Source organism: Bos indicus x Bos taurus, chromosome 29 (genome assembly GCF_003369695.1).
Source record: "Bos indicus x Bos taurus breed Angus x Brahman F1 hybrid chromosome 29, Bos_hybrid_MaternalHap_v2.0, whole genome shotgun sequence".
NCBI classification, from domain to species: Eukaryota; Metazoa; Chordata; class Mammalia; order Artiodactyla; family Bovidae; genus Bos; species Bos indicus x Bos taurus.
The window spans coordinates 13,568,353-13,711,009 of NC_040104.1; the positions used below are offsets into that span (position 1 = coordinate 13,568,353).

Below are 142,657 nucleotides of genomic sequence, written 5' to 3' on the forward strand. Positions count from 1 at the left end.
CATTGGTTTGCAGAGGCTGGATTCTCCACTCTGCCTCCCAGAAGATGCATGAATCCAAATTACAATCGCTTGAAGAGAAGTCAAAACTGGAAAAAGAATTAACCAAGTTGCAAAGATGATTTTTCATGTTACAATAGCGAAATTATATTTTAGCTAACCAAGTCTCCACTTTCCAGCTGATACCTGAAAAAGCCACTGCAAAGTTTGCACAAGCTAAATATCACAAATGCCTCAGTAAGGTAAACAAAAAGAAAGTCCATCTGTCAGTAGCCAAAGTGGAAGTTGAGGGGAGATACTGGGATGTTTGTGATGGGAGATTAATCCCTCCAAAAATCAGGGACCTGTCCAAATGGTAAAGTATTTGGGAATACAATGGGCTAAAGGACATAGAAAGATTCTACCTAAGGTTAAACAAAAGATAATGGAATTTTAAAATCCCAGAAAGAAAAAGGAGGCTCAAAAATTTTTAGGGCTATTTGGTTTCTGGCAAGAGCATATTACACACTTGAGCCAAATATTGGGTCCACTGTGCAAAGTAATCAGAAAAAAAAAAAGTATGAATTTATTGCGCTGACAATCAAGAATAGGCTTTCAATGTTGCTAATAGTGCAATACAGCCTGATTTAGATTTGTGGCCAGTACCACCTGGTGACACTGAATTACATTCGTCTATAAGTGAATTGTATGCTAATAGGAGCTTACGGCAATAACTGCAAGGGAAAGAGTGCCTTTGGGCTTCCTTTCCAGGGGTCAGGAGAATTTACTATTATGGTGACTCAGTGGCACACATCCTAAAAGATGATGCTGTTAAAGTGCTGCACTCAATATGCCAGCAACTTTGGAAAACTCAGCAGTGGCCACAGGACTGGAAAAGGTCAGTTTTCTTTCATCACTTTAAGTATGTCTTGCCATTCCCTCCTGGCCTGAAGAGTTTCCATTGAAAGATCAGCTGTTATCCTTATGGGAATCCCCTTGTGTGTTATTTGTTGTTTTTCCCTTGCTGCTTTTAATATTTGTTCTTTGTGTTTAATCTTTGTTAATTTGATTAATATGTGTCTTGGGGTGTTTCACCTTGGGTTTATCCTGTTTGGGACTCTCTGGGTTTCTTGGACTTGGGTGATTATTTCCTTCCCCATTTTAGGGAAGTTTTCAACTATTATCTCCTCAAGTCTTTTCTCATGGTCTTTCTTTTTGTCTTCTTCTTCTGGGACCCCTATGATTCGAATGTTGTGGCGTTTAATATTGTCCTGGAGGTCTCTGAGATTGTCCTCATTTCTTTTAATTCGTTTTTCTTTTTTCCTCTCTGATTCATTAAATTCTACCATTCTATCTTCTGCTTCATTAATCCTATCTTCTGCCTCCGTTATTCTACTATTTGTTGCCTCCAGAGTGTTTTTGATCTCATTTATTGCATTATTCATTATATATTGACTCTTTTTTATTTCTTCTAGGTCCTTGTTAAACCTTTCTTGCATCTTCTCAATCCTTGTCTCCAGGCTATTCATCTGTGATTCCATTTTGATTTCAAGGTTTTGGATCATTTTCACTATCATTATTTGGAATTCTTTATCAGGTAGATTCCAATCCCAAAGAAGGGCAATGCCAAAGAATGTTCAATCAACCACACAATTGTACTCTTCACAGGCTTAGCAAAGTAATGCTCAAAATCCTTCAAGCTAGCCTTCAAAACTACGTGAACTGAGAACTTCCAGATGTACAAGCTGGATTTAGAAAGCCAAAGGAACCAGAGATCAAATTGCCAACATCCACTAAATCGTTGAGAAAGCAAGGGAATTCCAGAAAAACATCTACTTCTGCTTCATTGACTATGCTAAAGCCTTTGCCTGTGTGGAACACAACTGTGGAAAATTCTTAAAGTGATGGGAATATCAGACCACCTTACCTGCCTCCTGAGAAATCTGTATGCAAGTCAAGAAAAAACAGTTAGAACTGGACATGGAAAAGCAGACTGGTTCCAAATTGAAAAAGGAGTACATTAAGACTGTATATTGTCACCCTGCTTATTTCATTTATATGCAGAATACATCATGTGAAATGCTGGGTGGCTGAAGTTCAAGCTGGAATCAAGATTGCTGGGAGAAATATCAATAACCTCAGATATGCAGATGACACCCTTATGGCAGAAAGTGAAGAGGAACTAAAAAGCCTCTTGATGAGGGAGAAGGAGGAGAGTGAAAAAGCTGGCTTAAACTCAACTTTCAAAAAACTAAAATGATAACATCCAGTCCCATCATTTCATGGTAAATAGGTGGGGGGTGGGGGGCAGATGGAAGCAGTGAAAGACTTTATTTTCTTGGGCTCCAAAATCACTGCAGATGGTGATTGTAGCCATGAAATTAAAAGATATTTCCTCCTTGGAAAAAAAGCTATGATGGACCTAGACAACATATTAAAAAACAGAGACATCACTTAGCTGACAAAGGTCCATATAGTCAAAGCTACAGTTTTTCCAGGAGTCATGTATGGATGTGAGAGTCATGTATGGATGTGAGAGTTTAACCATACAGAAGGCTGAGCACTGAACAATTGATACTCTTGAACTGTGGTGTTGGAGAAGGCTCTTGAGAATCCTCAGACAGCAAGGAGATCAAACCAGTCAATCCTAAAGGAAATCAACCCTGAATATTCATTGGAAGGACTGATGCTGAGGCTAAAGCTCCAATACAATGTCCCCCTGATGCAAAGAGCTGACTCATTGGAAAGACCCTGATTCTGGGAAAGATTGAAGGCAGGAGGAGAAGGGGATAACAGAGGATGAGATGGTTGGGTGGCATCAACTACGCGATAGACATGAGTTTAAGCAAACTCTGGGAGATGGTGAAGGACAGGGAAGCCTGGTGTGCTGCAGTCTATAGGGTCGCCAAGAGTTGGACATGACTGAGTGACTGAACTACAACAAGCAGTAAAAAAGTCTGCCTTCAACATAGAAGATATATGAGACGTGAGTTCGATTCCTGGGCCGGGAAGATTCCCTCAAGGAGAAAATGGCAACCCACTCCCATATTCTTGCCTGAAAAAATCCCATGCACAGAGGAGCCTAGAAGGCTACGATCCAAAGGGTGGCAAAGAGTTGGCCACAGCTGAGCACAAGCACACAGAGGAGAATTCACGCTGCCTTTGGGAAACAGTTATTGGCTTGTTACTGGGCTTTGACTGATACAAAACAATTGACTATAGATCACATTGTAATACTGAGACAGGTGACAATCGTGAGATGCGTACAAAGTTTCCCCCTAAAGCCACAGGACTGGACAAGCCTAGGAGTCCAGCATAATAAAATGGAAATCATATGATATATTCAGGATCTAGCCAAACCTGAGACACATGGGTTTTCTGCCTTACATGAAGAAAACTTGAAATTCCTACAAAAGGCCTTGAGAAAGAGGATAATTGCCCTGAGATAACTGAGTCACCTGTAATTGGGGAAAGCCCTTTGTCTCTTTAACAGCACAAGAAAAACAGCATGCATGGTGATACTGATGGATCACCTAAATATATAGAATTCATTTGCTGTTGAAAAGCAGTGGCATATAATATGGTCACTATTAAATTGATGAAAAATACTGGGGAAGTTTAAAGTAGCCAATTTGCTGAGTTATATGCTGTTTTATCAGGTCATAAAGCAAGAAAATTTAATGAAATGCCATATGCACAGTTGGTGGGTAGCCAATGGATCAGCCACTTGACTTTCCCTATGGGTAAAGAATAACTATGACTTTGTCCCAGTCGTCCTCAGACACGTGGACCAGAAATTCATCCCGCACAAGACACAATGACAGATGGCAGGCAGAGCAGGCCTATGGAAGGGGGAGGTTACACACCAAAAAACGTGTAGAGCTGAGGGCAGTGGAGGCAACATTAGGGCTTTAAAGGGGTAAGGTCATCTCACTTTCACCTGCACTTGCTCCAGTGGCCCCTGCCTGAGACACGTCAGCCTGAAAGGCAGCATGGGCTCTGTGATGCCCCCTCCTCCCTCCCTGGCCTTCCCAGCAGCTGAACCATCTCCTGGGCCCCTGTCCCATCCAGGTCGTCCAGGTAGGAAGCGGCTACCACGGCCCCCTCAGCAGAGAGGCACACACTGACTGCTCGGCTGATGCCACCACACGCACCTGAGGCTGGAGAGAACATGAGGGAAAGGGGAAGGAGGAGTGGGCAGGGGTCAGAAGTCAGCCAGAGCTGAGATGCCAAGATGGGCAGCGATGGTGTGATTACTCACCTAGAGCCAGACATCCTGGAGTATAAAGTCAAATGGGCCTTAGGAAGCATCAAAACAAACAAAGCTAGTGGAGATGATGGAATTCCAGCTGAGCTAGTTCAAATCCTAAAAGATGTTGCTGTGAAAGTGTTGCACTCAATACACCAGCAACTTTGGAAAACTCAGCAGTGGCCACAAGACTGGAAAAGGTCAATTTTCACTCCAATCCCAAAGAAAGGCAATGCCAAAGAATGTTCAGACTACCACACAACCGCACTCATCTCACACGCTAGCAAAGTAATGCTCAAAATTCTCCAAGCTAGGCTTCAATAATACATGAAACAAGAACTTCCAGATGTTCAAGCTGGATTTAGAAAAGGCAGAGGAACCAGAGATCAAACTGCCAACATCCACTAGATCATTGAAAAAGCAACAGAATTCCAGAAAATCTTATTCTTCATTAACTACACTAAAGCCTTTGACTGTGTGAACCACAACAAACTGGGAAATTCTTAAAGAGATAGGAATACCAGACCACCTTACCTGCCTCCTAAAAAACCTGTATGCAGGTCAAGAAGCAAGAGTTAGAACTGAACATGGAATAATGGACTGGTTCAAAATTGAGAAAGGAGTACATCAAGGCTGTATATTGTCACCCTGCTTATTTAACTTATATGCAGAGTACATCATGAGAAACGCTGGGCTGGAAGAAACACAAGCTGAAATCAAGATTACTGGAAGAAATATGAATAACCTCAGATATGCAGATGACACCACCTTATGGCAGAAAGTGAAGAAGAACAAAAGAGCCTCTTAATGAAAATGAAAGAGGAAAGTGAAAAATCTGGCTTAAAACTCAACATTCAGAAAGCAAAGATCATGGCATCTGGTCCCATCACTTCATGGCAAATAGATGGGGAAACAATGGAGGCAGTGACAAATTTTATTTTCCTGGGCTCCAAAATCACTGCAGATGGTGACTGCAGCCATGAAATTAAAAGACACTTGCTCCTAGGAAGGATAGCTATGACAAACCTAGACAGTGTATTAAAAAGCAGAGACATCACTTTACTGAGAAAGGTCTGTATAGTTAAAGGTATGGTTTTTCCAGTAGTCATGTATGCATGTGAGAGCTGGCCCATAAAGAAGGCTGAGTGCCTAACAACTGACACTTTTAAACTGTGGTGCTGGAGAAGACTCTTGAGAGTCCCTTGGACTGTAAGGAGTTCCAACCAGTCCATCCTAAGGGAAATCAGTCCTGAATATTCATTGCAAGGACTGATGCTGAAGCTGACCACCTGATGTGCAGAGCTAACTCAATAGAAAAGACCCTGATGCTGGGAAAGACTAAAGGCAGGAGGAGAAAGGGATGACAGAGAATGAGATGGTTGGATGGCATCACTGACTTGATAGACATAAGTTTGAGCAAACTCCAGGAGTGGGTGGTGGACAGGGAAGCCTGGAGTGCTGCAGTTCATAGGATCACACAGAGTGAGACATGACTTCGTGACTGAACAACAGTAGTCACAGATCTTTGGATCTGCTCTGGTTCCTGCATCCTGGATCCCCAGTGTCCTTCCAATAAATCTCCCCTTTCTTGAAATCCAGCTGGAGTCGGGCTCCTCTCACTGGTGGTTCAGACTTGATTTTAGGCCCTGTCTGGGTATGATGCACTGCCACCCCCTGACCCAAAGAGAGGCCCCCATTCATATCAGCACCATTGAGATGAAATCTTTATTCTTTCTTTTTAAAATAATTTTCTTTATTTACTTAGTTTATTTTTGACTGTGCTGGGTGTTTGCTGTCAGGCTTCTGTTTTCTCTAACTGTGGCTAGCAAGAGCTACTCTCTAGCTGCAGTGTGTGGACTTCTCGCTGTGGTGGCTTCTCTTGTTGCAGGGCAGGCATTAGAGCACCTTCGGGCCTCAGTAGCTGTGGCATGTGGGCACAGTGATTGTGGCTCCCAGACTCAGGCTCCCAGAACAGACTCAATGGTTGTGGCGCAGGGGCACAGTTGCTCCACAGCATGTGGGAAATTCTCACATCAGGGACTGAACCCCTGTCTTCTACATTGGCAAGTGGATTCCTTACCACTGAGTCATCAAGGAAATCCCAAAATCCTTCATTCTTTCCGGAGACGAGGGCTTTGCAGAGCACCAAGCACAGTTCACCAGCATCCCTGGGCCAGAGTGCCCTACGTGTGAGTGAGTGTGTGTTTGGTGTGAGCCTGACTGATTCCTGTAGCAGCCTGGATTTACACTGCAGGAACCAGGCCAATCCTGTACTTTTCCCAATCATAAACTGAGAAGTACAGCCTCAGGAAGATGTTACCCAGGACCCAGGTCTCTGCCTCATTCTTTTGCTGTTTGCCATTCTGAAGGTGCTGTAGCAGAGGCCCTGAGAACTCTGGGGTAGAAGGAAATACACACCAGTCAGTCTGAGCCCCTACTTGCCTCCCCCAATCAAGATCGAGAGCTGGAAGCTTCTCGGATTCATATCCCTCCTTTGATAAGAATCAAGTGGGTTTCTTAGCAGCTGCAGGAGTCGGGGTTCACCCGAGAACAAGAAAGGCCAAGACCTATGGGATGAGGGAGGGGAGAATTGGGCGTCTGGGATTATCAAATGCAAACTAATATAGGGAGGGTGGATAATTGGGTCCTGCTGTATAGCACAGGGAACTATATTCAATATCCCATGATAAACTATAATGGAAAAAATATGAAAAATACATATATGTATATGTGTAACCGACACTTTGCTGTACAGCAGAATTTAACACATTGTAAATGAACAATACTTCAATGAATTTTTTAAAAAGAACAATAATGGCCCAAAGTTCCCTCACATTCTGCTGTTCCTTTCCTTCTGACCTCTGCTCACTCTTTTCTCTGCAGAGAATGCCTTTTATTCTCCCTGATCCTCCCAACCCTTGTCTTTAAGACTTCACTCAGGCCCTCTAAGAAGTCTTCTTGGACACCCTCACCCTCCCTGGCCACTCCAGGCTGGGTTGGGTGACTTACCATGATGCTCCCCGAGTCTGTAGCCCTCATCACCCCTAATCTGCCCCCGGTGCCCCTTTGCACAGGCCCCGGGGGTGCCATTTGCATGGAATCCAGTATAGATTTGCCTTAACCCAAGCAGGCTTCCTCGTTCCTCCATGAGGCTGAGGGTTTAGAATTACTGAAGCTTTCTTCCTCAAAGCCTTCTTTGAGCCCATCAGCCTGCTCTGAACTCCCACAGGGAGATGACATGAAGCCTCCACTCTGTGCTGGGGCTGAGCAGTCACTATGTAGCCTTTACTCACCTTAATAATCCACCTCCCCACAGAAGGGTCAGTACCCCAACTCACCAAGCGGGTGCTGGGGCTTAGCAAGGGGACCTGAGGACTAGGATTACCATGTAATATATCATTCCAACCTGGACACTTTCAAGATGGGAAGGGAAACTCTTAACCCCTATGGTGGCACAGCACACTGGGACTGTCCCCAGCCATCCTTCTTGTCACTTGGTATATTTCAGGGATTGCTAGAGCTGACTTTCCATGTTCATGCATCTGAGATCTCTGGTTGAACTGAAACTGAGGACCTTAGTGTTCCCTTCTCCTTGTGACTCCCACCAGGCCAGCACGGAGTGATGTCTCCACATTTATTTCAGGAGGATGGATGTCCCAGACTGCCCTTCACTCTCAGGTGGTTGGTTTCGTGGGAAGCACTGGCCCAGCCACAGGGGCACAGCAGTATCTGCAATGGTTTGACTTGGCCTGCAGAGGGCGCCCTCTTCCCACCAGCAGCCCAAGGGTTCCTGCAAGTCCCAGATTTGAGAACTAGCCTTCAGGATTGGCCCCTCATCTTATGAATGTAGGCTTGAGCAGGCACTGGGTAGTCGATGCCCTTGATGGTGAAGATGAGAGGAGGCAGGGTGCTGGTGATGTTACATGGAACTGTGTACTGTTAGAGAAAGAGGGAGAGAGGTCAGCTCAGCTGATCCTTGTTTGGGGAGCCTGGGAGCGACCCTGTAGCATGACCCTTCACCTGCAGACTTCCAAAGGGCCTGATGCGGATAAGCCTCTGGATTTTGGCGATGTGTCTACTTGGGCCAAGCAGGAATGTAGTCCCAGTATCCATAATAGCCTGGCAGCCACGTTTACAAGCAATTAGCTTCCCGTTCATGGAGATGCTGAGAGAAAGTGGGACAAAGCGGACACCATGGTCACTCTGAAGTGTCCCCCACGACTGCCCCTCCCTGACCATCTCCTGAACAGCCCTTCAGCTCTTGCCCTTCACTGTTTTCCTTTGCTCTGGTCATGTCCCCTACTTTGACTTCCTTTCAGTTCTTGAATGCACCAGTCTCTTTCAGGCCTCAGGGCCTTGGCACCTGTTGGTTGCCCTTCCTAGAAGACTCTCAACCCTTTTGTCTAGCGAATTTCTCCGCATCTTCCAGGTTCCTGATTAATTGTCACTTTGTCAGGAAAGTCTTCACCCTAGACTAGATCAGGCTCCTGTCTTGCTCAGTCTCTGTAGACTCTTCCTCGTGTCTATCATGTACCAAAGTGATAATCAATATGTGTGTGACTCATTTCATGTGCGTCTGCCTCATAGATGTGAGGGCAAGTTGTATCCTCAGTGCCTCCCCCAAGTGCCAGCACACAAGGGATGCAAGTGTACGTTTGTTGAGTGAATGAATGAAGAACACTCAGAGACTTATATCTGGTGTCTGACCAGTCAACAATGGGTCAAGCCACACGGTGAAGATGGAGGTTCCCTGGGGCCCCAGATTCTTAGAGTGGTGGTGGGGGAGACACAAGCTGCTTTGGGAGAGGTTGTCTCCCAGCACCAGCCCCTCATCCGGCTCAGACACTGAGGGTCCCAGCCAGGGGATGCTCAAGCTAACCCAGAGGGCTCCAAAGGACAGGAAAGCTTTTGTCTGAGGGTATCACACAGAATCCCATCAATTACTGCCCCTTGTTCTCAGGCCACTCCTGGATCCCAGCTCCCTGATTCTCTCTGAAACAAGCCCTGCCCCACTGTGTGCCCCAGAAAGTAGGTAGGTAGCTACAGATAGAGGGAGTGTCTCTTTGTAAGAGATGCTCTTAGGTCTCAAGACTGCAGCCAACCTCTCTCCACTGCTAGGTAGCTTCTCTCTATGGAGACAAGTTTTCCTTGTTTGTCCAGGACTTTCCCTATTTTTAAACTAGCAGTTCTGTGCTCTAAGAACCTTCTCAATCCCCGGCAGCCCGGGACAGTTGGTCATCTGAAGACAACCCTGTTCAGGCTGGTGAAATTCACCCTGATCCTATTTTCACCACACAGTCAGGTCCTCTAACCATGCTGCCCGCCTCACAGCACGGTGGGTACAGCCTTTCCCAAGCTGCACAGGCCTCTCTGGACCCTTTCAGGACCCTGGCCAGAGGGCCGGTCAGGAGGCCTAGGGTGATTATGGTCCCTTGGGTGGTGTAAGTCTTTTTGTGTGTGTGCCTGTGTGTCTCTGTGCTCGTGTCTGGCCACGTGTGTGTATATCTGTGTGCCTGTGCATGTTTATATGTGTGCCTGTGAGGGTGTTTCTATGTGTGTCTTTGTGGCTGGACATGTCTGTGTGTGAAACTGTGTTAAATCTGTGTGTGTCTACGCGTGTCAGTGCACACGTGTGGGAGCGCTGCTGGACTGGCCCTCGGTGGGTGAGGCTTACCGGCCTATGGTTATCTGCCAGTAATGGGTTCGGGATACTGGTACCCAGTTGAGCTTTCCTGTATGGTAGGAGTGGTCCACCCCACCAAACATCAGCACACTGCCATTTTCCCTCCGGCTGCTGAGAGAAGTGAGAGAGGGGCTCTTTGGAGGAGAGTAACGCCAGCACTGTCTGAGGGCTGTGCTTCTCTACCATCAGAGACACTACCGTGGTCCCCATTTTACAGATGTGGAGATTGAGGAACTGAGGGGTTGAGTACCTGACCCAGGTCTGTCACCATCTAATCAGTGCCACAGAAGTTTGAAGCCTGGCCTGGCTCTGACCACCCAACCTTCTGAAGAGGGCCTGGTCCCCTCCCACAACCTGAGTGCTCAGAGATCCCCTCAAAAGACCCCGTGTTGGCCTCAAACAGTTAGACCAAGCTGGGAGAGGGATTTGGGTTTCATTTGTGTGGGCTGTGGATTTTAACAACACCTACTTCTCCCGTAAACACCATCTGAGTGAATCAGATTGGCCTTATGCCTTCTGTACAGGTGGGGCAACCGAGACTCAGGACAGTACTGAATGGTTCCCCCTTGTGGACAAAATGAGTAGAAAGCAGGGTAGTTTTCTCTTCAATATTACTATGATCTGAGGACAGAAACAGACTGAATTCATTGCAGTGCATTGTGGATTCTGCATCTGCCCAGAAGACAGAAGCCCATTATACAATGTCACTGGCAGGGTTCTTCTGAAAATTCTGCCTGGAAAACTAACTTTTGGGGATATACGTGCACACGTGTGTGGCGGGATTGGAGAGTGTGGAATACTCAGACATTTTGGGGAAGGCACACCATAGTTTTTATTAGACTCTCAAAGAGCCTCGAGAGTGAGAACCCATTTATCAGGCCCCTCCCACATCTGTGACCTCCTGCTTTCCCTGTCTGGATACCTGAAGCCCTGGGCTGCCCCCAGGGTCCCAAGCAGTTTTATCTTGGGATAAATACCCAAGATACCCCAAATACCCCACACCTGCCTGAGTCCTGACTAGCCAGCCCAGCTCACCTGCTTAGCACATGTGTGACTTTGACAAGGCCTTTGTTCTCTGCACTTGAGTTCCTTCATCTATATCATGAGTTAATCATAGTACCTGCTGTGTAGGGTTGTTTTAGGATTAAACAAGTTTCTTATTGTTCAGTGGCTAAGTCGTGTCTGACTCTTTGTGACCCCAGGAACTGCAGCACACAAGGCTTCCATGTCCTTCACTACTGCCCAGAGTTTACTCAAACTGATGTCCATTGACTCAGAGATGCCATCCAACCTCTTACTCTCTGTCACCCCCTTCTCTTGCCCTCAATCTTTCCCAGCATCAGGGTCTTTTCCAATAAGTTGGCTCTTTGCAGCAGGTGACCAGAGTATGGGACCTTCATTAACACTTTCACTTTAAACAAGATATTACCATGAAAATGCCTAGCACAGTCTGAGAATATAAAAGTGGGTGCTTTTCCCCCATCTCTCTCAGCTCACACCATAATGAACCTTCGGCTCTTCATAGGCAAAGAAGCTGCGAATCCACACCCCAAGCCCCTGCCTGCATTAGCCACGAAGAGTTTGTATGTCAGCAGGGGCATTGTCTCCCCAAGGACAGAGTCCTTCCAGGCAGATCTACAGCCATTAGGGGCCTTTCGGAAGGATAGACACCTCCAGCTTCTCCTGCATCTGTTTTGTAAGCAGCAGTTGCTCCCAGGGCCAGCAGCTTCTGGTTTCCACATTACCTGAATGATGTCTTGGCCAAGGACTCCTTTTATCCTCCCAGAGGCATAGATGAGGTCGATGATGTTGTTCAGGAGCTTGAAGGTGGTGGACGTGCGAGGGTTGAAGAGACTGTGTGTCACTGCAGACACAAGAGATGATCGTGCTTCAGGTGCCAAAGACAAAGAGCAGGGTGGGGGGGGCAAGCACAGGATGCGGGGGATGGGGAGGGGGTACTCACAGCAGCTCGGACTGTGGCAGTGGATGGAGGGCACCCACAGGTCAGAGGACCCGGTGTCAAATATGACCCTGAACTCCTGAGGGGGCGTTCCAATGGCGATGGTGCCGATGTAGACTAACTACAGGGGCCGGGAAGGGATGGTTAGTGCAGACCTGGATGCCTGCCCACCCCTTTCCACCCCCAATTCCTCGAGTACTGCCTCCTGCTGGATTTCCCAGGTCTCCTGAAATCACTTTCCAAGCACCCAACGTCATAGCCTCTATTCAGATTGGTGTCTTCATCTGAGAAGCTCTCCAGTCTCCCCTTTATGTCCAGCGTGAGCCCCTCTTTCTCCTAGGTCACCCCAGTCCACTGACTCTAATCTCAGACCATGTCTGATCAACAGCACTCAGGTGGCCCTTTATTTAGACATGTATTTACCCTCTCCCCATTTCTCAGGATGGCCTATGCATTCTTGAAGAAGAGACTAGACCTTTGGCAATAACCACACTATTAGATTTGGGAGGGGGGGCACCTCACATGCCATAGGGACTCAGTAACTTTTTACCAGTATCACTCTTGGATCTGCTGAGACTGAACTTGCTCTGCCTAGGGATTCATACTTGATTTGAAGCTGTCTTTATCTTTTGATTGGCATGGTTCACCCTTCATCTGTAACTGAGTGGCTCACTTAGTTCAGAAAGAACAATCTCCCTCAAACTAATGATACACCTTTGGCGCAGAAATGGATGTTTATCTGCCCCCTGGTCATTGCTGGGCCCAGTCACCACAGACCAAGAGTTGAGGATGAGACTGCCTTCTCCTCTGGGAATGGGTCCCTATCCCCCCGTGTTTCTGCCTCCTGCAGGAGCCCCAACCCCAACAACCCCACTGGCATCTCCACTTGAACCCCAGTGCAAAGCCAGAGCACCAGGGGGCGCTGTGGAGCACCATCCTCCCAACACAGTCACATCCTTGTAGTTCCTCAGGGGATGATAAACTATGTTTTGGTCATTAGTGGCATTCTGGGACAGGCTGCAAGGGTGTTCCTCAGAGAAATTTGTCAGCAAATTTCTTTCCCATAGGGTTTCTCGTATGGCCTTCATTTGCCTAAGAGGGATTCTTTCACCGGCCATGAGGAAAAGAAAACAAAGAAGGGGCAGCAATCAGCTGTCTGTGTTATAAAGACTGTCATACCTGACGTTGGAACGGCACAGTGTATCTTCCAAGCATTTTTATGAGTGTCACCTTATTATCAGGATGCCATGCAATGACCATGGCAAAGACCTAGGTCTGAACATAGGTTCTTTGCGTAATCTTGGGTAAGGCATATGACCACTGAAGTTTCAAATTTCCCGTTGGTAAAAAGGTGAAAGAAAAAAAATCCCCACCAACACCATCCCCTACATAGAATGGCTTGGATATTAAGAGAGATGATGGATATAATGCACCTGATATACAGGAAGCCTCAGCAATGGCAGCCAGTATCATTGCTGTGGTCATCCCACTGTATCCTTCTCAAGGAAGCTCGGGGAGGGAGGTAGAAGGGCTTCATCATCCTCTTTAAACAGGGGAGGAATTTGAAATGCAGGGAGTTGGAGACTTGGCTGAGGTCACACTGCTTGTTAGAGCTAAAAGAGCACAGAAATAGTACTACTGATCTTTCTTCTGGGCTCAAGCAGAAGAGAGGAGGCCAGGAGATGGGGAATACATTAAGGAGGTTAAGAGAAGCCAAGAAGAATGTTTTTAAAAAGGAGAAAATCTAAGAGAGTTCTGCATGCACAGAGACATCCAAAGAGACAGATAAAATAGGGAGATAGAGTTGAAGACAGACACATTCACACAGAAATGAAGAGAGACCAGAGAGGAGACCTAGAACCACATACAGGAGAAACGTTGTTTCTTCACACCACACCTACAGTTGCACAGGATGTGCACTGAACAACTTCAAGGAATGCAGTTTTACATAGGACATGACGTGGCTGGACCCCAGGAGTTGTGTGATCCTACAGGTTTGCCTGGAGAGCCTAGGGCCTCACAGAGTCTGTGGCAAAGTACTTAGCAACAAGTGAGAGTTGACTTTAGACTGTCAGGGAGTGATTACATTCCCTTCTAACCCTGACAGGTGGAAGAATAAGAGGACAAGAATAAAAAAAAAGAAAAGGGACGATGTCACTTATAGTCCCCTCACTTACATGACCATGCACTCTGAGAGAGCTACCAGCCTGAGGAGTCCAAGCCACTTCATGCTTCTGTCCTCGATTGAAGTGCTCAGGACAGATTGAGTTCTGAGCATGCACTGACGGTGAAGATTACCTAGCTATATATGCTCTAACCTGCTCTAATGTTCTCCTTTAAGCCACCATGAGTCTGATGAGAAATATGAACCTCTAGATAAAATCTTTGCCTCCATTGGTGACTGTGAGGAGTGGACTTGGAAAACTCTCATAATACAGAAAATTCCACTGTAATCTCTTCCTTCGTTCTTGGGTGAAAAACCAAACTGAACTGCACAATCTAAGAGTGGGGAGACTCGTCCCAACTTGCAGGTAAAACACTGCTAATAAAGAGATAAAGGTAAATGTTAAGGACCACGTTAGACATTTGTGATCTCGTGGGGTCTTCCTAGACACCTCATGAGATGTGCATTGCTGTCCTCAGTTGGAGAGGAGGCTGCTAGGAGGAAAAGAGGTCAAATGGCAGAGTCGGACACGACTGAAACGACTTGCACAACACAACACAGTGCACTGACATGACTGGCTTTAGGTAGTGGGACAGATGGCACAGACCAGAGACACCACTGACATCAAACTGCATTGAAGTTCTAGGCAGTTTTAATATTGGAAGAAATGTGATGCTCTTCGTGTCTGACTCTTTGCAATCCCATGGACCATAGCCTGCCAGACTCCTCCGTCCATGGGATTCTCCAGGCAAGAACACTGGAGTGGGTTGCCATTATCTACTCCAGAGGACCTTCCCAACCCAGGAATCAAACCATGGCTCCTGCATTGGCAGGAGTTCTTTACCACTAGCGCCACTTGGGAAGCTGTGATGCTGTTAGGGAAATGAAAATTGAGACAGTCTTCTTCAGGCTTCAGAACTAGGAGAGCAGGCCTCTGATCAAGTCCTGACCTTCCCTGGACTCGGCCTGGACTACATGCCTGCTGCAAGCACACCAACTGTTATCAGTGATGGCAACTAGCACCTTAGATAAGAAGAGGGAGTGAGTCTTGGAATTTCCTGAGCCCCTTGAGGCCTGGCTATCCCCCAGGGTCTGGAAAATCTTGTAATTCACAAGGTGAAAGAAAAAGCATTGTAAAAAATTAAAGCCAAACTAGAGCTGCACTTTTATAGGGAAATTGATGGTGATATCAGTTTGCAGCCTGGGATTATAAGCGGAGGGCCCCAAAACTGCAACCTGTAGTCCCACCCGTGATGTCCAAGGACCACCTAGGACCATTGTCTTCTTCTGGAACTTTCCAGGGCTCTTCAATTCTGGACAGGTTGTCAGCCCAAGTTGGTGACGTACAAGCTGTTACTTCTATTGTTTCTATTTATTTTCTTTAAGGACTGTTTATTGAAATTAAGTCAAATAATTATCTTTAGAAATTGAAATTCTTTGTAAGGAGTTGTTTATTGTGTTATCAGATTCTGTGAACCTAAAATGAAATAAAACTTTCAGCAAAACATCATTTGCCCCTATGAGCCAATCCATGAAAAATGCCACTCTTTAATCAACCTTTTATTTCTGAACAGGAAGATTTGCCTTACTTCTTATTAGCTACTGAATGGGGCATATCCACTGGATTGTGTAAGAATTGGGACTCTAAATTAAAGCTGGCCAAAACTTTAGAAGTTACTGAGCTTTTGTAGGTCATTCCAATTGATAAAGGGCAAGAATAAGCGGTGCTGATCCCATAAGGTTCATGAAGCCAAATTAAGAGTCACTGAAGAGAAATCAAAACTGGAGAAAGAATTAAGCAATTTGCAAGAACTATTGTCTGTGTTACAATGTCAAAATTATATTTTAGCTGGCCAAGTCTCCACTTTTGAATTTGTAGCTGAAATAGCTACAAATCTGCATCTGTTTTGTAAGCAGCAGGTGCTCCCAGGGCCAGCAGCTTCTGGTTTCCACATTACCTGAATGATGTCTTAGCCAAGGACTCCTTTTATCCTCCTGGAGGCATAGATGAGGTCAACGGGCTTGTCCAGGAGCTTGAAGGTGGTGGACTTGTGAGGGCTGAAGAGATGATTCACTGCAGACACAAGAGATGGTTGTGCTTCAGGTGCCAAAGACAGAGAGCAGGGTGGGAGGGCAAGCACAGGATGCGGGGGATGCAGCAGCTCAGACTGGCAGTGGATGGAGGGCACCCACAGGTCAGAGGACCCGGTGTCAAATATAACCCTGAACTCCTGAGGGGGCGTTCCAATGGCGATGGTGCCGATGTAGACTAACTACAGGGGCCAGGAAGGGATGGTTAGGGCAGACCTGGATGCCTGTCCACCTTCTTCCCTCCCCCAATTCCTTGAGTACTGCCTCCTGCTGGATTTCCCAGGTCTCCTGAAATCACTTTCCAAGCACCCAACCTCACAGCCTCTACTCAGACTGGTGTCTTCATCTGAGAAGCTCTCCAGTCTCCCCTCTATGTCCCGCGTGAGCCCCTCCTTCTCCTAGGTCACCCCAGTCCACTGACTCTAATCTCAGACCATGTCTGATCAACAGCACTCAGGTGGCCCTTTATTTAGACATGTATTTACCCTCTCCCCATCTCTCAGGATGGCCTGTGTATTCTTGAAGAAGAGACTAGACCTTTGGCAATAACCACACTATTAGATTTGGGAGGGGGGGCACCTCACATGCCATAGGGACTCAGTAACTTTTTACCAGTATCACTCTTGGATCTTGAGACTGAACTTGCTCTGCCTGGGTAGTCATACTTTATCTTTTGATGAGAGATGGCTCACCCTTCATCTGTAACTGAGTGGCTCACTTAGTTCAGAAAGAACAATCTCCCTCAAACTAATGACATCTTTGGCACAGAAAATGATGTTTATCTACCACCTGGTCATTGCTTGGCCCAGTCACCACAGACCAAGAGTTGAGGATGAGAGTCCCTTCTCCTCTGGGAATGGGGTCCCTGTTCCCCAGCCGCAACATCTCTGGCACCTCCAAATGAACCCCAGTGCTAAGGCCAGAGCACCCGGGGGCGCTGTGGAGCACCATCCTCCCAACACACACATCTTTGTAGTTTCTCAGGGGATGAAAAGTTGCACTTGGGTCATGAGCAGAATTCTTGGACAGGCTGTAAGCTTCTTCCTCTGGGAAATTTTTCACCAAAGTTTTTTTTTACCCCCGAGGGTTTCTTGCATGGTCTTCATCTTCATTAGAGGGATTCTTTCCACAAGCATGGGGAAAAGGAAGCAATGACAGGGCATTAATCAGCCATATGTGTTATAGTAGGACTGCCATAGCTGGTGTTGTTATGGCACTGGGCATTTTTTAAGCATTTTAATGAGGGTCATCTTATTATTAGAATGCCGTGCAAAGACCTAGGTCTGAATACTGGTTCTGTTGTGTAATCTTGGATAAGCCATAGGACCATTTGGAGTCTCCATCTTCCTGTCAGTAAAAAGGTGGAATGTAACAATCAGTGTCTCTCATATAGAATGTCTTGGGTATTGAGGGAGATGATGGATATAATGCACTTGGTATATAGGAAGTCTCAGCAATGACAGCCATTACCATTGCTGTGGTCATCCCACTGTATTTTTCTCAATGAGGCTCTGGGAGGGAGGTAGAAGGGGACTATCATCCTCTTTAAACAGGGAAGGAATTTGAAATGCAGGGAGTTGGAGACTTGGCTGAGGGCACACTGCTTGTTAGAGCTAAAAGAGCAGAGAAATAGTACTACTGATCTTTCTTCTGGGCTCAAGCAGAAGAGGGGGTGAGAGAGGATGCCAGGAGACAGGGAATAAACTGGGGAAATTAAGAGGCTAGAGAAGCAAGAGAGAGTCCAAATTGAAAAAGAAAAAAAGAAACTGGGACACTTTTGCATGCACCGAGATAGCCAAAGAGATGGAGAGGTAAAAGAGAGAGATACAGTGATGAAGACACAGACCCATACACACAGAAGCAGAAAGAGAGCTGAGAGAAGATCTAGAAGCAAACGCAGGAGAAATGCAACAGGACCACACCAACAGTTGCACAAGTTGTGCACTGAACAAGTCCAAGGAGTGCCATTTTCACTTAGGTCATGACGTGATTGGCACCCCTAGAGATGTGCAACCCTGCAAGCCTGTTCCAAAACTTTGGGCCCCAAGGTGCCCATGGCAAGGTACTTATCAATAAATGAAAGTTGAAGTTTAAGGCTGCCAGGAATGATTACCTTCTCTTCTAACCCTCACAGATGGAAGAAGAGAGGACAACAAGAAAAATCCCAGAAAGACAGATATGCCCTTACAGTCCCTGTACTTACACGACTACGCACTCTGAGAGGGCCACCAGATGGAAGAGCCCAAGCTACGTCATGCTTTTTTCCTGGGTTCAAGTACTCACAGAACAGAGGGTTCTGAGCTTGCTGTGGTGACAAGAACTCCCAGATATATATGCTCTTATCTGCCCCAATTGTCCCCTTGAGGCCACTGATCTGGTAAGATCTGATAAGAAATGCATACCTCTTGATTAAATGTTTACCTCCATCAGTGTCTTTGGGGAGTGGATTTAGAAAATTGTCAGAATACAGAGAATTTTACAGAGATTGTAGTCTCTTCGTTGCTGCTGCTAAGTTGCTCCAGTCGTGTCCGACTCTGTGCGGCCCCATAGACAGCAGCCCACCAGGCTCCTCTGTCCCTGGGATTCTTCAGGCAACAACACTGGAGTGGGTTGCCATTTCCTTCTCCAATGCATGAAAGTGAAAAGTGAAAGTGAAGTCGCTCAGTCATATCCGACTCTTCACAACTCCATGGACTGCAGCCTACCAGGCTCCTCCATCCATGGGATTCTCCAGGCAAGAGTACTGGAATGGGTTGCCATTGCCTTCTCCGATCTCTTCCTCGGGGCTTGGCCAAAAAAACAAACTGAAGTGCACAGACTCTCTAAGGGTGGGGAGACTCTTTCCAACTTGGAGAAAAAAACACTGCTATTAACATGATAAAAGTAAATTCTGGGGGCCATGCTAGACATTCATCACCTCATGAGGTCACGAGATGTGCCTGGCCTTCCAAGCAACTTCAGGAGATGTGCATGGCTCTCCTAGTTGGGGAGGAGATTGCTAGAAGAAACAGAGTTCAAATGGCAAAGTGAAGACTTTAGGGGCAGCCCAGTGACATATGTGTGACTTCAGGTATTGGGACAGATGGCATAGATCAGGGGCACCTTTCATGCCAGTCTGTGTCAAAGGTCTAGACAGTTACAGTTTCAGTATTGGAAGAAATGTGATGCAGGCATACACTAGACACTTTCTATCAGCCAGTTCAGTTCAGTTCAGTTCAGTCGCTCAGTCGTGTCCGACTCTTCACGACCCCATGAATCGCAGCACGCCAGGCCTTCCTGTCCATCACCAACTCCCGGAGTTCACTCAGACTCACGTCCATCAAGTCAGTGATGCCATCCAGGCATCTCATCCTCTGTTGTCCCCTTCTCCTCCTGCCGCCAATACCTCCCAGCATCACAGTCTTTTCCAATGAGTCAACTCTTCGCATGAGGTACCCAAAATATTGGAGTTTCAGCTTTAGCATCATTCCTTCCAAAGAAATCCCAGGGCTGATCTCCTTCAGAATGGACTGATTGGATCTCCTTGCAGTCCAAGGGACTCTCAAGAGTCTTCTCCAACACCACAGTTCAAAAGCATCAATTCTTCGGCGCTGGGCCTTCTTCACAGTCCAACTCTCACATCCATACATGACCACAGGAAAAACCATAGCCTTGACTAGATGAACCTTTGTTGGCAAAGTAATGTCTCTGCTTTTGAACATGCTATCTAGGTTGGTCATAACTTTCCTTCCAAGGAGTAAGTGTCTTTTAATTTCATGTCTGCAGTCACCATATTCTGTGATTTTGGAGCCCAAAAAAATAAAGTCTGACACTGTTTCCACTATTTCCCCATCTATTTCCCATGAAGTGATGGGACCAGATGCCATGATCTTCGTTTTCTGAATGTTGAGCTTTAAGCCAACTTTTTCACTCTCCACTTTCACTTTCATCAAGAGGCTTTTGAGTTCCTCTTCACTTTCTGCCATAAGGGTGGTGTCATCTGCATATCTGAGGTTATTCATATTTCTCCCAACGATCTTGATTCCAGCTTGTGTTTCTTCCAGTCCAGCATTTCTCATGATGTACTCTGCATATAAGTTAAATAAACGGGGTGACAATATACAGCCTTGACGATCTCCTTTTCCTATTTGGAACCAGTCTGTTGTTCCATGTCCAGTTCTAACTGTTGCTTCCTAACCTGCATATAGGTTTCTCAAGAGGCAGGTCAGGTGGTCTGGTATTCCCATCTCTTTCAGAATTCTCCACCGTTTATTGTGATCCACACAGTCAAAGGCTTTGGCATAGTCAATGAAGCAGAAATAGATGTTTTTCTGGAACTCTCTTGCTTTTTCCATGATCCAGCGAATGTTGGCAATTTGATCGCTGGTTCCTCTGCCTTTTCTAAAACCAGCTTGAACATCAGGAAGTTCACAGTTCACATATTGCTGAAGCCCGGCTTGGAGAATTTTAAGCATTATGTTACTAGCATGTAAGATGAGTGCAATTGTGTGGTAGTTTGAGCATTCTTTGGCATTGTCTTTCTTTGGGATTGGAATGAAAACTGACCTTTTCCAGTCCTGTGGCCACTGCTGAGTTTTCCAGATTTGCTGGCATATTGAGTGCAGCACTTTCACAGCATCATCTTTCAGGATTTGGAATAGCTCAACTGGAATTCCATCACCTCCACTAGCTTTGTTCGTAGTGATGCTTTCTAAGGCCCACTTGACTTCACATTCCAGGATGTCTGGCTCTAGATGAGTGATCATACCATCGTGATTATCTGGGTCGTGAAGATCTTTTTTGTACAGTTCTTCTGTGTATTCTTGCCACCTCTTCTTAATATCTTCTGCTTCTGTTAGGTCCATACCATTTCTGTCCTTTATTGAGCCCATCTTTGCATGAAATGTCCCCTTGGTATCTCTAATTTTCTTGAAGAGATCTCTAGTCTTGCCCATTCTATTGTTTTTCCTCTATTTCTTTGCATTGATCGCTGAGGAAGGCTTTCTTGTCTCTTCTTGCTGTTCTTTGGAACCCTGCATTCAAATGGGAATATCTTTCTTTTTTTCCTTTGCTTTTCCCTTCCCTTTTTTTCACAGCTATCTGTAAGGCCTCCTCAGACAGCCATTTTGCTTTTTTGCATTTCTTTTTCTTGGGGATGGTCTTGATTCTTGTCACCTGTACAATGTTATGAACCTCCATCCATAGTTCATCAGGCACTCTGTCTATCAGATCTAGTCCTTAAATCTATTTCTCACTTCCACTGTATAATCATAAGGGATTTGATTTAGGTCATACCTGAATGGTCCAGTGGTTTTCTCCACTTTCTTCAATATAAGTCTGACTTTGGCAATAAGGAGTTCATGATCTGAGCCACTTGTTTTTGCTGACTGTATAGAGCTTCTCCAACTTTGGCTGCAAAGAATACAATCAATCTGATTTTGGTGTTGACCATCTGGTGATGTCCATGTGTAGAGTCTTCTCTTGTGTTGTTGGAAGAGAGTGTTTGCTATGACCAGTGTGTTCTCTTTGCAGACCTCTATTAGCCTTTGCCCTGCTTCATTCTGTATACCAAAGCCAAATTTGCCTGTTATTCCAGGTGTTTCTTGACTTCCTACTTTTGCATTTCAGTCCCCTAAAAGGACATCTTTTTTGTGTGTTAGTTCTAGAAGGTCTTGTAGGTCTTCATAGAACTGTTCAACTTCAGCTTCTTCAGTGTTACTGGTCAGGGCATAGACTTGGATTATTGTGATATTGAATGGTTTGCCTTGGAACCTAACAGAGATCATTCTGTCGTTTTTGAGATTGCATCCAAGTACTGCATTTTGGACTCTTTTGTTGACTATGATGGCTACTCCATTTCTTATAAGGGATTCCTGCTCACAATAGTAGATATAATGGTCATCTGAGTTAAAATTCACCCATTCCAGTCCATCTTAGTTCACTGATTCCTAGAATGTCAACGTTCACTCTTGCCATCTCCTGTTTGACCACTTCCAATTTGCCTTGATTCATGGACCTGACATTCCAGGTTGCTATGCAATATTGCTCTTTACAGCATCAGACCTTGCTTCTATCACCAGTCACATCCACAGCTGGATATTGTTTTTGCTTTGGCTCCATCTCTTCATTCTTTCTGGATCCCTTCATTCTTTCTGGAGTTATTTCTCCACTGATCTCCAGTAGCATATTGGGCACCTACTGACCTGGGGAGTTCCTCTTTCAGTATCCTATTATTTGGCCTTTTCATACTGTTCATGGGGTTCTCAAGGCAAGAATACTTAAGTGGTTTGCCATTCCCTTCTCCAGTGGACCACATTCTGTCAGACCTCTCCAATGACCCATCTGTCTTGAGTGGCCCCACATGGCATGGCTTTGTTTCATTGAGTTAGACAAGGCTGTGATCCATGTGATCAGATTGGCTAGTTGTCTGTGATTGTAGTTTCAGTCTGTCTGCCCTCTGATCCCCTCTCTCAGTGCCTACCATCTTACTTGGGTTTCACTTACCTTGGACGTGGGGTCTCTCTTCACAACTGCTCCAGCAGAGCACAGCCGCCACCCCTTACCTTGGACGTGGGGTAGCTCCACTCGGCCACCGCCCCTGAAGTCAAGTAAGATACAGGTGGTCCTTATCTTCAGGGAGTTAGCAGTGGAGGGCAGTTCTCACAAACTCCTGGCCCAGGAGGCAAGAGAAATGAATGGAAGGGCTGGGCAGATATCCTGGGCCCTGGGCAGCACATGCCCTACCACCGGGGGCAGCCTCTCAGCTCCAAGCAAAGGCTGCCATGCTGGAAAGTGGGCTGATTGCCCCAGTTTTCAGGAGAAATCAGAATCTCAATGTTTACGTAAAATCTGTGATTTTAAATGTTAGCAGCTAATTTTCTTTTTTCAAAAAACATAGTGAAAGCTAAACCTTCATCAACTGTGTGCTTGATCCAGCCTGCAGAATGTGTGGGTTTTTATGTCTAGCCTAGAGTGGGAGTCATTTCCCTGGTGGTTCAGTGGTGAAGAATCCAGCTGCCAATGCAGGAGATGCAGGAGACATGGGTTCAACCCCTGAGTCAGGAAGATCCCCTGGAGGAAGAAACAGCAACCCACTCCAGTAATCTTGCCTGGGAATTCCCATGGAGAGAGGAGCCTGGCAGCTACAGTCCATGGGGTCTCAAAGAGTCAGTCATGACTTAGAACTAAACAACAATAACAACAAAGAGGTGGGTGTAGAGACGAGACAGAGAGGGGATTCAATTCATGCTGATTGACTGAATAAGAGGCTCAATGCCTATTAACCATGTTAATTTTTCTTCCATTTGTAAAAAAAAAAAAAGTACAAGGGTCATATAAACTAACAAGTTTATTAATGTCCATTTGCTGAGCAGCTGATGTAATTCCCCAATAGTGGGTTCATGCCTTGAAACACTTTGTCTGCCAAACCAAATATACAATGAACTAATTTTGAAGCATCTTATCTATCAAAGAAGACAAAAAAGACCAATCAGAACTCCAGCTCAGGCTGAGATGAACAGGGCTACCTGTTAAACTGTTATTCCAGCCAAAATAAAGACCTGGAGTTTTATGGCTCCTTCCAGGACTCCCTGGTCCTGGGTGTTCCTGCCCGGTATCTATCACGGCCTGTCCCTTTCATAAAACAACAGGAGGGTGTTAGTCATCAGGTCAGTGATAGTTGGGGTGATTTGTCTTAACCCTCATTTTTTACAAATTGTTAAAATTCAGTTTTCATGATTCAATCACTACGGAAGGAATTTGACAGCATCTAGCAAATGACACACCCAAATACCATTTACCTCAGCAATTCTGCTACTAGGAAATTATCCCAAAGATTCACTGGCAAGAATACAAAACTCCAGATGCACAAGCCACTCACTGCAACATTGTTTGTAAAAGCAAAAGATCAGAAACATACCTGAAGTGACCATCCACCAGGGAGTGTGGATTAAGGCACAGGGCATCCCAACACCTGGTTATAATGTGGATGGAGAGAGGTGTGGAATGCATGAGATCTTCAGGGTACACTGCTTAGTTTTTAAAACAGAGGGACCAGAAAAGTACCTATAGTTTGTCACTTTTACATACACATGCATATCTATTTTCAATAAGAAAGAGTAGAAAACTAAACCAAAACCAATACAAGTCATAATTTATGGAGGCAGGACAGAGACAGAAGTGAGATTTTTTTCTTGTTTTACAGTTTGACTTTACAACCATATAGTATCAAAAATAGATAAATATATCTGTCAAAATTGAGAATAAACTAAGACAAATGAACCTAATTGTATCAAACTGGTGACACAGTTTCACAGAACAAAACATTATTTAAGTGGATTTTAAATGCAGGATTTTGCCTCTGTGTTCAGAGTAGAGTATGTTCTAAGGGCAAAGAGAAAAACAAAGAAAAGCGCCCTCCCTCCAAAACAAATCCAAAAATCCAAAGAAATGTGAGACTGTATCCAATACCTTATGGCTGATGATAGTTCTACTGTTATTTTGAAAGTATCATGTTTAAAGCAAATAAGTAATTTGGTTAATTTACAGGTTAAAGCAAATAAGTAATTAATGTTAATGTTGTTCTGAAGCAAGACTTTCAGTGGATAGAGAGAAGATGTTTAAGTATAAAACAAAAAAGTGTAAGTGAAAAGCCCACAGTCTTTAAACTTGGAAAAATAAGTTTGTACCCATTAATTCTTTTCCTTTTTTTTTTCTTTACAGAATATCTGTACTTCTTCGGGCTGACCACTAAAAAGCCTCGAAGCAATGGCAATGTGCTAATAGTGACTATCCTGAGGCATAGCTTGTGGCCTCTAATTACCGTTTCTCACTAGAACATGCAGAAATTTTTGAAGAAATGGTTGACTTCAGGGCTGGACCAAGAAATGCACAAGATAAGCCTGGGAATCTTGAAGGACCAGAAAGTTGAGGACCTTCAAAGACCAGAAGAGGCCAGACAAAGTTTACGAATCCATATGAAAAGATCAAAGGTGGGACAATTTTAGCATCACATCAAATATATAAAAATCCAGTAGTTCCAAATGGTAATAGACAACATCTAATTTGTCACTGTGACAGATCACAGTGGTACCAACTCATTATTTTGACCATTGAGAAAGGGGAATAATCATCAATATTTATGCTATTTTTGTTGCTGTGAAGCATACTTCATGTAACTACACATAGTCGAAGGAATACCCTTTTTAATTGAAGAATTCTAGGAATTAAATTCAGGAGTGGTAGAAACAGCAAATCATTGTTTTGCAACATCCTCATGAAACAACAGATCTAGGCAAAGGTCATCAATGGACAACAAACCATAGGATGAAAAGTCAAAAGGGAAGTTTATAAATGGATGTATAAGTTTGACAACATCAGGACCCACAGCATCTCGGTTCAGTTCAGTTGCTCAGTCGTGTCCGACTCTGTGACCCCATGAATTGCAGCACGCCAGGCCTCCCTGTCCATCACCAACTCCCAGAGTTCACCCAAACTCATGTCCATCGAGTCCGTGATGCCATCCAGCCATCTCATCCTCTGTCGTCCCCTTCTCCTCCTGCCCACAATCCCTTCCAGCATCAGAGTCTTTTCCAATGGGTCAACTCTTCGCATGAGGTGGCCAAAGTATTGGAGTTTCAGCTTTAGGATCAGTCCTTCCAAAGAACACCCAGGGTTGATCTCCTTTAGCATGGACTGGTTGGATCTCCTTGCAGTCCAAGGGACCCTCAAGAGTCTTCTCCAACACCACAGTTCAAAAGCATCAACTCTTCGGCGCTCAGCTTTCTTCACAGTCCAACTATCACATCCATACATGACCACTGGAAAAACCATAGCCTTTACTAGACAGACTTTTGTTGGCAAAGTAATGACTCTGCTTTTGAATATGCTATCTAGGTTGGTTATAACTTTCCTTCCAAGGAGTAAGCGTCTTTTAATTTCATGGCTGCAATCACCATCTGCAGTGATTTTGGAGCCCCCAAAAATAAAGTCTGACACTGTTTCCACTATTTCCCCATCTATTTCCCATAAGCATCTATCGAAGTGGATCAACTAGGAATTATGAGCCTCTTGAAGTGGTGCCACAAGAAATATACAGAGCTATGTATGAAATATTCCAATGAAAAATTTTCAACTCATGACTAGATCTAAATACCAGTTTGGGGGGAAATACACAGATACAGGAACAGCGAGGCAATCCTCTAAACCAGCAGTCCCTAACCTTTTTGGCAACAGGGTCTGGTTTCCTGGAAGACAATTTTTCCAAGGACTGGTTGGGGCTGGGGCAGGGGGACACAAGGTGGCAGCAGGAGGAGGAGGAGATGTGGGGATGGTTTCAGGATGATTCAAGGGCATTACGTTTATTGTGCACTTTATTTCTATTATTATTACATTGTGATATATAATGAAATAATTATACAACTCACCATAATGCAAAATCAGTGGGAGCCCTGAGCTTGTTTGCCTGGAACAAGACTGTCCTGTCTAGGGGTGATGAGAGAGTGATGGGGAGCAGCTGTAAATACAGATGAAGCCTCACTCACTGGCTTGTTGCTCACCTCCTGCTGTGCGGCCTGGTTCCTAACAGACCAAGGGCTGAGGGACCGGTACTGGTCTACAGCCAGGGGGTTGGGGGCCCCTGCTCTAAACCCAATACTTGGGACATTCTATAAGGCAAATAACCTCACCTCCTCAAATATTTTAAACAAATAAATGACATAAAAGGAGGGGAGACTCTTACTTAAAGTCTTTAAAGACAACAACCAAATGCAATACATGTACATTCTCTAGATTCTGATTTGAATCAACAAACTGTGAAAAGGCATTTTTTTTTTTTTAGAGTATTGGATATGCACAGGATACTAGATGTTACTGTTGCTTGGAACAAAATAGCACTGTGGTTGTTTATACTTTGTGAAATGGTAATCTCTTCCTCAAAATACTTCAGCAAAAATATGTGCATGTGTACTGAGTAGCTCAGGTATGTCTGACTCTTTGCCAACCCATGGACTGTAGCCTGCCAGGCTCCTCTGTCCATGGGATTTTTCAGGCAAGAATACAGAAGTGGGTTGACATTTCCTCCTCCTGGGGATCTTCAGACTCAGGGATCAAACACACATCTCCTGTGTCTCCTGCATTTCGGGCAGATTCTCTATGCACCAAGCCATCAGGAAAAGTCGCTGGAGACCAAGGGAATTTAGTGACAAACTAGGGACTGGAATTCGGGCGGTTGGAGCTATGAGTCAGCCTCTGGAGAGCTGTGTGAGTGCTGTGCAGAGCTGTCCACCTGTGGAATGAATGGGCTACATTGTGGGCCTCCAGGCCTGAGCAAGGCGAGTAGAGGCTGTCTGACCTCCAGCTGCTCTAGGGGCTGCCTTGGGATTGCTGTCTGGAAGAGAGCTATTTTTTCCTGCTTACATCCATCTGGCCTGAGCGGCTGGGGAATTTTGTTTGTCCTTCTGGAGCCTTATCACAGCCAATGCCAAGGGAAATATGGAAGGCTGCAGTGTGACACCAAAGGGTACCCAAGCTGGACACCGAGCCTCAAATGTCTTGGCTGAGCACTTTATTAATAATTACACCAGTTCATGCATCATGCTGTTAAAAAACGTTTAAGTGTGTGTGTGTGTGTGTGTGTGTGCGAGCTTTAGGGGGACTTAAATGCTAGGGTGAAATGCTTTCCACTGGGGTGAAGTGCACCCTCACTCCAGCTGGTAGTTCATCCTGGTTCATCAGGAATGATTTCTTCAAAATAGAAATAGTCTTCAAAAACAAATTTATGGCAACCAAAGAGGAAAGGTGGAAGGGGTGAGGGATAAATTGAGAGTTTGGGACTAATATATACAAAGTAATATATATAATATTTATATAGTTATATAATATAGTTTAATATGTTTATATATTATTATATGTATTATATATTTATATATAATATATATGTATAAAGTAATATATATATATAAATCACTAATATATATAAAGTATGAAATCTAAAAAGAGCTACTCTATAGCACAGGAAAGTCTAGTCTACTCAGTATTCTGTAGTAACTTATATGGGAAAAGAATCTTAAAAAGAAGGGATATATATAAATAACCAAAATCACTTTGCTATGTACCTGAAACTAACATAATATTGTAACTCACATATACCCCAATATAAAATAAAAATTAAATTTAAAAAAGATAAGGTTTCTTCTAAGGACTAGAAGGGGCTCTTTTCCCTCATGGGACTCCTGATGTGATGCTGGAGCCAGCAGAGCAAATGTAGAACAACTCATCATTATCTGAAGTTGCCTTTTCCCTGGCTTTGGTGTTCTTTGGCTTCTAGTGGGCACCTTTGACTTTGGAGAATCTCATACAAGAGCCCATAGACACTGGGTGGTCATTAGTTGAAGGCTGAAAGATAGGAGCTGGTGGGAGTGTGAAAGCCCAGTTCCCAAGCCTTGGATTAGGTATGTTAGAGACACAACTTATGTTCCAGAGCTGCCTGTGACAGCAGGCTACAGCTCCCCTCTCCAAGGCTTCCATGATATCACACAAGACTCGGTTTCATCCATTTGCCTGTCCTGCTTCCCCTGTGCCCTTACTGGTTTCTCAGGAAGAATTCTGAAATAAATCACTTGTACAGGAAACCTGGAATCATGGGCTATTCTGGGGCAAATGACCTAAGATGATCCCCTTCTTTAGGCAACCCCCCTGAAAGCCCAAGTGATATAGGTTCCCCTTCCAAGTCTTCCTACAGCATCTTGAAGCTGTCTGGGCTATGTAGCTTTGTCCTTGCTTGAGTTTCTGAAGCCCATGCTAGATCACAGATTCCAGAATGCAGGGACCTTACCTTACTCACTTGGAAGTCCATGTGAGAAGATCTTGTCTCTATCCATCAGACTCTAATTGTCAAAGCAAAGTTAACACAGAGATTTGTTAATAGATTATGAGTGTTAGGTTACAGGCTCAACTGCTGTAATCAAAGCCTAAATAACATTGCCTTCAATAGAATACACTTTCATTTCTCTTCCATGCAATAATAGTCCAGCTCACTCCACAGTGATGGGGACCCAATTTTTTCTTACTGCTTTGTCATCTTCCACATGTGATACTCACCTCTGATCTAACATGGCTTCTCCAGCTCCTGTTATTACATCTGCATTCCAGCTCAAGCTGGAATCAAGATTGCCGGGAGAAATATCAATAACCTCAGATATGCAGATGACACCACCTTTATGGCAGAAAGTGAAGAGGAACTAAAAAGCCTCTTGAGGAGAGTGAAAAAGTTGGCTTAAAGCTCAACATTCAGAAAACAAAGATCATGGCATCTGGTCCCATCACTTCATGGCAAATAGATGGGGAAACAGTGGAAACAGTGTCAGACTTTATTTTGGGGGGCTCCAAAATCATTGCAGATGGTGACTGCAGCCATGAAATTAAAAGACGCTTACTCCTTGGAAGGAAAGTTATGACCAACCTAGATAGCATATTCAAAAGCAGAGATATTACTTTGCCAACAAAGGTCCACCTAGTCAAGGCTATGGTTTTTCCAGTAGTCATGTATGGATATGAGAGTTGGACTGTGAAGAAAGCTGAGCACCAAAGAATTGATGCTTTTGAACTGTGGTGTTGGAGAAGACTCTTGAGGGTCCCTTGGGCTGCAAGGAGATCCAACCAGTCCATCATTCCTTCCAAGGATCCTGGGAAGTTCCTGGGTGTTCCTTGGAAGGAATGATGCTAAAGCTGAAACTCCAGTACTTTGGCCACCTCATCTGAAGAGTTGACTCACTGGAAAAGACTCTGATGCTGGGAGGGATTGGGGGCAGGAGGAGAAGGGGACGACAGAGGATGAGATGGCTGGATGGCATCACGGACTCGATGGACATGAGTTTGAGTGAACTCCAGGAGATGGTGATGGACAAGGAGGACTGGCGTGCTGTGATTCATGGGGTCACAAGGAGTCAGACACGACTGAGTGACTGAATTGAACTGAACTGATTCCAGCTAGGACAGAAGGGGAAGCAGGATATCCCCCTTTCATTAAAGGCCACAACCAAAAGTTATAAACTCACTTTCACTCATTTGTCATTGGCTATGATGAAGTCACAGAGGCTAGGAAATGAACTTTTTAGCTGCGTGGCCCTAGACTAGGGGTTTAGTTACCAAATGAAGGAGACAATTAGGAGTTCCTGTTATACCCTCTTGTTTAAGTGAAGAGAAACTGAGTTACACTATGAAGACATAAAACCCCCAAACCTCAAAGTCTCGATATAACTAAGGTTTATTCCTCACTCACATCTGACTTTGTGAACAAGGAGCCTTGCTCATCACACTCTCTCAGGGAGGAAAGTGGGTGGAGGCTCCCTCTGGACGCAGGGGAAGGGAGTGTGTGGCAAATTGGGCTCTGTTTCTTAAAGGGCTCCACTTGGAAGTGACTTATCACTTCTATTCAAACTCCACTGGCTGAAGTAACTTCCATGGTCATGGCAAACCTGGGGGTGGTGAGCACACAGAAGGGCAGGGGAATGTGATCCTACTGCAGAACATTCATGATGAACAACAAGGGCCACCACCCTTCATTCACGGCCCTGTGCTTTGTTTTTCTTTGGTTCTCCCCACCCTGCTCTCAGCCTGTTTTGACCTGTAGATTAGGATTTAGATGAGAGGGATTTATATGGGAGGGCATATACTAGGTTGTTAATAAATGGGGAAACCAAGCCAAAAAAAGAAAGAAAGAAGTCCAAAATCTATTAGAAAGCATACTTGTAATTGCAACTCTGCATTTATATCTGATTAGGTATATATACAGTTTATAAATAAATTTAACAAAAAGCATAAAGGAAAAAAAATTAAATATAAATTCATTGACCAAATTAGGAAAGGAATACATCAAGGTTGTACATTGTCAGCCTGCTTATTTAACTTACATGCAGAGTACATCATGAGAAATGCCAGACTGGATGAAGCACAAACTGGAATCAAGATTGTCAGGAGTTATATCAATAAGCTCAGATACACAGATGACACTACCCTTATGGCAGAAAGAGAAGAAGAACTAAAGAGCCTCTTGATAAAAGTGCAAGAAGGAAGTGAAAAAGTTGGCTTAAAATTCAACATTCAAAAAACTAAGATCATGGCATCCAGTCCCATCTCTTCATGGCAAAAATGGGGATACAATGGAAACAGTGAGGGACTTCGTTTCTTTGGGCTCCAAAATCACCGCAGATGGTGACTGCAGTCATGAAATTAAAAGATGCTTGCTTCTTAGAAAAGCTATGACAAACATACACAGCATATTAAAAAGCAGAGACATAACTTTGCCGACAAAGGTCTAGTCAAAGCTATGGTTTTTCTAGTAGTCATGTATGGATGTGAGAGTTTGACTATAAAGAAAGCTGAGTACCAAAGAGTTGATGCTTTTGAACTGTGGTGTTGGAGAAGACTCTTGAGAGTCCCTTGGACTGCAAGGAGATCAAATTAGTCAATCCTAAAGGATCCAGTCCTGAATAGTCCTTGGAAGGGCTGATGCTGAAGCTGAAGCTCCCATACTTTGGCCACCTGATGAGAAGAACTGATTCATTGGAAAAGCCCCTGATGCTGGGAAAGATTGAAGGCAGGAGGATAAGGGTATGACAGAGAATGAGATGGTTGGATGGCCTCACCAACTCGATGGACATGAGTTTGAGCAAGCTCCAGGAGTTGGTGATGGACAGGGAAGCCTGGTGTGCTGCAGTCCATGGGGTTGCAAAGAGTCAGACAAGACTGAGCAACTGAACTGAACTTACTGATCAAATCCAACTAATAAATAATAATAAAGCCTTACAACATTAAGCACATAGTAGTGTCAGGTTTAAGTTTGGATGCACATTACAAAAAACCTAAAACATCAATATCTTTAAGAAGATAAAATTTGATTTTTTTTCTCCCATAAAAAGAAATCTGGATGTGGGACATCCAGAGCTTGCTAGTTTACATCTCCAAGGTCACATGATGGGTCAGTACAACTGCAGGAGTTCCAGCCATCATATCTGAAGTCCAGACAACGGTTAAGAAGAAGGTGGGGAAGGAAAGAGACTCATCTCCCAGCTGAATCAGCTCTTTGAAGGCAGTCTTCCAAGAAATCCTTCTTACAGGTCTGCTTATATCACAAAGTCACCAGTCATGACTAAGAGCAAAGGAAGGTGGGAAATGCAATCTTGTAGCTACTGCACATATGGCTATATAACAGAAGGCATTCTGTTTTTAAAGATAACCTGAGAATGGCAACTGCATAGGTAGCTACCACCCCCTGCCTCAAGAGACACAAAAGATCCACCCAAAAAGATGGATCAGGCCGAAATGCAAGGCACAGAGTGGGAGTCACTAGGGTGGAGCAAGAATGAGGAAGAGCTACATGGATCTGACCTGAGATCTCATGGGACAAAAAGAAAAGACAAAGTCTTCACTGGAGATCTCCTTAGCACTGAATTGGGGATTAAACCTACCACACGGTCAAACTTCTTTTGGAAAAGTGCTTTTCCAACTCAGGTTCCAAGTCTTTCTCAATATCTCAGTTTAAGTATCTTGTCTTTGTTACCTCACATTCTGACCTGCCTGTCTCACCTCCCTTACTTCTGTTCACATCATATCTTCATCCAGTCCACCAGCATTTGTTGTTGTTCAGTCACTCAGTCATGCCCAGCTCTTTGCAACCCCATGGACTGCAGCACGCCAGGCTTCCCTGTCCTTCACCGTCTCCTGGAGCGGCTCAAACTCATGTCCATCGAGACGCCATCCAACCATCTTGTCCTCTATCATCCCCTTCTCCTCCTGCCCTCAGTCTTTCCCAGTATCAGGGTCCACCAGCATAACAAGATTCAGTATTAAGGAGATTCAGTATTGAGAAGCAGATAGAAACAGGATGACTACTTTAATATGTATTCTGTTCCTGATCAAGGTCATCTGAAGGACTGAGATGGCTAGAATAGGGATATCTCTTGTTTCCTGTAAAATCTCAACCCAAGAAGGTGACTTCCTTGAAACTGGGGATAGTGTGTTCACTTTGCATCCACTGGTCTAACAGTACAGGTATTCAGTGTATGTATGTGGAGTGAATGAACAAGAGAAGATAGTAAAAAACTGTCTTTGCTTTCTCTTTCTCACTTTTTTGCCTGTGTCAGGGTTGGTCTGAATAGGAAATTAGAAATATTCAAGGACTGGTGTATGGGGACATGGGTGCAAGTGATAGAGGACCAGGGTCATAGAGGGTAGGGAGGTTAAAAAGAGCCAGAAATGGGAAATAAGAGGAAACAAGCTAGGAAGAGCAGGCTTTTCTAATGCCATCTGCTTCAGATGACCTGAATTTTGTGCCAAGTTTGCCCCCTCCTTCTTTTGCCCTAATTCTCTATCTTTACTTATTCAGCACAGCCAGCATTACTCTCCCCACCCCATCCTAAGATGACTTGGCAGTGACCCAGTTGATTCAGAGAGCAGCCCTTGTCATTTCCTCTCAACACCCTCAGTGGAATCTCTGTGTCTGTCACATTCACAGGATAGTGCTGTCAGTCTTTCAGGAGTTTCTAGGATCCGTGTGAAAAGATATATAGAATAGTGTCTTCCTACCTTAGAGAAGTTTCCATCTAGAGAGAGTGAATGTTCAATTACAGAAAAATGCAGCAAATACTAAAAAAAAAGGGGGGGGGCGGAAATGTGAAATTGAAGAACATACAAGGGGGGCACTTACCGAGTCTTGGGGGTGCCAAAGGGGCTTTCCAAAAGTGGAGTATATGAATGACATTCTAAAGAATGTCAGTGATAGGAAAACCCAAAACAACAGTGGCTTACAAAGGTGGTTTACTTCCTTTTGTATAAAAATCCAGATGTGGGCATCCAGCAGTGTCATAGGGCATGGAGCTCCATGGTGTCAGGGCTCAGGCTCCCTCTCTTTTGTTGTGTGGTCAGGCATGACCTCTAGTCTCACGGTTACCTCATGGTTCAAGATGACTACCCTAGCCCAGGCTACTGTGTCCATATTCATGTTCTACCATTGTACCAGTAAGTTAAAGGATTGCAGAATATACACTCAAGCCATCAGTAGTATTTTCTAAAACAAATACCAAATGAAAAATTATACCACAAAAAATGTTTATAACAAAAGGTTAAGATTCACTGTCTTGACCCTCCCTGCCCCCAGAAACAGTTTCAACTCAGCTTTCTGACAGCTGCTGTCAATGGGAGCCATGCCGACATTATGTTCAAAGTTAAACGTTTTCAAAACCAGCCACAGCATCCCTCAAAAGTGCTACCTGTGTCCCAGAAGGGGCAGTAGCTTAGATGGCCTTCCTCACTGATTCCATCCCTGGCAGCCTATGAGGGACTCTTCATGAAAGTGAAAGTGTAGTCGCTCAGTCATGTCCGACTCTTTGTGATACTATCAATTGTATGTAGCTGCCAGGCTCCTCTGTCCATGGGATTTCCCAGGCAAGCATATTGGAGTGGGTTACCATTTCCTTCTCCAAGGGATCTTCTGGACCCAGAGATGGAACTCATGCCTCCCACATTGCAGGCAGGCTCTTTACCATCTGAGCCACGAGGGAATCTATGAGGGACTCTTCAAAGAAAGTAAACTCAGCTCAATAGTCAACAGTGATTATCTTAGCCAATCAGATCCACTCTCTCAAGAATTTGAAAAAGAAATCTGAGAGTATCCATTGAAAGGAAAGGTGTAACAAGAAAAAAGAATCAAATGAGGATAATGAGGCCAAAAGTATTGCTGCTCCTGGCACTGTAGCGCCAGGTCTTAATTCAACATCGAATAAAATTTTCAATTTGGTCAGAAGATTTCCTTGGTCTAAGAAGCTCTCATCCTAGGGCACCACTTTTACAAAGCTGCAATTTTGGACGCTGCTAAGAAGCAGACAGGGAACCGCTTCACCTCCAGGTCAGCTTGTCTGAGTACAAGCTGCCTAGACAAGACAGCACTAGTAGCAGGGCCTTGCTTCATGGGGCACCAGCCCAGTGATTCTGGGTGAGTTAGGCTGCCTGTTATTTTTTAAGCACTACCCACACAGAATGGACTATACGTAACCTAGGACCTTGGCAGAGGAACCAGAGAGCAAATTGCCAACTTCTGTTGGATCATCGAAAAAGCAAGAGACTTCCAGAAAAACAACTACTTCTGCTTCATTGACTACGCTAAAGCCTTTGATAGTGTAGATCACAGCAAACTGTGGATAATTCTTAAAGAGATGGGAATACCAGACCACCTTACCTGCCTCCTGAGAAATCTGTACACATGTCAAGAAGCAACAGTTAGAACCAGACTAGGAATAAGACTTGTTCCAAATTGAGAAAGGAGTACGTCAAAGCTGTATATTGTCACCCTGCTTATTTAACTTATATGCAGAGCACATCATGCAAAATGCTGGACTGAATGAAGCACAAGCTGGAATCAAGATTGCCAGGAGAAGCATCAATAACCTCAGATATGCAGATGACACCACCCTTATGGCAGAAAGTGAAGAGGAACTAAAGAGCCTCTTGATGAAAGCAAAAGAGGAGAGTGAAAAAGCTGGCTCAAAACTCAACATTCAAAAAACCAAGATCATGGCATCCGGTCCATTTTCCATCACTTCATGGCAAATAGACAGGGGAACAATGAAACAGTTAAAGACTTAATTTTCTTGGGCTCCAGAATCACTGCATATGGTGACTGCAGCTATGAAATTAAAAGATGCTTTCTCCTTAGAAGAAAAGCTTTGACAAACCTACACAGCATATTAAAAAGAAGAGACATTACTTTGCTGACAAAGGTCCGTCTAGTCAAAGCTATGATTTTTTTCCAGGAGTCATGTAAGGATGTGAGAATTGGACTATAAAGAAAGCTGAGCACCAAAGAATTGATGCTTTTGGACTGTGGTGTTGGAGAAGCCTCTTGAGGAGATCAAATCAGTCAATCCCAAAGGAAATCAACCCTGACTATTCATTGGAAGGACTGATGCTGAAGCTGAAGCTCCAATACTTTGGCCACCTGATGAAAAGAACTGACTCCTTAGAAAAGCCCTTAGATGCTGGGCAAGACTGATCGCAGGAGGAGAAGGGGACGACAGAAGATGAGATAGTTGAATGGCATCACCGACTCGATCGACATGAATCTGAGTGAGCTCCGGGATTTGATGATGGACAGGGAGGCCTGGCGTGCTTCAGTCCATGGGGTCGCAAAGAGTGGGACACGACCGAGAGACTGAAATAAACAAATGAGGGCCTTGGGAAACAGATTACTTTTCAGAAGCTACTCAGTTGTTTTGAGGAGCCAGCCAGTCAGTTCCAGCTTGACAGCCACTGCTGTTTGGGGACACTTAGGACACTGATCACTTCAGTCCTGGCGTGGGGATTCCTAAGTCTGAGCTCAGACCGTCGAGGGAGTCCCCTTGGTGCTGGAATTCCATTCGTTTCCCTTCGAGTCTCCTTTGGGCCACTTTGAGTCTCACCCTGAAGGTCAGGTACTGTTTGGAAGAAAAAAAAAAAGGAGACCATCTCTCTCCTGTCACAGAATCCGCGGATACCTGCGCATGCGCACTCGCCCAGGGCCCTCCAATGGACGGTGTCCCTTCTGGGGGCGGGGCAATGGCCTGTGGGGGCGGGGCCAGCCTCCCCTCTCACGGGAGGGATCTCGTGGGCCCTCCCGTGGGTGTGGTCCCCCGGGTGGCGGCGAGTGTTCCCGGGGGTTCTGGGGGCGCGGCGGGGGGCGGGGGGTACGCTATCGTGGTGACTCAGAGGCCTGCGGCGCGCCCAACGTGCTGCGGGAAGAGTGACGTAGGACTCGGCTCCCAGCGCCCGGACGTTCAAGGGGTCACTTCCGGCGGGAGGGGGCGGGCCTCGTCGGTTCCGGAAATGTGGGCTTAGGCTGCGATTTAACCCCCCGACGGCTGTGGCAGCTGCGGAGGCGGCTTGGGGTACGTGAGTCGGACCTGGGGAGGGGCGAGGATGGGAATTGGGGCGGCGCTGGCCGTCGCTCCCGGCGCGTCCCCGGGCGTGCCCACTTCACCTGGCAAAGGCTGGTGATTGGGCGCGAGGGACGCGTGACTCCCGCCGGGACCGGCGTTCCTGCCCGGTGCAGTGGAACCGCGGGAGGGAGGCAGTACTCGAGCTCCCTGCCCAGGTCCGGTGTCCAGCCTCGCTTCACCCATCACTGTCCGCTTTTCTCCCTCCACCCCGTACTTGAGCGTCTTGCCGGTCACACTTCTGGTGACATTAGAATCAGGTTGCCCATCGTACAGGTGGGGAAAGAGGTATGAGTGCGGTGACTTGCCAGCGGCAGTCTGGCTGCAGAGTGGAGTCCAAATGACGCTCTGGTCTGTAACCCTTTGGGTTGTGCCCTTTCTGCAGGGCAGTGAGGATCGATCTTTGCAGCTTGGATCTGTTCTTATCCTGTATTCTTGTCCCAGCATCACTGACCAATCCCTAGTTCTGGGCCGGCAGGGTACAAAGGTCATTGATGCTTGTGTATCTCCAAGGTGTGCCTGGTTCCTCCTGGGTTCCAAGAGGGTGGGTGAGTGGCTGTGTGTTTGACTCTGCACCTCAGGGTTTCAGCAAGTCAGTGCTTTCTCAGCTGTCCAGTATCTGGGTCACTCACCCTGAGAATGCCCCACCTTAACTCTGGAAACTTTACAGACTTCGGCAGTGTCCTAGTGATACTACTGTTTGTGACTGAGGCCTTTCCCACCCTCTTCATTGGCTGCCTGCCTCTTACTCAGGAGTCCCATCTCCTACTGGTGCAACCAAGATGCTTCCACTTGACTGTCAGGTCTCTGACTGTTGTTGGTCCTAGAGCTGCAGGTGGTGGTGACAGAGGGACTTGGGAAGGAAAGACTTTCTATGGTTGTTGTCCAAAGCTGTGACCCTGCGCAGGCCTGAACTCTGGTTCTGGATGGGAGAGAGGACTTGCAGTGAAGTTCTGGACCCTGGAGTGAGAAAGTTAGCATTCTTGGCAGTCATAGTGCCTAGAAAAGCTTTTCCCCCTAGATCATGCCAGAAATCTGGCTTGATGCCTTTGTAGTTTCCATTAGATTGGAATTTTTCTTAGTAGATTTCATTTGGACAGCTTCTATGGCTTTTTTGTTTTATTTCAAGGTAGCAATAGCTCTGATTTTTTACCTTGCTGCCCTGTGCTTTTGGCAGTGTTCTAGGGGCTTTGTGAACATATAAGGATTCTGGAGAAGGCAATGGCACCCCATTCCAGTACTCTTGCCTGGAAAATCCCATGGACGGAGGAGCCTGGTAGGCTGCAGTCCATGGGGTCGCTAAGAGTCGGACACGACTGAGTGACTTCACTTTCACTTTTCACTTTCATGCATTGGAGAAGGAAATGGCAACCCACTCCAGTGTTCTTGCCTTGAGAATCCCAGGGACGGGGGAGCCTGGTGGGCTGCCATCTATGGGTCACACAGGGTCAGACACGACTGAAGTAACTTAGCAGTAGCAGTTAGCAAGAATTCTGGAAACAGTTCAAGGTAGGTGGTGAGCCCATTTTACAGATGAAGTGAGAGAGACCTAGAGATGTTAGATGGAGTGCTGCAGCCAGTAAGTGGCCACATTAGGAGTTTTAACCTGTGAGCCTTATTTCCAAGCTAATGTATTTGCTGGCTGTTAAGCATCTGTAATGCTTGTCAAAGATATGGAGCCCCACCTCCAGATATTCTTGCTTAGGTTCTCTAGGGCATGTTCTGTTCTGTGCTTAGTCGCTCAGTCATGTCCATCTTTTTGCAATCCCATGGACTGTAGCCCACTAGGCTCCTCTGTCTATGGAGATTCTCCAGGCAACAATAATGGGATGGATTGCCATGCCCTCTTCCAGGGGATTTTTCCGACCCAGGGATCAAACCCAGGTCTCCCGTATTGAAGGTGGATTCTTTACCGATTGAGCCACCAGGGAAGCCCAGAAGGACATAGGAATTTGTATTTTTAACGCTTAAACTCGGTGATTCTTACTGTAAGGCAAGTTTGGAAGCCCTGCTTTACAAAAAAGGAGTTTGTAGATTTGTTGAGCTTGGAAGTGAAATTTTTCCTAAGGGGTCTTATTGTCTTTTTGCTTATTGCTATGTAATTTGCTAATCTGCTGTGAAAAGGGCATCAGAGTAACCAGCTGTATGAATCATCTCTTGGACACTGTTGTCCAGTCCTGGTAGGGTTTTTCCAGACTGACCTAATCAGGTCAGCAAAGACCTTGTTTTAATCTGATTGGATTTCTGTCCGGAAATTGTTTAGTTTCTCCTTAGAGTTTGGGGTTTTCAGAAGGCTCCAGTTTATTTCTGCATAGTTGTCCCATGACAGAGAGATCTCTGTAAAGGCAACAGTGTCTCTGAGGTTTGGGGACTATAAAGGAGGTTTATTAAGTAGGTGTTTGCTCCGTTACATTTCTCTTCCTTTTCATTGGTTTATGTGAAAGGCTTGAGCAAACACCAAACAGCTTGATTGTTGTAATTTAGCTGTGGCTTACAAGTGCAGTCCTTGGAGTTTAGGGTGGGGAGAAGAGGGAAGACTGAACCAAGAAAATGAAACAAATGACCCAGGTCAGGTATGCCTAGCATTGAAGACATGTAAGTCTTGCTAATTTATCTGCTCCTTCCTGGGTGGAATTACAAGTAGTAAAAGAGGAAAGTCAGCATTATGCTATTATTTTGTTCTTCTTCCACCTAATGAACATTGATTTCTAAGTTAATTTTGTTGTAAATGGAGGATGTAGTTTGTATGATTTGAATTGTTATAATTCACTTAAAACATTTAGGAGTGTTAGGTTCTTTTGATGAATTGACCTCCTTTATCATGAAATGACCCTTTTAATCCCTGGTAATATTCTTTGTTCTGAAATCTACTTTGTGTTGTATTAATATAGCCAATCCAAATTAAAAACAATTAGTGCTAATGGATTGATATCAGAATATTTGAAGAACTTCTACAGCTCAACAATGAAAAAACAAGGTTAAATTTGACAAAGGTCTTGAATAGACATTTCTCCAAGGATGATATACCGATGGCCAATAAGCACATGAAGATACTCAATATCACTAGTCATTAGGGAAATGTGAATCAAATGACAAGGAGCTACCACTTCTCACTCATTAGAATAACAATTGTTAAAGAAAAAAGAAAACCATTTGAAGTATTGGCAAGTGTTAGTGGCTCAGTCGTGTCTGACTCTGCGACTCCATGGACTGTAGCCTGCCAGGCTCCTCCGTCCATGTAATTTTCCAGGCAAGAATATTGGAGTGGGTTGCCATTTCCTTCTCTGGGGATCTTCTGACCCAGGGATTGAACCTGGGTCTCCTGCATTGCAGGCAGACTCTTTACCATCTGAGCCACCAAGGAAGCCCAGTGGCTCAGATGGATCCCTTTCTTGTATTGCTGGTGGAAATGTGTAAAGTGTACAGCTGCTGTGGAAAAACAGTATGGCAGTTCCTCAAAAAATTAAAGATAGAATTACCGTGTGATCTAGCAATTCCAATTCTGAGTATATACCCTAAAGAAATGTAAACAGACTCAGGTATCTGTACACCAGTGTTTCTGGCAGCATCATTCACGATAACCAAAAGGTAGAAGCAACCCAAGGGTCCACTGACAGATGAGTTGGTAAACTGAATGTGATACCTGCACACAACAGAACATCATTCAGCTTTAAGAACGAAGGAAAGTTTTGACAACATGGATGAAAGTTGAAGCAATAATGCTAAGTGAAATAAGTCAGTCACTAAAGGGTAAATGATCCTCCTAACAATGCAGAAGATTCCAGTTCAGCTTGGGTCAGGAAGATCCCCTGGAAAAGGAAATGTCAACCCACTCCAGTATTCTTGCCTGGAAGATCCCATAGACAAGAGTCTGGTGGACTACAGTCTATGGGGTTGCAAAGAGATGGTAGTGACTGAACAACAACCTCATATATAAGGTACCTGGAGTAGTAAATTCATAGAATCAGAAAGAAGAATGATGGTTGTCAAGGGCACAGGAAAGGGAGGAATGGGAGTTAATGTTTAAGAAGTACAAGTTTCAGTCTGAGATAATAGAAAAGTTCTGGAGGTAGATGGTGGTGAAATACAACAGTGTGATGTATTTAATGTTACAAAACTGTACACATTAAATGTTTTAAATGGAAAATGTTATGTATATTTTACCACAATTAAATAAATGGATAGGTATTTTAAAAATTAGTGTTTGTGTGGTGTATCTCTTTACATCCTTTTGCTTTTGAATTGTTTGTGTCTTTACATTTAAAGTGAATTTCTTGTAGGCAGCATATAGATGAGCTTTGCATTTTGTAAATTTAGCCTTTAATTTCTGCCTTTTAATTGGGATATTTAGGCCATTTACTTTTAATGTGATTATTACTGTAGTTAAGTTTAACTCTGAAAGTCTTTGTACTGTACCATCTTGCTTCAGATCATGCGTTTTAATTTAACCTGAGCATGTCAACTGGGATGTTTTCCATACAATTCCCTCTGACAGGTGTGCTCTGAGTCCAGGATGAAGTGTGAGTCTACCCATCTGGAGAACATTGTGTCAGAGTCTCCTTAGTGGGGTGCAGTCAGTCACCTGAGGGACAGGCCTTAAGTGTGAGGCACATGGGATGCTGGGTGCTGGGGCCTGGCGGATTCTCTTTTCACTTTGTAGTGCTGTGCATGGGGATCTGCTGGCATCTGGGGCCCAGGGTACAACTCTCTGCCAGGTTTACCTCTGATGGGTTAACTCTGGTTGGATCATCTTGCTGTTTGTTTTCAATCTGTCCTGTTTTTTCTTCTTATATCCTCCCTTTTTTTTTCTGAGTAATTTGGGATCAAGTAGTTTTTTTTTAATTCCATTTTATTGCCTTTGTCAGTTTATTGGTTTTTTTTTTTTTTTTTTTTTTTACGTAGTTGCTTTAAGATTCATGATATGTGTCATAACTTGTCATAGTCTACAAGCAAGTGGTCTTGTATTATTTTACATGTAGTATAAAAACCTTACATAGTATATTCTCATTTCCTCCCTCGTGGCCTTTATACTCTTGTTGTCATACATGTCACTAAGTCAATTATATTTTTCTCAGCATTTTAAGATGTGGTTCTGGTGTCTTTTGGCTTGCATTGTTTCATATGAGTAATCTGCTGTCATTTTTATTTTATGAAGTTCACCTGTTCATTCTTTTTTACTTCTGGCTACTTTCATGACTAATTTTAAATGATTGAATTATTATGTGCCTTGGTTAGTTTTGGGCATTCCTTGTGGCTCAGCTGGTAAAGAATCCACCTGCAATGTGGGAGACCTGGGTTTGAACCCTGGGTTCAGAAGATCCCCTGGAGAAGGGAAAGGCTACCCACTCCAGTATTCCGGCCTGGAGAATTTCATGGACTGTTTAGTCCATGAGGTCACAAAGAATCGGACATGACTGAGTGACTTTCACTTTCACTTTTTGGGTAGTTTTCATATTTCTTGTGCTTGAGTTAATTGAGTTTTTGTATCTGTGAATTTAAAGCTTTCATCACATTTGGAAATTTTTCAACTAGTCATTCTTTAGGGATTTTCTCTATTCTCTCTCCCCTTTTTGGAAAATGCTGTCACATGTATTTTAGTATTCTTGAAGTTGTTCCACAGCTGTCTGATGCTGAATTTACCTTTTCCCCGGTTTGTGTGTGTATGTGTGTGGTTGCTTTTGCATAGTTTCTGTTTCTTCAAGTTCATCGATCTTTCCTTCTGTAGTGTCTAATCTGCTCTTATTTCCGTATGGCATGGTTTATATCAGACATTTGTAGTTTCCATTTCTAGCAGTTTGATTTGGGTCTTTTATTTTTTTGTCACTGCTTAACATGCTTAATCTTCTTTTGCATTTTGAGTATATGGAAGATAATTATAGGAACCATTTTAATGTCCTTGTGTGCTAGTTATATTATCTATATTTTTGAATCTGTTTCTACTGATTGGTTTTCCCCTCATTATAGACTATATTTTCTTCTTGGTATATTTGAAAATTTTTGTTTAGATGTTGAATGTTGGGAATTTTGCCCTGTTGGGTTCTGGTTACTTTTGTATTTTTATAAATAGTCTTGGAATTGTTTGAGGACAGTTAAGTTACTTGAAAATGGTGTGATCTTTTGAAGGCTTACTGTTCAGCAGTGATAGCTGAGACCAGCCTTTATACCACCATTAATTTTCACACTACCAAGCAACACCATGTTCAGTGCCCTACTGATGTTCTATGAGTTACGAGGTAATTCCACTCTGGTGGGTTGGGGCACAAATTAGTCTTGGCTCAATGTGAGGCTCAAGGATTGTTCGCTCTAATCCTGACCAGTACTGTCAACACTCAGCAGAAACCTGGAGGGGGATCTCCTGCAGATTTCCACAGATCTCTCTGTGTGTATCTGTCTCCTGTGAACTCTGGCTACCTAGAGTCCCAGCTCTCTCTTCCCAACTTGGGGAGACTGTTGGACTTTTCCTGGATACCCCCTCCCTGTGCCATGGCCTGGAAACTGTCTAGAGTTGGGACGAGAAGAACTAACCTCGTTTGCTCTGACCCTCTGAGGAATCCATCCTCTGTTGCCTCACATCCAGTGTCTGGAAACTGTTGTTACATTTATTTTGTCTGGTTTGGAGTTCTTTGAAGCAGCAGAGTAAGTCTGGACCCTGGTCCTCTAAGTCTGCCAAAAACAGAAGGTCCCCCTGCTGTCAGCACTCACTGGAGACCTCGTGCATGCATAGGCCTTGACCTTGGTGCAGGCAGGCAGGCGTGAATGAAACATATGCTGGGCCCTTGGGAATCTCCCAGTCTTGCTGGAGAATCATGCTGATTCCTACATAGACATTGCTGCATGGTGTGTTGGGCTTCTCTGGTAGCTCAGTAAAAAATCCACCTGCAGTGTGGGAGATCTGGGTTCAATCCCTGGGTTGAGAAGATCCCCTGGCAAAGGGAATGGCTATCCAGTCCAGTATTCTTGCCTGGAGAATTCCATGGATAGAGGAGCCTGGAAGATCCATGGGCTTGCAAAGAGTTGGACACCTGAGTGACTAATACTTTCACTTCACTTCATGTAAAGAGCACCATGGGAGGGCAGGATGATGTCTTTGGGAAAAGAGCAAGGAATACTTCCGAGATAGCTGACAATAAGGGATCACCAGGCATTTTCAAGCTGGAGAAGGCATAGGGAAGAAATTCCAGGCTAGGCGGACAGAATAGTAAGAGCAAAGACAGAGCGGCAAACCTTGGGGTTCCTAGAGGACAGGGTCCCCATCTTATTGATCTTTTTAGATGCGGAATATTTGCCAGGTGATCGGAAGCTTTTAGTTTGTTCTGGGAATAGGTAGAACAGAGAGTCAAGTGGAGTCCACAGCCCATGGAGGCGTGGAGGGAGATATAGCTGGAAGAGGAGGCTCAGGCTCTGCTGGTGCAGGGCCTTGAATGCCAAGCTGAAGAGCACAAGGTTTTGAGTGTGATACCAAACACTGGGTGTTTTAAAAACCAGTCTTCAGCAGCCCTGATTGACTGTGTTCTCTGGATTTTCCTGGAGGATGTGGAAGAGTGCTGGAGAAGGCTGAGTCTGCTAAAACCAGGCAGGAAGCTGCCAGAGACCCTGGCTCCTATGGCTCCTGTGCACCAGGAGGGAGAGGAGTCTAGAGCTCACCGTGGTGCTGATACAGCTCAGCCCTGTCTCACCTGTGTGGTGATGGCCTCTGTAGATTGCTGCCTGAGTCATGAGTAGAGTTGAGGAGGCTCAGGCCTGGTTTCTCTTTTTCCATGACTACACTATTGCCACCCCCCCCCACCCCGACAACGCACCTACCTGCCTCTGCTGGACCCAGAAATTTGTAGGGTCAGACATGGCTGGCAGAGGTAGTGTCTGGAGCTGGCCTCACTCTATACCAGCCTAGGATGGCCCCAGGTCAGCTTGGAGAACGAGGCCCCTCATCTTGGAGGTAAAACAGACCCAGTAGCATGACCCTGTACAGATTCCTATTATTTGCCCTGAGTGTGTCTTTGGCTTAACCTTCATCTTGATCCTTGGGATGGTTGAACCTGTTTGCTCAGCCTGGTCTGCAGATGAGAAAGTGTGGGGTGGGGTGGAAGACTGCCAGCTGCAGAGCGAGATCCTTTCTGAGTCATCTCAGCAGTTGGGATGGAATAAAAAGAAATGAAAGTTCGATGTGAAATAGCTTAGCATGTTTTTATTTTCACATCAGAGCCGCAGGGCAGACAAGCAGGAGGCTTCTCTTAAGTGGTTGGGCTGTGTTTTACTGTCGGGAAGTTTCCAGAATGGACTACTTGTTAGATGGCCTATTTTTTTGGCCATCGTATTGACTGAAGCTGAATGCTATTGATCTGAGTTCCATCCAGCCATCTGAGTTCTGTCATCCTATTGACTGATGTGATCTCTGGAAAAATCTGAGGTTTTCTCTCCTTAGTGTCCATGTAAGAAGGGCTTGAGTTAAAACATCAGAATGGGCTGAATGTGGGAACTCAGCCATGGTAATAAGAATCACGACCCTTTATTGAACCTGGCCTGAGAACAGGGTGTTAGTTTTCCCTGGGACCAACTCATTTGTCCTTGTAAAACTCCTGTGTTACAGGTGAGACCGAGGTCTAGGGGGATGAAGTAAGCCACCTCTGCCCCTCCTTACTGCTTCTCCCAAAGACCACTCCAGCTTTCCCATGTGCTCTGTGAGAACCAAGTACTGTTTACTGTGCAGAGCCTGCCCTCGCTTACTCCCTCTGTGCCCTGCTGGAGGATGGGGGATAAGGCAGGTGGTGGAGGGGATGATGGGGATCAACAGGAGTGAGGGGTCAGGGCTGGGGTTTTCCAACTGCCTTCCTGGAAGGTGCCTTGGGGACCCCCATAATGTCAATGGGAAGACTGAGCTGGGAGAGTGCGGCTCTTCCCTTACCCCTTCGCCCAGAGCATGGCCTCTGTGACGTGTCCTGAGCGCTGGGGGGTTGATAAAGTTTTGGAAAACATCAGGAATGGGCTCAGGAGGCACATGGGGAAAGAGGATGGAGGTGCAGGTCCTGACAGCATGTCAGGCTATGCTTAGACTCTTCCCAGCCAAGGTGGTGGAGAGATAAACAGAAGAGGGAAGGGGAAAGCAAATAGATGGTGAGCTTCAGGGAAGGTTGGATGGAGTTAGAAGCAGTGTTTAAAAAAACATTAATCCCTAGGTGCCTGGCAATTTGGAGGTAGGAAGTCCCATTTTGGAGTCTGTGAAAGGATAGCGATGGATGCACCTAAAAGACATTTGAACAATGACTAGATCAAACCTGGTGGTGGACCTCACAGGTTAAGGAACGAGCCTGGAGGGGAGAAGTGAGGATGGAAGGCTGCTGGAAGTGGAGGTCGGGAGGGGAATCTAGTTTGGGGAGAAAAAAGGTGATATGGGTGCCTTCCTGCCCTTGGCACAGTAAATGGCTCCTCACCCCTGGGTCTTCTCACTTGGAACCTGTCTCTGGGGAAAGAGGCATCAGATGGAGTTATTCAGGGGCCTGAGGAGCATCCAGTCATGTAAATATTAATGTCCTGATGATAATGCGCTCCAAAAGCCTTGTCCTGAGAGACCATACATCCCCCATAGATGTATGGGTCCCCTAATATGTGTGGACCTTTGTTCAGATTGGTCTGGAGTCTGTTTCAGAAAGCCATATCCTTTGCTGCCTTCTGGAACCTGCTCTTTCAGAGTTCTCCCACATGGGCCTAGCTGGGAGCCTTGAAGGGTTGTCGGGCAGCACTTTACAACAATTCAGTTCAGTCGTTGAGTCATGTCCAACTCTGCGACCCCATGAATTGCAGCATGCCAGGCCTCCCTGTCCATCACCAACTCCCGGAGTTCACTCAGACTCAAATCCATCGAGTCGGTGATGCCATCCAGCCATCTCATCCTCTGTCGTCCCCTTCTCCTCCTGCCCCCAATCCCTCCCAGCATCAGAGTCTTTTCCAATGAGTCAACTCTTCGCATGAGGTGGCCAAAGTACTGGAGTTTCAGCTTTAGCATCATTCCTTCCAAAGAACACCCAGGACTGATCTCCTTTGGAATGGACTGGTTGGATCTCCTTGCAGTCCAAGGGACTCTCAAGAGTCTTCTCCAACACCACAGTTCAAAAGCATCAATTCTTCGGCACTCAGCTTTCTTCACAGCCCAACTCTCACATCCATACATGACCACAGGAAAAACCATAGCCTTGACTAGACGGACCTTTGTTGGCAAAGTCGTGTCTCTGCTTTTGAATATGCTATCTAGGTTGGTCATAACCTTCCTTCCAAGGAGTAAGTGTCTTTTAATTTCATGGCTGCAATCACCATCTGCAGTGATTTTGGAGCCCCCAAAAATAAAATCTGACACTGTTTCCCCATCTTTTGAAAAAGTGTGAGAGTGCATGAGTTAATGCTACCTAGCGCTGGCTTGGTGGTTTTCCTAGCACCTCCACAAGTTTTTGTGTTTATTTCTTGCTAAACTCTTATAACCATCCCATGAAGTTGGTAGAGTTACTCCCGTGTTACCAGTAAGAAACAGAATTAGGAGGCTGAATAATTTGCCCAAGGTCACATAACTAGTAAAAGGTCAAGTTGTTGAGTTAGTTGCTCAGTTATGTCTGAGTCTTTGCAACTCCATGCACTGTGTCCTGCCAGGCTCCTCTACCAGTCCATGGAATTCTCCAGACAAGAATACTGGAGTAGGTAGCCACTCAAGTATCTTCCCAACCCAGGGATCAAACCTGGGTCTCCTGCATTGCAGGCAGATTCTTTACTGTCTAAAGCCCAGTAAAAGGTCAACCTGGGATTTAAATCCAGAATATTGGACTCTCAAGCCTTGAACTCTTTCTACTGCCTTTCACACTGTTTTAACTATTTAGCACTGGGAAGTATGGAGGGATCTCCGACCCCAATCCCAACTCCAGAAATTGCTTAGAAATAAAGGAAACAAAAGAAGTCTTCCTTCTGGAAGACTTCTAGTACATACCACCTTTTCAGATTGTCAAGGCAGGTCAGTTCGACGGTGTTTGGGGGCAAGTGAGAAGTGCATGATGGGTGATTTGCTTTTGTCAAGTCCTGTGGGAAGTTAGGTGACCGAATGTCTGCTTTCTTGATTTAACAGTCGAAATCATCCTGGGAAAAGAAAACTTAATCAGGTCAGAACATATTTCCTCATTAAGCAGTAGGCTTAGAAAGGTTTCTAAGGCAGCCACAGGTGTTTTTGTCACAAGGGGAGAAATGGGGCCATTTCCAAATAACACGCGGAGATTGAACTATGCAGGTTGCCTTGGTAACAGCTTCTTGTGCTGCCCTAGGGAGATGTGAAAAAGGGACAAGAAAAGCCAAGGCTTTTACAACTCTCCTTGCAGTGTGATTTCAGGCTTGAAATAGTTGGCAAGGAAAGGTTGGCTGGTAAGGGTGAGGAGGGGAGTAATCAGAGCCAGTGCTTTAGCTCCTGGTGGAGCCAGGAAAACAGAAGCACTGGCTCAGTCAGAGTTATGGGTTATGGTTCAGAAATAGCAGTTATTTCCTTAACTCAGTATTGAACCCTGGAGACTCAGGAGTCACCTCAAATCATCGGATTGTCCCCCAGGAGGCAGAATGATTAATATTTATTCTGGACTCAGGAGATGACAAAGCCCTCCCAGGGCTGCTTGCTCATGCCAGGCACACATGCAGCCCCCAAGGTGGGATTATCATCATGCTGCCCATTTTACAGATGAGGAAACTGAGGTTAAGGGACGTGTTTGAGGTCACACAGCTAAGGAACTGAGGAGCCAAAGCACAAACCTAGGACCTCAGTCCTCAGATTCTGTTTCTGTTCTGCACCCAGCAGGCGTATGCAGAAGCAAGGGGTGAGGGGCACCACCAGCCGTCTCTAGGACTGCACACCTTACTCTGATCTGAGCGCCCTCCTGTTTAGAAAATGCTGAGTTATGCTTTCAGATTTAACTCCCCATCCCCCGCCCTCTCCTCCGCCCGGCGAGTTTATCCTTGCACAGGATCTAATATCAGTTGGGAGTATTTGTTGTTGAGCTGAACAGTCCCAGGATAGGTCCTCACTGAACGGGAGCCATCAATACCTTGCTGTTTTCCCGCTTGAGGTCAAATCTGGAGGGCTGCCGAGCTGAGGCCTGGCAGGAGTCCCATCAGGACATTCTGCAGCCACCGTCTCAGGAAGTAGTGACCAAGGGCAGCGCTTTGGCCTCCATCCACCGGGGGTTGTGTAGTCACTTCGGGGCCTCATTATCTTCCACTCGATCGTGTTTCCCGTGTTCAAGGTACATGAGCTCGATTTCATTAAGATAGAGAGTAGTGGAAAGAAGATGAGGGCAAGACGGCAAGCAGCAGAACCAGTGGCCGGAGAGTTCATGACCCCTCCCCATGCTGTGAGGTTTGGCAAGGCCAGGGTCACACCTGGAGACTGCCGCCTTGTCTCTGGCTGGCGCTGCTCCAGCTTGGTCAGCCCCTACACCAAGGCAGAAGCTGGGCTCCAGGACACCTGAGAAATGTCTGTCTTCTCACCCCTCTCACATGTGCCTTCCTTCTGCGGAGTCTGTCCTCCCCGCATGTGTCTCTCATGGAGGATGTGATGTTGATGTCAGGTGGCAAACCACAGCGCACCCCGCGGTTGTTACAACTTTGAACTGGTTACTGAAATTTAAAAATGGGGAGACGTCACAGCTTGTGGGTTTCTAGCCTCCCTTGGAGACCAGGCAGGTCTGGTCACGCTGGGCCTGCCCTCCAGGAGGTGCACGAGCTGGGATGGAGCTTTCAGGGGAGACAGTCTCTGACACACCTACTTGTGTAGGCATCTGAGTTTGTGAGCTATGTTGGGGGTGAAAGCTCAGAGGAGAAAAAAGAAAGACAGGAAGGAAGGAAAGGAAAAGAAAAGAGGAAGTTTCTCTCTCAGTGAGCAATCGGTAATACATTGTCTCTTCTCAGTGAAGGGAACACAGATCAGCTCCTGTTCCTTTCCGGGCTAGGTCCCAGTCTGATCTCTGCCTCAGTCCCAATCTGATCTCCTTAGGGTGGGAGGTAGCACCCCCCACAGAGCTGTTGTCTCTGTGCCTGTGGACGCTCTGTGAGTGGCTCCCGTGGCGGCCTTGCTGTCACCTGCCCCTGACCCTCTGACTCCTGTTCTAACACCAGTCTCCTCTACAGGAAGGCCTCCTGGGCTCCCAGCACCCCAATCCCTCAGAGCTGACCCCCTACCAACTCCTCACTCCACTCTCACCTGTGTTCACTATGCTTCCTGTTGAGATGTTTCTTTTTAAAAAACAGAACTGAGTTCCTAGAGAGCATCAGTTTTAACATAAGTCTGTGTCTGGTTCGTAATCAGAAGTCAATAAACATTTATTCCCCTCCCTCTGCTCCCACTTACCCTTCCTGCTTTCATCTGGAGCCATGCTCTGTCCTTGCCTTATATTAACTATTCCTTAAATGTTCATTCAGTGAAGCAGGAATAAATGAATGAAGGCTGAAGATAGAAGAAGCCCCGCCCTCATCACCCTGTGTCCCGTGTGACTTGCCCACCAGCCAACTCCCTGCCGCCGGCTGTTTTTCTTAGCATTCCCTGCGCTGTGTGTCAGCCTCTGCCGGGCCCTGGGGATACAGCGGCCGACAAGAACTCTCCTTGCCATCAAGGGGCTTGCCTCTCCTCGCCTCGCCTCTTCTCTCTTGGCCCCTCCCATGGGCAGTCTGCAGGCACTGCCCAAGAAGTGCCCAGGCTCCTTCTGGGCACTGTGGTAAGTGGGAGGGGGTCCAGTCCAGGGCCACAGTGCCGAGGGCTGAGGTCACTGGAGTTGTTAGGCCTCCAGAGGCAAAAGCATATGGCCTATGTATCCCCAAGAGCTTCTCCATAACCCTTCCCCGACCCCGTCCTCCACTTGATGGCTTCCCTGGGTTGTGGCCAGTTTGAGAACCAGTAGTCTGGATTCCTCTGCCACTTTGGATGATCTGGAGGCAGAACACTGATGGCAGCAGATGGGTAACCCCAGACTTTGGGGGTACCTGCTTTGTGGGCCTGGGCAGAATACTGTCTGTTCTCCACCCCATCCCCAACCCCTTCTACAAATTATGAGAAACGCTTGCTGCTCTCAGCCTCCATGGGTGTCTTGGGATCAGGCAGTGTCTGTGGACTTCTGAAGCAAAGGCATCAGAAATTAACTTGCAGGGGTGGGCGATGCCTCAGTAAATCTTGTAAGGTGGAACTTGCCCACTCCTCAGGTCAGCGGGCATCTTTGTGAGCCACCTCTACCCGGGAGGCAGGGACTGGGGAGGGCCAAGGTGTTCAGCGGCTTGCCTGGGCTTGTAATCTCTGCAGCTCAGATAACGTTATAACTAAACACTACCCTCATCTCTCCTCTGTGTCACTTGTGAAGTCAGAATACCAGGATAGGATGGGACTCTGGCCTGTGGTAACAATTTGTAGGAACTTGGGCAATACAGCCGTTTACGGGACCTTGCGCAGTACCCTGTTTGTCTCTGGCTTTCATCTCTGAAATAGGGGTAATCATGCCCTGAGTTCACTTTACTTACTAGACAGTTTATATAAATTAATGGGAGAGTTTGCAAAGGGCTTTGATTTCAGAAGAAGGGAGCCATGGAACCATTAGCGTCCCTTTGACAAGGGAGGAAAATTGAGTGGGACACATTTGATCGTGGGATCCTGAGCAGACCTCATCCAGAGGAGATGGGGACCTGGGGCTCTTACACGGGCCAGCAGCGCCTTGTGGGGCAGTATGAGCAGAGGCAACTGGGTGAGCAGAGCCTGGTGCAAGGAGCAGCCAGCCAGGTCAGGGCTTCTACGTCTGGCGTCCCCTCTCTTGTCTCTAAAGGGCTTCCCTGGTGGCTCAAACTGTAAAGAATCCACCTGCAATACAGGAGACCCAGGTTCGATCCCTGGATCGGGAAGATCCCCTGGAGGAGGAAATGGTTACCCACTCCAGTATTCTTGCTTGGAGAATTCCATGGACAGAGAAGCCTGATGGGCTACAGTGCATCAGGTCGAAAGGTTACATGCCATTCTACCTCAGTTTCACCATCTGTGAAATGGGCATGATAGAATTGAGAGGGACGTTGAGGGATTCCCTGGTGGCTCAGGCCCTGGTGGCTCAGAGGTTAAAGCTTCTGCCTGCAATGCGGCAGACTTGGGTTTGATCCCTGGGTCGGGAAGATCCCCTGGAGAAGGAAATGGCAACCCACTCCAGTATTCTTGCCTGGAGAATCCCATGGACAGAGGAGCTTGGTGGGCTACAGTCCAACGGGGTCACAAAGAGTCGGACACGACTGAGTGACTTCACTTTCACTTTCACTTTGAGTTAGAAACCAGAGAAGGTGGATTAAGAAGAAAAGCACTGTAGCCCACATCCCACTGTGGCCAAGTACATTTCACCTGAAAACTTGCTACATGAAAGAGATCTACTTCTGGTAGTGTGGAGAACATCAGAATTGCAGGCTGACCTCGAGGGTTTATTCTCATGACCTGCATGAAATGGAGCTGTTTCATACCTGAAGTTCTTGAGGCATTTCAAAAATGCATGCTTTGAAGTCTACAATGAAAGAGAATTGACACAAGAGAGGCTTTGTATGACCGTGGGACTGAGATGGTCTTTCTCTTGTCTTTGAGAGTAGCCATTTCCTTATCCTGAATATTCTTTGGAAGGACTGTTGCTGAAACTCCACCTGATGTGAAGAACTGACTCATAGGAAAAGACCCTGATATGCTGGGAAGGATTGAAAGCAAAAGGAGAAGGGGATGGCAGAGGCTGAGATGGTTGAATAGCATCACCGACTCAGTGGACTTGAATTTGAGCAAACTCCGGGAGGTAGTGGAAGACAGAGGAGCCTGGCATGCTTCGGTCCATGGGGTCGAAAAGAGTCGGACACGACTTAGCAACTGAACAGTAGCAACAACAACAAATCTTTCCCAATCAGGGAATGGCAGAGAGTCATCACAAGAGGGTGGATGAATGCCAGGTTGAGCACATACCAGCATGTTCCCCACACAGAATGGAATCCTTTTCCCCAGCCAGGGGGCCTGATCCAGGGAGAGACGGTTTAATTAGGAGAGCTGTATGTTTCAATTCCTTGCCCACTTTGGGGGTGAGTTCTCACTGCCTAAAAGACATGTGATTGTCCAGGTCACCAGGTAGATAGATGTGTCGGGTTTTTGCCACAGGAGTTTAAAGCCATTAAACAGAGCCAGGTGTGGGACTTCAGATGGCAGAGGAAGGTCCTCGTTTGGACGGCGGTTGGAGGGGGAGGCAGTTCTGGGGGGCCGTGTGTAGTGGCAAAGACGGACACACCCTGGAATCCCCTGGGGTACTCATTTGCTTTTTTTTCTAAATCAGCCACCATTCTTTTTTTTTTTTTTTTAGTTTTTATGCTTTTTATTTTTTTAAAAAAAATTTAATTGGAGGATAATTGCTTTACAATATTGTGTTGGTTTCTGCCATATATCAACATGAATCAGCCATAGATACTCATACATCAAGATGAATAACCCCTCCCTCTTGAACCGCCCTCCCATTTCCCACCTGACCCCATCCCATCCCTCTAGGTCATCACCGGCCACCTGATTTGAGCTCCCTGTATCATCCAGCAAATTTCCCCTGGCTATGTGTTTTACATACAGTAATTTATACGTTTTCATGCTACTCTCTCAGTTCATCCCACCCTCTCCTTCCCTCCACTGTATCCACAAATCTGTTCTCTATGTCTGCATCTCCATTGCTACCCTGCTAGTAGGTTCCATCTTTCTAGATTCCATATATTTCCATTAATATATGATACTGGTTTTTCTGACTTACTTCACTCCATGTAACATGCTCTAGGTTCATCCACCTCATTAGGACTGACTCAAATGTGTTCTTTTATATGACTGAGTAGTATTCAGTAATATATATGTACCATAATGTCTTTATCCATCCGTCAGTGGATATCTAGGTTGCTTGCATGTCCTAGCTATTGTAAATAGTGCTGCGACAAAACGTTGCGGTACATACGGCTCTTTCAGTTATGGTTTTCTCAGGGTATATGCCCAGTAGAGGAGTTGTTGGGTCATATGGGCTTCCAGGTGGCGCTAGTGGTAAAGAACCTGCCTGCCAGTGCAGGAGACAGAAGAGACGTGAGTTTGATTCCTGGGTTGGGAAGATCCCCTGGAGGAGGAAATGGCAACCCACCGCCGTATTCTTGCCTAGAGAATCCCATGGACAGAGGAGCCTGGCAGACTACAGTCCATAGGGTCACAAAGAGTCCAGTATCACTGAAGTGACTTAGCACAGCACATCATGGTAATTCTATTCCTAGGATTTTTTTTTTTCTTTATTTAACACAAGAAAGTCTCCTTTCTTGCTCAATATCTGCAGTGACTTATTACCAAACTTTGATGACAAGTTACATCCTTGCTGCTGTCCCTCTTCCTAGTGGAAGCAGCAGTCTCATACAGGTTTTAGCAACATCAGGCCCCCTTTGTGTGACCTTGAACTTTCAAGCGCTGGGGGAAGACTTGGCCGCTTTGCTGTCACAGACGCACCCGCGATCACCCGCATACACTACAAATTCACAAAGGATGGACGTGCACACTTGATGCACAGAGGCGGCTGCACTACCCTTTGGGCAGCCCCAGTAGAAAAGGAGATGAGAATGTTGTAAAATAACTTGAAAGTTTTAGAAAGATTTTGTTTTAGTGACTTTCTTCTAATCAAAACATTTCCATTTTGGGGAGAAGGGTAGCGGAGGGAAAGTGGCTGGTGAAACCCATTAAGGAAGCCAGGCCTCTCGGGGGGCTACAGGGGGTCTAGCGTCAGCGCCTCTTGCTCGTGATGAGCCCCCAGGACCCCCTCAGCCCCCCACCCCCCAACACCCAGCCTGCATGCAGGGTGAGTCTCCTGGCCTGCTTGAAGCCTGGCGGCGTGGCGGGTGTGCCCGTCGTATGGATCTGCCTGCGGAGGCCGCGGCACTGGGGCTGTCCTCTCCAGACCGCACACCCATGTTCTGCTGGTTGGTCTGGACTCTGCAGTGGCCTCACTCGGTGATGCTCAGTGTCACGGGGCTGCACACCCAGAGTTAAATCCCGGAGGGAAAGAACCCTGTTCTCACATGCCAGCCCCCCTTCCATGCCTGCATGAGCCAGGCCGTCAGCACCCGGAGAGCAGTGCATGTGGAGGCTTGGTAGACACTCGGCAGAAACAGCACAGGAAGATTGAGCCCCCTGAAAACGTCATTAAATTAGTCGTTTATGCTAAGTGAGGGAAGTCAAGGCAGGGGAAAGCCAGATGCTCTATGATTTCACTAAAAAACAAATGAACAAGCATAGCCTAACAAAAACAGAGTCATAGATACAGAGAACAAACAGGCAGGGGTGCGGTGGGGTGAGGGAGAACCAAGAAGTACAAACTTGCAGCTGCAAAATAAAGGAGTCACGCGTGTACAGTGTGGAGAGTACAGTCAATAACTACTATCTTTGTAGGGTGACTGAGCCTAACCAGACTTGTTTGGTGGTCATTTTGAAATGTATGGAAGCAAATCACTGTGTTACATACCAGGAATTAACAAGGTTGTAGGTCAATCACACTTCAAAAGAACAAATATACAAATAAACTTAGAAAAAGATCAGGTTACTGGTTACTAGAGACGGGGGTGGGGAGTGGGGGAGAGGAATTGGAGGAGGACCATCAAAAGGTACAAACTTCCATTATAGGGTAGATAATCGATAGGGATGATAAAGATATCATGATAAATATAATTGATAACAGTTTATAAGTTTTACTTATAAAAATGCAATTTATAGAGACAACATAAGTGTAATTAACACCATATGTTACATTTGAAAGTCGTTAAGAAGGAAAGTCCCGAGAGTTCTCATCACACACACACACACACACACGTTTTTTCCTTTCTTTAATTTTGTTACCTGTAGGAAATGATGGATGTTCCCTAAAATTATGGTCATCGTCTCATGATGCGAGTCAAATCATTATATTCTACACCTTTAACTTACACAGTGCTATATGTGACTTATATCTCAGTAAAACTGGGAAGAAGGGAAGGAAGGGAGAGAAAGGAAGGAAGGGGGGAAGAAAGAAAGAATGAATAAATCATGGAGATTCTGAAGCTCTGGGTCTAGGGAACTTGGGACTCTGGCTTTCAGCAGGGACCCCCGGCGATGCTGCTGCAGATGGTGAGAAGAGTCTTGGACTGATTCAGGTACTGCCCCCTCCAGGCCTGGTGACCCTGGACACCTCTCTGAGCCTCATCTCTGAGGTTGGATAATAGCGAGACTCACTGTGTAATGAGGTTATGGGCGTTCTGGTGACAACAAAGACTTATGTAGTGCTACAGTGTGCCAGGCACTGCTGTTTTACAGCTGGAGAAACGGGCACAGTGAGATTAAATAACACACCTAGTAAGTGGCAGAAATGAGCTTCAAACCTAGGCAGTCTGGCTCCTGAGTCTATGCACCTAACATCTAAGGCCAGTGGTTCTCAAAGTGTGTTCCAGGGGATCTCTGAGAACCCTGTCAGGCTGTCCATGAGGTCAGAGTGGTTTTTGTAACCTAGGGCATTATTTTCCTTTTTCCTTTCTTTCTTGAATGAATACACAGGGAAGTTTTCAGAGGGTTCACGACACAACATCCTTCTGACGGCAAGTGTGTGTATGCTTTCGTGTTCTTGTGTTTTAAGAATCCCTTACTTTTAATTTTGATATTTATCAATAGCTAAGATCCACATAAACGAGAACTCTTTGAGGTCTCCACAGTGTTATGAGTGACAGGTGTCCTGAGACCGAAAAGTGTGCCATCAGCTCTTGAAGCTGTGCCGCCTTGAATGTGGTCTCACTGTGCGTGACTGGGGCACCTCCCATGGTAAGTGGTCGGGGGAGAGTGGGGGCCCATCCCGGGGAGCAGGTGCGTGGTGAGCGAGTCTGGACCTGCTGGGGCCCTCTCAGGTGGCACAGCAGAAACTGCACTGTTTGTCTGCAGCCAGCCAGCTGCCCACACTGGAGCGTCCATCCTCAGTCTGGGGGTGTCTCTGTGCCCAGCTCTAACTTTAGAAAGGAGCAGACATCCTCGTGTGGCAGGTCCCTCCCCTCGTGGTGGAGCCAGGCCAGCTGCCACTGAGGCCTGCAAGTCTGGGCTGTGTTGGAGGCTTTAGTAACCGATAAGTAACTTCCACAGCACTGGAGCCTTCTGTCAGCATTTGTTTTAGGCCAGGTCTCACACCGAGCCAGCGCTTTTCCTGTGTTGACCATTGCACTGACCCATTTTACAGAGGAAGAACCTGAGGCCAAGGGTGAGTTCACTGAGCCATTTCCCACAGTGGCAAGTGGCAGAGCCTGGGACTCAGACGAGATCAGTCTGACGGAGCCCAGGCCCCTGACATTCCAGGTCTGCAGAATGTTGCTCCGTTCCCCTTGCTCGTCTCGCTCGTGGCATACTCACTAGGTTTGTAGAATAATAAATGCAGGGGGGAAGCCTCCCCAGTGGTCTTCCCTGGTGGCTCAGTGGTAAGGAATCCGCCTGCCAATGCAGGAGACATGGGAGATGTGGGTTCAATCCCTGGGTCAGGAAGATCCCCTAGAGAAAGAAACGGCAACCCACTCCAGTATTCTTCCCTGGGAAATCCCATGGACAGAAGAACCTGGCAGACTGCAGCGCGTGGGGTCACGAAAGAATCGGACTTAGTGACTAAACAGCCACAACGGGGGGCCTCCCCAGTTCTGCTCCTTCCCCAGACCCTCACTGTCAACCTTTAGACCAAGCTTGTCGGGAGTCTCAGAGTGAGGTGTAGACAGAGTGCAGATTTCTGACCCTGCCCCTGGTAACCTTTCTGATCCCCACCCACCAGTGGGACAGTTGCCCCCACCTCGCAGGAGCAGGAGAGGCGGTGCGTTGTGAAACTCGCACCACGGCGTGCAGTCCCTAGTGGCCTCTGTTGCACATGACCAGCAGCGAGCCGTCGTCTTTCTCAGAATCTGGCCTTGGACCAGCTGCGTCCACATCTCCAGGAGATTTCCGGGCCCCACTCTGGCCTACGACGCAGGGCTCTGAGGGTGCAGCTGTGGCTCCTGTGTTCTCAGCGAGCATCCCCCAACCCCGGGGGGTTCAGGTGCTCAGCAAAGCTTGGCATCCTTGTCGTGGAGGTTGGGGGCAACATTCAGCCCTCAGTAGGTAACAGAAAGTGGGGGTGGCCCTACAGAGGTCTGTCGGTCAGGTGACCATTTAATCGGTTATCTAAACCAGGACACTTCGGAGCATGAAAAGGGGCACCTTTAATAGCCACACTGGCGCATGAAGGCTGAACCTGGGCCTTCCTGGCAGAGGTGTCACGTGGTCTCCGTTGATGGGTTTCTCCTTCGTCTTTCTGCTGCCCTGGAGATGCCTTCCCCTCCTAGTCCAGATGAGGAAGCAAGACTGGAGGTCACCTCTGGCCACACAGCTGTAACCCTGGGCCTGGACTCTGCGGCGCCCCCTCAGCCCAGTCATCATTCCTGCCGAGCCATAGCACAGAGGGGCGATGGGGACTCCGGGTTTCTGTAGCATCGGGATCCTAGGAAAACTGGCAGAGCCTTTGTAGTGAAAAATCTGGGCTATAAAACACGTGTCTGAAAATGATGAGAACAGATGAGAACAGAGGATGCTGTCAGCAGAAGGGAAGTGAGCCCTGAGTGTGTTAGTGCTTCCTCTTCTCCCTGGAGCTCTGTCCTCTTGGGGCCTGGCTGTGACCTCGTGTCACACAGTCATCGATCCACACCCTCCTGGGCAGAGTGATGGGGAGAGGGCCGCGGAAACCAGCTCTTCCATCGAAGCAGGCATCCTGTTCGGGTCAGTCGATTTCCTTTCCTTCTGGTACCTGCAGGGGCCAGTTTGGTGGCAATTTCTGGTTCTTCTCTGATGAGGACATGCATGTGACAGTTCGTTTTTGTGGCACATGAGGGTTCATTTTGTGGCACGTGGAGCTGCAGAGAATGCTTGTGGCAAACCCAAGGTGGTTCTTGTGCTAAACATGACAGGCAGGGAGGCGCCCGAAGCTGTCAAGACACTTCTATTCAGACAGAAATAGACACCTCCTAGAGCGTGTGCTGGCATCAGGGCTTGCAGGCGGCCTTGGGCCAAGTTTAGTCTCTGTCCCTGCCTGTCCGCCTCCCGCCTTTCCTGTCTGCTTCTTGGAGAGCTTCATCTAGCACCTCCAGGAATCGTGGTTTTGCCTCTGGCCACCCAGTTCCTCTGCATATCCTGCGGTTCATGGTTTGGGTGAAGGAGCAGCTTCTTGGTTTCCCTGGGAACAGGGGATGAGCAGGGTAGCTGGACTGTGCCCTCCCTGGGCCTCCCTGTGGACTGGCAGCATCGCTGGGAAACTCCAGTTAGTCTTTAACAGATGATGAACATGGGCTCAGGGGTCCCTTCCACCCAAGCTGCCCCTCTCTCACTTCAGTGTCCTTCTGTGATCCCAGGAAAGATGGAAACGCTGAAAGACAAGACCCTGGAGGAGCTGGAGGAGATGCAGAACGACCCGGAGGCCATCGACCGACTGGCCCAGGACTCCCCGGAGGTAGGGGAGGCTGTCATGGGGCCAGAGATGGCGGATGGGACTGGGTCCCTCCTCAGGGATGCTGGCTTGTTGGGAGTTTGGGCCAGGTCTCTTTCCCTTTTCTGTGGCCTTCTCCCTGATTTGGGCCCATCCAGAGGAGCCCCTGGGGTCTCAGTCCGGTTCCTGAGCCCTCTGGGAGTTCTGGGGAAGGGGGAAGGGCAGGGCCAGGGAGCCCAGGGCCCCAGCCAACTCTGGCTCCCAGTGTCTTCAGGGACCCACGTGCCCACTGAGCCCCTACCCTGTTGCTCCATCCTGGCTTTGGAGGCATTTCTAAAAACACTGGGTCTGTCGTGTAGCCACCTTTTGCCTACAACCTTGTTTGGCCCTGCATCTCTAGGAGAGCCGTTCTGGGACTGGGATTAGTTCATCTCCTGTTTAATCCGTTTCAGTCATAACACACACCTAATCACCTACAGCTCCTAGTCACCACCCTCACGGGAATAAGCCACCTTCTGAAAGTACAGAGCTTTACATTTTATAAAGGGCGCCTTCCCTTCGCCTTGACCCTGTGACTCCCCTGCAAGGTCAAAGAGGTCAGTTGACCAGATGTGGCTGCAGAGCGGGCCGTGCCCATGGCCATGCCTTGAGTGGCCGCAGTCCGCACGCCGTCGCCTCCTGCCCCTGATGGTTGGGAGACACGGACATTTCGGCGAGATCATTGATCGACCTTTGGCATGTGCTTCTGTCTTTGCTGATGAACCATGCCGTTTGTCTCTTCTGTATATTCACAGTGTCTGACCCCAGAAAAGGGAAGCCTAGCCATCCAACTTCTCCTGCCTCTGCCTCTGCAGACCTCTTCCCTCTGTGAGGGGCTGTGCAGCCAGACCTGCTCCTGGCTCCTTCCTTGCCGGTGCTCCGGCTGCCCCACCACCCCTCTGCCTGCAAGAGCAGCCTTCGCCAAGGCTGGAGGGCACGGGGTGCAGGGCAGGGTGTGAGGAGAGGCCCGGGGCCCAGATGTGGTACGTCCAGCCACCCAGAGCGAGGCTGGTCTTGGTTAAACTCCAAGGCTGCCTCCTAGAGAGAGAGAGGCTGTGGGCTCAGCCAGGGCCCAGCTCTAAGCTAACTCGATGCCGGCCTTCATCCCCTGTCTTCACGTGTTAAACACCAAGTGCTTTTCCAGTCTGCCACGAGCACAGTGTGACAGGAACGCCAAGGCCTGTTTTCAAGGGCACAGAACTTCGTAGAAACAGGCCAAATTACATAATGGGAGGTGTGACGAAGCACAGAATCACAGAAAATGTCAGCAGAAACAGCCTCGTGGGCAAAAGGCAAGTTGAGTTTGTGACATGCAGCTGTGCCTGACTAATTGATTTGAATTCTCGGAAGGGAAGAACACTCACAGGATCGCGGGGAAGTGAAGAATGAGATCTGTAGACTCATGAGACCCTGTGGACAGGGTTCCTCCCATGGGCTGTGAGACATGAACATCACTGTGGGATTCGAGGAGGGATAGGAGCTCACTGAGTTTGGGCTGTGGACGTTGCTTGGAGAAAAGAGCAGGGGACCGCCGTCCCTGTGGAACTGTGTGTGTTCTGGGGTCTTCTGGGTGGGGTGCTTGAACTGTCTTATTGACCTCTTATAATGGGGGTCAAGGGCTTCATTGTGAACTCCTGATGGAAAAAGATTTGGGGGAGGCTCTGGGGAGAGGGGCCAGAAACAGGTAGGACCAGGTTTAGGGGAAAGTGTCCAGCATAGATTTACTGGCTAAAACCCAGGGAAAAGGCAGTGGTGATATAAAGAGGACACATCTGGGGAGATCTGGGGCCCCTTAAGGGGCAGCTGAGCCGGGCACTTCAGGCACCCCTCTGGGTCTGCCACATAAGAGAAGGAAAGCTTTCACGGCTGATGAAAATGAGATTGGAACCCCACAGTGCGGGCGTCCTGAGTCAGAGCCCTTGCTGAGCCACTCCAGAGGGTATTTGTGACAGCCAGGTGAGGGGGCAGACCCGGGAGGCCATGGCCAGGCCCCACAATTTCTGGTAGCCATGGCAGTCCTCTTTCCAGTCTGGAGCTCAAAGGGCAAGCTCCCAGCCCACCCCAGAGCACAGGGCTCCAGGCCCCCCGAAACCCCCTCCTCTAGGACGGCCACGGCTTCCTGCGTCTGCTCGGGGTCGAGCCAGTCAGGTGGGGCTCGCCATGTGCACACCATGGTGGAGAAGCTGCTCAGTGGTTCCTGAGGGAAGCCAGTCTTGCCGAGCTGCGCCCTGAACCCAGCTGGGGCTCAGAGTGGCGTGTAGTCACCCTGGTGACATGCTGGTGTGTAGTCCCTGCTCCTGCAGGGCTGTGGGTCTGTTTCTCCACCCTCCTCTCCCTGATAAATGGATGGGGCTTCAGGTCAGAGCGGGTCTGGGAAGGGTTTCTGAGGCTGCCACCTCACGGGCTGGTGACCACAAGGGACCTCGCTGAGGGGAAGAGCGCCACTCAGCCTGGGGACGTGGTTTCAGCCAGGCTTGTGCAGGGGCTCACCTGAGGACTCCCCTCCAGTTCTCCAGGGGGCCCCCTGTTAGCTCATCTGCGTAGCTTCTCTGCAGGACACACACGTGGAGGAGTCAGGGCAGGTCTGTCTGGAATCGGTGTCTCAGGCTGGCCCTGGCTTTCCCACTCCTCAGACTAACTTTATTTGGGGGCCTCCTTGTGTGTCCAGCCTGTGTTCTGGCCTTGCGTTAGTGCGTCTCAGAGGAGGTCTCTTGCCTCTGAATCCTGGGCGTGAGTCGTTGGCTCTTTTGGTCCCTTCCTTCCTAGGAAGCCTCTGACTCTCCCTGCCCCCTCCCTGGAGCTCCACACAGCCCACAGCAGGCTCCTCAGCTCGTCACATGTCCCTCAGTGCCAGCTCCCCACGTGCCTCTGCCACAGAGGCTGTTGGGTTAAGGTTTTGTGGGGCATCTGGGTCAGAGTGCTTTGCTCAGAGTTTGAACCCAGGTCCATCTGACTCTGGGCTTCCCAGGGGGCACTAGTGGTAAAGAATCGGCCTGCCAATACAGGAGACTTAAGAGACATAGGTTTGATCCTTGGGTTGGGAAGATCCCCTAGAGAAGGGCATGGCAACCCACTCCCTTGGAGTGGCCTGGAGAATCCCATGAACAGAGGAGCCTGGCCAGCTACAGTCCACAGTGTCACACAGAGTGGGACGCGACTGAAGCGACTTAGTATGCACTTAACATGCCATCTGACTCTAACTAGGGGCTGAGTGTTGCCTGGCTTCCCCTCTGTAAGCAACAGGTCCCAGGAGCCCCTGGCCCAGCCCACCGGGAGCTGAGTGGCAGGTCTCATGGTGAGGTGTCTTGTCCTGTAGGTCCAGGATCTGCAGCTGGAGCGGGAGATGGCGCTGGCCACCAACCGCAGCCTGGCCGAACGGAACCTGGAGTTCCAGGGTCCACTGGAGATCAGCCGCTCAAACCTCTCAGACAAGTACCAGGAGCTCCGGAAGCTGGTGGAGCGGTACCAGGAGCAGAAGGCGAAGCTGGGTAGGCGGCCAGCCCCGGGAATGTGCACCAGGGGTGCCTCTCTTCACTCAGGGTCCATCTCTTCACTCAGGGTCCCTGTTCCCCATGGAGCTAGGGGAGCTGCTGGAATCTCCTAGAAAAACAGATTCCCTCTCCCTCCCCAGGACAGGAAGGGGCCAGCAATTACTGCAGGTTACCACATCCCCAGCCTGGCTAAGTGCTTTAGCAGCCATCTAAGGGTAGGTCCTGTCATTGTTCTCGTGCCGTAGATGAGAGGAGTGAGACTCAGAGAGATGCCGGAGCTTGGCCAGGGCTCCATGGCTACATAGAGGTGGAGCTGGGATTTGAATCTGGAGAGCCTGGTCTGGGCTTTCTGTGTCCCAGCCTGCTGTCTGAGGAGGTGAGGGGCATCTGGTCCTCAAGGTGGAGGACTTGATGCTCAAAGTAACCCCCTGGGCAGATTAGGCTGGGTGGGCAGAGCCTGAGGCCTCTTGCTTTTCCAGCCAGCATGGGGAGCTGGGGATCCAGGGAGCCAGGGTCTGTTCACTGAGCTCCTGTCAGCTCAGGAAGCTGACCAGAGGGAACCGACAGAAGGGAGTTCTGCTGAGACCCCAGGGCAGAGGCAGGTTCCCTGGCACATCGGACTCTCCAGGACCCTTGCCGAAACCTCGGCCTCTCTCACAGCATCAAGAGGCACTTTTGAAATGTTAACCTTTCTGCCCTCCCTTCCAGAGAAGTTCTCCTCAGCACTGCAGCTAGGGACCTTGTTGGACCTTCTGCAGATTGAAAGCATGAAGATTGAAGAAGAGTCCGAGGTGAGGCAGCTGTTGACACCCGGTCTTCCTTGCAGAGTCGGCCCCTGCAGCAGATGAACGCTGACTGGGTGGACACCGGCTCCATGGCCACTAGCGCAGCCTAGCCAGGGGCTGTGGGGCCTGGCAGCGCCTTCCACCCAGAGCCGGTCTGCACACAGAGAGTGAAGAGAGGCCAGAGGGCAGCAGAAGAGACCAGGCAGCCCCAGGAGAGGGGAGAAGCCGGGGGTCCCGCTCCTCAGGAACAAGAGCTCTTGTCCTGAGTACCCGCGTCTGCAGGGCGCAGGACCGGGCTCTAGTAGATGGCAGAGGTGAAAGGTCCCTCCACCTGTAGTCCCCGTGGAGGCCCTTTTGGATGCAGGGAACGGGAACCCAGTCTCACTAGTTGAAGCGGAAACGGATGGATGGCACAGCCGTGGGGCAGCTGCAGGCCTGGAGGGGGAAGGCAGTGAGCAGGTACCCTCGAGGGCTGAAGCCAGGCCGCCAACCCCTCCCTTCTCCTGGCAGCTCTCTCTTGCTTCCTTCTGGGCCCATCTTCACTCTCTATGGGCAGACTGGCTCTCTCCACATCTCTTTGCCCTCTGCCAAGCCCCTCAGCCCTGCCTGGGCTGGGTTGTGCTAGTGACCAGGGAGCCAGTGTTCACCTGGTCATTCAACACCCAATTTAGCATCTGGCATGAGCCTGGCATGATGGTGGGGTGGGGAACAGCAGTGGCTGTGACAGGTGGTCCCCACCCTCCGGGAGCTGACATCTTGGTGGGGGAGACAGGATAAATTAAACACATGCTTGTGTAATAATATATCACCAGTGAGAAGAGCCGTAGAGAGAAATTCCCAAAGCAAGGGACAAAGAAGGCCTGGCTGGGGTGGGGATGGGGGCTGCAGCTGACCTCTGACCCAGCGGTATTCAGGTGGCCTCCATCCCGGCAGACCTGATGCCACTGGAGCTTGTGTCTTCCAGGCCATGGCTGAGAAGTTCCTGGAGGGCGAGGTGCCCCTGGACACGTTCCTGGAGAATTTCTCCTCCATGAGAACACTGTCCCATCTGCGCCGGGTTCGCGTGGAGAAGCTCCAGGATGTGATGAAAAAGCCCAGGGCCTCCCTGGAGCCGGCCGGGGACACCCCTCCTCCGCGCCCTCCCCCGCCACTGCACCCTGGCCCCCAGACGACGCCCCCGCCAGCTGAAGACGCTCAGCCACAGCCTCCACAGCCCTCAGTGGTCCCTCCCTACCCTTTGCCCTACAGCCCCTCTCCAGGCATGCCCGTGGGCCCCACCGCCCATGGAGCGCTCCCGCCAGCTCCGTTCCCCGTGGTGTCCCAGCCTTCGTTTTCCTACAGTGGGCCTTTGGGGCCCCCGTACGCCGCAGCCCAGCCGGGAACCAGGGCCCCTTCAGGCTACTCCTGGTCCCCGCAGAGGAGCATGCCGCCCCGGCCGGGCTATCCTGTGGCCCCCACTGGTGCCTCTGGGCCCGGGTACCCTGTGGTGGGGGGCCGGGCCCCCAGTCCTGGTTATCCTCAGCAGCCCCCCTACCTCTCAACAGGAGGAAAACCTCCATACCCCACACAGCCCCAGCCCTCAGGCCCCCTCCAGCCCCCCTACCCCCCCGGGCCCGCTCCTCCCTATGGGTTCCCCCCGCCTCAGGGTCCCACCTGGCCTGGCTATTAGGCACAGTCCTGGCCCTCAGCCCTTCCCTACTCCCACCTGTACCACAGCCTTCAGCCCACCCCTTGCTGAGATTCGAGGCTAAATTGGAAGTGGAGTTGGCTCCACGTGGACTCATGTTGCGCCCGGGAGCCTGAGGGGACCCAACTGGGAGCGCACCGGCTGACCAGGCACTGTGACTGGCTTGGCCACACCAGGCGGTCCCAGGGCCTGCGGGCCTCCCAGGGGAAAGGAGGACCTGGCTTCCATGGCTGGCTGTAGCTCTCCTGGTGCTCGCCAGGCAGGAAGTTCAGTCCTCCCCGTGTGCCCGCACCTGTGGACATCTCCTGGTGACTGCACAGACTCACGGATGCCTGAACCCAGTGCGGAGTTATCTCAGCGAGGGGCTGGCTGGCCCCTGCTCACCCCCTCCCTCTTCTCTGGGATTTAGCAAGTGCAACCACGGTGCCCACTCTAAAAGAGGCAGTTCTCTGTGTCTCTTGGTGCATTCAAGGATGGCCCACCGCACGTTCCATGTCAGAGTTGGATCAGGGGGAGAGAACAGAGTTAGGCAAAACAATGAGTGATTTTCACATCACATAAAGCCATAACAGGACTCTGACAGACTGATGTCAGGTCAGCTTGTACTTTGTGCTGCCGTTTGAACAGCAGCAGCAGTGCCCATGCAGGGAGCAGGCCGAGGATTGTGGAGGCGGATCCCAGACCTTGCTGGCCCTGGTTGGAGAATCCAGGGGCTGCCTTGGACCCTATGGCTGCAGGAGAGGGGGCAGTTCTGGTCCAGGAGACTGTGATCACATCAGGGGCTCATTTAGGAGCAGAAGGCCAGGTTGCCTCCCTGGCCACCTCTCTTGTCTGGGATCTCCCTGCTTCTGGTTGACTTCTGTGGCTCAGCCCCCTCCTGTCCACTCCTTTAGTGCCTTGAATCTCATCCATGGCAGCCCCCTCCCTTCCTTTGACTCTCTCCTGTAACTCTTCACGACCCCCTAAAGCCCTCCTAAGACGGACATCAAAAGATGCCCTAACAGTTACTTCCCCTGTGGTGCTTTGTAAAACACCATCACTATGTCGGAGTCATTTCTTTGCATCTCTCTTATCTTCAGAATGTAAAGGGCAGGGACTATGACTCTGAGCCACACACAGGCCCCACCATACTGGGGCTTTCAGCACCCAGTTCGGTAATAAAAAATGACAATAGACCAAAGGGGGTTGTGATGAATGAAGCATTACCTTGGTCATTACCAGATGTGAACCAGGTCTCAAGGGCAGACTCTGGAGCTGCTATCTGTTAGGAAGTCATGTGTGCCTTGAATTGTCCATTACCCGAGTACCCAGCACCTGGTGGGCCTGGGGTGCTGGGGGCCAAAGAGGAAACTCGACCTTCTGGTGCCTGCCCCTCCCGCCCCACCCCGCCCCGCCCCGCCCGGCCTGCGTGCCATCATAGGGTGCGTGCGATGAGATGCTCAGTCAGCCCTGTCAGTCCCTGACCAGTTGTGCTTGCTTCTCGTAAGTTATTTATACAGAGAAATCACTAATGGACTCTACTGGTTCGAGTACTTCTGTACTGGATGAGCGATCGCTGGTATGTTTGTATAATTAATTGCCATAATAAACTTTGATGAGTTACGAGTAGTGCTGTGTTAGTGTTAGTCGCTCAGTCGTGTCTGACTGTTTGCAACCCTATGGACTGTAGCCCGCCAGACTCTTCTCTCCATGAAGCTGCAGTGAATTTGAGAAGTGGCTGCCTGTGGGGGACATCGATTTTGTCAACTGAAAGGAAAATGTAAGACTTGTGGATTTCAGTTTTGCTTGGAGATCTTACGGCAGATTATAGCCTGAGAAACAAACCCCTAGTACCTCTGAAAATCTGCTCCAAAGAGGTAGGGGGAGAAGCCAGTATATATATTTTGACTAGGGAATAGGTGCTAGCAAGCACCTCTAGGTGTCACCCTACAGTTGTTCTAGCTCTTCTGCATGTCTCCGTTTCTGCCTTTAGCAGTCTAAAACCACTGTGGGCATGCAGACCCCTGGATGGCCAGTCTTCATGTGAAGGTCCCTGGACTAGCTAGTTTTTAAAAGTAACAAGTGGATTTCCCTGTGGGGCTGCTGGATATCATGAGGATTCGCCTTCACCAGTTCTTTTCATTTCTCAGTTGCCTGAGAAGGTCATGAATAGCTGGTGAGAGCTCTGTCCCTTATCTTTGGAGCTTAAAGGCCTTGTATGGTATCTTCACTTTTTTCCGGACAAACCCCATTAAACTGCCAATTTGGTGAAAGATGTCAGGCCAACTGCCTACCTAATCACCCCGTCCAAACCTCAGTGTCTCTCAACTGGACGATTTCCTCAGTGTCTTTCAGCTGAGCCCTTTCTTTGTATCTTTCAAGTGAGAAATCAGGTACCTTTTTATCTTCTACCAAATTGAACTCAGGATTGTCAGCCAAGATGAGAGCTCTGAGGCTCAGGAGAGTCACCCAGTATTCTGGACTAGTGGGAAGGCAGCAGGTTCAAGGGGCCCTTGTTGGTACCAGGGCTCTAGATCCTTGGAGAATATCAGGTGAAGGAGACAAGTCTGCTGTGGGTCCCTTTGTGGTCATCCAAACTGTCAACTGACAGAAAAATGCACAGTGTAAGAGCTGTGGGTTTGTTTTATTGAGGCTCCTTACTATAGAGTGACTATTACTCAGGAAACAGCCTCTCAGTAGCTCAGAGAAGCCAGTATAGATATGGTTTTGGCTTGGGAATGTATGCAGTCAGGCACATATCTTGGTTAAAAAGAAAAAATGTGACTGTTAGTTGTGATGATCAGATAGCTCAGTTAATGATTTTAGTGTTTTTCTATGCACAAAAAGTGAAAGTGAAAGTCGCTCAGTCATGTCCAACTCTTTGCAACCTCATGGACTGTACCATCCATGGAATTCTCCAGGCCAGAATAATGGGGTGGGTGTAGCCTTTCCCTTCTCCAAGGGATCTTGCCAACTCAGGGATCAAACCCAGGTCTCCTGCATTGCAGGGGGATTCTTTTTTTGTTTGTTTTTAATTTATTTATTTTAATTGGAGGCTAGTTACTTTACAATATTGTAGTGGTTTTGTCATACATTGACATGAATCAGCCATGGGTGTACATGTTCCCCATCCTGAACCCCCCTCCCACCTCCCTCCCCATCCCATCCCTCTGGGTCATCCCAGCACACCAGCCCTGAGCACCCTGTCTCATGCATCGAACCTGGACTGGCGATCTGTTTCACATATGATAATGTACATGTTTCAGTGCTATTCTCTCAAATCATCCCACCCTCACCTTCTCCCACAGAGTCCAAAAGATTTGTATACATCTGTGTCTCTTTTGCTGTCTCGCATATAGGGTTATCGTTACCATCTTTCTAAATTCCATATATATGCATTAGTATACTGTATTGGTGTTTTTCTTTCTGGCTTCACTCTGTATAATAGGCTCCAGTTTCATCCACCTCATTAGAACTGATTCAAATGTATTCTTTTTCATGGCTGAGTAATATTTCATTGTGTGTATGTACCACAGCTTTCTTATCCATTCGTCTGCTGATGGACATCTTGCAGGGGGATTCTTTACCAGCTGAGCCACCAGGGAAGCCCAAGAATACTGGAGTGGGTAGCCTTTCCCTTCTCCAGCAGATCTTCCTGACCCAGGAATCAAACTGGGGTCTCCTGTGTTGCAGGCAGATTCTTTACCAACTGAGCTAAGGTGCAAGAATCTGGGTCCATTAAAATTTTTTTCTGGGATTTCCCTGGTGGTCCAGTGGTTAACAGTCTGCTTGCCAATGCTGGGGACACAGGTTAGATCCCGGGTCCAGGAATTAAGATCCCACATGCCTCAGGGCGACTAAGCCCGCTTACCACAATTACCAAGCCCTCACACTCTAGAGTCCAAGCTGCACAAGAGAGGCCACTGCATTGAGAAGCAACTAAAGAAGAGCCCCCACTCTCCAAAACTAGAGACAGCCCTCACCAGCAATGAAGAGCCCTTGTGCCACAACGAAGACCCAGTACGGCCAAAAATGAACGGACAAACAAAGCTATGATTTGAAAAGAAAAGAACCGTAGCCTGTTTTCCAAAGTATGGAGTACCTTATCCTGTATGCCTTTCAGGGCGCACTGGCTAATGACTTAATCCGTGTAGAACTGGGCAGTGTTCTTTGTTTTGCGATTTCTTCCACAGCCTTCAGGGTCATGCTCTGCTGAAAGGCCTGTTGATTCACGTTCACAGAGCCCCATCTTTCTGCATATCGTCGCCTCTATTCCTTCACCCCCGGGGGGCTTGGCTCTTAGAGTATTTCCCTCTCTGGCTTTTGCTCTCTGGCTTTCTTTCCATCTGAGGCATTTTCAGATGGAGCCTGCACGCTTGCGGTGTCCTGGGTGCAGAGCTTGGGCAGTGCAAGGCCAGAGATGCCCACTAGGTGGTGAGTGAGCCTCATCGGTGCACAGGAGGGGCCCGTTACTGCCACCTGCTGAGCTGACCAGGACAGTCAGCCTGTCCGCCTGTCCAGGATCTCCAGCCGGGGTCCGAGTCTTCGCATCCCATTTCTAAACGGGGATGGAGGGGCAGCAGGCTGCTAAACTGGCTGTGGAGCCAAGATGTCTTCTGCCACCACCCAGCCTGCCTCCCTCTCCAGCTCCACCTGAGCTCAGCTTGATCATCGTGAGCCCTGGAAACACATCTTCTGCCTTTCAGCTGGAAGAGCAGCTTTGGTAGAGTCAGGAGACCAGGCTTCTGATGGACCCTTGAATCATCCCTTCTGCTTTTCCTTCCTTGCAAGGCGTCCTCATTAGGACAGGCTGCCTGTGGGTGATGCCCAGAGATGCTGAGAATCACCAGTCTTGAGTACTCAGTAGGGCCTCACCTTGTATTAACCTTGGCTGTGCATTATCTCATGGGCACCTCTCAGCAGCCCTTTGGCTCCCAAGTTTAAACAAAGGGAGGAGACTGCAGGGTGGGTGGTTCAGTGACCAAGTCACTCACCTGGAGGCATCAGGATGAGACATGCACCCAGCTCTGATCTGGCTGCTGAGATACCTTTGTGATTCCAGAAGTCATCAGGCCTCCTCGAGACACCACAGTCCTGAGAAAAGCCTGGGGAACCTAAGCTGCAAATCCACATACACTCTGGTCAGAGGGTTACGGTCCCTTCGCCCCTCCCAAACTCTGACCTTGCCTTGCAAGTGTGTTGGGGGCTGGGGATGTCAGAGCACCAGGGAGAGCTAGGAGACCCCTGAGCTGTGTAGGAAGCTGAGAATCTCACAGGGTGGTGGGAGGCACAATCAAGTCAGAGCTTTGGGTTGCTCCCAAAGTGGCAGCCAGGGGCACCCAGGGACTGGAGAGAGGAAGCACCACTTTCTAAGTGGCTTGATGGAGAGTGAGGCTGGTCACTTGGGGCGGGCTGCCCCTGCTGCTCTTCACTCTGGCTCTCAGGCCCTCCCCCTGCGCCCACCCCCGCCCTGCATCCGCCACATGAAATCACTGGGCGTCCTCTGCCAGACCGCAGTGGGCCTCTCACTGTGTGTGGTCTGCTCGGGGCCAGAACCTAAGTGTCAAGTTCAGAGCCTCACAGAGATTCCTTGCTCGGTGAAAAGGATGCTTAGCTCTGTAAGCTGCCATGAGGCCATCTGAAATGTCCTTTTAGGGTAGTCCCATTCAGCACTCCCAGACCCTAGATGCATGACAGGTTTGGAGCTAGACCCGGTTCTTGGTTGTCAGAGTGAGCTTTTTTTTAGGGTCCCCAGTGTCCTAGACATAACATGAGGAGAATGTGCTAGGAGAATGAGGAGAATCTGGTTGCCCATGAGAGTCAGGTGGATGACATGCTTCAGGGGAGTGGGCTGGGGTAGGGGGGTTACATAGGTGGATGCCACCCTCTCTGGCTGACGTAGAGGGGTGAAGGATAGGGGGTGGGGCTGCAGTGTGGACCCAGGGTGGGCCCAGGTCACAGCGGGGCATCCTCCAAGTCTGAGGGAGACCCCGTGAGCTTCTCATCACAGGAGCAGCACTGACCAGCAGCCTGTGGGCTGTGTCTGCCCACCACGGCTGGAAGCGGACAGAGGCACCTCCGAGGCTTGGATAGCTCCCTCTCAGTTGCTTAACCAAATGTTCCTTCTGGACATGTATCACCCAACCCCCTTTCTGCTCAAAGGCAGTTTTTTGGGGGGAAAGTGTGCTTTTAAAGTAGGCCGAGATAGCTATGAGGCCACCAAATGGTGGCCAAGCTAGAGATGCAAGAGCTTTTGCCCAGAAAAGGGGCTGGTAAGAGACATGTGGTGCCCCGGGGCCCTTTGCACCCCAGTTCCCTTTGGAGGATCCTCCCTTCTGAGGAGGGTCTCCAGGACAGGAGTCTCTGCCAGGTGACTCCTAGCCCCCAGGTGACTGGGTGTCCCTGTTTCTGGATTCCCGGCATGGTCAGGGGTAGGGCCATTCCCTGGGCTCTCCCATAATGGAGTCCTCAGTAGGGGTCGGGTGGGAGGTCTGGTTGGAGGGTATTGGTGGGGACAAGGGGCTGGCTTGGCTCTCTGGCATGCTTGTGCCCCTCCAGCTCCCTCTCTGCGAGCACACCCCTCACCCCCGCCATGTCCTTCTAGAAACTTCCTTTTGCTCTTCCAGAGTTGGCTTTTGTGAATTGGGCCGTTGATATCTGTTGCTCCCAGTGGACACGGGGCCAAATCATGTGGAGAAATGCCCAGCCCCGAAATGTCTTCTCAGGTCACTGTCTGATTACCAGGGGGCAACGAGACCTGAGCCAGCCTCTGCCTTCACTAGGCCCTTAAGTTCCAGGTCAGCTATTCTCCTCTGGTGCATCGTTAAGAAAACCTGGGCACTGCAGGGTTAAGTATGTCTAGGCTCTCTGGGCCCACATAGTCAAAGCTATGGTTTTTCCAATAGTCATGTTCAGATGTGAGAGCTGGATCATTAAGAAGGCTGAGCACCGAAGAATTGATGCTTTCAAATTATGGTGCTGGAGAAGACTTTTGAGAGTCCCTTGGACTGCAAGGAGATCAAACCAATCATATCCTAAAGGAAATCAACCCTGAATATTCATTGGAAGGACTGATGCTGAAGCTGAAGCTCCAATACTTCGGCCACCCGACGCAAAGAGCTGACTCATTGGAAAAGACCCTGATGCTGGGAAAGATTGAAGGCAGGAGGAGAAGGGACTACAGGGGATGAGATGGTTGGAAGGCATCATCGACTCAATGGACATGAGTTTCAGCAAGCTCCGGGAGATGGTGAAGGAAGGGAAGCCTGGTGTGCTGCAGTCCGTGGGGTCACAAAGAGTTGGACACGACTGAGCAACTGAACAACAAAGGCTCTCTGCAGGATGCTGCTGCTGCTGCTGCTAAGTCACTTCAGTCGTGTCCGACTCTGTGCGACCCCATAGACGGCAGCCCATCAGGCTCCACCGTCCCTGGGATTCTCCAGGCAAGAACACTGGAGTGGGTTGCCATTTCCTTCTCCAATGCATGAAAGTGAAAAGTGAAAGTGAAGTCGCTCAGTCCTGTCCGACTCTTAGCGACCCCATGGACTGCAGCCCACCAGGCTCCTCTGTCCATGGGATTTTCCAGGCAAGAGTACTAGGGGACCATTTCAGTTAAGGCAATTATTTAGCCCAAGGAAATGTTCAGTTCTGGTCTCTGACTCTCAGGTTAGGCGGTTACCTAATTGGCAGAAACTATTTTGCACTTTTAATAGCTGTGTGAACCCAAACCCCACATTGGCTAGAATTTACTAGGTGCCCGCTCTATGCAGGGCCCTGAGGTGGCACTGGTGCCCTTCAGGCTTGACAGCCAGTGTCCCTGCTCTCTGTCAAGCGAGGGCCCAGATGGAGGGTTGGTGATGAGGCTATGGGTGCTGGCTAGCAGCTGCTGTGCCATGCTAGGTGGTCCTGTGTCAGGAATGAAGCCCTCCAACCATGAAGCTGCAGAATCCCCTGCCCCCGGTAGGTGCCCATTCCCACTGGCACCCCCAGAGGGATCCACGGAGGTAGGATGAGCAGGCTGAGAAGGCTTTTCCAGGAAGCAGAAAAAAGCATTATTTACAAAAAAAATATTAAAAATACATGAGAGAAATCAGCCCTCCCTCCCACCGCCCCGCTCCAGGTGCAGGCTTCCTGTGGGCCCTCGTGGGGTCAGAGTCTGAAGAGAGAGCCGATGTCCACAGACAAGGGAGGGGGCTGCTTGCTTCCGGGCTCTGCCCTTTCACAGCTTCCACCCATGGAGGGGCCAGCTGAGCCATGCTGGGGTCTTCCCTGGGCTGGTGAGGATGTGAGGAGATGTCGGAGTGGACCTGCCTCTGCAGGGCAGTGGGATGTGTTGGGAAGTCCCATCCGTGGTCCTGCCGGGCAGGAAGTGGGACGTGGCATCCAAGTGGTGACTGCAGAGGATTCTCGGGATAAAAAGTCTGGCTCTTAATATTTGTTCCCGGGTCACAGATCTGTGGGGTGAGAAGGAAGTGCGTTGGTGGAGGGCACCTCATGCTCTGGGGATGGTTCAAGGAGTTGGGGGACAGGCCCAGAACCCCCAACCCAACATCAGGGACAGTGGTTTTGCCCTCCTTCTGGGGTAAGTCAATCAGGACATTTTCAGAGGTGCTTTTTTAAAACCTCAGGTATATATTGATTTACAATATTATATTTGCTTCAGGTGTACAACATCGTGATTCAGCAAGTTTATAGATTTTAAGGAAATCAACCCTGAATAGTCATTGGAAGGACTGGATGCTGAAGCTGAAGCTCCAATACTTTGGCCACCAGATGCAAAAAGCCAACTCATTGGAAAAGATCCTCATGCTGGGAAAGATTGAAGGCAGGAGGAGAAGGGGGCAACAAAGGATGAGATGGTTGGATGGCATCACCAACTCGAAGGACATGAGTTTGAGCAAGCTCCGTGAGTTGGTGATGGACAGGGAAGCCCATGGGGTCACAAAGAGTCGGACACAACTTAGCGACTAAACAGCAACATGATTATTATAAAATATTGGCTCTCTTCCCTGTGCTGTACAATACATCCTTGTAGCTTATTTCTTTTACGGATAGTAGTTTGTACTTCTTAACATTCCTCTACCTTCAGGGGCTCTTATACATGGTCTTCCCAGATGGAGTTTAAGGTTCATGACCCCGCTGGCTCAGATGGTCAAATCAGCTCCCACCACCTAAATTGCTGACGCTTATTCATTTCCTTTACAATAGCCCCGGTGTTCAACGCCTGACCCCTGACCCCGTTCCTGGATAAGCAGGGTGAGCAGACCCGGGGGACTTGCGCTTATCCCCAGGGCTCTGCCGGGGGCCAGGCTCACCTCTTACAGCCTCTGAGCCCCGTGTAGCTCATAGTCACTGTCGGAGGAGTTATCAGGCTGGGTGGAGATGCGGTGCAGGGCCCCTTCCAGAGCTGTGGAAAGAAAGGAGGCCACGTGAGCAGGCTTATCCCTTCAGGACACACAAAGACAGCCCCTCAGAGCCGAGTGCCTTTCAGCTCTTGGAAGATCACAGAGGCTTCCTGAGCTGGTGGCTCAACAGCCCTGCAAGCGTTGTGATCAAATCGGCCAGTGTCCACTAATGATGCTGAGCGCCAGGCTCCCTGCGGCTTAATTGTCAGTGCCAGTCGGGGAGCACTTGATACAGGGCTCTGCAGGCCGCTGGTGGATGGCTCTGTTCTGCCTCGAAGAATCCGAGGGGCCTCATTTATTGAGAAACATGTCCTTTGGGTCACAGCGGAGCTGGTGTTTAATGACATCCCGGCACGTTCTTCTCTCCAGCTGAGGGGCCAGTTAAGGCTGTATCCCTTCCGTTACCTGCCGTGACCAGCCGTCAAAGGGGCAGTTTGATCCTCCGCCCTGCTCAGCCTCCTTCTCCCTCTGGGCAACCGCGTGGCCCTCTGCTCGGCCCTGGCGTCATTCCTAGGAGCACCAGCCAGTGCTTACCTGGATAAGCTGAGATCTGGGAGTTCCTGGGAGGCTGACTGTATTCGTTCTCCACGTGGGAGGCCGTGGCGTTCTCAACCTGGGACCGGACAGTCACCGTGTGGTTGCGATGGAAAGACACTGAGTAGATGCAGGAGACGGTGTCGTTAGATGTGCTGTTCTGTTCTCCTCCTCCCCAGCTGGGGCCCAGAACGCCAGTTTCCTGTTCCCATTGTGTAATGTGGGGATGGGAAAGAGGACAAGGACCCCCAGAAATCCTTCAGCACATACTTTTTTTCCCTTTCTTCCTGGGGATGCTCATTCTAGCAGGGCTCAGACTTTCATTTTTATTATTTTTTTACAAAATTTTTGGCCACACCCCATGGCATCTGGGACCTTAGTTCCCCAACCAGGGATGGAACACATGTCAGAAAGCGGAGTCTTAACCACTGGACCAACGGGGGTGTCCCAGGGCTCAGACTTTCAGAGCAGCTTTGGGTTGGCCGGCAAGCTGATTGGTGGGCAGGCCTTCAGTCGATCAGTCCTCAATCATTGATCAAGCAGGGAATTGGGACATGAGTGATAGGGCAAATATGGTCCCTGCCCTCCTGGAGCTGAGGGTCTTTATCTTGTAAGAAAGACTTGACAACACAGTTGAAGGATTTGGCCCTCTACGTGTGAAAGGGGAGGATGTGCGGTGGAGACGGGAGGAAGGCTGTGGTTCTACCCACAGAAGTGCTCTGACTGTGGCCAGAAAGAAAGACGATGGGGGCCGGGGTGGGGGTTGGGCTGGCTGCATCCTAACGTCTTAAAACTGGCCTTGTACTCCATGAAAAATCTAGCTTGGGCCACCCTTCTTTACATATGCCCGTTCTGGAAAGATGAACCACCCAAAAATGCCCGTGAAGGTTCTCTGACAGGTCCTGAAGTAAAGAACTGTGTCTAACTTTGCTTAATTCACTGATTCCCAAGTCTCTTTGATCACGGCTTCCTCTTTTCTGAGTGCCACCTGCTAGCGCCCGTGGCCACAGGCACACCTTAGACGACAACAGTGGAGTTGGAGGCCACAGGCAGCTGCTGGTTCCCTCCTCGGTCAGCAGTGACCCATGACCCTGCTCCGCCAGCCTCCTTCCTGAGGCCCAGGGAGGAGCCTGCCTCCGGGGCATACTTACTGTTCTGGTTCATTCCCGTTGGGCCAATCCACTGGCGCTGCTTCTTCTGGCGGACTGGGTGACAGACAGATGGCAAAAGGCACGTCAGGATGGGGGTGGGGGGAATTGAGGGCGGAGTAGGGGAGGGGGAGAGGGAAGGAGGGAGGAGGCAGCAGGTGCGTGCTGAGAGGCTGATTTTCCAGGAGAAACAGCGCAAGGTGTGTAGAACTAGAATTCAGGTCTGGGAGGGCTGCCGGAACCCAGCCAACACTGCCCACCTCTGGGCTTTCTCCCACCTGCCTCTCTAATCTCACAGCCTCGTCTTTGAACGATTTTTTCCTGAGCTCTGCAAGGCCAAGATGACACCTACTGCATTTACCAGATCTGCCCTTGCCCATCTGTTGGATGGGGAAACACACAGAGCTCAGACAGGAAGTGGCTCCATCATCTGCAAAGTGGTGGAGCCAACTTGGGACACCTGTCTTCTGAGGTCAGACCCTCTGGACCCATCACAGTCTAAAGAATACCCACATCCTCCCTTGGGCCTGGAGTGGGGTCCCCTTTGGGCCCCAGATGTGGGTGAATCAGTGATTTTCCTGCTTGTTGCTTGGAGTAGAGAAGGGCCAGTGGGCAGGAGAGGGAGGGGCAGGGCTGGGAGGTGAAGCAGAGGTGAGCCCAGCCAGCTCTCCGAAGGCGGGGACCCTCCCCTGCAGGGGCTGACGTGCAGCCCTCCCCGGCAGGGGCTTCCGAGGGAAGTGGCTCAGGGCACTGTCACCTACATTTCTTCACCACCTTCTTGTAGGCCAGGGGGCCACACACGACCAGCAGCACCGCCAGAAGCAAGAGGGCCAAAATAATGCTCATCACGGCGCCCGCGCCCAGGCCCGCTCGGCTGGAGTTCTGGCCTGCAGGAGGCAGAGGGAGGTCAGTCCTGGCCCGGAGTGGGGGAGGGGCATCAAAACGGTCCATTTGAGGGAAGCTCCTGGCTGGCTGGCTGGCGTCCCCTAGGAATTGGCCAGCGTGTGTGGGAAGCAGTTTTCTGTCTGTCTGTCCATCCATCTCTGAAATCCTCTGCTCCCTGTTCATTTAGCCACCATTTACTATCTCACAATTGATCATCCGGCTCTCATTTACCACTTCTGCTATCAACTTTCCACCATTTTCCAGTTACTTATGAGTGATCGCCTTGCCTTCATCTACCAATAGCCGTCCACCCATCCATTTCTCTCTTTCACGTATTAGTCCGTTACCATTAATATAGGAAAGATGTACCCCATCCCTTGCTTTCCTAACTTCCATCTGAAAGAGCAGAAGACAGAATAAGAATCCTATTATTCACTAGCCTCCTGACAATTATGGCCAGTCTCCTCCTGATGGTTCCTGCTCATTGCTGTCTGAGCACACTGTCCCCTCTCCCCCTATTTGTCATCTCTCCATCCTGTCCTAGGGCTCTCTCTCTTTAGTCCTTGGACTGTTCTTCGGAAATAATGCTCATTGACTGAGTCTTAGAACAAAAATCCAGAATCACCCTCTAACCACCACGGACCATGGCCAACTCACATGTGACAAACACCCTCTTGCAGTGCGACTTTTTCTCCTCAAGCTTGTGGCACCGGGACAGTATCCCCGGGGGACAGTAGAAGCCCCCCAAGGTCTTCTCGCTGGGGTCCAGCCCCCGGTAGGAGCTGACGTTGCCGCACTGCTGCTCCCGGCACACCTCCTCCCACCGTGCCGTGCCCTTGGCCCAGGAATCGTCACATAGCGTGTCCCACTTCTGGCCCTTCCCACTGCGCACTTCCACGGAGCCTTCGCACACGTCGCTGCCCCCAACCAGGCGGCTCTGCACCTTGGGCTGGAAATCTGGGGGGAAAGCAATGGGAGGTGAGTTGGTGGGCTCGGCCGGAGCTCCCTGGGCCCCGAGCCTACGTGCCGGGCCACTGGGACCCTGTGACACTGGCCAAGTGTGGGCCCTAGCAGGGCCCAGGTCTCCGGGGGGCTTGGGTACCACATGGGAGTGCCTTCCTTCCTGCCTTTCCCTTCTTCTGGCATCCTCTCTAGCATTTTCTCCATCAAGTTCTGTCCCTGGCACCTCTGGGCAGCTGAAACAGCTTGGGCACTTTCAATGAAAAGGCCGGCACAGGGGCAGTGCCCATCGGCAGCCCCCAGCTGTCGTCGTCCCCCACCCAGGGGGCAGTAAGAGAAGTGAGAAGTGAGAAATACGCTCCACCTAAGTCTGCTTCCCTTTTTGAAACATCCTCTCATTCTCTTGCTGCTCCCTGGGAGGCTGGAGGGCTTTTCAGAGAGGGGAAACTGAGGCCTGGGGATGAGAAATACCATCTGCTTTGAGTCCTGGAGATTCACTGCTGGGAACCATACCCAGGAATCCTGCTGCCCAGGCCTTGAGCCTGGAGGGACTGGCTCTCATAAAAGGGCCTGATGCAACAGAGAATCATCGATTTCTGCTTGTCCGCTTGGCCTGGGGGCCCATGTGTGTTCAGGTCAGAGTGCTTTGTGATCTTACCAGCTGTGGCCAGTTGCTATAGCAACAGTCATCTTCAAAGCTCTAGCAAATCTTCTACTCAGGAAAAAAAAAAAAAAAATCAAAGGCAAGCCTTCTGGGTATGGCTTTGCAGGTTGTAGCCTGCAAGAGGGCTCAGAGTGGTGGGTGAGCCTGGGAGCCTGCCAGGTTTTTTTCCCTCCTCAGGCTGAGACATCCTTGGGGACTACTTCTTCCTGGAGGGGGCAGCATTTTACTAATTCACACCATGAATCCAGTGTTTTGGGGATATTCCTGCTTGCAGGATGGGCCCAGTGTTCCAGAGCAATGCTTCCCAGGTTAATGCACATGAACCCCTGAGACTTTGCTGAATTGCAAATCTTGATTAGTAGATGGAAGGTGGGGCCTGGGAGTTTGCATTTCTAACCAGTCAGATGAAGCTGCTAGTCCAGGATCACATTTGGAGTGTATGCGTGCGTATGTGCACACATACGTGCTCAGTCGCTCAGTTGTATCCAACTATTTGAGACCCTATAGACAGTATTCTGCCAGGCTTCTCTGTCCATGGGATTTCCTAGGCAAGAATACTGGAGTGGGTTGCCCTTTCCTCCTTCGGGGGATCTTTCCAAACCAGGGATCGAACTCACATATCCTACGTTGGCAGGCAGATTCTTTCCCACTGAGCTACCTGGGAAGCCCTCCACACTTGGAGTAGCTGAGGCTTATACTACAGACTCTGGAGTGATGCTACTTGAATGGAAACCCCAGCTAGTGTTCTGTGATACTGAGTAAGAAATTTAACCTCTAAGAGCCTCAACTTTCCCATCTGTAAAGTAGGGATAACAATAGCACCCACCTCCTAAGCCTGTTGTGAAAAGGATGGAATGCCCCGAATGGTCCCCAGTATGATACAAGTGCTCAGTAAGTGTGACTTCTTAAAGTCTGGACTTTACTAGAACATTTGTGATAGGAGCTACTACCTGCTGAGGTCTGCTGTGCTTACCCTTAATTTGACCTTTGGTCTTTTATACTGTTTCTCTACTGATCCTGGTTTTGGGATCCCCAAGCCCGGCCTCTGGGCTCCTCCCTTAGCCACACTGGCATCGTTAGTTTCTTCAGGGTGGTAGTGTATGACTCAGCAGCCTCTGCAGGAAGCCCCTGGGGGCTCCGCTCTGCCCTCTCCCTACCTCCTATGAGTTACCATTGCTCCAGCCTCATCTGTCCCTGAGGCGCATAAACTCCCCTCCTGCAAGGCTGGTCTCCTCCAAGTGCTCCATCCTTCTTGGGCCCTTGACACAAGCCACGATCCATCAAAACCACCAGAAGACCCTGCCTCTTCCCGAAAGTCCTGCTCTTCTCCAAGTGGCAGCTGAGCCAGCAGCACATTTGGGCCTGTTCTGCGTTACTTTGTGGAGATTCCCAGGGCGTTGCATGTGCTACCTCTCCACCCCACGACCGCCCTACCTCTCAGAGGCCAACGATCAGCTCTCCGTTTCCCTTGTGTTCTCCATAGCTCTAGTGCCCTGCGCTGCATGCTGGGGTTTCAGGAACGTGCGGTAAGTGACATGACCACGTGGGGACGCCCGTGGGTCTCAGTCTGCTCCCACTCACCAGAACAGATGAGGCCAAGAGCTTGGCCACCCACCCAGGGCTGCACTTTTCGGAAGCACTGCTCCAGGGAGGTGCATTTTGGGTTCTGGATCTCCCAGCGGATTGGCAAGGGCCTTTGGCCTTCTGGCTTTTGTGTCTGGGCTTCCTCGGTCTCTGGCAGGGGCTTCAGGAAGGAGCCACACTGGAGGGCTGCACAGATGAGTTGCCCCAGGTCCTTGATATCATTCTGGGGCTCGATGCCGATGGTGCCGCCCAGGCCACCACTGTAGAACTCCACCACGCCAGCACACCGCAGGCCCCCGGGCTCTGCCACCAGCTGAAACCTGGGAGGTGCTAGGGGAGAGAAGGGAGGGGACAGGGACCTGAGCACTGATGACCAGCACGCAGACCTTCCTTGTTCTTTGGTTCTGACACACAGAGGACCAAGTGACTGGGCAATGACCCTAGAAGGTGTCAAATATTGCATGGAACATGCGCTACAATTTTTCTTGCTTACTTGAGATTCAAACGTAAACATCCTGTGTTTTTATTTGCTAAAATCCAGCACCCTACCCCCAGAGCCCTCAGAATCCTTTTACCTGTGGGCTCCGGAGTGGTTGTGGGCGGTGAGGTCGTGGGAGGAGCTGTTGTCCTCGGTGGCTCTGCAAAAAGATGCTCTGATTAGGGAGAGGCCAGGGCCCCTGGAAGAGGAGGGGGTGTGGGGAGAGCTGGGGGCAACTGGCAGTATTAAGAAAGAACTGGAAGTCGTGATGTAAGTACCACAGGCCCCATTAAACCCACTTGACCCATATGTTGTATCTAAGCCTCCTGCAAGTGCCAGCCCATTTTACAGTTGGGAAAATAGAGGTTAAGAATAGACAATGAAGTTAGCCATTGGCAGAGCCAGTTCCTCTACCTTTTCCATCCCCAGACAGGGGCCAGCACCCACTCTGCTCTCCCCTTCCAGTTCCCCCCCAATGCATGTTTCTGAGAGGGTGGTTGTAAGTCGGTGACCCTTTCCACCTGCTTGCTCAGGCTCCAGGTCACAGGCATGGGCAGGGAGGCTGCCCAGATCTAGGGAAACTACTGGGCTGGCTAGTCACCCACCTAAGCAGATCAGGGCCAGAGAGTCCACCTGGCGTCCCCTGTTGAGGCTGCAGTTGGAGAAGGATCCCAGCTGTCCATGGCAGATTATCAATTTCTGGAATTGCACCTCTTTGAAGTAACGCGAGGAAGAGAGTAACAAAGGGTCCCGGCACTGCAGCTCCTGGCACAGCTTCAAGAACTGCCTGGGAGCCACCTGGTAGAGCGAAAGCTGGCCCCAGCTCTGGCTGTGCACCGCGTACCACTCTGTCCCGTTGCTGACCTCCAGACGGCCCTGACACCGTGAGCCGGAGCCGCTCAGTCTCATGGTGAGCCCTAGGAGTCAAAGAGATGGCAAGTGGGAGGTCAGGCTGGACAGGGTCCTTCACGGGAGCCCTCCCTGTACCCTCCCCACCCAGGACCCCAAGTCAGCCAGGCTCCCTCTACCCACGGGGTCCTCCCACCAGCTTTGCTCCTCCTGCGAGTTTCATCCTCAGGGTCCCTTCAGGGACTTTCCAGAAACTCATGCTGGTGCTGCTCTGGTTCCAGGTGGTCCCTTAAAAACCAGGTCCAGGAGGATGGGGCTCGAGACCCCAGGGGAACTTGGAGCAGTGAGCAAGGAGTTCTCAGCACCCACTGCCCAGCAGACTCGCTCCCCGCCCCCTGCCTTGAAATTCTCTTTCGATAGACCCCAGATAGGGCCCGGTGCCTGATTTTTTTCTGTCTATCCAACTTTTAAAATCAATTTTATTGAGGCATGATCTATCTACAGGGACATGCACGCATTTTAAGGGCACTTGTTCAAGGAAATTTGACAAATGTATACACACCTGCAGCCCCACTGTGCTCTAGTCAAAGAACTTTCCCATCACCCAGAAGTTCCCTTGTGCCCCTTCACAGCTGATTTCCCTGAATCCAGCCTCAGGCCTCCAGTGACCTGCTTTCTGTCACTCGAGTTCTGCCTGCTCTCAAATGTGATGTAAGTAGAATCATGTGGCAGGTCCCATCTGGCTAGCATTTGAAGTCAGCATGTCATTGCAGGCTTCCAGGTCCCAGTCCAGGGCCTGCCAAGGACCCCGCAGCCCCTTCTGACTGCCTGGTAGCTTCAAGAGACCCTCTTGCTACATTTATCTCCAAATACATTCAGCCTGATATTATCTCAGGACATGTGAAAAAGAGAGGTCTGTGGAGAAGGGAGCCTGGGGACTGCTGGATTTGAAAATGCTTAACAGAGTTCCTCATTGCAGGACTTCTCAGACCCTTTACCAGGCCATTGTCCCCTGTCAGGCTCTAAGGTGGGATGTAGTGTGGCCTATGCTTTGTCCATCGAGTTCCATGGAACCCTGTTTGGGAAACACTCACCTCTAGGATTAAAGTCCAAGACATTTAACACACATCACTATCTGGGGCAGCCTCTCTGCAGCCTCTGCTGCAATGTCTCTGGCCAGGGAGCATCTGGCAGGACTGGGTAGGAAATAGGACTTTGCAAGATGCATTTATGGGCCAGTATACTTTCTGTACCCGACGAGTGGACTGTAATAATAGTTAGCATGAGAACTAGCATTTGCATGGTACTTTATGGCTGTCTAGGGCAGCTCTCTGCAAATGGGCCTCTTTAGGGTGCGTGAGTGTGTGTGTGCGTGCCCACACACGTCTGCATGCGTGTGTGTGTTGGGGGAGGGGGGAGGTACTCTCTCTCTCTCCCTGTAAGGTGAGATTCACTCTAATGAAAAGATGGTAGGTCCCCCTACAGCCTGGTGGAGTCGCAGCCCTGCTCCATGCCCCCCTCTCCGCGTGGCTCTTCCTTACCTTGCACCTCCACCTTGAGCCCTCCGAGGCAGGAAGTGACTGCGGAAAGGAGAGAGGAGGGTCAGGAAGTGAGGTCTCTCCCCTGCTCCCGTCTCCCCACCTCACCTCTGCCCGCAGCCTGATCAATGGCCTATTCTGCCCCATGTCGCCGTCATGGGGTTCAGGGACTGGGGTTTTCACACTGCAGGTTGTAACCCTTAGGTGGGTCATGAAATCAGTGTTGTGTGTTGCAAGCATCAGTTTTCTTTCTTACTTTAAAACGACTTTTTCAATGAACATGTGAAATTGATTTTCTTTTAGTGCACAGTTCTAGGACTATAAACACATACATAGATCTGCATGATCACTGTCACCGTCATGGTATACAGTTCTGCACACCCCTCAAGGATTTCCTCATGCTGTTCCTCTGTAGTAATATGCAGCATGGCAACCATCAACTTTTTAAAAATTGTGTAGCAATGCAACCGTCAACTTAAAATATATTTTTCAAACTTTTGACAGCACCCCATCTTAGTTCCCTAACCAGGGATCGAACCCATGCTTCCTGCATTGGAAGGTGGAGTCTTAACCACTGGACCCACCAGAGAAGTCCCTACAACCCTCAGTTTTTTAAAAAATGAAATGGACGAGAATAGAGAATGTCAGAATGCATCATGTTTTGTGAAGATAAGGCTCAGTTTTTGTGCACTGGGTGTCAATATAAAAATATCCTGAGTGTCACTTTCAATCAAAAAAAAAAAAAATCAAACATCTTAGTTCTAGAGAGCTGAGAAACTAGCCAACATAGGAACCTAGAACATTTTGCTACTTTCTAGAATTCCCAAGGCAGGATAGAAATGAAACAATTTCTCTTCAACAGCTCCCAGTTTAGGAGGAGGAAATCTGAGCTCAAAGAGGCAGTGGGACTTGCCCAAGATCAAGCAGTCAGTTGGTAAAGGAACTCAGCGGACACGTGTTTGGGGAGAACTGGTCTACCCCTTGGCAGGCTCCTGCCTGGGCCCCTTTAATAGGAATATGGGCCCCCTAGGAAGTCCCACTTCCTCCCAGCCTCGTCTGGAAGGAGCAAGTGGTCAAAGCAGGTAATCATCACCCTCTTGGCAGAGCAGCTCATGGCTGACTAAAGTGTAGCTGGGAGAGGTTTGATATGGATGGGTATGAGTGGGGTGGCACGCTTGTGCAGCCTCCAAGCCCACACTCCACATTTACTGCTGGGCTTCATCAGCCGTGGAACAATCGGTTTGGTTTCTGTCCGCCCCCAGGGCTCGCTTCTCAACTGGGAACTGGGGACACTATTGGGCCAGGGTGAGTACTTTATACAGTAAAGGGCTGTGTGTTAAGTTGCTTTTGAGAGATTGTTGCTGGCTGTAAAAAAGCCTAGTTTTGCCTGAGTGTTCTGAAGCTGATGGTAGAATTTTAAAGGAAGTCACGCCCCACCAGCCTGCCCCCTATCCCAACCAAGATTCCTTGTAATGACTTGGCAGCCTGTTGTAAGTTTCATCCATCCTGGCAAGAGCCCACCATAGTTGTCCTGAGAGTCCTGGGCCTCAGAAAGGGAAGGTATTTCAAATGCAGAAACTGTGTCAGGCCCAGAGCTCTGCTCTCGGCTGGGAGAGGCTTGACGATCATCCAATCTGCTGCAATAGGCAGGATGGCCTCAGGAGGACATGGTGAAGACGCTTGGCTCACTTGGTGACGAGGAGGCAGGAGACCCTTTGTTCTGCCCTCACCTTTCACCCCTGACCTCTTACCTCTCTCGGTGCCAATTCCCAGTGGGAATGGGGCTGTCTACTTTTAGGGAGTCATTTCTTTGGCTAAAGCCTGAGGGTTGAGGCAGCTTGAAGTGTCGCTAATGAGAAGAGGGGAACCTAAAGATCCACCCTTTGCTGCTCAATGCTGCAGGAAAGTTTCTCAGGCATTGAGGCCCTTCGCTGGGTCTGAGTAAGAGCTCTGCCACATCCTTGGCCCCTCTGAGCCTCAGTTTCCTTGTCTGTGGCATGGGAAGAAGAAAGGGACCAGTTTTATAGCAATGTTATGAGGATGAGCTGAAGCAATCTATGTAAAAGCCTTGGCCCAGGGCCTTCCTGGCCAGCATTCTCCATCCGGCATTGCGTGCTCAGAGCTGGTGTTGCCGGTTATGGAGCTGGCTGGGCCTATGGCACAGGTGGGTGGACTGCAGGCCTGCTTGGGAGTTTTCCCAGGGGGAGGGGTCTGGGTCTGGATGCTTGGAGAGCTGGATCACAGGGTTTGCTGACCCCCTTTCCCACCTGAGAACTTCATATTCCCAAAGTCACCACAGCCAACCTTTGTTAACAGCAGCTACCAATTATCGAACACCTACTGTATACTCAGCCCTCGGGAGGGTAGTTCCTTACAGATATGGTTGTTTATCTTCCAGATGGCCCCACAATGTGAGCTGAATACATGTGTGATACGGACATCTGTTCAGGGCGACACCGCTAGGGCCTGGATTCGAACCACAAGTCTGCCTTCCAAACCCATCTCTCTGCTTTCTGCCACCCATCTGGGCCTCCAAAGGGCCAAGTCCTCAGAACGGACAAACAAGCAGAAATGAACATGACTTAGACCCTGACCCTGGTGCTGGAGCCTCCAGACCCCGAAGCCCCTGAGGGCAGGGACTGGGCCTGACCACCCTTGCCAATCTCACATGGAACAGCCAGAGAACATTCTCAGGAAAGACTGCACAACCTGAGAACCAAGGACAGTTCTAAAAAAGAAAACACCCGGTGGAGACAAGGCATCTATGTGATCCAGGGCCTCGCCTTCCTTCTGTGAGCCTGATTGGCCTCAGGTGAGCAGCATTTCTTGTCACCGTCACTGTGACCGTCATTGTCACCACCATCACCATCGCCATTACCACCTCCACCCTCACAACGCAGTCACCGTCGCCATTGCTGTCACCATCACCATCACCATAATCACCACCCCTGTCGCCGTCACCACCACCTCGACCATTACCATAAATACTTCTATAGTTCATACTTTCTCCCAGACACTTTTATACGTGAACTCTCTCAAACCTCACCGCAGCTCTGAAAAGCTGGCACTATTATTTTGACCTTCTCATTTTGTAGATGAGATTAAATAACCTGTCAAGCAACTGATGAGCACTGGGGCCAGGCCTCCAAGCCAGGCCACCTGGCACAGTGTCTGTGCTTTTGACCGCTGGGCTGAGCTGCCTCCCTTCCCTTCAGTGGAAGCCTGTGCTGGCCTGTTCTGTGTTTCACTGATTCCTGCATATTCCTGGCATGCAAACCCGATGAAAAGGAGCGAATTTGAAATCCCCTTCAGCCAGCAAAACATCCTATGGGAACACTTTCCCTGAACTTGATGTGTGATCTTGGCAAATCACTCAACTTCTCTGGGCTTGGTCTCTTCGTTTGTAAAGACCTTAGATTCCACCCTCCCTCACCTTCCTTTCAGTTCAAACTTCCAGGATCTATAATCTCTGGTTCCTGATGTATCTCAGCCACAGGCAGGCAGGCGTGGGCAGGTGAGATGCACGACTGACTGGGAGGCTTCCTGGGTGCTGCTTCTTCCTGTCTGTCCAGGGATCTGCCAGCTTTTTGATTTGTCCACAACTTATTTTTATTCTTTTAGCTGCTTCTCACAGGGGCTGGACCACCATCCTCCTTCCCTGAACCCTGCAGACTGTGCTCAGGGTCCCTCAGACCCCCTTCCTGGCTACACCTTAGCCTGGAGGTCCAGGCTAAGCATGCAACCAGAGGTCCAAGGCTTTGCTGCTGCAGAACCTGCCAACAGAAGCCTGGGGACCCTACAGACCATGAGGGACTCTAGTCATGAAACTATCGCGCCATTCCCCAATCCATTATCTACCACCACAATCTGAGCAGTCAGGACCAGGGTCCTTCCTTCCCAGGCCAACCTCTCCTCACAGCCCCCACTATTTCAGGCTTAGATTGGCCGAGCCAGGGAAAGCTCGGGGCTGAAAAAGCCAGAGAGGCAATAGGAAGTCTTTTTCATGCTCCCCAAACTCCTCTCCTCATCTCTACCTTTGCAGAGATTGAGCTGTTTAGACCCTGCTGCCCTAAGGAGGTCTTGGGTGGGGAGTAAATGAACTTCTGAAAGCAACTCTGAGACATTTACGCACTCATCCCCTCCCTTGCCTCTCCTCTTCCACCCTGCCCCCCACCCCCCCACCCCCCACCCCCCGCCATTCTGGATGGTTCTCTCTTCGGCTCCCTCTACTGCAACACTTTGAGCTGCATCAGGCCACAGATGAGTTTTATTTGCTCAGCAGAGTATTAAAAAATTGGGGAGGGGAGCCCGTTATTTTTAGAAGTTTCTTTTTGTTTTCTTTTTCCTCTTCTTATTTATTTTTCGGCCTCATACATAGCATGCAGGATCTTAGTTCCTTGACCAGGAATCAAACTTGTGTCCCCTGCAGTGGAAGCACAGTCTTAACCCCTGGACCACCAGGGAAGTCCCTTGCTTTTCTTTTTTATAAAAAATCCCAAGATTGAGATATTTTTGAAAAATAAATTTTCTGTGGCTCAGGAGATAAAGAATCTGCCTGTAATGCAGGAGACCCGGGTTCAATCCCTGTATCGGGAATATCCCCTGGAGAAGGGAATGGCTACTCCATTATTCTTGCCTGTATTCACTCCAGTATTCTTGCCTGGAGAAGTCCATGGACAGAGGGGCTTGATAGGCTACATACAGTCCACGGGGTCGCAGAGTCAGACACTACTGATTGACTAACTCTGGTCATGAGGGGCTGAACTGCCGTGAGCCCTAGGGCAGTCAGTTCAGTTCTATCCAGGTTTGCCAGCGTCCTTGGGGCACCCTACTGTCCCCCTGCATCTGGAAAGCCTCAGCAGCAAACATATGATGGTTTCTGCAGCGAAACATGAATTTTCACACCAAGTGGGATGCGTGAAGATTATAAATAGTCTCCTATTCGTTCAGGTCAGGATTTGCAGTGTATGCGTTTGCTGGAAATTTACAAATACTTTTTGGAATCACAGATGCAAGCTGGTGGGCCTGTATTATTGCTCCCACTTTACAGCAGAGCCTGAACTTGGCTCAGGCGGCTGGCTTCAGAGACTGTACCCTTTATGCTGGCCTCAGACCCACTCGTGGGCCCTCCTGGACCCGCAAGCACCTCTGCTCACAGTCCCTACGTACTGAGAAATGGAGGCAAGAGCGAGGCCCGCCTTGGGGAGCCCTGCCTTGCGAGGGTCCAGTGGGCACGGGGATCCCAGGGAGGCGCTGGGACTTCACTGATAATAAAAACAGGGATAGCCACCTCTTACCCCGTGTAGACCCGCAGATAATGGTTTTACATGGGAGGCCCCATTTCTTCCCTACATCTTCAATCATGGGGTCTGTCATCACTCTATTTTCCAGATAAGGAAATTGACAGACCAATTTAGTGCAGTTAGGAAGTCAGATGTTCCCTTTTTTCCATTAACAGTGATTCCCTTAATGGTCCCTAACATTCTCATCAATTTACAGCAAACAGTATGTCCACCGCCTTTGGGGCGCCTTCTGTATTTTCCTTCCCTCGGCCTCTGGTGAGAGGCTAGGTCAGGAGGCCAGTCCACCGCCTTTGGGGCGCCTTCTGTATTTTCCTTCCCTCGGCCTCTGGTGAGAGGCTAGGTCAGGAGGCCAGTCCACCGCCTTTGGGGTGCCTTCTGTATTTTCCTTCCCTCGGCCTCTGGTGAGAGGCTAGGTCAGGAGGCCAGGAATCCTGAGTTTCTGAGACGACACTTGTCAATGGAGCCCTGCTAACCTGAATCTGTATCAGGGCTTCAGGGAAACAAAGATCACAAAGGGCCAAAATTCTGTTTCTCTGGTGCAGCACCAGATGAAGGTTTGGTTTTTGATTAGGAGCCTTTTTGTGTGCGAAATGCTCAGAGAGTCACACGGGGTTCATGCCATGAGAAGCTGGGGGGCTGAAGCCCACAGAAGGAACAGCAGATTCGGGTCTCTAATCTCACCCACCCAGAGCCTGTGCCAACAAGCGACAGCGAGCAGCTCCTGGGCAAAATGGCCTTCGTATCTGAACTGCGATTCCATGCTCTCCATGATGGCCTTGTTTGTCTGATTGAATTTGCATGAGTTTCACACTTGCCGTATGTGGTTCCACTGTCACACGGACCAGCCCTCCTTTCTTTTCAGAGCCTCACTCACTCCAAAACCTGCATAAGGGCTCGTCCTTTTCATCCACAGCCCTGTGAAGAAGGGACGGACGCCATCTCTACTTTCAGATCAAGAACCTGATGTTCAGAGAGGCTGAGTGACTAGCCCAAGGCCACACAGCCCGCTGGTGGTAGGGTCAGGACAGAAATCCCATCACCATCACTTGATAGGGCCCTATGGGCTCTACCACTGGGAGACCCCAGAGCCTGCTGGCCCTGAGGTACCGATGGGGAAACTGAGGCCAGAGAGAAAGGAGGGCTTCACCCCACAGGGGCGTCTGTGGGACCCTTGTTGCCTCTGCCGACCATCACCAATTTCCTTTTCTGTTCCGACCACACATCAACCGGTTGTGCCCCCAGGGAGAAGGGAGTACCAGGGTTCCTGTGGGAACGTGAGGGTCAAGCTCCCCAGGGGTGCACAGCAATGACAGGGCAGGGGTGGTGACACGGTAGTTAGAGGAAGTAACACTGAGCCACGGCCCCCACCCTATCTGCAATTCAAAGCCAAAACGCAGTCCTTTCTGACACATTTGGTGGGAAGGTATTTATGTTTTTAGTGCACAAATGAAGTTGCACTGCAGAAATGGGAAAATGTTTGATTACAGCATGTTGCCCAGACCTCCTTGGTGTGTTGTGAGCACACAGCACATACACAACAGTACCTTCCACCGCCTGGAAAATTCTGAGTTCCCAAACGCATCCAGCCAGAGGTTCAAGATAACGGCTTGTGGACCTGGAGAGGTCCCGTTTCTCTCCAGGGTGCTCAGCACTCTTTTTCCTCGGCTTGGCCCCAGGTGCCTCGAGTTTGTTGGAGAAAATGCCCCGTCCTCACGGAGGCCTTCATGGCTGCCCTGCCTCGAGCCTACATGTGACTGCCACCTTCCTTCCTGGGCACGCATGGTGCGGTGGAATCACTCACTTCCTACGTATATTTGCTCAAATGTGATCTTCTTATGAGACCTGGGTACAGCACAGCCCCCACAGCCCCTAACCCCCAACCCCAAATCACTCCTGACCTCCTAACACCCATATAATCCTTGACTTGCTTGTCTCTTGTCTGTCTCCCCATCACACCTCTGTCTACTATGTCAGCTCCAGCTGGACAGGAATTTTGAGTGTTCACTGCTGTGTCCCTGGCACTTAGAATAACAGGTGCTCGATAAATACTTGCTGTCTGACTGAATGAATGAACCAGATTTAAGGATAACAATTATCCTTTGAGATGGGCGCAGTGGTTATCCCCATTTTATAGATGAGAAGGCTGAGTCTCAGAGGCATGTTTCTGTCATTTGTGAGTGATCTCAAAGACATCAAACCCAGTTCTGCATTGCTTCAAAGCCCCACAGACCTTTGCGCGTGTGCACGCACAACACAGGCACACATATGGCAGGCATGCACACACACACACACACACACACACACACACACACACATGCTCACAAGGTACCCACATGCATGCACATAGAATAGGCATTCAACCGGTTTTGTAGGAAGGCAAAGTCCCTCCATGGTCCCCTGATTGCTGCAGGGAAACCCCTCTGAGCTGTTGGCACGGGACAGGGTGACCGGAGGGGTCAGTGGGGGCCCTGAGCTCCCAGGTCTTCTGCTCCCTGCTGGCGGTGGGGAACTCGGGGCTTCTGGGGGCCTGATTCTTTGCACTCAGAGCCAGCAATGGCCTCAGCTCTGCACCCTGAGACTTCAGACCGGGCGGTAGGCTCACAGTGGGCATCCCCTCTCCCCACCTCCACTGTGGACATCCAGCCCCTCTAGGCCTGTCCTGCTCGTTGCCTTCACCCTCCACATTCCCTCTGCCTGGGTCACTCCTCCCGCTTTTCCCTGCCTGACTGGATCCTTCCATCATTCGGTTCTCAGATGAGGTCATCTCCTCAGAGAGCAGCCCCTCAGGCTGGGGGCCCCGTCAAACGTGAACTTGGTCCCAGAGGCTCAGTGGTTACTGTTTCCTTCATCACGCTAATGACAAAATTTAGAAATTTGTAAAATTTCGGGTGCTCCCTCCATGAGGGGGGTTCTTGTCTGGTTCACTGCTGTACCCCCAGAGCGTTACACAGAACTGGGCACATAGTAGATGCTCAATAAATATATGGAAATGAAGAAATGAACGAATTATTAGCCAGAACAGGAGGACTGGAGGACAGAAAGCCGGATCACTAGGCTCAAGTCTTCCCCACTGGGTCCTGCCTCACCTGGTTTCTTGTTGACTCTGATAATAAACAATAAGTTATGTTTATGATAAATTATATAATAAATTTATATATTTATTATGTATAATAGGCTTCCCTGGTGGCTCAGACGGTAAAGAATCTGCCTGCAATGCAGGAGACCTGAGTTCAATCCCTGAGCTGGGAAGATTCCCCTGGAGAAGGAAATAGCAACCCGCTTCAGTATTCTTGCCTGGAGAATTTATTATGTATAAATAATAAATAAGTTATGTAATTATGTTACTATATACATTTATTAATTATTAGTATTAATGCTTACTCAGCACTTACTATACACGCTAATGTTCCTACTGAAATCTACATTTATTGATTCATTTAATCCTTAGAAATTGCTATAAGACAGGTGCTATTATTATTCGAGTTTCGCATAGGAGGACACTGAAGCTTACAGAATGGGTCCATAGTCACCTAACTGGCAAGGGAGGAGACCAGAATTCAGACTGCTGAGTCCGTGACTTTACCACACCTTAGTGTCAATTTCTGTAACCCTGGGGGCTAGACCTGAGTGGCTGGGCAGTGATCAGAGCTGCCTGCATGCCCCACCTTCAGCAGGTGAGTCCCCGGCAGGTTGGAGCTAAGAGCAGCTGTGGAGGAAAGCAGGCCGTTGGTATTTCCACGTACCAAAGGTCCCCAAGCCATGGGCACAACTTCTGTGGCCAGACAGGAGGCCGAAGTGTCCCCAGGGCTCTGGCGTTGGGTCGTCTCTGCTTAGAACAGCTTGAAGGGTGCCTGTGTGCTTGCCCAACCCTGGGCCTAGGTGTCCCCAGCCCTTGGTGGCTGTCTGTCTGCTGGTGGCGGTTGTGTCCCACGGCCATTTTCCTAGTCACGGGAGTGGCTTTGGTGTGTCTTTGCTCTTGGCCAGGGCCACGGAGGGGCTCCATGGGAGCAGGAGCGCTGGGCTGGGGTGGGCTCTGCAGCTCATCAGCTGCTCCTCCTGGACCTCAGTTTTCCACACTGTAAAATGGGGGCAACGGGCCCTGCTTACTAGGCTGCTTACTAGGCTACCTGCTTACTAGGCCGTCGTGAAGCTTTCAGAAGAAAATGCCTTTCAAAGTATTTCTTAAGCTGTGACCCACTGAACAGTGGAAATGTTTATTATCCATCAGTTACACCCACACACATACACACTGGGAACCCTGTGCTCCTGGACTTCCGGATGGTTCCTATACTCTGGTTAGGGCCCTGCCTCTGGACTCTGGGCTCTGCTGGGCCTGATCCTGCCAGGAGCCTTGCCCCTGATGGGATTCAGGGGGAGGGCCGCAGAGAAGGATCCCACCCCCACCCTCAGCTGGGAATCTGGCCAGACCCTTGACCCAGTGGGGTCAGAGGCCACAGGTAAGGAATGGGGTTGGGGGGGAGGGTTGTGTTCTTAGTCGCTCAGTTGTGTCTGACTCTTTGCCACCCCATGGACTGTAGCCTGCCAGGCTCCTCTGTCCATGGGGATTCTCCAGGCAAGAATACTGGAGTGGGTTGCCATGCCCTCCTCTAGGGGATCTCCCCAACTCAGGGATCAAACCCAGGTCTCCTGCATTGCAGGTGGATTCTTTACCACCTTTACCTCCCCCTCCCCTGAGCCACCAGGGAAGGGGAGGCTTAGGACCTTGGTTTTTGGAATCTCCAGGGCAAAGGAGGCCACAGCAGCTGCTCAGGAAGGTACTGGAAAGTAACCAGGACCCATCCCTCAGCCTCCACCCTGGGGACAGAAGGCACTTTGCGTCTCCTGCAGATCCATGGAAGAACAGTCATTAGAATATGTGTGCACATGAGCCATCCCCACATGTCTGGGGGGAAGGCAAGCTACATGCAGAAGCCATGTTTCACCTATGAAAACACATACGTGTACACACACACCTCTCACACACATATTCACACATACACACCCTTTTCTAGAAGGGACTGAGGTGCCCCGCTAAGCAGGCTGTCCCCTGAGTCCTTTCCTCCTAAACTGGGAAGCCTCAAGCTGCCATCTTCTCACCTGTTCCTGTCCTGAGTCAGTCACCTCTCTCAACTGCCACACCTTCCAAACCCTTGAGAAGTGGTCAGATCTCACCCAGTTCACCCCGCTGCATTTTATAAATAAGGAGGTTGAGGCCTGGAGAGGCTCGAGTCCTATTTGAGGTCATACAGGGCCAAACTTAGACCCCAGCGTTCAGACCACAAAGGACACTGCTCTCACCTATCTCCCGCTTGCTCATCCTCCCCACTGGCCAGTGTCGCTGATGCCCCAGCAGCAGGGCTCCAGTCCCGAGCTAGTGTCCCAAGACCTCAGGGATGGAGGGCTGCCTCTTCCACCATCTCCCCTCAAGCAGACAGGAGACTCCAGGCTCACCCACCCCAAACCTTATCCCCAGCCAGCTCCTCCAGAGGCCCCAGGCCATTTCCACAGTCGCCCTTGGGTAAGGGTTAGGAAGTCCCTATCCAGGTCTGGAGTGACAGCAGACCCAGTGTGAGCTCACATCTGCCTGGGAGGTCTGGCTGAGGCCCCTGGGTAGAAAACAGAGTGACTAGGAACTAAGACTTATGTTTTTGGCATCTGCTCAACTGCGATCCAGTCCCCACCCTACCTTGGCCCACTCTGTCCAGAGCATCACCAGAATTGCCCAGGAGATGGTGAGTTTCCTGTCCCTGGAGGCACCCAAGTAAAGGCTGGACACTTATAAGGCAGGGGTGAGGGTGGGTAGCTGCAGAGGGAAGCCGGCACCGAATTAGAGCTGGACAACTTAAGTTCTAGGCTCAGAGCCTGATCTGAGGATGGATTCCACCTGGAAGGGGACAGTAAGGTCCCCAACCCTCCAACAGTGCAAGAGAGAAGGAGAGGTGGGGCCCTTGTGGTGGGAGAAGCAGAGCCCAGTGCCAAGCCGGGGCTGGGGGACAAGACAGTGATCCTGGTGGCCCCAACCCTCCGCGATACTCCAGAGAGGTGACATGCAGGCCTGAGTCAGACCGAGGGATCTGATGCTGGCATCTTCTCTCTTGTACCCCGAGCCCAGGTACCCCCGGCAGAAGCCCCAGAAGGGGTACTCACCCAGCAGCTCCAGAAGGTACAGGGCGGCCAGTGGCAGATGCTGAGACCCCATGGGCGCGGCCTCCTCCCGCCTCAGCCTCCGCAAGCTCGGCGCCCAAGTTGAGGGTGTCTGGCCTTGTGTCTCCCTCTCTGGGAGGAGGGGGTGGGGCAGACAGGGCTCAGGCAGGGGTGGGACAGGGGAGCAGGCAGTGCGGGGCCTGCGTCACCCGTGTTTGAAGTTGAAACTGTCAACTTCCTCCTCGGTAAAACACCATCTGTCCCAGTTCGATTGGCGGTCCTGGTCTCTGCCAGCTTCCTACCCAGGGTGCCTAGGCCTGGGGCAGTGCCTATGGTCTGGGGGCGGGGTGGGGGTGGGGGCAGTCCTAAACCAGGATGAAGGGAGGAGGCCTGGGGGGATTGAGGGGGAAAGGGGACACATATCACCAAGTGAGCCCTTAGCTGTCACGAGTGGAAGGTGGTGGGCACTGCCCCAGTCCTTGCAGCAGACTCAGTGATGAAGAACCCCACCCAACCCTCCATCTCTGTTGTGGGGATGAGGTGGGAATTGGAGGTGAATCCCCACAGGTAGCATTTTATGAGAAAGCACAGGAGAGGGGTCCTCCATGGATGCCAGACTTGCATCAGGCTGTGTGTGGATGGTGTAATCTCTGTGTCAGTGTTGCTGAAATAACCCTCTGGCTGTTGAGGAAAAGGCAGGCTGGCTGGCATTCTGCAAAGCAGATGCAGAGAAGGGCTCAGCCTCTCCGGGGCCTGGGCTCAGGTCCCTCAGTCCAGGATGGGTAGATGGAGCCCAGACCCCGGCTCCTTGGGGCTTTTCATAATCTGGGCCATGCCAGGCAGGGGCAAAGCGGTTCAGGGACGTGACAGTAGCCGAGTGTGAAGAGTTGGAAGGTAAGAGTTGGAGCCGGGCCTCGCAGCACCCGCCCCCTCCGGCCCCCACCCAGCACCCTATGTGGGGCTGCCGGGGAGGCCCTCTCCCTCCCTGGGTTCTGAGGTTTTCTCAGCTCCCGGCATCCAACACTGCCCCGTCTCTGCTAACATGGGACCGGGAGGCTGCTGGGAAGCTTGAATCCATTCCCCACAGGGAAGGATCGAGGTCTGGGATCGAGACCTGTTATAAGTGCGATTGAGGGGCACACTCACAACCTCACGTAGGATTTGGAGGTGCTGCCACACCTCCCCAGAGGTGACACGGAGGCCTCAGCCAGCCCTTTTGCAGCACTGCAACCCTTTTCTCCCTATCGCACCCCCTCCTCCTCAGCCTCACTATCCATCCTTCCTGTCCTGTAACTGGAAATTCCAGACTTTTCATCCTTCCTTCAGTTGGGTTTGTTTATGCAACAAATCATTGCCCTAGGCTAAGCACTGGAAGGGCTTCCTCGGTGGCTCAGACAGTAAAGAATCTGCCTGCAATACAGAAGACCTGGGTTTGATCCCTGGGTTGGGAAGACCCGCTGGAGAAGGGAATGGCTATCCACTCCAGTATTCTTTCCTGGAGAAGCACCAGAGACGCAGACCCCACTCTGCTTATATTCCAAGGACCCACCCTCTGGATAATTTTTCTCTTAAAACGATGTTGTGAATTTCCTGGCAGTCCATTGGTTAGTACTCCACGCTCTCCCTTACAAAGACTCCAGTTGATCCCTGGTGGGGGAAGTAAGATTCCCAATGCCGCTGTGGCCTAAAATAAATAAATAAATAACACTCCATGTTTAGGAAGCTTTTGTAGGTCACACTAGTGCTGTGTATTAAGTGGCCCTTCATGGCCCCTATTACCACACTCAGTTGACACAACTGCAGCCCAAAAGGGAGAAAGAGATTTTTTTGTGCACCTCCCCATGTCAGGGGAGTGACCTCTTTCAATCTTCCCAACCACTGTGGGGAGTGGGTGGAGCTTTCCATTTCACAGAGGAGGTAACTGAGGCTCAGAAGCTAAGCTACTTGGCCTCAGGAGGTTAAAACTAAGATTTGAACCCTCGTATATCTCACTCCACAACCTTTGCCACCACCCTCCCCCCGCATATACCCAAAGAAAACAAACAAAAAATTTGGCTTTTTACTTGATCTCAGAGTCTTCATTACAGACAAGGGTGTGGTTTTTACTCTTTTCTGTTAAGTGTTTGGAAAATTGAAAGCAACGCAGCACCTCGGGTAGCTGCCTGACCTCGTCCCGGTGGAAGGGATCCTCACACCCCTAAAGCGTCCATCCTCTCCCCAGCCACCGCAGTCCATAGGCGCCCCCGTCCGTCTCCTCCAGCCCCTCCCTCCGGCCGCCCACCCCCTCGCTCAGCCCCCCTTCCACCCCTCCCAGGCCTCCAGACCCGCTGTCCCTGCTCAGACCCCAGGTCCCTGGCGGGAGTTTCCTGTCCCCAGCGCCCGTACTTTCCATGACACAAGAGGAAGTCGGCTGAGCAGGGGCTGGGTTTTCCAGGCCGCCCGGCCCTGGGTGGAGGCCGAAGGTGGGGGTGAGGAGGGGGTTATCACCCCCCAACCCCCACCCCAGGGCCGTGTCAGTACCTCGTCGGCCTCCGCGGGAGAAGCGCCTGCCTGCGCTGCCCGGGCCCACACCAGGTAACCACGGGGGCTGCGGGTGTCTGTCCCTCAGTCACCCAGCGCTGCCTCAAGCCCTCCGAGTTCCCGAGCTCCCCAGCGCCCCTCAGGATTTGCCCCTCTTCGCCAGGGCAAAGGGGACGAGGGGACTTGGAGGAGAAGGGGGAGGAGCGGAGGGCTGGGAGGGGGAGGGGCAGCGGGAGGAGACGAAGGATGAAGTGAAATGTGACTGGTGCATAGTAGGACTTCAGCGCTTGTTGAATGAATGGATGAATCTATGGGGTGGTACCCGAGGACCCGGGGATGGCCCTGTGGCCAGAGGAGGCGCCTCTGCTCTGCGCGGTGGGCGGGAAGAACCCCCGCACGTATTTGTTTGTTGAATGACTCAGTGACCTAAATCCTTGAAAACCTGTTCTTGGCAGCCTGGAGGGGAGTTGGGGCCCGGGAGTGGAGGCGGGAGGGTGGGAGTGGAGACAGTCTTAACAGCAGCTCTCCTTCCCCACCACCTCAGGAAGTGCACTGCCCCTCCGCCCCCCTCCCCTCTCGCCCCCCCCCCCCCGCCCCCAACCCCCACCGCTTTGTTCCAGTTCAATCAGATCTTTATTAGGGGACGAGGAGTGGGGAGGAGGGGCAAAAGGTCTGATTCTGAATCTGGGTGGGTAACTGAGGTGGTGGAGGGGTCCCACCTCTGCTTCACAGGATCACTCAGTGCCTCTGTTGGTTTATCTGCAAACCAGGGATTTGAATGATGCCAAGGCCCCAGTCTCCCGTTCTAGGACCCCTGCCCCCAGGCTGCACCGACGTGGGAGCTGGAGATGGGAGATTTGTCTGATCTGGAACCTGGACTGTTTGACTCTTTCTCTCTAGTGGGAAGGTGTCGTCGGGTGCCAGGGCTTTGTGGGAGGAGCAGAGTGCAGAGAACCCAAGTTTGCCATGGATAGGCGTGTGCTGGCTCTGTAAAGTGGCTCAGTGTGTGTACTTTCCTGGAGTCCTGGGTGGCCATGCAACCTGCAGGGACAGGTCGGGGCACCCTCCCTCCCACCTTTCCCAGCCACATCTGGGACCTGGGTTTTGCCACCTGATGACACTGGTCTCATATCCCTGTGGTGAAACCTTGAGTCAAGGATTCAAGTCAGTTACCTAAACTCTTCATCTGTAAAATGGGACGGTTTGAAGATAAAGCGTGTAATGTATATAAAGAGCATAGCACAGTCCTGGCTCCTGGTAAGGGCTCCAGAAACCAGAGTTGATATCATGGTCATTTCTGGGTGGAGAGTCTAGGGTTTAGGGGGCCCTGATGCCAACTTTCCATTTTGACTTGATGTGTGACCTTGGGCAAGTAATTTCCCCTTTCTGAGACTGGGAGTAGGGATAAGCCCTGCATTACAGGGCTTCTGGAAGTTTCCATCATTTAATGACATGTGCATGCGTACATGCTAAGTCACTTCATTCGTGTCTGACTCTTTGTGACCCCATGGATGGTAGCTCACTGAGTTCTTCTGTCCACGGGATTCTCCAGGCAAAAATAGTTGAAGAGCTTATAAATCCTAGTGCACTTGCTCCTCTGGGTGAGTGTGAGGCTGGTCAACTCAGGCCCCATCCACCCCAGCCTCTCAGGACTTATTCATGTTTCCTTATGAGGGCTATGTGCCTGGAGGCTCACCTGATGCCCTTGAATGAACTGACCTGCCTTTTTCACTGCCATCCCACCAGACCTGCTGCAGGCCTCCCCATGCTGGGTGTGCAAGAAATGTCCCACAGCCCATGGCTCGTGTGCAAATCACACATCTTGAGGACTCAGCATTCACAGTTTCTCTTTTGTTGCTCCTGTAAGATTAGACTTAATCGACTAGAAGGCTTAGGTTTGGATTGAGAAAATGAGGCCACCTAGTAGACAGAGTATGACAAGTGTTAACTGAGCCCGTTTTTCAGCTGAAGATCAGAGTGGTTAGGTGAATTTCCCTAGGCACACAGCTAACCAACAATGAGATCTGGACTGAGCCCCCAGGTCTCCTCGTCAGCACAGCGCTCTCTCTTTTCTCAGGCGGCTGCTTCCTCTGCCCTTTGAGGACTTTTGCTGTATTATAATAGATGGGGAGCCTAGGAGGTGGAGAGACCCTGCTCTGTGTCCTTGGCCGCAGCCTCCTCTCTTGCAGCCTTATATCCCATCTGGAAAATGGGCAGAGCAGAACCTCTCTGGATGGATGTTGTGAGGTTGGCTGAGTGCCCTGTGGGAAAGGTGCAAAGTGGGTCGTCAGCACAGTCAGCTTCACGGCACCAGGGTCTCCAGCTTGATAGGGAAACATTCAGCATTTCTAAAGTCCTGGTGCTTGTTGGAAATATTTCTGTTTCTTTCTTTTGTTCTCCAACCCATCCTTTCTCTCCCAGCACTGGCACACAGCTCTTTATTGAATGAATGAATGAATGACAGGGAGGCTTTGAGCATGGGCACAGGAAAGAGACTGACCAGCACACCATTTCCTACCTCCAAGCACTGAGTTTCCAATCTAGTTGGGGAGACCATCCAACAGGCAGCCGGGACTATGCATGAGCCTAATCTCTGGGAAAGTCAAGGAAGGCTTCCTGGAGGGAATGACATCCAAGCTGACACCTGAAGAATGAGCAGGAGTTTGCTGCTTTGGTGGTGAGATTGGTTTTCCACGCTGAGGGGAAAGGCTTCCGGGTCCTTTTAGCACAATAACCATGTTACTACAGGTGAGAAGGGTCTAGAAGTTGGGGGAGTTGGGTGTCAGTCCTGACTCAGCCTTTTATAGGCTCTGTGTCTGGGGATGTCTCCCCCTACCCCAAGATGGTCCCTTAGATTCCTCAGTCTGGATTGGGATGTTATTTAAAGAATACCATCGAAAACAACCTGAAAAATCAATATAGCCTTTATTTGAAGGATAAAATGGCAAAAGTCACATTAAAAAAAAAAAATGCTCTTACACAGTGTTATTTTTAGAGAGCTCTCATGTGTTCCTCAGTGTGCAAATCAATAAATGCAAGGGTATTAGGCCACGGAGGGATAATGAAAAATAGGACAAAAGGCAAATAGGTTTCACTCCAACTCTATTCTGGAATATGATACAGTGAAGAGAGAGGACACAGATCACAACATACCAACGTGGAGAGACAGCCGTTCTGCTTAGTGACATTTCAGAACAATTTGTGTATTGCCATCTTATTTTCATAGCATAAAAATATGAGTGAATTGAATAGCCAGATATGTTTCTACATTCACAGAAAAAGGTTTTGCTGAATATTCATCAAAATAATAATAACAGAGATGAATTATGGGGGACAAGACTTGGTAGAAATGGAAAAATGAGGTTGAGTTGAGTTTTTGTTTTTATTATGCACCTCTGTATTGCTTAGTTTTATTTTTCAAAAAATGTGTATTGTGATTTTATGATAAATTTAATAACATAAAAGGGATCTGCAGAAAACCTTTTTTAAAAGTTCTGTGTATTTGTTTGTATAATTATATATGACATATAACTTTTTTATTATATGATTTTCCTTAATAATAAAAATAATGCATGTTTATTGAGAACAACCAAGTATAGTAGAGTATAAAAATAATAAAGCCACCCACAATCTTATCATATAGTATGACCACTGTTAACATATTAAGGAATACATTTTTATTTATAATTATAAATGAAATTATAAATAAAGTATTTATAATTATAATTTATAAATATTATAAATCAGTATCATGTATGATATATGTATTATATAAATAAAAGACGTGTATGTATTTATATGACACATAGAAAGATATATACATCTATAGATAGATACATACATCAATGTATGTATATATGGACGTATTTATAAGCTGCTTTTTTCTCTTAACGTATATCTTGAGTGTCTACCTATGTCATAGACTTATATAACATGGTTTTTGAATGGCTGTTCAATAGCTAATATATAAAAGTCCTGATGTTTGTTTAATTCCTATTACTGGACATTTGTATTGTTTACTTTCTAATTTTTTTGTTATTAAAAATAAATGTGTGATAAGTATTTTTACACAAATACTTTTTTCATACCTTTATTTCCTTTAAGTAAAATTATCTGAATCAACAGTTATGGCCATTCTAAATACCAAAAACATTTTTAGAAAATGGAATAACCCCTACCCCAATCTAGTTCCAATAAATCTGATTGTTGATTAGCTGAATTTACTTAAAGAGAAGGGCAACCCGAATGGCTTATTACCACTCTCAGGTTCAGAGTTGTTTTGTTGTTGACCGCACCGTTCGGCCTGCAGGATCTTAGTTCCCTGACCTGGGAAGAAAACCCGTACCACTACGTGGGAGTGCCGAGCCTTAACCCCCCGGCCACCAGCAAAGTCCCAGGATCAGGGATTTTTTTTATTCTGGAATGGACACTCCAACTCATTGAGGCAGCGTGCCCTGGCAATCTCAGAGGACAATTTTGAGATAATACTGCGACACACTTTTCTTTATTTACTGAGTGTCCAGAGCTCTCCTAGGATGACTTTGTCTAGTGATCTGGACCCATTGGTGGGAGGTTCCGAAGAGCCATGGCCACTGGCCCTGTTTCAGTGATGAGGAGCCTGAAGCTGTGTGAAATGTGGGGATGGGCCCAGGGGTGCTTGGCCTTTGCCTGGCGAAAGGGGCGGGGTAGCAGAGGCATCTGGAGAGGAGTCAGCCCTGGCCTGGGGTGGAGGGTGGGTGTAGCCCGGAGCCCCCACCCAGTCCAGACCTGTGTGCAGCCCTCACCTAGGTGTGCATTCCAGCAGATCCCCAAGTTTCAGAATGGGTTCCACAGCCTTAATTCTTTAAGCTCTGCTGAGGGCAGGGCATGTTGGTTTGACCCTCTGAGATGAACTGGAAGTAAGTATTTATTGGACCTGTATGTGGTGATGATGGTGATGGTGATGGTGTTAGTGGTTTCTACTTACCGAGCGTCTGCACAGCACCACGTGTTCTAAGTACTCATTATCATTTTTTTTTAAATTTGAGTATGCCATTATCACTGATATGGAAGATGATTTGGGGTGGCTTACAGATGAACATCTTTATCTCAATAACTATGTGTTTGTTTTAATTTATATTAATTTAATACTCTAGAAAACAGATAATTAGCATACCAAACCCATAATTTGTAAGGATGACATAAAATATTATTTTAAATTATTTAAACTGTTGAGCTGATTTAAAGGAAAAATATTAATACTTGTACAAAGTAAATATCAGGAAGATGGAATTTAATGTGTTTATCATTATTATTATTATTACTGGCTGCATTGCACAGCATGTGGGATCTTAGTTCCCAGACAAGGAATCAAATCATGTACCCTGAAGTGGAAGTGTAGCGTCTTAATCACTGGACCATTAGGGAAGCCCCAGGAAGGTGGAATTTAAACAGTTGACATTTGGGACCATCAGAGACAGGTACCATTAATATTCCTATCTTTCAGTGGAGAGAGGAGAAAGTGGAAGCCAAGAGTTTCATTAATGGCAGAGCTCAGACTTGAACTCAGACGCTTAATTTACAGATTGTTCTATGGAGAAGGCAATGTAGGACATACCCAGAAAAGTGCAGATACACATGCACAGCTTCAGCGACTTCACAAACTGAACACGCCCATGTCCCCAGCACCCAGATCAAGAAACACAACCTGACCAGTACCCAGAAGCCCCCCTCCTCTGCTTCCTTGTCATCCACCCCTCCCCACCCAGGTATCCACCATCCTGACTTCTATCATCATAGTTTGGTTTTGTCTGTTCTTGAACTTTATCTAAATGGTATCACACAGTCTGGACTTTTTTGTGTCTGGCTTTTTTCACTCGACATTATGCTCGGGAAATCCATCGGTGTTACTATGTTATGGCGGAAGTTTGTTCTTTGTTGCTGTATAAGGAGGGTTCCATTGTGTGATGAGAACACAGTCCATTCATCCATTCTACACGACGGGCTTTGGGTCATCGTACAAAGTCCACTTTATTTTTACTCTTGAAGCTCTGCTGCCACCCACAGATGCCTGCACATAAAAGAGTAGACAGGACTTTCTCTAAAGAGCTGGAGACAAGGCAGAGTGTGAAACACACAAACCCACAATTACAGAGGCAGGTGCTTTTCTCATTGCAGAGCAGCCTTGAGGTGGCCTGGGTGGTCAGTGGTTTGGACAACTATAGTGCTTCTCTTGCGGCGTGACACTTTGTAAAGCACTTTTTCCAGCAGCATCTCACAGCCCCTTCAGATGTGGGGGTTGGGGGTAGGAGGGGCTGCCCCCATGCTATAGACCAGGAAACCGAAGCTAAGGGAAGTGACTCCGACACCCCAGGGGGAAAAAGCAACAACCAGGATCTGAACTCATGTCTCCTGATACTAAATCCTTGGCTGTTTGTACCTCCTTCTGACTGCCTGGTGAACCCAGGGGGCCTAGCCAGGCCATGGAGACCCTCAAGAGCCTAGAGATTCCAGCTGCCTTCTGAGAAAGAGTTCAAGCCAAAACCAGTTCCTGACATTTTGGAGTGAAAACTGCTGTCCTTTGAGCCTCAACTTTTTTCATTTGCAAAACAGGGGGAGGGTTCCTGCTTCCCCCTACCTTCGCCCCCCCACATCCAGGGGAGGGTTGTGGTGGCTATGCATGATCAATAACAACTCTGACTGTCAATCCTCCCAGAGCTGAACTTTCACATTCATTGTTGTAGCTGATCTCTAACCACCATGGGGAGGAAGGCAGCACAGATAACATTGGCCCCATTTTTAGTGACACACCCCTAGTCGCTTGGCAGGTTAAAGAACCAGCAAAGATCCAGGGTTCCTGAATGTCAGCCCAGCAGGATACCCCTACGCTTGCCACACTGGGCCTGTCTACTAGAGGAAGCCTGCTTTTGGGTGAACCGACACACTCCCCCGTGCCCAATATTCCAGAAGGGAAGGTGTTTGTGAGACTCTGGATCCATTTATCAGAACCAGCACGCAAACTGTGATGTTCCCTTCATTCTGTGCCAGCACCGCTCTGCTAGGTTGTCACAAGCTGGAAGGTAAAACGTGGCCCCGTGGCCGGTAAGCCATAACCCGCTGGCACTCGCCTGGGCTGTTTGTCTGTGGAGGCCAGGACCTGCGTGGGAGGGGGGCAAGCTCAGGGCCTGCCCTTGGTGTCCCTCTGAGGTTGGTCTGCTCAGCGTGTAGGGCTGGCCCTGGTCCTGATAAGACAGTCGGGCGGAGGAAGGTGCTGACATGACACTGGGCCCGTGCACCCAGGGTGAGGGCTGGGCGGGGCGTAGGAAGGAGTGGGAGGGGGGCGGAAGGAAGTTGGAGCTGCTCCTGCCCCTGCTCTCACCCTCAGCCAGGCCCTGGACCAAGGCTTCCTCCCCCAGGAAGCCCTCCTTGGTTTCCACTCTGCAGTGAGGTATGGGCTGCCCCATCTCCCTCCATGTTCTTTTCTCTTCTGAGCTCCCTTCCGACTTCCCTTCTCTGACGAGGAGCTGGGGCAGAAAAGCTGAAAGTCTAAAATTCAGTAATCCTGAGAGCTCATTCCTCCACAGGCTCTGCTAAAGGTAGAGTCACCATGGCCACGGGTTGAACTGTGAGGTTCCAGGTCAAGTCCTGGTAGTAGATTGGTGGAGGGAAGAGGAGATTGAAAACATGCTTGAGGATTTCTCAAGAGGGCTCCCCTGGTCAACTGGGTGTCATTCCAGTGCCTGGGTCCCTCAAGAGTGAGGCTGCATGCTGGGGCTGGAGACTGATGCTGGGGCCAGGGTGTCAGGGAGCTGAGGGATACGGGACTGTCATCTCTGAAAGTGGGATCTTTTAGCCCAAGGACCCTCCCCAGCACTCAAAGAGCTGGTTTTGGGGAATCCTGTTATTCACTGACCCCAGATCATGAGTAAATCTAAAAGGGGCACTTTTAGGGCCTGAGGACCTCTCTTTGTTCTGCCCATGGTTAAGGGGGCCCTGGAAGAGGAGATGAGCCACCTCAGAGGCAGCCAGAATGACACCAGTCAAGGAACGGGTGGTCAGGCTGCAGAACTGAGGATGGAGGCCCTGCCTAGTAACTCACCGAGGCTGCTTCCCCTCCAGCCTGGTTTCTGTTTCCTCTGCGCATGGTGGGGGCCACTGTCTAGGTTCACCCTGAGCCCCAGGTGGGGCCCGGCCTGCCCCAGGGGTCCAGTTTGTGCTTCAGGGTTCCATGAGCTACCTGATGCAATGTGTGTTGTGCATTTGTTTGGGGAGAAGGCACATACCTTCAGTCTGAGTCTCCATGCCTCAATGCTGCCTCAGAAGGCCCTCGAGCCTCAGAGGCTGGACGAGGCCGTGCAGCGTGAAAGCGTGGTCTCTTGTCTGGTTGGTTTGCTGGGCTTTGCTGCAGAAAATGCACCTTCTCCCCCTCGGAGGAAACCGCTGCCTGGGGACCCGGGCTTTGTGCTATTTGTCTGGGCTCTGCAAGTGATCAACTGTTCTGCCAGAAGTTACAGCTTGCCTGTATTTCCCTTGGCTCCCGAGTCCTGCCATGAGGAGCTTCTGGCCTGGTGCTGGCTGCTGGGGCTGGAGGTGATGTGAACCCCTTTGTACAGAGAAGGGGACTGAGGCCCCCAGGTCAGGTAACCATAAGGCCAGTGTGGAAAGACGTCTGGGACTTCAAATCTAGGTCCCAGGACTTTTCATCCCCTTGTTATCCAAGCTCTCTGGCCTTCTCTGTTGCCATGGCAACAACAGAACAAAGGCTGGCGGGAGTTCCTATTTACTAGCACTTTCCGTGCATCATCGGCTATTTCATTGACTGCTCTGCAACCCTGCAAACCCAGCATCTTTTTTTTAAATTGAAGTACAGTTAATTTACAATGTTGTACACACACATATATTATTTTTCATATTCTTTTCCATTACAGTTTATTAAAAGATACTTAATAGAGTTCTCTGTGCTATACGGTAGGTCCCTGTTGTTTATTTTAAATACAGTACTATGTATCTGTTAATCCCAAACTCCCTAAATTGATCCTCACTTTCCTCTTTGCCAACCGTAACTTTGTTTTCTTTGTCTGAGTCCGTTTCTGTTTTATAGATATGTTCGCTTGCATCATATTTTAGATTCCACATATAAGTGATACCCTGTGATATTTGTCTGTATCTGTCTGACCTTACTTAACTTGGTGTGATCACGTTGAGGTCCTGCCACGTTGCTACCAACAGCAAGCCGAGGATCTTGTCCCCCTCTAGGGCCGCTGCCTGTGGACAGATAAGCTGGCTCAGGTCCTGTGATCGGACCCCCGAGCCCCCGCATTTTCTCCGCCTCTCTCTGCATCACCAGTGGCTTCTCACACGCCAGTCGACAACCCACTCATTTCAAGCAACAGTCTAAATTCAGCGCCTCAGAAGTGTGCTGGGCCGAGCAGATCTGACTCTGAGCCCCAGCAGTCCCTTCCTTTTGGTTGACAAAGAGACTTCTCAGGCTTTGTCTGAGGCCCTGGGGAGTTTGAGGAGCTTGGAAATCAAGAGAGGGAATGGCACAGAGCAGAGAGAGGAGCGGCCCATCCCACACTGGGAGAAGGTGTTTGTTCCCTGTTACATCCTGAACTTTTTTGAAGTTAAATGTTTCTCTTTTGTTCCCCAGGGGTATGGCCTGGGGCCTGGGGCTTTAGGAGGGCTTGCAATGATGAGGCGCCGCTTTGCGGGTGGGGATGGCCATTCCCCGGTTCTCAGAGGAAAAAATCTCTTGGTGACAGAAATGAGATGGATTTGTTGTCAGCAATGTGAACGGTGAAGCTCAAGTTCCCCTCCTATTTCCTCTGATAGTGAAAAACTTCACTGATGTTTTATGGGAAGCTTAGAAAACAAAAAAGGACCGCTTTCCAGTCCAGGTGACCTGCCACCGTTTCCCCAGTGCGTTCGCAGCTGTCCTGGGGGGCGAGGGGAAAGGAGGCAAGTAAGGGCTGCTTCCTCCAGACCCCGCACTTGCAGGCCCAGCAGAGTGAGCCCCTCTCAGGGTGTCCGTGGTTGCCGTGCTGCCCTCCTAACCCTCAACCCCAGCCCCGTAGTGCTTGTCTCTGTCTGACCCACTTTCCCTCCCCAACCCAGGATCAGAGAGCTTAGTTTTCTGAACTACCCTTCTTCGGATTAGAAAAGAATAATCAATACTCGCTAATAACCCCCTGTGTGAAAATCAGAAGATACCTAAAATACATTAAAAAATGTAAATCACCCCCAGAATCTCATCACCCAGAGATCCTCATGGTCCCCTCGGGCTCTGGCCATCCTGCAAATGCTTCACTTACGTGTCCCTGGCCACCTGGCTTAAACCTGATCTCTATAGCACAGCCAGTTACACTTATTCCAGCTTTGCTTTTTGTTTTTAAAGCATATTTATTATTCTAAAGATTGCATGCTCACCTGAAAAACTTTGGAAAGCACAGAAGGGTATGTTCATGCTGCTTTCAACAGAGGAAAGAAACACATAACCGCATCTCCCCAAAGTGACCATTGTTAGTCTGGAATAGCTTCTTTTTGTCTTTTTGGAGTTTTGAAAAAAGCATATGTTTAAAGTCTATCTTTCCACAGTTGAGAGTATATTCGATAGAGGATTCTAGGTCTTGGTCTGACCTGCAATAGTGTGAATAAACATTGCCTGTGTCGATAAAAGCAGTAGCTCCTGTGTATGGTCTGCGTGTGCTCAGACTTTGCCTAGCTCTTTGCAAGGCGACATCTCGCTTAATTTTCTCACCACCTTACGAGGCAGGGCTGGTGTTAGTTTCACAGGTGAGGACACTGAGGTGACCTTGTCTGAAGTCGAAGAGCTAGCCCTGCTTTGACTTTGAGGTCCATGCTCTTAATCACTGGGTTAGGTCTCTTCCTCTGAATTTTTCAATAACTTTTCTAGTTCTGTGTGAAAGCCACAAACGACCATTGTTAGCAATTCAGAAGTTGCCGAACAGCATAAAGAATATTAAGAATCCCATCACCCCATGATATTTATTTCCAATATATGACAGCATTTTATGCATATATAAGTCCTGTTTTTTTTAATTAACGTATTTATTTTTGACTGCACTGGGCCTTCATTGCTGCACTAGGGTTTTCTCTAGTCGTGGCGAGCAGGGGCTACTCTGCATGTGGTACATGGGCTTTGGTAGTTGCAGCCTGCGGGCTCAGCAGTTGTGGCACTCAGGTTTAGTTGCTCCTTGGCAACTTCCCGGACCAAGGATAGAACCCATGTTCCCTGCTTTGGCAGGCGGATTCTTATTCACTGTGCCACCTGGGAAGCCCTAGGCCCTCTATTTTAATAGTTGATGTCATCCTCACAGGTTAGTTTTGAAAGATTTTTTTTAAAACAACCTAATCTTATCTCATAGGTAGTTCCCAAGTAGACCTTTTTGTAAAAAAAAAAAAAAAATTATTAATGATTTATGAGTTAGAGTGAATATAATCACTTCCCAGACTGGGTTCTCTTTCTGAATGTAAAATCACTCAGGGATTTGTAAGCTTTTGCATAAAACTGTTTCTGTATTTCAGGTTTTTCTCTTTTATTTAAAAACTCTTTTGTCTGCACCTTGATGCATGTGGTATCTTAGTTCCCCGACCCGTTCCCCCTGCAGTGGAAGCACAGACTAACCACTGGACTGCCAGGGAAATCCTTGCTTCTGTATTTATGATGATTTCTTGAGAATATATTTCCAGAACCTGAGTTACTGAGCCAAGAGTTTTTACAGCTCTAAATTCCTGTTGCCAAATTATTTTACAGATGGTCAGTTGCTCTGCACTCTTCAATTAGCAGTGTCTGATTTACTTCTAATTAGATGAGCATAAAATGCTACCTTGGTTTAATTTGCATTCTTTTTCAAAGAATGAAGAATGAAGTTTTTAAAATGTATTTGTTAGTCATTTGCATGTCTTCTTTTTGTGGAAAGTATTAGCACTTTCCAATCAGAATTTTTATGATGATCAAAATGCTCTGTATCTACACTATTTAATGGGTTTCCAACAAGCCAAATGTGGTTCTTGAGCCTTTGAAATGTGACTAGTTTGAATGAGAAACAGAATTTTTAGCTTGGCTTAAATGTAGATTGAATTAATTTACTAAACTCTTTAATTTACTGTTATTGTTGTTGTTCAGTCACTAAGTTAAGTCCAACTCTTTGCAACCTCATGGGCTGCAGCATACCAGGCTTTTCTGTCCTTCACTATCTCCCAGAGTTCGCTCAAATTCACGTCCATTGAGTCGGTGATGCCATCCAGCCATCTCATCCTCTGTGGCCCCCTTCTCCTCCCACCCTCTGTCTTTCCCAGCATTGGGGTCTTTAATTTACATTAAATTCTTTCAATTCTAAATTTCAATAGCCACATGTAGTTGATTACTACCATACTGGATAACCCGGGTCTAAATCTTTCCCTGATTATGTATTGGGTGTGTTATATTGATTTGTATGAGCTCTTTATATATTATGGCTATTGATCTTTTGTCATATTTGTTGCAGATATTTTCCCCAGGTTGCAATTTGACCTTTACTTTTTTGTTCTCACTGTTTATAGGGTATCAAGACATTCAGTTGCCCGATCTCGTGATCTTTTCTTTTGTGGTTTCTCCCATAGCTTTAGGCTTAGAAAGTCCTCCCCCTCACCAAGGTTTGATAAATATGCTCATCAACTTTATTCAAGTCTTTCTGTGATTTTTTTTTCTTTAGCTCTTTAATCCACCCAGAATTAATTTTGCTGTGTGGTATGAGATACGGCATGTCTTAGTCATCTCTGTGCCCGGCGTAGAGTATGTACTCAATACATTTTATCTCAGATGAGACACTTTGGTGCCTGCAGGTTAGGTGGGTGGGTGGGGAGGGGTGGGTAAGCAGGATGAAATGAAATAGAGGATAAAATACCACTACTTAAAACAATGATATGTTTTTAAATTGTGATATTTATTAAAATTTTAATAATGCAAGAAGATGACTCTGATACAATGTTATTTTCAAGGAAAGATACAAAATCATATGGACAATGTAATACCAACTATGTTTTTAAAATGCAGTGAAAATATTGGAAAAAGCATGTCAAAATATTAGTAATAATTTTCTCTGGGTGGTTGGTATTTTTTTTTTCCTGCTTCTTAACCTATCTATACTTCCCCCGTTGCCTACAATACTTTGATGATCAGAAACGTTAAATACAGCACTTGAAGAAATAATGCCTGATCGCTTCCCAAGCCATCATCAACCAAGCCAGCAATTCACACGGCCAAGCTCTAGGTTGAGGGCTGGTGGGCCATGGTAGGGAAGGGTCCTACCTGGCTTTCAGTTCAGGCAAGCTGAGACTAGACTTCCGTCTCAGCTCACAGTGTTTGAGTGTCTCAAGTGATATAAACTGGGGCGGTTTCCTCATCTCTAAAATAAAAAATAATAATGTCTTTGTGTGGGGGGCCTGTGCGGTTATATTGTTTTGCTGTTAATTACACAGACAAACACAGTATACATATGTAATATTATATGTATCATAAAAACGTATTCAAAGATGCTAACATAAACATCTTAAAAAGAAACCTTTCTTTATCTCCATCATTCTCCACTAAGCCTACCCTACAGATACTACCATGGCTTAAAGTTTGGTTTGATTTTTTTTTTTTTTTTAAAGAGAAAGTTACATTTATTGAGTGCTTGCAGTGTGCCGGGTATAATTTTAAACCTTTATAGTAGTTAACTCAGTTACTAATGCTTGTATCAGTCATATGAAGTATAGGCACTATGAGTGCCTGCATTTTGCAGATCAGGAAATGCAAAACACAGAGAGGTTAGTGACTTGACTACGGTCTCATGGCTGTTGGGTTGCAGAGCTAGGATGTGTACCTGGGTCTCAAAACCAGTACCTCCTATGATCTGGGCTATTCTGGAACTGCTCCAGTAGAAGACATCCCAAAACTTACGATGGGTGACCCATTGGATGTCCCTCTCCAGAACTGGTCTGAATCTGTATTTACTTACTTACAAAATGGGATATTATATACATATATACTGTATAATTTCTTCCCCTTTTCACCTCCCAATAAATTGTGAGTGATTTTCTATGATGGTATGCGTGGATTATGTCATTCTCTTTAATATCTGCCCAATCATCTGAAATATGTGTGCCAGGATTTATTTTATCATTTTCTTCATCAGCATTTAATCTGTTTCCCCTGTTATAAGGAGAAGTCAGCAAACATAGGCATGTGTGTTTAGTGTCTTTTAGGATGCCTTTCCCAGGTGGTGTTGCTTTGTGTGTATGAGCATTTAAAAATTTGAAAGGTAATGCTGATACTGAGGTAATTTTTTTAAGAAAGTTGAACCAGTGGACGTGATCAGCATCATGGTAGGAATGAATGTCCCCCACGTCCTCAAAGCTGGATGTTACCGACAGTCTTTAACTTTTACCAATATAATAGGTGTAAAATATCTAGTGCTATAAATTTTAAAAAAATAAATTTTTATTTCTTTAATGTCAGGGAAGCTGACTTTTTTTTTTTTTTTTTCCCGTATGTTTGGTGCGTATTTGTCTTTCTTTACTGGTTAATTACCTCTTCATATTTTTTTGCCTGTTTTTCTTTTGGGTTGTCTATCTTTCCTGGTTGACTTATAGAAACTCTTTATATATCATGGATATTAATTCTTTGTTACATATGTTGCAAATGTTTTTGCCTCCACTTGCCATTTTATTTTTATTATTCACTATTCATAAGTTTAAATTTTTTATGTGGTCAACATTCTTTTTCTTTCTCCTTATGAATGCTAGCCTTTTTTTTTTTTCTTTTTTAGATCTTTCTGATGTGGACCATGTTTAAAGTCTTCATTAAATTTGTTGCAATACTGCTTCTGTTTTATGTTTTGATTTTTTTGGCCACTAGGCATGTGAGATCTTAGCTCCCCAACCAGGGATCAAACCCAAGCCCTTCGCATTGAAAAGTGAGGTCTTAACCACTGAACCACCAGGGAAGTCCCTATGGATGCTGGTTTTATGTCATACTTAGAAATTTTCCACATTGAAGTTACAGAAATCTTGCCCTATATTTTCTTCTAGAATTTTTGTTGTTTTATTTTATAACATACATCTTTAATTCAAATCTGGTGTGAGATGTGACTTGTTTCAGTTATTTTAAATCATCTTTAAAGTTTTTAACTTTTTTCTTGAAAAGGAGAGAACTTGTTTCAAAACCAGTATCTGAAATCTCCTCATTCCCCTGACTGATTAGAAACACGACATTATTGAATTTGTTAAAAATCTGGGTCTTCTTCTGGATTTTCTCTTCTTTTCCCTTAGCTAATCTAGTCCCAAAATGGTATAACCAGTTTTAATTTCTGTAAATCTGTAGGCTTAACTATGTTCTTGATATGTGGAAGGACATTATTCTTCTTTCTCAAACATTTCTTAGTTATTCCCCCTCATTTTCAAGTAATCTTGTCAAATCTTCCACCCCTGAAAAATCCCATTCGATTAAAATGTCAGTGACTTGTATGGATTGATTTGAAGTAAAATGAACAAGATTACAAATTTGTGCTGGACTAAATAAAATTTATGCTTTGCCCCTCAGTTTCCCAGTTGTAAAGAGAGGAGGTTGGATTCGATGTGAAGTTCCCATCAGGCTCTCTGATTAAAAATTACAGGGACTTCCCTGGTCGTCCAGTGGCTAAGACTCCACACTCCAAATACAGAGGGCCCAGGTTTGATCCCTGGTCAGGGAGCTAGATCCCACATGCCACAACTAATATAGAAGAAAAAAGTCCCCATCAGCCAGGAGCTTCTCATCTAAGGGGAGTTTCAGCATGCTCAAGACATTGTGGCCAAAATGCCCAATTAATGTTCCGGACTCATTGGCAAATGTAGATAAAAGTAAAAAATAAAGGGAGTTCCCTGGTGGCCTAGTGGTTAGGATTCCAGGTTTTCACTGCCCTGGCCGGGGTTTAATCTCTGGTCGGGTAATGGAGATTCTACAAAGATAAATAAATAAAAATTTTTAAATAAAATAATTAATTAAAAATTAATTAATTTGTGACCCCATGGACTGTAGCCTGCCAGGCTCCTCTGTCCATGGGAATTCTTCAAGCAAGAATACTGGAGTGGGTTGCCATGCCCTCCTCCAGGGATCTTTTCAACCCAGGGATTGAACCAGGTCTCCCGCATGGCAGGTGGATACTTTACCATCTGAGTCACCAGGGAAGCCCAAATAAAATTTTTTAAATAAAAAATAATAATAAACAGATGGAGTGAGCTGCAACTGTCAACCAGCCAACAACATCTTTGGGCATGCTTTGCAGGTGGCACAACTGTTCACTTTCTTTAATTAAATTTCAGGTGAAAAAAAAAAATGATCATTGGTACTTGGATTTAAATTCTTAGACAACAGTCCACCTTTTGGGGAGTACTTTCTGTTTTTAGTAACCAGCTATGTTTGATGGGCTGAATCCCTCGGACACCATAAGAATGAGTCCAGGCTTGGACATTCACAGCCTCTTAGGGTCGGATGGAACCTCAGAGATCAAACTCTTTCTCATGTAGACCGGGAAAATGAGTCCCAGAGAGGCAAAGAGACTCACCTAAAGTCACACAGCAAATTGGAGCCAGGAGAACTCCAGATGGCTCTACGGGTGCCTTTTGGTTTATCCGATTTCCCTCAGGTTTCTGGAGAGAAAACTCTTCAGTGGGGGGCAGTTGTGACCCTGCTCACCCCAACTTCAGGCTGGGTAGTCAGAGGGTCTATAGAGCAATGGGGAATGGGGGTTGCCCCCTATGGGGCAGGCCGATACCACATCCTGCTGATTCAGGCCTCTTGGGAAGCCCTGATTTTATCTAGAAAACTCCCCATGGTGCAGTACACACGGGGTCTGAGGCCCTGGCTTCTGATCCCAAATCGGATCCTGACTTGAGCTGGGCCTCTGTCCTCTTGGCCTGCAGAAACGGTAAACCAAGCAGATGGTTTCTAAGTCCCCCACTGGGACTGGAGCCGCCAGGGCTGGCTTCTCTGTGTTCTTAGCATCTCAGCATAGTTTGGATCCACGGCTCTGTGTGTTCATCCTGCCAACCCGAGTGTGACCACAGTCGGGGTGTGTGTAGGGGGTGACAGTGGGCCGTGGCCGCATCAGGCCCCAGTTTAGTGGCCAAAGATTAGGGTGGGGAAGCTGGAAACAGACTCATGCTCACTGGAAAGCCACTTAGATTCATTGAGTGACCCGTCTCCCAGCCAGCACCACACCCTGGAATCTGCCTCTTTGATTTCCCAGTGCTGGGTGAAATCAGCTATGGTCAATCCGTGCCTGTTCCAGCCCAGGCAAAGGCTCCAGCTTGAAACGCCCCCACCCCCCTCAACCCCTGGCAGGTCACTCAGCCTAGGCAGAGGAGAATGAGACTTGGGCCTCATTATCCCGAACCCATGTGGCCTGGCCCTCAGCATCTAAAGGCAGGAAACTGAGGCCGGGCCCCGTCACTGTCACCTCCCTCCTCTGGGACTGCCCCAGGTGAGGCCCCACGTCTTCCCAGAAGCCGACCCACCCCCCCTCCCCGGGCACGGCGGATGGGTGCAGTTCTCTCACCCATTCTTGTAACCCACCGGCTCCTGCTGTCCAGGTCAGGCTGGTTCCTCCTCTCTCTTTAAAAGCAACTTCCATACCCACTCCAGGATTCTTGAGCTTCCCTTGTGGCTCAGCTGGTAAAGAATCCGCCTGCAATGCAGGAAACCTGGGCTCGATCCCTGGGTTGGGAAGATCCCCTAGAGAAGGGAAAGGCTACCCACTCCAGAATTCTGGCCTAGAGAATTCCATGGACTATGCAGTCCATGGGGTCGCAAAGAGTCGGACACGACTGAGTGACTTTCACTTCCGTGTGGATGGACCCAGAGGCTGTCATACAGAGTGAAGTAAGTCAGAAAGAGAAAAACAAATATCGTATATTAATGCATACATGTGGAATCTGAAAAAAATGGTGGAAGATCTTATTTACAAAGCAGAAACAGAGACATAGGCATAGACAACAAATGTAAGGATACCAAGGGGGTAAAACGCGTGGGGTGAATTGGGGTGACGTATAAGCAGGCTCATACGTCAGTTTTTTACCGGTGGCTCAGCGGTAAAGAATCTGCCTGCAATCAAGAGTTTGATCCCTAGGTCGGGAAGATCTCCTGGAAAAGGAAATGGCTACCTACTGTGGTATTCTTGCCTAGAGAATTCCACGGACAGAGGAGCCTGGTGTGCCCCAGACCATGGGCCGCAGAGAGTCTGACACAACTTAGCAACTAAACAACCACAACACTATTGATGCTATGTATAAAATATTAATAGATAACTAATGAGAACCTACTGCATAGTACAGAAAACTCTACTCAGTGCTCTGTGGTGACCTAAACGGGAAGGAAATCCAAAATGAGGGGATATATTAGTCACTCAGTTGTGTCTGACTCTGTGACCACATGGACTAGAGCCCACCAGGCTCCTCGGTCCATGGGATTTTCCAGGCAAGAATACTGGAGTGGGTTTCCATTTCCTTCTCCAAAGTGGGAAAGAAATCCAAAATGAGGGGATATATGTATAAGTATACCTGATTCACCTCGCTGTACAGTAGAAACTAATACAACATTGTAAAGCAAATATATGCCAATAAAAATTTTACAAAGAATAAAAAATAAAAATAGCTTCTGTCTTCAAGTCATAGATGACCTTCCAACTCCTTAGATGTTCCTAACTGAGATATTTATTTTCAAAGCAGTGATGTGGGTCATCTTTGTGGATGGCCTGTTCATTCATTCATTCATACTTTCATGGATCAAGAATGCACTAAGCACCTGCCCTATGCTGGGCACCCTGCGTACAAAGATGGATAAAAGGCAGTCAGTTTGGAGATTCCTATCCTACCTGGATGAATGGGGGCAGTGAGAGGTTTGTTAAGCTCCCCCCAGGTTTTGGGGGAGGAGCCCACAAGTTCCTTGGGGAGAAATGGGGCTCCATTGGACAGTCTGAAACAGGGTGGTTCTGGAGACCAACGTGGGGTTCCATTGCCTACGGCCTTGTGCTCAATCTTGCTGCAGACTATATTCCCATATTCAGACCAAGCAGAGGATGGTTCAGAGTCCCTACAGGACCCAGAGTGGCGATGGCCATGTCTCTCCTACAGCCCGGTTGGCCTGTGGTCAACCAAGGCCATACCGAGGGCCTCGCTGGTCCGTGAATCTGGGCGGCCCCCAGAGCTGCATTCAGTGTTCTCACGTTGGGTGGGCACCTCTCCTCCCACCGAGTTGCCACCACCACCACCAACTCTTCAGGAAGTGGTTCTTTTTTCTTTGTTTCCCCCTCCTCAGTCACGCATAGATGCTTGGTGCCAAGAGAAGGAGAGGCCAGGCTGGAGGGCCAGGGCCTCAACATAAACGGCTCCTGACGGGTGGTGCCAAGGTCTGGATATAGAGACTGCCCTGCAGGCTGGGCCCACCCTCAGGGAAGCCTTGGGAGTTTTTAGTATGTTTTTCTAAAATGAATGAACCCTTCTCTTTGATTAAGAATACTGATATATGCTAATTGTCAAATTACTTGCAGAAGACAGAAAAGAGTAAAAAAGAGACTTTACCTCTAGGTTCACTAACCAGTGACAACCACTGTTGATGTTTCTGATATGCATTGTTCCAGACACTTTCCTATGCAATCATACACACCTGTAAAAAAAAAAAAAAAAAAAAAAAGAGCAAGAATGGGCTGATGTGACACATGCTTTTGTGCTTCATATTATAGTTGTCTCTTCAAAGTAGGAGTTGTGGGTCCCGTTCTCCCTCTCTCTCTTTTTTTTTTTTTTTCCTCTCTCTTTTTTGTATCTGCTTTCTTGTTTGCTTTTTTTTTATTTTTTGGTTGCTCCAAAACATGTAGGATCTTATTTCCCCAACTAGGGATCAAACCCACACCCCCTACTAGCGGCGAGTCTCAGCCACTGGACTGCCAGGGAAGTCCCAGGTCCCATTCATTCTTCCTGAGGAAGTCACGATTATTCATCCCATTCCCTTTATAGTGGCCACTCAGGTGGTTTCCATTTTTTCCTCTTGCCAGCACTCCTTGGGTGGACATCCCTGTACTCAAATGATGGTGGCTAGGACCAGGTGGCTGCCGGGGAGGTGGGGGACGTGGTCAGAGTCTGGCTACATGTTGAAGGTGGAACCAGCAGGGTTTCCCTCTGGTGGATTGCAAGAAAGAGGAGTCAGGGGGTTTTGAGCAGAGTACCTGGCAGAATGGGGGGCCCTGTCCTGAGATGGAGCCAATTAGCTGTTTGCTTTTGGCCCATATTCCGCTTGAAAGGCCATCGCACATTCCAGTAGGGATGCTGAGAGCACCGTGGGGAGTGGGAGATGTGAGTCTGGGCCCAGGAGAGAGGTCCAGGCTGCGCACATACTGGCGTCACCACTGTGGACGTGGGCGGGATGGTGGGCGGTGGTGGCAGAGACCCATGAAGTCACTGCCCCGCCTTTCTCTGCCCCGTGGTTGTGCCCCAGAGAAGAGCCAGACAGTTCCATCCGGAGCCCACCCCCCTTCACCTGGCAGCCATTGCCCTCCCCCTCCCACCTTCCTTTTCCAGCCACCTGTTGTCTCTGTGTGGGTGGAGGGAGGGGGTTGCTATTTTGGGCTCCCTCCATCCCACAATGAACAGAGGAAAGAGCTTCGGAGGCATTGGCGCCAGCCCCAGCTCGCTTGAAACTAGGTCAGTCTGGAGCCCGGGGCCTCCACACCCAGCTCTGGTCTGCCATCGATCTGAGACCCGCATGTCCCTGCTCCTGGCGGGCGCCATCTGGGCCCCCACAAGGCTCTGATCACCCCCTGGTGCTCTGTTCAGGCTCAGAATGTGAACCGGCCAACTCTTGTTCAGGCTCCAAGCATGGGCAGTGGGAAGGGGCATTTCTGCCGACACTGTCCTGCAGGCTGACTGGAAGGGCTGCTCATCATGATCCCCAGGAAATACAAATGTGTTTACAGAATCCCCCATCTGATACTTCACAGGAAGGATTCAGGCTCAGGCAGAATTGTCTTTGAGCTTTTTCTTGGTTGGCTGTAAAACAGATGTGTAAATAGACACTGTCGATGACTTAAAAAACACACAAATTTTACTGAGTTATAACACACACACACATACACAAAACCACTGCCCACTTTGAGATATAGAACATTTCTGCCCCCCAGAAGGCTCCCTAGTGTCTCTACCCATCCATAGCTCCCTCCTCCCATCGTGAGTTAAGCCCTGTTCTGACTCCATCATGGTTGATTAGTTTCACCTCTTCTTGGGCTTCATATAAATGGAATCACAGAGAATTTGCTCTTTGGTTTCTGGTTTCTACCACTGAATTTCACAGGCCTGTGAGATTCAGCCCTGTTTTTGTCTGTGCTTTTTAATTGCTCTGTTGGATCCCATTGTATGCATACCACATCTATTCAGTGTTCATGGCACTTCTCTAAGTAACATGAAGAAGTGTGTCTTTTCCAGCATTGTATTCCCAGAGCTTGGCGTGAGCTTGCTGTACAGTTTGTCTGATAAATGAATGAATCAATGTTCGAATTCCCCTGGGCTGGATTCAAGCCATTGTGTGCCCACCCAATTTGTGGACTGCCTCTCAGACATGCTGGGATTGTCTATCAAGGACCAAGCAGTTGCTCATGAAAACCTCTGGCAAGGACCTGGAGTCCACAGTCCTTCTCCCTGTTCCCTGCTCTCTGGAGGGTGCATCTCTTCCTCCATCAGCCCCATAGCAGACCACTCACTACCTTATTACAGTCCAGTTCTGGGGTTGCTTGAGCCCCTGGTCTGACCCCTCATCCCCACCTTGGGGAAATGAGCAGCGACATCTGTACACCAAGTGGTCTGAAGCAGTGTAGGCTGCAAAGGTGAAGTGCTCAAGCCAGAATGAGACACTGGATGCCAGAGCCTTGCTGTGTGACTACGGCCATACCACTACCCTCTCTGGGCCCTGCTTCCCTTATCTGTGCAGAGGTTCAGCTTTGTCTCATTTGTAGGTTTCTCTTGGGGCTTGTCTGCTGGCTGTGGGGCCCACAGGATGGGGTGCGCCTCCTCTGTTGGCTGCTGGAATGGGCTGATGGGGTTCAAAGCTGCCATCCCGGAATTATACTTCTCCAGGTGGGAAGCTGTTGCTCAGCCAGGTACATTGCTGAATGATCACGCCCCCAGCCCTGCCTTGGTCCTTGTCTTTGATGGTGAAATGTGAAATCAGGAAGCGGCTAGCTCTTGAGTGAAGTCGTATCGAAATGAATCCATCAAGGCAAACGGGATTTTGATTGTGTGTGTGTGTGTGTGTGTGTTCCGTGGTTGCTGTTTCCTGACTGGAAACATAAAAGATGACAGGGTGCTTTCAATAGAAAACAAAGCGAGAGGGGTGATGGAGTGTACATTAGGTGGGGATGTTAAAGCCAGACTCTGTGGGAAGACAAGCTCCTACAACACACTCTGAGTCTTCTGCCTCCACACACAGGCTGCATCTATACAGTCTAAACATCTGATTGAATCCAAATGAAAAGAGGCTAGATATTTTGTCTATACTGGTAGCAAACGTACAACACATATAACCATTCCATTCCTGTGCCCTTTTAACAAACATCACTAATCAATTACAGTATTCATTTCTGCCTAGTTCAAATGCAGCTTAGATTCATTCATTCTTAATATAAATAGCATTTCACACCATTAGATCTGGTGTGTGAATTGAAATCTATCTGTTAACTCTGGTCTATACATAAGTCATTGGAAAGACTGATGCTAAAGCTGAAGCTCCAATACTTTGACCACCTGACACAAAGAGCTGACTCACTGGAAAAAAAAAAAACCCTGATGCTGGGGATATTGAAGGCAAAAGGAAAAGATGGCAGCAGAGGATAAGATGGTTAGATAGCATCACAGACTCAATGGACACAAACTTGAGAAATATCCAGGAGATAGTGAAGGATAGGAAAGCCTGGCATGCTGCAGTCCATAGGGTCTCAAAGAGTCAGACATGACTTAGTGACTGAACAATAGCAATGCATAACCAAGTACTATGAAAACTTGAAAACTTTTGCATGTTGGCTGAGGTTTTTTTTTTTTTAATCTAGGTTTTGGATTAATCTAAATGCTCACTTTATAAAGTCTGAGAACTCTAGAAAGAGCCACCTGAAAACCACTGTTAGAGCACCCTTCCTTGAGGTACCCTTTAAAAGTAGGAAGCGGGAGGATCTTTCTGAACCTTTAGCATAGGTTTTCTAGTCTGAGAAAGGGTGCTGGGACAGCATCAGAGCTGCGGAACTTTGAGGGAAGGGAGAAAAAGGGAAATGGCAGGCTTGACCCTCTCGTCTGACTATCTCCTTTAGGGTTTGAGTCAGTCCTGGATTGAAAATGAGGTGACTAACAACAGTGACAATAACATAACAGCAATGTGTGTCTCAGGTCTGTAGGTCACGTTGCAGTTTTTTTTTTTTTAATATTTATTTCATTTATTTAATTGGCTGTGCCAGATCTTAGTTGAGGCACTTGGGATCTTCAGGCTTCCTTGAGGCGTGTGCGATCTAGTTCCTTGACCAGGGATTTAACCCAGGGTCCCGTGCACTGGGGGAGCGGTATCTTAGCCACTAAATCAGCAGGGAAGTCCCCACGTTGCAGTTTACAACGTGCTCTCCCAGGCCCTGAGAAGTGTCGTTGTCCTCATTTTAAAGTTTTTATTTCTGGATTTATTTCTCTGGTTAGGGTTAGGAGTTATTCCTCATTTCTGGGGAAACAGACATAGAGAAGTTCGGTGATATATGCAGTGACACACAGCCAGGAGTGGCCCGAATCGTCCTGTGTGACCTCAGCTCCCGCGTGACCTTCCCACTTCCGAGTGAGGTGTCCCTCATGGATTTACTTCTTAGCTGACCACTCTGTCAGTCTTTGCCTGCTGCCCTGGCTGCTGACTGTCCCCGAGCTGAATGAGTTCACGGCACATGTAAAGTGGAGACATTTCTCTCCACTTTCTCCCTGGCAGTTCCATGGGCTTAGCCCCATCTCCTCTCCTGGGGGGAGATGACGTGAGTTCTTGCCTCCAGTCACCCCCCAACCTTGCTCACGGTGCTTCTGTGTGCTGCTTAAGGTTGGGAACATAGCAGGTAGGGGAGGTCTGGAGGCTTGAGAGTGAAGTTAGGTTTGGAGCGTGATATGGACCTGGTCTCTGCCGCTGGCTGGCTTCAGCCCCGATGTAGAATCAACTTACTAAAAGCTGCAGTTCCCCAAATGCCCAAGAACCTCTTCTTGGTTTCTCCACTTGACTCTAAGTTATTTTGGAGTTTCTCTATGGCCCTCGCCCCCACCCCCCTCCGAAAACCTGCTGCTTCGTAAGTGACACATTCTGATCCCCCAGGGAGAAAATAGGGAAGAGAATCCTTGCAAAACCAGCCCACAATTTGGATCCGGCCTGGACAGTACTGTATTTCCTAGTCAGCTTCCCACCTCCAAGCTGGTACTCCATCCAGTCCTTCTTCCAGACAGCTACCAGAGTGATCTCTGTAAAACAGAAATCTGAAAACTTTCCTCCAAGTTTTTCAGCCCCTCCCACATCACACACAGCAGACAGATACTATCAGACCAGACTAGGGGGACCCTGGAGTGGGATTGTTGCCATAGAAGAATACTGCTCTGAGGTCCCAGATCCCAATTTTCCAATACAACCTGGGCAATCTGGATTTTAACAGGAAATCTCCCAATTTTCAAGTGTTGGTTTATATTTTTAAAAAATCACCATGTGGGTGAAATGCACAAATGAAGCATTTCCCACAACAAAACATACCGAAGTATTGTGACCTGTACTCAGGAGATGCTGGCAGTTCTCTGTAAATGCCACTTTCTTGTGCCTATGGCTTCCCACGTCTTGATCTATATGCTGTCTTCACAGATCAGCTTGTCCACCAGCTAGCTGTGTGGCTTTGGGCCAAATGAGGGAACATCTTGGTGACTCCTTCGTAGGGTGAAAAAAAATTTGTCATCTACCTTGTAGAGTGATGGGGAAGGTAATATAAATGAGTGGATGTGTAAGGCATGAGAAAGTTCTTAGCATATCGTCGATGCTCGGCCGGTGTTAGCTAACATTGTCATTATTATCTTTATCATCCTTCTACTCTTGGTTGACACCTTCTCTGAGAAGCCTTACTAGAATCCTTGAGGACAGCCCATCTGCCCCTACCCCTTGATCCTGTAGCACAGGTGCTCTCCCATCCTAGCACCCAGCTCTCTGTACTTGTGTTACTATCTCAGTCTCCCCATGACAGTGAGCACAGGGAGAGGAGGAACTGTGTCTTTCTTTCCAGGCACAGCTCCTAGCAACATCTGGCCCATGTTGGGGACCTCCGTAGAGGCTGGATGAATAGATGTCCCTCGAATGAATGGAGGGCTTCCCAGGTGGCGCTAGTGGTAAAGAGTCCACCTGCAATGCAGGAAACATGAGAGATGAGGGTTCAATCTCTGGGTCTAGAAGATCACCTGGAGTAGGAAATGGCAACCCATTCTGGTATTCTTGCCTGGAAGAGGAGTCTGGTGGACTACAGTCCATGGGGCCGCAAAGAGTCGGACAGGACTGAGCACACAATGCTAATCAATGAAAGAGTGAATGGGAGGCTGGAAGCCTGGTCAGCTGGATATTTCAAGCCTTCTGTAGGGCAGTGCTCCTTCTAGAGGCACATCAGGTGGGCCTGTCTGGTCCCCACTGCAGTGTGACATCCATTGTTTCCAGCAGCTCGGCTGGCTGAGGGAAGCAAAGAAACAGGAAGCGAAATTGACAGACACTGACCAACTCCTTTTCACTTCTGGTGTGGATGAAAGAAACTGAGCCCCTTGAGAGCCGGGTCGGGGGGTGTGGGGTGCGTGAGTCATGGTGTGTCATAGAGATTTTTTGGATGCATCTTTCAGTTTCAAAAGCACGAAACACTCTTACTACGGGTTGAGAAACCGGAACGCCAAATGACTGTGTCCCAAACAGGACGCTGCTTTCTGTGTCTGGTAAAGTACCTGGGAGTTTTTTTTTTGTTTTGCTCCATCTCAGTCGGTGGCTGAGCTCTGGGGCCTTACAGTGATGTTATGGTCCCATACAGTAGCGTTCCTGAACCTCTGAGCCCTGACTAATTCTTCTGTCCATGAGCTGGTGTTAAAAAAAAAGAACACAAAAACCCTCTGTGGTCACAACCGAGATGTGACTGATGATAGACTCTGAGTCCCGAGAGTCTCACCAGCCTACTCTGGCACGTTTTGGGGATGCTGTGAAACTCGACAGAGCTGCCTGTCATCATAAGAGAACCAAATGAGTGGGGGTAAGAACTTCAGATCCGCGCACGAATTCTGTTTCTTGCTGGTGGTACAAACAGGCACTTGCCGGAAGCTGCCTCAGTGGAAGCAAGGTGGAGCTTTGCAAGGGTACTGTCGAGTGTTTGCTGGGAATGATGGAGGTTTTTTCCACTTTCTCATTTTCCATGACTCAAATACTGTTACGACCCGGGACTTTTCGTGTGTGGGATCCTGGCTGAATGTTTGTGATTTTCAGGAGTTCTGGTGGGAGTCAGGTATGACATGGCTGGGGTGAATCTGAAACTCACCTCAAATTTACATTCCATTCATCATGATCAGTGACCCACATGTTTTAAAAGGCTTTGGTGAGATAGAATCAGTGGGACCGGGCAGGCGGAATGTGATTGCTTTCGTTGGTCCCTCCTGCACTCATCCTCACGCTCCAGGTAAATTGACCTTGAAGCTGGACAAAGTCAGTCTCTCAAGGATGCTTACTTTCATGGCCCTAATTTTGTGTACAGTTGGATTTTTTTTAAGAGGGCCCCTAAACTGTATAAGCTTCAGGTCCCCAAACCCAGATCCATCCCCAATCATGTATCATGAATAATTAACTGACTCTATTGACTAAGAACTGGAATCTTGGCTTCATCTAGGATCCAGCAATTGACAGATTTGTTTATCTTGTTTGTAGCTGTTATGGGAAGTATTTACTTCATACCCCAGATACAAGTCATATCCTTGTGACCAGTCAACCTAAGTAAATAATAACTATGGGTAGCCCTTGCTAGAAAATAAAAGGCCCAACATAATATGCATTTGAATTAGCTTGGATGGCAGAGAGGGTTGTAAGTGTGAAGAAGTTTCTCAGTTGACATTGACAGCTGACACATTCATGGTCCTCTATAAGATCTCACAGATAGGGTTTCGAGGGGCTGACAACTACCTGTGAGGTGGGCAGGACAGGGGTCATTATCATCCCTTTCAGCAGGTGCATAGACAGATCTAGAGGTCAAGGAACTCATTCAGGGTCTCAGTGCCACTAAGAGGCACAGCCAGGACTCAAATCCAAGTCGCTGAAACTCCAAATTCAGTTAAAACTGCCACCATGTTGCTTTTCTAAGAAGCTGCATGCGAGAAAGACCAAAATAGGTTTGCTGATAAGTATTTACTCCCTGGGCTTCCCTGGTAACTCAGCTGGTAAAGAATTTGGCAGCAGTGGAGAAGAGACCCCAGTTCAATTCCTGGGTCTGGAAGATCCCCTGGAGAAGGGATAAGCTACCCACTCCAGGATTCATGGGCTTCCCTGGTGACTCAGGTGGTAAAGAATCCTCCTGCAATGTGGGAGACCTGGGTTTGATCCTTGGGTTGAGAAGATCCCCTGGAGGAGGGCATAGCAACCCACTCCAGTATTCTTGCCTGGAGAATACCATGGATAGAGGAGCCTGGCGGGCTTACAGTCCATGGGATCACAAGGAGTCAGACATGACTGAAGCGACTTAGCCCCTTTGCTCCTTATGGAGAGCGACCGCACTTGAACTCTACCTGGATGGGTCAGCAAGAGTGAAAGTGACTGAGAGGAGTCTGTGTGCTGGGCTCTCTGCCCAGCAGGGTCACCAAGGCCTCTCAGTCCCACCAGGCACATGTTATTCTCTGGGGTTTGCAGAAGAAGAAACTGGGGCTCACACAGAAGGTGGACTCTCTCCCTCTCCCCTACCTCCTTTCCTTGATTGTCAGGTTCAAGGTTAACCCAAAGATGTTGGCAGTGGTTCACCAGGTGAAAAACCAAAATTTCCACTTGAGATGTGATGACCCTTTGATTTTGTGACTCTGTTTTTCCCAGTTGACTATTGACTTGAATGTTTGGTACAGTGTGAGGGGAGATGGGCTGATGTTTTGATTGATGCTACATGTTGCCTAATGGATTAATACTGGACACCTAACCTACCTGTTTACCTGCAGTGGGGGTATACAGCATTGTATACAGCAGTGTTATACACTACGAGGACCCTAGTGTATAAGGTTTCAGCATTTATTAAGTGTGTGATCACACAAACTATTTCAGTGAGTCCTCATAATATCCTCATTTTAAATAGGAGGAGATCAATGGCACCCCACTCCAGTACTCTTGCCTGGAAAATCCCATGGACGGAGGAGCCTGGAAGGCTGCAGTTCATGGGGTTGCTGAGGGTCGGACACGACTGAGTGACTTCACTTTCACTTTTACTTTCATGCATTGGAAAAGGAAATGGCAACCCACTCCAGTGTTCTTGCCTGGAGAATCCCAGGGACGGGGGAGTCTGGTGGGCTGCCGTTTATGGGGTCGCACAGATTTGGACATGACTGAAGTGACTTAGCAGCAGCAGCAGCAGCAGCAGCAAGGTTTCAAAAGCTTAGCCAGCTACAATTTTGTATTGTGTTATTTGCTTCAGTTGTGTCCTACTCTTTGTTACCCCATAGACTGTAGCCCAGGAGAAGGCGATGGCACCCCACTCCAGCACTCTTGCCTGCAGAGTCCCATGGGCGGAGGAGCCTGGTGGGTTGTAGTCCATGGGGTCGCTAAGAGTCGGACATGACTGAGCGACTTCCCTTTCACTTTTCACTTTCATGCATTGGAGAAGGAAATGGCAACCCACTCCAGTGTTCTTGCCTGGAGAATCCCAGGGACGGGAAAGCCTGGTGGGCTGCCGTCTATGGGTTCGCACAGAGTCGGACACGACTGAAGCGACGCAGCAGCAGCAGCAGCAGCAGACTGTAGCCCACCAGGCTTTGCTGTCTGTGGAATTCTCCAGAAAAGAAGACTGGAGTGGGCTGCCATTCCCTTCTCCAGGGGATCTTCCCTACCTAGGGATCGAACCTGGATCTCCTACATTGCAGGCAGATTCTTTACTGTCTGAGCCATCAGGGAAGCCCTTTGTGTTGTATTGACTTGGTGTTGGGTGACTGCAAGTCCAGCTCATCCAGAACGGTCCCGACTTACATGGACTGTCCCACTGTTGGTATTAATAGCTCCCTTTGCTCCCCAAAGTGTCCCAGCTCAAGGAATAAATCACCGGCCACCCTAGCTGGAAGGTCCCTGGGGCATCTGGACTTAGCCCTTTGCCCTGACCTTCTCAGGCATCACGTTCACACATGGCCAGGCAGCTCTGGTTCTTCATCTAGTCTCTTTCTTCTGCCGTGTCCTTGTGAGAACGACAGCAATGAGGATGCTTAAGTGACCCCTGGGTGGGGCAGTGTGTCTGTTAGGAAGCGCGCAGGCTCTGGTTTCTGTCTGACCCCAGTTCCAATGCAGACCCTGCCACTTATCCACATAAACTACTTCACCTCCCTGAGCCTCAGTTTCCTCATCTGTGAAATGGGGGTAGTAATAAAAGCAACTTCAAAGCCTGGGTTTGAGGATTAATGGAGAGGATTCAGGGCAAACCACTTAGCACACAGCTGGCTTTGACACTGGCAGTTACCATGGTGCATGTGAGGAGTGTTTGGAATTAATTAACCTGTGGGGAAACTGTCATGGTCTAAGACATTTGAGGCAATTTGAAGCCAAAATCATTGGTTGGTGGTGACGTCATGGCCCGACGAGTTTGAAGGCATGAAACCTGGGACTGGCCTCGTGCTCAGGAGTGCGGGTGCTGTACCCAGGCTGCGTGGGAGCTCGGGTGAGATGGGATGGGGGTGGGGAGACCCGCTGTAATTTTTGTGACTCTGCACTTGTCTCACTGAGGAGGTGGGTTTGGAGTTGAGTTGCTAGAGTGGGAGGTGGCGGGTTGTTTGGGGTGCACATTGGGATTTGACTAAGATGTATTTTACCAGAACTGCATGTTGTCGGGGTAGAAACAAGGCCCAAGGGCAAGGAGAGGAAAGAGGAGGCAGGTGAGCTTTCCAGGACACTTGGGACATGTGGGTTTGTGGGCACTGTTCAGGCCACCCAGCGAAAGCGCTCAGAATGCAGTGGTTTAGAGGCACCAGGACCTGAAATCTAGCTGGATCTCTTTAGGACCCAGTGGCTCTCCACCTTGGCTGTACTTCAGAAGTCCCCAAGGAGCTTAAAAGAGGCCCTCAGTCCAGACTGCACCCCTGCGCCAATTAAGTCAGGATTCCTAAAGTGGCTGCAGCCATCAGAACTCAATAATCTCTGAGCTCAGCCTTCATTCTGAAAATTAGGATCAGACCCATTTGTCACTATGAGTACTCATTCTTCCTAGGAGCAAATGCAGATAATGCTAGAAAAGCACTTTGGAAGTCATCAGGGACCATGTAGTTATAAGGTCATAACCATCAATCCATCCATCCCACGGAACTGCATCCCGCTGACAAATGGGTCTCCTTGGACAACCTCCCAGCCCTCCCCGCCAACATCTACTCTTTGGATAGTTAGAACCCCATGTCAGGTCATGCATGGATGTAACAGAGCACAGGCCGGATGAGAAACAGCGCCCTGGGGTCTTCAGGATGCGGGCCTAGAGTCTGCACTGAATGAAGCTTGTGGGCAACAGTGTGGTGATAGCCTTCCTGGGGTCCACAGCTCTGGGCTGGTGGGCCAGCTCTGTTACCACCAGCCACACAACTTCCCCAGTCCGGGCCTCCGTTTCCTCCTTCGTCCTCGGGGCTCTGTGTGCTTGCGGGCACAGATTACCGTGAGAAGTCAGTGCAAGGCTTCTGCTTGACCACACACTTTTCAGCCACGCTCCTTGGAAGCCCTTGAGTCGGACTGGGGGCTCCTCTTCTTTTTTACTTTTGACACAGCAAACTAACGATCTACTCTGATCTCTGGATCTTTCTCTATTTGCATGTCTATTTCCCTGCATTACTGGGGGTTGATGGTTCTCAAACTTCTTAAGAATTACTGGCCAAGCTTTTTTAAATGTACTTTCCCAGTTTCAGTAGGTAGGAGGTGGCGGGCCTAGGAATCTGCATTTTCTCAAATGTCATTGAGGGAAGTGTAATCTGGGTGATTTGCCCAACCCAGAGCTTGGTTCCCATCCTACCTCATTCTACTCTCTCTCATTCATCCTGACACCCTCACTTAGCACATCACCTCTGGGCCCCTGGTCTTGGGCTTTGGAGTAAATGACCAGGTTGGACGTTGGTTCTGCCACTTACCTTTTTATACAGGTCATGAGATTCTCACGGCAAGTATACTGGGGTGGTTTGCCATTCCCTCCTCCAGTGGATCACGTTTTGTCAGAACTCTTCTCTAGGACCTGTCTGCCTTGGGTGGCCCTGCACAGTATGGTTCATAGCTTCACTGAGTTACACAAGCCCTTTTGCCACGACAAGGCAGTGATCCATGAAGGGAGATCCAATGCTCTGGCCACCTGATGTGAATGGCAGACTCATTGGGAAAGACCCTCATGCTGGGAAAGGTTAAAGGCAGAAGGAGAAGAGGGTGACAGAGGATGAGATGGTTGGATGGCATCACCCACTCAGTGGACATGAACTTGGGCAAACTCTGGGAGATAGATAGTGAAGGACAGGGAAGCCTGGCATGCTGCAGTCCATGGGGTGGCAAAGAGTCAGACACGACTTGGTGACTGAACAACAACTTGCCACTTATGGCTGTGGGACACAGGACAAGGTGTTCTTCCCCCTTGAGCCTCAGTGTCCTTGAGTATGAAGTGGGGAGACAGTGCAGGGCTCAGTATGTGTCGGCCAGGGTTACATTTCCCTGTGCATGCCTGGGTTCTGTGACTGCACAGCCTGTGACTTCCTCTGATCCCGGCGCTGGCTGGCCCCCAGCCCCTGCCCCTCGCCCTGTCTCAGACACTGCCCCCAATCCTTGTGTGGGTTTTTAAGCTGACCCTTCATCATGGCTGATACTTGGGGAACAGGGAGCAGCCTTGTGTTGGGTAGAGCTAGCTCAGGCTGGTGTGGAAGGTGAGAGGATGTTCAGGATGAATGACCATGTCTAAACCTAAACCCAAGGGATTCTGACTAATGGCCATGAGCCGCAGAAGGGACACTGTGATGAACAGGACGTGTCTCCAGCCCTGTTGGTCTTGGGGCCCTGCTCTGAGCTGTTAGGATAGTATTAGACAGGATAAGGGTGATACTGTAAGATGCGGTTGCTGAGCATATAGCCGTTTGCAAGGCTAATGCTAAGCGACTTGCGTCTTTAACTTATTTAATCTTCACATCAGCCCCATGAAGCTGTTACTATCTCCATTCTAGAGATGAAGGAGCCGAGGCCCAGGTAGATAGGACTAGACTTGATTCCAGGTCTGTTGCCGTGGTTACACCGACTCTCATCTATTGCCTTATTCATCATTAGGACTGGCAGGGCTGGCAGATCATAGCACATTACAATTTTCAAAACTCTTTGTATACAAAGTATCTGAATTTGTTCTTAGAACTAACACTCTTCACTGGGTACTTCTTATGAATAACTTTATTGTAGTACTATTTACATAGCACAAAACTCACTTGTTTTCACTGTACAATTGAATACTCTTTAGTAAATTTACAAAGCTGTGCAATGCAAGACCTGTGTCACCAGAGTCTAATTTTATGACATTCCCATCACCAGGAAAATCACCTGTGCCCACTTGCTGTCGCTAACCATTGTTATCCCAGCTCCAGACAACCACAATCTACTTTCCGTCTCTAGGGATTTGCCTTTTGTGGGTGTTTAATATAAATGGAATCATGTGACACGTGGTCTTCTGTGCCTGGCTTCTTACACTTGGCAGAATGTTGTTGAGGTTCATCCGTGTTGTTACAGGTATCAGTACTTCATTCTTTTTTTTTTTTTTCTCCCACCATGGGGTTGTATTCCATTGTATGCATTTACCACTTTGGGTTTATCCATTTGCCAGTTGACAGGTCTGGCTTCTTTTCAGTCTTGCCACCAGGCTCTTGTGACATCTTATAACTGAGTGCTAAGAGTTATCACTGTCCTCACGTTACAGCTGAAATGTCTTGCAGTTAACCTGCTAGGAAGTGTCAAAGGCAGACTTGAACCCCATCAGCCCAATTCCAAATGCACTTTATGGTTCCTGAGAACAACCCCCAGCTTCAGCTACAAGCCCGGGCAGCCACTTTCCCATTCATCTGTGAAGATCCCTTCTCTGTGTGCTCCTCAGGGATTCCCAGAGAAGGGAAGCCACCTCCCGCCAGCCTGCTGCTGCCAGCCCAGCAACAAGAACATCCCGAGGCTCCAGAGGCCTGGAAATCAATTTCAATTGAGGAGTGGCTCAGTCTGTCCTAAGAGACAGGGGCTAATTTCCTGCAGTGAGGAGGAGGACAGTGATGTGTGGTTTAGGCTTGACCCAGCTCCCCAGGGTAGGAGAGCTGGGAGCACACTGAAACACTGCCCGTGACTCTTTGATGTTAATTTAAAAAGCTCTGAAGTGCTGAGAAGCTAGACCCAGAAACAAGCAGCTTTAGGACACATAGAGAGTGTTTTCTGGTCTGTTTCTCCTTCCACAGAGTTAAGGGAGACAGTGCTGGCTGTTTTGGGGACTGATTGCTCATAGCATCACCTGGGACATCCACTGACTCAGGTTTCTGACCCCGCCCCCAACCCCGGGCAGGACCCCTCCAAGGTCCAGGGATCAGGCCATGGCTGGGGAGAAGGGGGCAAGGCTGGGGTCCCTATCTGTGTGCCCCCTGCCCAGTTCAGCTCTGTGTGGTCATGGGCAGGGGGCAATATCTGGGCTCACCTTGTTCCCCCAGGTTTAGAAGGCCTGCCACAGAGAGGCAGGGTTGAGCGGGAATAAGGGCCGGCCTGGAGCCATCCCAGGGTGATGTGTGGTCCAGTGTGGGGTTCACGTTGGCCTATGTGAATGTTGTCTTCAATGTCATGGGAGGACTCTGCTTAGAAATGGAAGTGTGGGTGTGATGGGGGTTCCCATCCCCCTCACCTCCATGCCTCAGCTGTGCTGAAATACTGTCTCAAAGCAGCTGCCTTGGGAGGACACCTGTCTCTTCAGGGGGACAGCATGGGTGGGGGATGGGCATGGACAGGGACCAGACCTGCCACACCTGGTGGGACCCTGGCTCTGTTACAACCATGTGACCCTGGTCTAGGAGCGTCACGCTTCTGAGCCTCAGTGTTCACACCTGTAAAATGGGGGCTGGATGCCTGCCCTGCCTCCCACTGGGTGTGTTTCCAGCATCCTTAGGGGAAGAGAAAGCACCTTGTGCCTCGTGCCTAAGAGGTGCACTGTGGTCAGCTCAGGTCGCTCATTTTCTGGACTTCTTCCCAGGCCCCAGGAAATGGCAATTGTGGGCACCTGCAGGGCCCAGAAGAGGAGAGAAACAGTTCTATTTAAGCCCTTGGAGTCTTGGGCTTAAAGACTAGCTCACTGTTTTGTTTCCTCCAGAGATGATATATTCATTTTATCTGGCGATTATAAATCAAAGGCCCAAATATGCAGAAAACCATTTTCATAGAGATTTTAATGAAGACAAAGGGAGCCAGGGTGAAAATGGACTTTTTAGGGGCTGGAACGAGGAATCACAAGAATTCTCCTCTCCTGCCTGTGCCTTTATGACACTGAGAGGCGCTGTTAAAGACACCAGGAAGTGAGTCTTATGCAGCCTTTAAAACTCATATAAGAGGCCTTCCCTGGTGGCCCAGTGGTTGAGAGTCCACCTTCCAGTGCAGGGGACACAGGTTCCATCCCTGGTTGGGGAACTAAGATGCCACATGCCTTGGGGCAACTAAGCCCATCCACAGCAACTAGAGAAAGCCTGGATACCTCAACGAAGACCCAGCACCAGCAAAATAGGGAAAATAGGACAAAAAATGCATTGAACAGTTTGTAATGATGGGAAATACCATCAATATGATGTGAAGTGACACTTGAGCTAGACGTGTGGCTTTACAGTGTAATCATAGCCCCTTCATATGTTTTGAGTGATAATATATAACTTTGCATCTTTAACTTATAAACATACAAATATATAATGTATAAAGATAATTTCAACTTAAAAATATTGGTTACTAACATCTATTTACTAAAATAAGTGTTTATCCTTAATTAGTCCCCACTTTCTTGGGCACTCACTGTGCTCCAGGTTCTGTGAACAACCAACTCTTGCTGTGTCTCATCTTAGGGAACCCTCCCAACAACCTTTTAAGGCAGATTGTCTTCTTCTCCCCATTTCACAGATTAGGAAATGAGGCTGAGGAAGTTTTGATGACAGGCCTAAGGTTGCATGGATAGGAGGTGAAGTGGCCAAAAGAGTACCAGCATCTCTGCATCTTTGGCCATCCCATGGGGTTATAAAATCTTAGCTTCCTCAACCAGGGATCAGACCTGGGCTCACATCACTGAAAGCACTGAGTTTTAACCACTGGACTGCCAGGGGATTCACTGGTCTTTACACTGTTTTATTGACCCACGGTTCTCTGTGCTATGGGCTTCCTTGGTGGCTCAGACAGTAAGGAATCTGCCTGCAATGCAGGAGACCCAGCTTCCATCCCTGGGTCGGGAAGATTCCCCTGAAGAAGGCGATTGGCTAACCACTCCAGTATTCTGGCCTGGAGAATCCTATGGACAGAGGGGCCTGGTGGGCTACAGTCCATAGGGTCACCAAGAGTCAGACAAGACTGAGTGAATAACACTTTCAGTTTTCTGCCCTGTACTATAGATAATGCACCTCGCAAGTGTCAATACAGAAGAGGGATGGAGAGACTTGAAAGTCCTAGGATGTGATACAAGGTGATATGAGACAGAACCCGGCAAGGCCACACGGGGACACAGAATCACATGGAGCAGGACCACAGGGGGCCAGGCTCAGGGCCAGGCTCAGCGGTCTGTGGGTGACACAGAGTGGGGCCACAGCTGCCTTCGCTTTTCCTGGGACCTCTGTAGTGGATGTTTCCTTTGTGCCATTTTAAAACTTGGAGGAACCCAGGGGAAGAAAAAAAATCAGTCAATTCATTTTTAAAAGGACAGCACAAAAAATCAAACTAAACGAATGATTTTTCCATCACAAAGCATTGTGTCATTACAAAATAAAAAAAGACTAGAAAAGGCCTTCTTCCCACAGTGATGAAACTGCGGTGGTTGGTTTTACAAAGAAAACAGAATTCAGCTGAACGTGCTGTGAGAGTGTGTGAAAAATAGATGTCAAGGTTTTTGAAAAGCTTGAAGCAGTAATAACCACAGAGCATCAGCAGCTAGGATTTATTAAGCACTTATTGTATGCTGGGCACTGAGCTGGGAGTACCTTCTCAGAGACCACTGTGGTCACAGTGATTTCATGGGGATGGGGGTAATGACTGGATCTTTATTGGTGGCGGGCCTCTGTAGTGGGCAAGCACTGCTCTAACTGCCTTTCATGCTTTTGCTCAGTTAGAATCACAACGACTCTGGGGAGATGAGGAAACAGACACAGAGAAGGAAAATAAACAGCTGCTTCACAGTGTGGGATGGGCACCATTGTTATCTCTATTTCACCAGATAAGGCATGAGCGGCTGAGGCAGGTGAAATAACTAGCTCAAGGTTCAGAGTGCGTGCGCGCTCAGTAGACATCAGTGGAATGAGAAAATAAATATTTTTCTGGTACACCTGATATTTAGGAGCGTTTCTTTATAAGCCTTGGTTTTTGCTGTTTGGCCTGGGCACTGGAGTTCATCTTAACTTGAACCACATGGGCACTTAGTGTGGGGAGTTTACCGTCACACTCTTTGCCAAGACCAAGTCTTTTTTTTTTTTTTTGAAACTTAGTTGCTTTACTATGTTGTGTTAGTTTTTGCTGTATAGCAAAATGAATCAACTATAGCCACTCTTTGGGGAGGCTTCCCTGATGGCTCAGATGGTAAAGAATCTGCCTGCAATGCAAGAGAGTTGGGTTTAATCCCTGGATTGGGAAGATCCACTGGAGAAGAGAATGGCTATCCACTCCAGTATTCTTGCCTGGAGAATTCCATGGACAGAGGAACCTGGCGGGCTACAGTCCATAGGGTTGCAGAGTCAGAGACGACTGAGCGACTAACACTTTCCCATTTAGGTCACCACAGAGCACTGAGTAGAGTTCTCAGTACAGTAGGTTCTCATTAGTTATCTATTTTATACATAGTACCAATAGTGTAAATGTGTCCATCTCAGTTTCCCAATTCATCCCACCCACCTCCTTTCCTCTTTGGAGTCCATATGTTTGTTCTTGATGACTGTGTCTCTATTTCTGCTTTGCAAATAAGATCATCTATACCATTTTTCTAGATTCCACGTATATGCATTAATATATGATTTTTTTTTTCTCTTTCTGACTTGCTTCATTCTGATGATTGTCTCTAGGTCATTAATTACAGCTTCGGCTGAAACTTAAGAGGAAAGGGTGCGTGCAGACAAGCAGATAGCTTTATGTGAAGTTGGTTGAAACCAGCCTAGTGGTTGAAGAGCAGGCAGCTCACTCAGCTCCGCTGGAGGCTGGGCCTGCAGGTGGGGGTTGGGGGACTGGGAGCAAGTACCTACCCAACTGTGCTGAGCCTGCAAGAGAGTGGCCCCCAGGGCCTGGCTGGGTCAGGAAGGTGTGGTGGGCTCCCTGGGACCTTACCTGGGATAGAGGCTGGGGGAATAGGGTGCCAGGTGGAGAGACAGCAAGTGCAAAATTTGATGACCAGAGGGAAGCTGATGTTTTACAGGGTCTGGTGAATTTCTGGCTCCTGCCTGGCCATGAGTGTGGGAACTATAGACGGGGGAGGGTTTTGTTTCTTTTGTTTTGCTTTTTAACTCAGATTTTCTGTTTCTTTGGGCCCTGATAGGCTGCTCATTTAGAGTTCTGATCCCAGGAAACAGCATGTCAAAGACAATTTTATTTTAGTTTAGTTTCAGGCGCTTGACGTTTTATTGAAGTATAGTTGGTTTACATTCCTGTGTTAGTTTCAGGTGTGCAGCAAAGTGATTCAGTCATATATATTTTTTCAGATTATTTTCCATTATACACTATTACCAGATGTAGAATATAGGTCCCTGTGCTGTACGGTAGGTCCTTGTTGTTTATTTTCTACAGAGGCATGTATCTGTTAATCCCAAACTCCTAATTTATCCCTCCCTCTTTCCCCCTTGGTAACCATAAATTTGTTTTCAATGTCCGTTCACCTGTTTCTGTTTTGTAAATAAGTTGATTTGTATCATTTTTTAGAATTCCACATGTCAGTGGTATGGTATATATTTGTCTTTCTCTGTCTGACTTACTTCACTTTACATGATAATCTCTAGGTCTATCCACACTGCTGCAAATAACATTATTTCATTCTCTTTTTTTTGGCTGAGTAATATTCCATTGTATATATGGACCACATCTTTATCCATTCATCTATCAATGGACGTTTAAGTTACTTCCATGTCTGTGCTATTGCACATGGTGCTGCTGCTGTGAACACTGGGGTGCATATGTCTTTATTTTGAATTAGTTTTCATTCAAGGGCAATTTTAATTTAATGTCGTTGTCCCCTTTACCTGGGATGGGGGGCAGGGAATATGAGTTTGCTTTGATGATTAAGAACACAATGTGGAACAGTTGAAGAAGGCGTGGAAAGGGCCAATGAGGCACTTTGTTCTGCAGTGGCAAGGATGGGATGACTCAGACCAGCTCATCAGGGTGACCACCCCTCTCAGGTGCCCTTAGTCATCAAATGTGGGGAAGGGGCTCAGAGTCTGAGGACCAGTCCTTTTCCTGTTTCTGACTTCCACCATTTACCTATTCCTCTTCTCGTTCCACCAAGGGTATGAGGCAGCAATGCATTAAAGGGAACAGGATAAAAAATAATAAGAGAAATCTGGAGGATAGGAAAATAAGAATAGAAAATGAGCTGAATTTGGTGCGAAAGTCGTCCACAGGATGCACTGTACCAAAAGGTCTATCCATTTCATAGGTGGTGGGGCACTGGTTTGCTTCTGAAAGTGGTAAAGGCAGCCACCTGAGGACTCTCTGCTGTCTTAAAGGACATTCTCATCGTCAGTATGAGCAATCAGCAGCAAGTTTCATGGAGATTTTCTTATGAAATCCCTCAAGGCTGGAAGGTTTCCCCAAAGCACAGTTCAGGGAAAGCAGTTCTTCAGGATTCAAAGTAAATTAATGCCTGTGAGAGATATTTATAAATGGCTGGATATAATTATCGTTTCAGCAGGGATTTATGTATCAGAAGATTAGGTCCTGCTGAGCTTAGTTTCTAAAGTCAGAAATACTGTTAAAAGCTGGGCTTCTCCACAAAGATTTCCCCTAACTGCCTTCAGGAACTGCCTAGTCCTCTGAAATGAAGCGATGAGGACAATGTGCTTAGAACAGTGTCTGGCACATGGTAGTGCTCAGTTAAGTCTGTTTGTTTTAAATGGAAGTAGAGTTGGTTTACAACGTGTGTTAATTTCTGCTGCACAGCAAGGTGATTCAGTTTTATATACACATTCTTCTAATCTTTTCCATGTGGTTTATCACAGGATGTTGAATACAGTTCCCTGTGCTCTACAGGGGGACCCTGGTGCTTATCCTTCCTATGTGATCGTTTGCATCTGCTCACCCTACACTCGTGGCATCCTTCTCCCACCTCCCTTCTCCTTGGCGACCACAAGTCTGTTCTCTGTGTGGGAGTCTATTTCTGTCTCATCAATAGGTTCATTTGTGTCATATTTAGATTCCACACGTATAAGTGATAGAATGTGGCGTGTCTTTCTCTGTCTGACCTACCTCACTTGGTAGGATAAACTCTAGGCCCATCCATGCTGCTGCAAATGGTGCTTTTTCATTCCTTTTTCTGGCTGAGTAGTAGTCCGTTGTGTATATGCAGCGCATCTTCTTCATCCATTCATCGGCTGATGGACAGTCAGGTTGTCTCGTTGTCTAATCTATTGTGAATAGTGTTGCTGTGAACTAAGGGGTGCATGTATCTTTTTGAATTACAGCTGGATTATAGTTTTCTCCAGTTAAGTTTGTTTTTGATGATATGGGGTGAGAGCTAGAGTGCTGAGATGAAGTCCATTTGATACATAACAAGAAGTTTTTTCCTAAAAAGAAGCCCATTTTAAGAGCATTGTGTGGAGGGTATGGTGCTGCTGGCAGGTAGATCATGGAGAGGTTTGCTGCAGAGCAAACATGGAACCTAAGACATCCTAACGTGTTTGTGGGTCAATAAAAAGTCATAGTTAAGAAAAAGGCAGGACTCTGACAGCAATGCGTAGAAAAAGAGAACCAGGTGACTGAGAGAAAAGCCGGTGCCTGCATGGCTGTACTTTCTCAGTGGTGAAGGCAAAGCTGCTTTCCTATGTGTTCCCAGCCCGAGGTGTCCTGGAAAGTCACCTTCTAGTCACCCTGCAGATCAGGATAAAGGTACTGTTTAAGCCTGCCTGGTATTTGAGGGCTTTCACAGTATCATTTGAGAAAGGAACACTCTTCTTAGCTGTGCCATTTATTCTAAATGACACCAGACACTTCCTATCCTTGAAAAATCGGTTGCCACCTCAAGAAGTCAGAGAATGCTACAGCTGGAGACATCCCAGGGTTCTCCCCGATGTCCCTACATCCTCATCTTACAAAGGGAAAAGGAGGCTGAGGCCCAGACAGGGATAGTGAACTAACAGTAAATAAGACCACTAGCCCGGAGGCTGACTCCCACCCGGTGCAGCCCACTCACAGATACAATAATCACTAAGTGAAATATTGCAAACTGCCTCAATGTGCATCACTAGGGGATCGGTTAAATGAATGATGGTACATCCTTACAGCCAGATGTATGGGTGGAAACATTTTAATGCAGACCATTAAAAAGGAATGAGGTAGATAGACTTTTATTAATGTGTAAGGATGTCTGTGACATATTGATGAAAGAAGCTCTTTGCAAGCCTACATTTTGTGTTTGTTATTGTCCAACAAAATGTAACAGGTGATTACCTTGATTTTAGATTATTTTTACTTTCTTCTAAAGTTGTGTGCAGCATTCAACTTTTGTTGCTTTCAATATGTAGATTTGTTGTGATAAAAAAAGATGCATACGTTCATTTTGAAAACAGCTAATTGCTCTTGTAAAATCGACGTTTAAAGTTACCAAGAAATACATGTTCATAGCAGAAAACTTGGAAAACTATTTTAAAACTAGAAAGATAAAAGCCAATCCCATCCACTCCTACCATCCAGAGTGTCACAGGCGATGGTTTGCTGTGTATCTTGCTGGGATTTATAAGAAGAATCACTTCTGAAAACTGCATACCATTCAATCTGATCTGCATACCAGAATTTACTCATTGGTTTTTCCAGATGTCGGATATCTAGTTCTAGTGTTTCCTCATAACACACATGGTGAAGGACATCCTGGTGCATATATGCTTGTTGTCTACACTATATTCTTAGCAGTTCTTAAATGTGGGTCTCCTCGTTTCTGGGATCAAAAAAGTACAGGCGTTGGTGCAACCTCAGTACCTATTTCCTTTTAAAAGTTACTGCTTTGAAAAGCAACCTAGCCATTTACACTCCAGTTCAAAGTAAGGGGGAGTTTGATCCCAGTCTCATCGACATGGCAACTCTTTTAAAATTATTTACTAAACTAAGTGGGCTTCCCAGGTGGCCCAGTGGTAAAGAACCCTCCTGCCAATGCAGGAGACTTGGGTTCAATCCCTGGGTCAGGAAGATCCCCTGGAGGAGGATACGGCAACCCACTCTAGTATTCTTGCCTGGAAAATCCCATGGACAGAGGAGCCTGGTGGGCTACAGCCCATAGGGTCGCAAAGAGACAGACACCACTGAAGCGACTGAACATGCACACACACACTAAACTAATCATCTGAGCTACTAGAGGTCTGTAAATCAGGAGGCTGGTGCAAAGCTCTGAGGCACTGTGGGGTCATCGAAAATTAGCTTCATAACTTCCTGCATCCCTTCCTTTACAAAGGCATCCCCATATTTCAGATGTCTTTGCATCCCAGTGCAAAGGTATCCGGAAGTACTGGAGGGAAAAGCTAAGTATTGTAACTTAGAGACCAAGGCAATTCTTCCTAAACCCATATGGTATTGGTGTGTGTGGTAAAAGGGAGGGTGGATTTAAGTAGTTTTAAAGTTTACCTAAAGGATGAACTGATGAGAATTACTAAGAAATTTTTGAAAAATAGGAGAGGTGAAAGAAAACTTGTCTTTCCAGATATTAAGCTCTTAGCATTGCATAAAAATAGAACTAAAGATAATGTAGGCCAATGTTATCTGATTTAAGGATGAAAGAAGGACTTAATAAACCCAAAATAATGAAGGGAAGCTACAAAAGAAAAGTAGATTTTAAAGTTATATAAATCAAAAAGCATCACGAGCAAAAATTTAATGTCTTTGGTAAGTTAGAGCACATATTTTTATCATATAGGAAGAAGAGTTAGTATTCCTAGTTATTTATTCATTTAACATGTACTGAATGCTTGCAACTGTTGGGCACTGTTATAAATGCTGGGAATTCAGCTAAGTATTAAAATACTTTTATATTTCTGTAAGAAAAAAAGATAAGACCCTAGTGGAAAAATAGGTGCAAACATAAGCAATTTACAAAAGAAAAGATAGAAATAGCCAATAAGTATATTGAAAAAAAAACCTACCTCCCTAATAGTCATGAGCAGGCAGATTAATTCAACAATGAGAAATAAGTTTTCATTCTAAAATAACTTAAACATTTTAGAATAGTTAACTGTGTTTTGGCCCATTGAAGGAAAAACTAGCTGAAACATTTTGGTGGAAAAAAAATTTTTTTGAAGTTTTTTTGATGTGGACCATTTTAAAAGACTTTATTGAATTTGTTACGTTACTTCTGTTTTATGTTTTGGTTTTTTGGCCACAAGGCATGTGGGATCTTAGCTTCCTGACCAGGAATGGAACCTGAAACCCCTGCATTGGGAAGTGAAGTCTTAACCACTGAACCGCCAAGAAAGTCCCAATAATTTGATAGTATTTTTTTAATGATTAAAAAAATTCATGTAATTTGATCTAGAAATCCTAGGTCTTTATCCTAAGCAATGAATCCAAGACACAGCCGAGTTTAAACTGACAAGGATGTTTATCATAGCCGTGCCATCACACACACATGCACACAGATACAAATGGGGATCAAAGTGTACAACCGTAGTAAATTAAGGTGCATCTATATTACAGAGAGTATTACATGGACATCAGAAACTTTGTTTTCTAAGAATATTTAATATCATATTATTAGGCATAAAAAGCAAGTTGTAAAACACTGTGAATGTTTAAATTCTACGTTTTTAAAAGCACACAGTGTTCTATATGTGTGTGTGTTTAAAGGACTGAACAGTTGTGGAAAAAATTTGGAAAGATGCACAGCAACATGATGACTTTGGGGAGGAGCCTCTTATTTCTGTTTTACAACCAATATTTTATTTTAAAATTTTTGCTATGAGGAAGTAATGCTTTTGTAAATAGCAGCTGTTTTAGGACGTTAATATAAGATAAAAATTGCAACTAACAAAATACATAGGCGGGTATACTGACTAGCATGATGATTTGAATTTTGAACTATATTTTTATTCTTGTCCGTATTTTCCAAATTTTATACAACAAATAAGTAACTTTTTTAGTCAGGAAGTAAACCACCACCACTATTATAAAATGCCTGAAAAATTTAGGTGACCCTTTCCGTTATTTTTGCATTTTGGTGCGCCCAAACTCAGGAAACAGGATAAACTTACTTCAAACCATGGTTAGTTATTTCCAAACTGTTCTCTTTGACCTCTAGACACTTTTTCTCATGAAATACTTCTAGATTTGAAGCAATGGGTCCAATGGTTAATCTGAAAAAATGTGCAAAACGTTATCACTCTTTCACATGCATTTCTAGACTTTTTTGAATACTCTGTAATATATTTGTTGGACTGGAGGATAAAGGATAACATATGAACATAGGATTTGAAAATTTAACGTGTTTAAAATTTTAAAATATTTTTTAATTGGAGTATAATTGCTTTACAATATTGTGTTGGCTTCTGCCATACAACAATGTGAAGCAACCATAAATATACACATGTTCCCTCCCCCTTACCTCCATCCCATTTCACCCCTCTAGGTTTGGCCGAGTTATAAACAGAGGACAAGCAGGTTGGAAACTGGTTTGACAATTTCTTATCCAGTTAAACACGCATCTAACTCAACTCAAGAATTATATTTCTAGGTATTTACTCAAGAGAAATGAAAGCATATGTCCAGACATGGCTTGAGCACAAATCTTTATAGCAGTGGTGCTCATAAAATCCTCAAACTGGAAACCACCCAAATATCCATCAACAAGAGACAAACTGGGGTGTATCCATATTTCACAACAGCAAAAAAAGAACCAAAAAAATTCAGCCGTACAACCACCTGATGAATCTCTGAATATGGCACTGAGGGAAGAGAGGAGAAACACAAATGCATGCTGTACAATTTCATTGTTTCAGAATTCTGGAAATGACGAAAGAAGTCTGCAACAGAAAGTTGATCAGAGGTTGCCTGGGGCTGGGGTGCAGGGTGTGATTGTGCAGTGCAGGAGGGAGTTTTCTGGGGCAAGGGATATGTTCTGTAACTTTTTTTTTTTTTTGAGAGGTTCTGTATCTTGATTGTGGTGGTAGTTACATTTGTTAAAACTCAACTGTCCACTACCATGGGTACATTTTGCTGTATGCAAATTTTACATCTGGAAAGTTGTTGTTTACATGAGTTTACTTTGTGCACTGGAGCTTTCTGAGTGTGGGATCCTGCAGGGGTCCTGCAGGGGTCCCACACACCCATGAAGCTGGGCCTGATTCTGTCTCCTGACAGTTTCAGATGCCTTCACATTGTGTGTGTGTGTGTGTGTGTGTGTGTGTGTGATGATACATAAATGGGGCCTCCCTACAAATACTTTTTA

At 48.1% G+C, this 142,657-nt stretch overlaps 3 protein-coding genes across 4 annotated transcripts; 1 reads left to right on the forward strand and 2 right to left on the reverse strand.

Annotated features, from left to right (window-relative positions):
* Nucleotides 1-7,004: 7,004 nt before the first annotated feature.
* Nucleotides 7,005-8,464, reverse strand: LOC113886008 (pregnancy-associated glycoprotein-like). Its single transcript, XM_027531953.1, has 2 exons — nucleotides 8,246-8,464; nucleotides 7,005-8,161 (listed from the first exon to the last, which is right to left on the reverse strand). The coding sequence occupies exons 1-2, from the start codon at nucleotides 8,462-8,464 to the stop codon at nucleotides 8,045-8,047; spliced, it is 336 nt and encodes a 111-aa protein (XP_027387754.1). The 3' UTR covers nucleotides 7,005-8,044.
* Nucleotides 8,465-36,914: 28,450 nt separating this feature from the next.
* Nucleotides 36,915-67,186, forward strand: VPS37C (VPS37C, ESCRT-I subunit). Of its 2 annotated transcripts, none has more exons than XM_027531780.1 (5): nucleotides 36,915-37,017; nucleotides 59,503-59,600; nucleotides 62,932-63,103; nucleotides 63,815-63,897; nucleotides 64,856-67,186. In XM_027531780.1, the coding sequence occupies exons 2-5, from the start codon at nucleotides 59,508-59,510 to the stop codon at nucleotides 65,558-65,560; spliced, it is 1,053 nt and encodes a 350-aa protein (XP_027387581.1). In that variant the 5' UTR covers nucleotides 36,915-37,017; nucleotides 59,503-59,507; the 3' UTR covers nucleotides 65,561-67,186. The 2 variants fall into 2 exon arrangements, with proteins under 2 accessions (XP_027387581.1, XP_027387582.1); XM_027531781.1 differs by lacking the exon at nucleotides 36,915-37,017 and adding an exon at nucleotides 50,715-50,792.
* A 6,398-nt stretch (nucleotides 67,187-73,584) lies between these two features.
* On the reverse strand, nucleotides 73,585-95,202 carry CD5 (CD5 molecule). The gene is made up of 11 exons (XM_027532409.1): nucleotides 95,052-95,202; nucleotides 83,605-83,643; nucleotides 81,820-82,131; nucleotides 81,312-81,374; nucleotides 80,734-81,066; nucleotides 78,186-78,485; nucleotides 77,405-77,530; nucleotides 76,647-76,700; nucleotides 75,496-75,615; nucleotides 74,872-74,963; nucleotides 73,585-74,010 (listed from the first exon to the last, which is right to left on the reverse strand). Exons 1-10 carry the CDS (start codon nucleotides 95,101-95,103, stop codon nucleotides 74,875-74,877), a joined length of 1,488 nt encoding a protein of 495 aa, XP_027388210.1. The 5' UTR covers nucleotides 95,104-95,202; the 3' UTR covers nucleotides 73,585-74,010; nucleotides 74,872-74,874.
* Nucleotides 95,203-142,657: the final 47,455 nt, after the last annotated feature.

Coding starts and splice junctions, on each gene's coding strand:
- LOC113886008 (XM_027531953.1), bottom strand. CDS start 8,464: ATGGTCAGGGAGGGGCAGTCGTGGGGGACACTTCAGAGTGACCATGGT. Junction 8,162..8,245: donor GGCCCTTTGGAAGTCTGCAG/GTGAAGGGTCAT, acceptor TTTCTCTAACAG/TACACAGTTCCATGTAACAT.
- VPS37C (XM_027531780.1), top strand. CDS start 59,508: ATGGAAACGCTGAAAGACAAGACCCTGGAGGAGCTGGAGGAGATGCAG. Junction 63,104..63,814: donor GGAGCAGAAGGCGAAGCTGG/GTAGGCGGCCAG, acceptor CCTCCCTTCCAG/AGAAGTTCTCCTCAGCACTG. Junction 63,898..64,855: donor AGATTGAAGAAGAGTCCGAG/GTGAGGCAGCTG, acceptor TGTGTCTTCCAG/GCCATGGCTGAGAAGTTCCT.
- CD5 (XM_027532409.1), bottom strand. CDS start 95,103: ATGGGGTCTCAGCATCTGCCACTGGCCGCCCTGTACCTTCTGGAGCTG. Junction 82,132..83,604: donor GCTCAAGGTGGAGGTGCAAG/GTAAGGAAGAGC, acceptor TTTGACTCCTAG/GGCTCACCATGAGACTGAGC. Junction 81,375..81,819: donor TCTGGCCCTGATCTGCTTAG/GTGGGTGACTAG, acceptor ATCTTTTTGCAG/AGCCACCGAGGACAACAGCT.